The sequence below is a fragment of the Rhododendron vialii genome, chromosome 8a (genome assembly GCF_030253575.1).
Source record: "Rhododendron vialii isolate Sample 1 chromosome 8a, ASM3025357v1".
NCBI classification, from domain to species: domain Eukaryota; kingdom Viridiplantae; phylum Streptophyta; class Magnoliopsida; order Ericales; family Ericaceae; genus Rhododendron; species Rhododendron vialii.
In genome coordinates, this window is record NC_080564.1 from 22833340 (window position 1) to 22962080 (window position 128741).

The 128741-nt window shown below is 39.0% G+C and overlaps 3 protein-coding genes and 1 long non-coding RNA gene across 6 annotated transcripts; 3 read left to right on the top strand and 1 right to left on the bottom strand.

The window, feature by feature from the left end:
* The first annotated feature begins 27224 nt into the window (after window positions 1-27224).
* Window positions 27225-43402, top strand: LOC131299139 (uncharacterized). Its single transcript, XM_058324734.1, has 18 exons — window positions 27225-27521; window positions 27647-27793; window positions 28339-28429; window positions 28555-28673; window positions 29378-29568; window positions 29652-29862; window positions 31998-32235; window positions 32479-32942; window positions 34300-34396; window positions 34706-34902; window positions 35093-35430; window positions 35620-35716; window positions 35846-36064; window positions 36638-36877; window positions 37953-38162; window positions 38872-39141; window positions 39438-39641; window positions 42808-43402. The coding sequence occupies exons 1-18, from the start codon at window positions 27390-27392 to the stop codon at window positions 42970-42972; spliced, it is 3630 nt and encodes a 1209-aa protein (XP_058180717.1). The 5' UTR covers window positions 27225-27389; the 3' UTR covers window positions 42973-43402.
* Window positions 43403-50195: 6793 nt separating this feature from the next.
* LOC131299140 (COBRA-like protein 4) lies at window positions 50196-53397 on the top strand. Its single transcript, XM_058324735.1, has 6 exons — window positions 50196-50484; window positions 50570-50649; window positions 50962-51418; window positions 51961-52108; window positions 52255-52532; window positions 52919-53397. Exons 1-6 carry the CDS (start codon window positions 50340-50342, stop codon window positions 53200-53202), a joined length of 1392 nt encoding a protein of 463 aa, XP_058180718.1. The 5' UTR covers window positions 50196-50339; the 3' UTR covers window positions 53203-53397.
* Window positions 53398-53488: 91 nt separating this feature from the next.
* LOC131299141 (protein COBRA-like) lies at window positions 53489-66274 on the bottom strand. The gene is made up of 6 exons (XM_058324736.1): window positions 65988-66274; window positions 64149-64228; window positions 62391-62847; window positions 54775-54934; window positions 54360-54637; window positions 53489-54248 (listed from the first exon to the last, which is right to left on the bottom strand). The coding sequence occupies exons 1-6, from the start codon at window positions 66088-66090 to the stop codon at window positions 53956-53958; spliced, it is 1371 nt and encodes a 456-aa protein (XP_058180719.1). The 5' UTR covers window positions 66091-66274; the 3' UTR covers window positions 53489-53955.
* A 10906-nt stretch (window positions 66275-77180) lies between these two features.
* LOC131299142 (uncharacterized) lies at window positions 77181-83501 on the top strand. Of its 3 annotated transcripts, XR_009190636.1 has the most exons (10): window positions 77181-77271; window positions 78008-78066; window positions 78185-78259; window positions 78969-79916; window positions 80019-80088; window positions 80187-80356; window positions 82239-82375; window positions 82510-82571; window positions 82681-82733; window positions 83052-83501. It is a non-coding gene; the product is annotated as an uncharacterized LOC131299142 (long non-coding RNA). The 3 variants fall into 3 exon arrangements; XR_009190637.1 differs by lacking the exons at window positions 77181-77271; window positions 82681-82733 and adding an exon at window positions 77421-77977; XR_009190635.1 differs by lacking the exons at window positions 77181-77271; window positions 82681-82733 and adding an exon at window positions 77422-77857.
* The last annotated feature ends 45240 nt before the right edge of the window (window positions 83502-128741 follow it).

Consider the following 128741-nt stretch of genomic DNA (forward strand, 5'->3'; position numbering starts at 1 on the left):
GGAGTACTAACGTTTTTTGTCATTTCAGGCTGCGACAGGATCCTCTACTGCTACGCTCGCTCAGACCGGTTCATCCGTTGCTTGTGTTGCCTCCTCTTCTTCCTCTCCTTGGTTTATTGACTCATGAGCCACAGATCATATGACTGGTACATCTGCTTTCTTTGATCAACAACCGGTTGGTAAAACATCTCATGTCACCTTAGCCGATGGCTCTACCACTATTGTTACTGGTTTCGGTTCAGTTCCTGTCACTTTCTCTTTTACTTTATCATCAGTATTACATGTTCCTCGTTTCTCCTTTAATCTTATGTCTGTGAGCCGTCTTACAAAATCTTTAAATTGTTCCGTCACATTTCTTCCTCATAGCTGTGTTTTTTAGGATCTCAAGACGGGGAGAAAAATTGGTGGGGGCATTGAGCAAGGTGGCCTATATTACTTGACTGTTTCTCAGCCTGTAGCTCTTCAGACATCAGAGTCTCCATATCAACAACACTGTCGTCTTGGTCATCCCTCTCTTCAGAGTTTGAAGCACCTTGTGCCCTCTTGTCGTTCCATTAATAAGTTGGTTTGTGAGGTCTGTGAGTTTAGTAAACACCGTAGAGTCACTTTTTTACCTAGGGTTGAGCGTCGTGCATCGCGTCCTTTTCAGTTAGTTCATTCAGACATTTGGGGGCCTATTCATGTGCCTAGTGTTTCTGGTTTTTAATATTATATTATTTTTGTGGATGACTTTTCTCGTCTTACATATCTTTATCTAATGAAAAAGCGGTCTGAATTGAAATCTGCTTTTAAAACTTTTATATGGAAGTTAAAAATCAGTTTGATACTTGTGTTAAGATATTTCGTTTCGATAATGCCCGTGAATATTTTCACCATCTTCTTTCTCATTTTTTCGATGATCATGGCATTATTCACCAATCGTTGTGCTCTCGGACTCCACAACAAAATGGAGTTGCTGAGTGCAAGATTCGGCACTTGTCCGAGGTTATGCGTGCCTTATTATTTCAAATGCAGGTTCCTAAGTTGTATTGGAATGACGCCGTTCTCATTGCATGTTATCTAATCAACCGTACACCCTCTATGGTCTTAGGTGGTCAGGTTCCCCATACGGTCTTGTTTTCCGGTCGGCCTCTCCACTCTTTACCCCCTCGAGTTTTTGGGTGCACCAGTTATGTTCATGCTCTTGATCCTGATAGGAGTAAACTTGATCCTTGGTCTTTTAGGTGTATCTTTCTGGGATACTCACACACCCAGAAAGGCTATCGATGTTACTCTCCTACTTTACGTCGTCACTTTGTCTGTGTTGATGTCACGTTCAATGAGTCTTTGCCATATTATTCGGACCCTATTACTATCAATGATCTTCTTACACTCGAGTCTGTGTTACCTATGGCTGTTCCTACTGGCACTGTTTCACCCCAACCTTTGCAGGTATATGTTCGTCGTTTCCCAGCATCAGCATCGCCTTTGCCTCTAGCACAAACCCCGCCTCAGGCACCACCTCCGCCTCTAGCACAAACCCCGCCTCTGGCACCACCTCCACCTATAGAACCATTCCAATCTGGCGAACTCTCAGTGCCCACATCTTCGTCTTCTCCCCCGTCGCCGGATCCACCTGCTCCTCAATATCCGACTCGTGAGAATCGTCGTCACCCGGCAAAATATGGTTTTTCTAATCTCTCTAGCACTTCTCATCCTATTTCTCGGTTTCTCTCTTATACTCATCTCTCTCCATTCCTTCGTGCTTTCATTACTACGATTTCCTCTGTTTTTGTTCTTAAAACTGTTCAGGAGGCATTATCTCAGTCTAAGTGGTGAACAGCTATGGCGAATGAAATGTCTGCTCTTCATACTAATGGCACATGGGAGTTGGTTACTCTTCCTGCTGGGAAATCTACTGTTGGTTGTGGTTGGATCTATACTGTCAAGTATCTAACTGATGGCACTGTTGAGCGTCACAAAGCTCGCTTGATTGCTAAAGGCTACACCCAAACTTATGGTGTTGATCATTCCGAAACATTCTCTCCTGTTGCCAAGCTTGGCTCTATGCGGATTCTTATTTCTCTTGCCGCCACTCTTGGCTGGCCATTATATCAGCTTGATGTCAAAAATGCCTTTCTCCATGGCGATCTCCAGGAGGAAGTCTATATGGAGCAACCACCTGAGTTTGTTGCTCAGGGGGAGCATCATAAGGTATGTCGTCTTCGCAAGGCACTTTATGGACTTAAGCAATCTCCTCGAGCGTGGTTTGGCAAGTTTAGTGAGACTATTTTGAGAATTGGCATGCATCGAAGTCAATCAGATGATTCTGTGTTTTCCCTTATGTCGACTTGAGGGAAAGTATTGCTCATTGTCTATGTAGATGACATTATTATTACTGGAGATGATCAGAAAGGGATTGGTGAGTTGAAACAGTTCTTACATAGTCAGTTTCACACTAAAGACTTGGGTAAGCTACGAAATTTCTTGGGTATTGAGGTAGCAAGGTCAAAGGATGGGATTAGTTTGTCTCAAAGAAAATATGTATTGGATATTCTAGAGGAGACAGGTTTGCTGGGAGCCAAACCTGTGGAGACTCCAATGGATCCTAATGTCAAACTTTGCGTTGATCAAGGGGAGGAATTTCCTCATCCAGATCAATATCGTCGCTTGGTTGGTAAGTTGAATTATCTTACCAATACACGTCCTGATATATCATTTGCTGTTAGTATGGTGAGTCAGTTTACGTCTGCTCCTCGTCTTCCACATTGGGAAGCTTGTATTCGTATTGTGAAGTATCTTAAGGCTCATCTTGGATGTGGTTTATTTTACCGTTCCAATGGTCATTTGTGTGTTGAGGCATTTACTGATGCAGATTGGGCAGGGTCACCTTTTGATAGACGTTCAACAACTGGTTACTGTACATTTGTTGGTGGCAACTTAGTTACCTGAAAAAGTAAGAAACAGACTGTTGTTGCAAGGTCTAGTGCAGAAGCAGAGTATCGTGCCATGGCTCATACTACATGTGAAGTTGTTTGGTTGAGATCATTTCTTGAGGAGTTGGGATTTTGGGTGCAGTTCCCATTCCTATGTATTGGGACAATCAGGCGGCAATACATATCGCTTCGAACCCTGTGTTTCATGAGAGAACCAAACATATTGAGGTAGATTGTCATATCGTTCGAGAGAAGGTTGATGCTGGTGTGTTGGCTATGCCTTTTGTGTCCATAGGTGCTCAGATAGCAAATGTTTTTACCAAATCACTGCTTAAACCTCGTTTATAATTTTTATGTAACAAGCTGGGATTTTGTGATATTTATTCTCCAGTTTGAGGGGGAGTGTTAGAAGTGTTTATTAGAGAAAGTGGGTTTGTCCCACATCGTCTATCTTATGTATGTGTAACTCTCCAGAGTAATACAAATAAAGGTATATATGTAAGGGTTCATTAACACCCTATACACTTTTCCTCATCTCTAATAACACCTATGAACATATACTTTCAAGGTCTTTTGTTACTGTGCATCAGAGTTTTAAATTTGGTATTTGTCTGTAAATTTATTTTTGGCATTTGCATTCTATGTATCTTCACTTCAGTGATACTCCCTCCGTCCCATTTTTCTCCTATGCATGAGACACTCAACTTTTTAAGGAGACATTATAAATTTAGATGCAATTCCAATATTAGCTTTGGAAACCTGGCCACTTTTTTCGTTTATTTGTCAAAGAAAGCAAACATTTTGGGACATCCCTAAATGGAAAGGTAAGAAAACAAAGTGGAATTAAGGGAGTATTTCTTTTTACTTATATTAACTTTTTACATTCCGCTTTGTGATATTACAAATTGATTTTGGAGAATGGTAAATGCATACAATGCAATGGTTCAATGAATACCCGAAAATTGATCTAATTGAAAAAGTATAGAAAAAACTTTGTATCTTTATTACCCTTGGAGTCAAGTCTGCATACCAAAATTTTCTTCTAAAATACAACTTACACAAAGTATTCACGATTAATTGAAACTTAGACGTGTATGTTGGTTCAAAATGTATTAACATACCATCATGATTGATTCAGCAAGCAAATTGCATCACTTTTTACTCTTAAAGAATGAATTGTTCACTTTAGAAAATATTACAGAGGAGAAAGCTGAATTGTAACAAGAGAAGATACACATTTTCAATCTTCTTAATTTTATGTATTTCGACATTTGTGTTTTCCGTGGACAATGGTAAGTTTGAGGGGCTTTTCTTTGTGTTGCCTTAGACAACTATTAAGTACAAGTTCTTTCAAGTTTTGATAGTAAATGGGCTTTGTTTCTGTACTAGTTTCTTTTTGGGTGCAAGATCTTATTTGGGTTCGGTGCAGATGTGCTTCAAATGGTGGTGAAGAACTTCTTGATTTGGATTTCTCTTTGTGTTTGAAGTCTAAACTATAACTGGTCCTAGTAACGGGGCTAACCATAATAATTTTTTTGGCATCTGTTTCCATTTCTTTCTGTCTTTTCTATTTCTTTTTGATTGATTATTTTGATTTATCCTATTATCTTTCGCGTTTTAGATATCTATTCCTTCGAAGCATTAGCCGGAATCATTAAGTCAAAGGTATGAAATATCATCACTTTTGAGGCATTTTCTCGGCTTTTGCTTGACTACCGATTGGTTTTAGATATGCATAGAATGGAGGTAAATGGGCTTTCTATATTTTGGTCATCGTAAGCATACCAACCATAGTGAATTGTTTGGCATTTCTTATCTTCTTTTTTTTTTTTTTTTTTGCATTTTCCATATTAACTAATGTTTTGTTTTTGCTCCTTTGAAGCGTTGGCTTACTTGCAATGTTATAGGGAATAATTTGTTATAGTAAGGTATGAATGTTTTCACACTTGTTGCTTAATGTATAGAAGTTCCTCTTCTTTTTTTTGGGTCGTGTGAGGCCAATATTTTGGCTTTTTGCTTTGACTGCCCATTATATTAATGGAGTGTCGGGAGGATAATGGTAGTTTGTGGGCCTTTTCTCTATGTAGCCTTACATAACTATTAAGTAGAAGTTGTTTCAATTTTTGAATTGTTGGGGGGAGCCTTCAATCTATACTTCCTTATAAAGAGTCCGGTGTTTGTCGACATTTCCCTTCCCAAAATACCCTTCCTAATTTCTTCCCAACCAAAAACGCGCAGCCCCCCCCAAACCCTGCATCTTTCCTCACTCCAAACGACGTATCGAGGAAACCTATCCTAATTAATCTATACAAACACCTCCCTCCATCTCTCAAATGCTTCAACGGTTGCCAAATACAAACACCACCCCATCTTCCTCTTACTCTTCCTCCATCATCTCCAACCTTTAATTGGATTCCGAACTGTTACTCTGCTCAGACCCTGTGTTGGCGACAATCGTCAAAGAAGAGCCCGGTTTATGCTGCCCACCATATTTGCATTGTAAGTTAAATCTTTTCCATCTTCCCTTCCCCCATCTCCATATTGTATCCCTTAAAAAAAATTGTTGATGTTATGCACACCAATTGTTTGGTAGGATTACTGAATTGTTGATGTTACGCACACCAATTGTTCGATGAAATTACTCAACATTTCTGAGTGTTAGATTAAGGGTTTTCTTTTCCCTTGGTGCGGAGTTACCACAAATTAGACAGTTTTAGGTACAATATGTTTTTCGAGTTTTGGGTTCGTGTCAAGCAAGCCCGACTCCATTGCCCCAAATTTATAACAAGTACCCATGTATTAATGTTGGTTTTAACTTGTAATTGACTGGTCCTACCTTGTTATTTTCTCCACTATTCTTGTCTTAAGAGTGGTTTTTTATTCTTGAAAAGTGAGTAGCAATGTTGGGTAAAGCATGTCGCTATCTAAATCTTTTTCTCCTTGCACTGTAAGCGTGTACACTATACGCCAACTTTTGATCAATGTCACAACTCACGTCCACCAACATAACCTCTGTTTTGAAATGTTTAACTTGACTCAATCCATAAACACCTTGCTACGGTCCTAATATAGTGTACATTGGGGGGAATATAATATCAAATGTTATCCTCCGGTCATAAAGTCAATATCTCTTAATTACATAAAATCATAATTATTAACATTTTTCTGAAACCTTCCCTTTTGCTTCTCAAGAAGTGCTTAAAGTTGATAATATACGATAAGCACACGAGTATTGAGTACTAAAATGAACACATGCATACTTGTAGTGAATTTGGGGGGAATGGTGGTTACATACCTTCACTTTAACTTACATACCTTCATTATCAATTGTGGTTTTTTTTTGTTTTGTTTTTTTTTAAAGGGATATCAGTCTGAAGTAGATGTTTACACCCACCTGAAAGTAGAGATGTATATTGTGAATTTTGACACGTTCATTTGGAGTATGGAACTAAGGACGGACCAACTTCTTATTTAGGGAAACAAATAAGACATAACACTTTTCCCTGAATTGTAAACAAGTATCCATTTCAAGGTCTTGGTTCTTTTTAGAAAGCCTTCAGATATTGTGGAAAGGAACATTGTCCCAACTGCCTCGTGGGGTGGATATCGACAAGTATACTTGTAGGTGGATACAGTGGATTGATAGTTCTATTATGGTTTACAAATTCTACTTGGCACTTCATGGTTATCTATTTTGGTGTGCATGCACGTTCACATGTACAAGTGTGAGTTTGTTGGAAGTTAGTGTTATGGGATAATTTTGACTTGCAGGCCCAAGCTTGATACCTTGCTAATTCCTGGTTGCTTCATTTCTGCCCATTAGTGTTATGGGATAATTTTGACTTGTAGGCCAAAGCTTGATACCTTGCTAATTCCTGGTTGCTTCATTTCTGCCAGTGGACATTTTGGATGACATGCTGGTTGATGAAGGATGGACTGTGCAGGATTAGTTGAAATATGGAGAGAGTGATTACTATGTACCGCTTTGAAATAGGCACAGCTACACAAGCTTTATCTGCATGACATAACATAAGTAGTTGTACCTTAGTTGTAGGAAACGCCTCATCAAGCAACGTTTCTTGCCGAGAACCGCGGTTCTGCGTTTCCATCCTCGAAAATGGCTGGAAATGTGTTCCAATCATGACGAGAACATGTTTCTGACATCGACAGGGACTTACACCCAAATTCAAAACCAAACCGGATCAATCGGAGCGATTCACATAAGGCGAATGGAATACATATAGGTTGTTCTCCTGTGATGGCTATCTCCTGCGGCATTGATTTATCAATTTTCCCATCTCTCTCTATCTTCACTCGACAGGGATGATGGAGGAATTGTAGGGAAATAGGAGAGATCGATTCGTGAAGGGGGAGAGCTAGGCGGTGCGCTGGTGCCGCGGTGTACCTTCTCTCTCTTTCTCTCTCTGTTTCGTCGTTTCTTTCTCTCTCCGTTTCTCTGTTCGACTGTTTCTCTCTCTGTTGTATGTATGTAGATGGCTCCGTTTGAAAAAAAGAACACAGATGGCTAGTAGTTGGATTTTTGGGAAAGTGTAAAAGCCAATTGCTTCCTATTGTATTTAATCAAATACTACAATAATTTTAATTTATTGGTATGTGTGTGCAGGAGTAGCTGTGAACAATGAAAAATGAGCCCCATTATATTTTTTTCTTTTATGGTGTTTGAGAGTTTTTTTCCACCTTTTTTTGAAAATGAATAAGAGAGAAACAAAGAAAAAATAAACACACAATAAATGAACTTTAGTAGTCGTTGGAAATTTTTAGGTTTTGCAATTTAAGCAGTAGAGAATAATTTTTTCTGATATTTAACTATGTAAAAATATTAAAATATTTTTTATTTTAATAAAAAATTACTAGACGCTCTCAACGGCGCTCCCACACTTCTATGATCATCTGCTCCCACCCTACTTCGTGCAACTAAGAGTTGTACGTTTTGTTGTTCCATGAAGAAGGCACTATGGTTGTAAGTCTTCATAACCCCATATTGCTTCTCTTATTAACACGTGCAAAGGCGTACTGGATTCTTGGTTTTTGAAGATATATGTGGTCTTTGTAAGAAACTTGAGGTAGCTTCTATTAAGTGACACATGTGGTCGAAGTTGTGTTACATTTTTCCTTTTTGTAATGATGTTACATTACAACAATTAACATTGCTGGAAATATGTGACATTTCCCCATTTCATGTGAAAGTTGGGTTGAATAGATGCGTAGAACTAGAATACGAGACAATGAAATTTTGGATGACTCATTGAATGACACCTTTGAAACAAAAACCTCGGTCATGGTCATGCCACTGCTTCTATTAGTACCACACTAAGTGCGGGGAAAAGTAACTTAAAACTAATGGGAAGGGGAGAACTTGAGGATATAGTTTGAGTTTCCAAAAAAATAATTCAATACAAAGTCAAAATTAGAATGTCATCTAAAATTGTTCCCATACCTACATGAGAAACAGAGTGAAAATGAGTTTATTTATTAGTATTTTGTAAGGCTCTGTTGTTCTCATATAACAAGGAACTTAATCATATTTGTTTCCCAGTGCGGCTTTGGGAGAGTCTGTGACTACTATTAGTAAGGGGTATAAATAGAGGGAAAACATCATTTCTTGTCCCCCTCCTTTGAAGCCATGACTAGAGGGAAATGACAAGATAGTGCTATTAGTTTGGCTTTTGGCTTTTGTCAAATGAAGAGGTCAAATTTGTTTTAACCTCCAGTTAATTAAAAGAGGTCCAACCTTATAAAATTGCAGCAATTTTGGCTTGTTTGGATCTCTCGCAATTACATAGAATCCAAGCAAGAGAAGCATGCTTCTAAAGGAAAAAGAACTAACCCTTTGGTTGGTACCCCCATGATACTCTGGGATCAAATGAGGAAGTTAGTCCTCATTTAGAAGAGATACAATCAAATGAATTAGACATCTCTTGCTCGGATTCTCATTCAGAATGATCTTGCGAGATTGATGATGACGTAGTTTGGCTGGAAATCTTTGTCTCATCAGAGTAGTCCGACCAATTCGGATGTCTGTTGAAATGAAGTCAGCTGTTACAGATTTTGGGGAAGCCGAGATTTCATAGGATGGCACTGATGTATTGACATTTGATTTGTGAGACTTTAATTTAGCTTTTTAACAATACTATCTAGAATCTAACATTAGTTTTTCTCAAATGCAGAGCACGCGGAAGAGTCCTGTGGGAAAACAAGTCAAAGTATAATAGGTATCAGATAAAGCATACAAGAATTTAGAAAGCAACAGTTCAAGGGTCGATCATTTTTCCTCTTGTCAAGTTTTAGTTCAATTCAGCTCACAGTGGAGGAGTTTATTACAATCAGAAGGAATAGTGTGTTTTTTTTTTTATCGAAAGTAGTTATGAGTCATTGTAAAATATTATGATATTAAATGACACTTTAGATGGTTTGTTAGAGGTTCTAATTGCTTAGATTCCATCTTCTCCTTAGTCCACTTCAGTTTCCTTCTCGTTTCTTTCCTTGGATTTTTTTTCTCTCTCTCTATATTTTGGTATACTATGACTATATGATTTGACAGTACGAGTTCTTTTAAATTAATTCCTATTTCTTGTTATCCATTGATGTACTAATTTCCTTTTCTTGTTGTGGCATGGATTTACAGTGTGTTTATGGACGCAAACTTGCTTTGGCTTTTAAATCATTATATTTCACCATTCACCTCTAAGAGCAAAGTGGCAGTTATCTGATTTTTATTCTATAATAAACTTTTTAGAGATTTTGGTTTATAGTCATCATGCTACATGCACTGACCTTGGCCTCCTTACATTCATTCACTCAAATAAAACTTCCCTTCCCGTAAAGAGAAGTTTTCTCATAAGTAATGGCCGCAGTTCACTAAGAGGATCAGCAAAATTCTATTGATTGTAGCTTTCTCTAGACCTTCAAAAAAAAGCATGAAAAAAACCCAACTCGAATGGTACAATCCATCAGTCACCCCAGAATGAAAGGGTGATCTTTTAGTTCTTGGTTTGTGAATTCTAGAAGATGAAAGCTTGTTGGTTTTAAAGTTAACCAAGATTCATCTACTAACAGATTCTTGAATAGAGAATTGATATCATTTTGAGGTTTTTTTTTTTTTAAGCAGAGAAAGATCTTGGTCCTTCTTAGGTGGAGTGTGGCAATGCCAAACGTTGTGTTCTGCTATGGTACTTCTTGGGTGGGTGAGGAACTTTGCCTCTCATGTTGCGCACTTTTGCCTCTTATATATGTTCTGCGTTTGAATCACTTTTATGGTGTTGTTGCAAGGTGGATTATTTCAGGAATAGAATGATTGGATAGGAATTGAAGAATCATTGGGTGAGTAGGTGACAATATATCTATTGGATGAAAAGTAGGGCCCCTTTTTTGTATCGCAATTTTTTGTTGATTTGTACTAGATTAATTGTACTCTTGCTACATAGAGACAAGTAGTCATTCAAGGGTTCCACCTTCCTTTGAAAAATTTAGAGTGTTTCATATTTTCTTATGCTCCATGCTACTACTACTACGTCTTTGATGTGTTAGGAGGTTCCTAAAGTGGAACGTATTATGTCACGTCTTTGATTTTCAGCACAAATAACAATACAATTTGATATACAAAACCCTCATTGTAGTACATATGATACCCTCAAAATGCAATACAATTTTCGAGTCCACAAGTCTGTCCAACTGGTACAGTATTCCAAAATAAAGAAAACAATACAATGCAATATGCATTACGAAGATAGACAAGTGCTTTCGAAAATAACTTTAGTCGGTGACGTTTGCATGCACTCCACTCTCTCCATGATAGTGACCTGCAACATACTTGAAAATGATAGGTTAAGCTACACTAGCCCAGTAGAGAAATTTATACATAAGTTATATGAAAATGCAATGGATTATGCATCCAGAGTGAGTGAATACATTAGAATATCACAAGAGATAAGGGTCTTTCACCGCGAAAGAGCATTCTACAACAAAGAAGGGGAATCAAGATTTTATTAGAATATCCTTAATAACTCAAGTGTCATTCTCAAGTATTAGCTATTTTTCCTTTTCAATTTTAATTCTGGGCATTTGGGACCCCATGCATCTACTAAAAACCTTTCATTCTTGTTCGTGTGTTTGGGACCCCGTGCGTCCACTAGAAACCTTTTATTCCTGTCCGGGCGTTTGGGACCCCGTGCGTCCCATGTTCATTTCGACATCGCACCATCCGGTGGATCCATGGCTTTATTCATATTCGTGGTATCGTTCTATTTCTTGTTTTCCATTTCACATTCCTTAATGATCTCATGCTCAACTTATAACCAATCTATATCATTCATACAACATGCCACATGATCTCATTGTATCCACTTACCAATTGATCAATAATGTTTCAAAGCACTCCGAAACAATCAACCATATCATAGCATCAACTAGTAGATAAGTATACACATTTCCCTTATGTATATCACCACATCCTACATAGCATAGTGAACTCGTAAGTAACTTTACGACACATTAACCACTAGCCTCTACACTAGAATCTCATAAAATGAGAGCCCAAGGAGTTTAGGAAGATCAACGAGATGAATCACAAGGATACGAGTTACTATGTTACATTTCGGATAACTAGCCAGACTCACAACTACCCATCATACTCACCACAATGCCTTGTATAACCTGTAGCACACCTACACATCCTTACGGTACATTCTCCATTTATAATGATGCAAAGATTACGCTTAACAAGTATCGAAGGGATTGGAACAATCAACGAATTATTGGAACCCAAGTAATCAAGTTTAGGGATGGTTTAACAATGTTTAAAGTGATCGAAAATCGATACAATCAAAGGGAATTCAATATCCTCAAAACTATTTTCTGAGCACTAGGTACTGATACCACAAAATATAGGTATCGGTACCAAACCAATCCAGAGAGCAATCAGAGATCAAGGTGCCGGTACCTCAAAAAGTAGGTACCGGTACCAATGCATTACAACAGACGATTTTGCAGAAAATCGAAAATGAGCACAAAGTCGAAATTCAACGAACTAAAACACGATTTAGGCACATAATCATCACATAAAATCATAACGAGAGTAAGAAATCCCTACCTCAAGTCGAGGATCAAAACCCATGCAATTTGAGCAAGCCCTAGCTCTCCAACCTTCGAAATCAACCAATACTCCTCCTCTGAGCGAAACCCACGAAATTTAAGCTCAAGACTACGATTGAGGGGTGGAATGGAGGTGGATCTTGGTGGTTTTCTTGGTGGAATTTTGGGTGAGAGCGCAAGAGAGCGAGAGAGAGAGAGGATTGGGGAATTTTTTTTTCCCCTACACACACACCCACACATATATATACTCACACAATCACAAATTGCACATGCACCCCTCTACAAACAACCTTCCCACATTGACCCCAAATCAAATAATTTAATAAATCCCTCATTTATTCCATATTCTAACATTAATAAAACCTTTAAACGATTTCTGAAAATACGAGTCTCTACATCCTACCCTCCTTAAAGGAATTTCATCCCCGAAATTTGCTAACCCAAGTCCAGCCGAGTCACCGATTGTAATCCCAAACCTCATACTACAATTCTACAATCGTAACTGCATACAAATATAAAGGAGCAGCTTAATAGCAATTCTTAATCTATTTGTTCTGCTAAAAGGGGGAAGATTTTCCTTAATCTTCCCTTTTTGTCTTTGGAATCTGAAATACCAATAAAAAGGAGCAGCTTAATAGCATTTTTTGCAAAATAGGAAAATGGTTGTGAGTTCATAAAACTCTGTTACCCATAAGAATACAAGCATGAGTCACTTACCAAAACTAAAAGTTTCAATTCCCACAGCTTCTTTTCTCTCTCTCTCTCTCTCTCTCTCTGCATTTCCCAGCCCTCAACCCTTCTCTTTTGTTTTCTTTCTCTATTACAATGGATATGCTACTCAACCATGCACTCTTTTGTTTTCTTTCCCTATTACAATGGATATACATCACATACTCGCTCATGCACTTTTACTACTTTCCATGTGCACACACAACACATCCATCTTTTTTTTTTACAACTTAAACCCTACAGTTTAAAGAAGTCACATGGAGAGCTTGATGTACGTTGTTTGGGCTGTTCTTAACAACCTAATTAGTTGGAGCAATTGGCGACTTAACATGGTATGACAACCTTGGTTTCTTAGAGGCTCTAGTTTCAACTTTCAAGTCTCTTCGTCAACATTTATTCCATGCCCAAGTTGACTACTTCATTGAATATCTCAGGGTGAGTAGTCGTATTTCCCCAAATAATTGGGGACAACATGGGTTCCGTTATTGTTGTTGTTGTATCGGCATCCAATGCCTAATCTTTGTCACTCATACTTAGGTGATCACATTTGAGTACCACATTTTGGGTATGTCAAGTTTAGAGTTTTGCATTGCTGTATAGTTTTATGAGATATGTTAAGTAAGTGATTTATGTAGGGTCTTTGAGTCCATATGTGTATGTGCCTTATAAAATGTTTTTTTGTGGTAGCTTGTTAGCCAATTATGTTGTTTGCAGCCAATTCCAAGGGAGCTGGTTTGTTGAGGGGCTCCCTCTTCCTCTCCTTTACTTCTAACATCCTAATATGTGTACTTATCCACTATGGAGTAGGCTTTTCCCTGTAGCATTTATTAAAGTTTGAATTGCGTTTTTTGAGGTCTCTGGTATTGTGGAGGCAACTCTTGATATCCTGAATATCTTGTTTTTCTTTTCCTATTTCCATAAGCCTAATTGCGTACACATGTTGTAGATGGGGTTTACATCCCACAACATGTTATGAAGCATGAACTGCAGTGCTCTCTTCTTCTATTTGTTGATGTTGGATTGGCTCCTTATTGTTGCTCAGTATTTGTATGGTTGATGCAGGTGTTCTTTCTAACTTTGTGTGCTGCTAAAATGTGTGAGACCACTTGAGCTTTTTTAGTTTCTCTTTACAACTGCATTTTGATTTCTCTCAATATCTCTCAATTAAGAGCTTCTTTAGTTTTGTATTTGTGATTATTTTTTGCATTGAAGCAAAGTTGAGTTTCCCATGCAAGGTGAAAAGGTGCATCACAAAGAGCACTTATTCTTTTGTTATTATGTTAAACCCTCTACTATTACATATTATCGATCTTTGTTTTATTGATGGGAAAGAGCGTTAGTGTTTTAGTTCTATATCTTGGAATATTACTGGACTTCACTTGTTGTCAAGTTTAGATCTGGGAATGTTTCCCTAGATGTTGATCTATGTCGAAGTTTCACGTTCTAGTCGAGTCTGTCGGTCTAACTATCGTAAAGGATAAACCTATATAGAAGCTATCATTATCCCCAACTTAATTTCATCCATAGGGAATTTGGTTCTATATTGGTTATCCTTGTCATTTATGGTTAAACTTAATTACTTGTTGTAGCTTTCTTTTTTTGAGTGGACTTCCAGCATTTTGGATTTCATGTTCTATGCTACTTTCTGTTGAGTTTGGCACATCAAATATCTAATGATGGTTGTTCAAATGCAAAAAGTATGCATCTTCAAAAATTAGGAAGATGTTTCTAACAAGGATTCCAGTATAATACTGTTATGGCACATCTACTATATCCATTAACATAGCTTTTAGTTGGATTTGGGGTAGGTTTGCATATTCATGTCTATCACCATGTAGCTACATCCCTATGTGGCTATCAATACATAGTGCACTGACAAGTCACGTAGATCATGTAGAGATCGTATTAAATTTTAAAAATTTTGGTGTTTAATAAATGCTTGAGTTGCAAATTTTGTGAATAATAAGTTGGAAAATGTGTATAAGGGTTTTTTGTGTAAGGATTTGAAAGTTTAGGGTGCAAGTGAAATTGATTTGTGTAGTGGTATATATAGAGGTGGGTGTGTGGTGGAGAATTGTTTTTCCTCTCATCCAACTCACGTGTCTCTCTCTCTAGCTCTCGGTTCTCTCTCTCATCTCCCTCTTGCTCTCAAACACTCAAAACCCTTGAAAACCCAGTCACTCTAGACCGAATCCTACCATACCTTTCTCGACTTGTGGTTCACGCTGATTGAGCTTGGAGAGGGTGTATCTTGGTGGGTTTCGAGTTTGAAGCCCTAGGGTTCGATTGAGCTTGAGCTTTTGCTTCCGAACTTTGATCTCACTCTCTTTATATGTTATTGAGTTGATTTCGTGTTAAAAAGTTTCTTTGGATCATCTTTTTGTGTTTGGTTGAAACCCTTGCAAAGCTGAAAATCACAAAAAATTTCACAGTTGCTACTAGTAGCACATTTTTGGTGCTACCAGTAGCCAACTTTTTGAATTGAAAATATAGCGTTTTTGCTACCAGTAGCACATGTTTGGCACTACCAGTAGCCAACTTCCTGAATTGAAAATCCAGTGTTTTTGCTACCAGTAGCACGTTTTATCCCCTACCAGTAGCCAACTTCCCGTTCAAAGATACCTAGTGATTTTGCTACTAATAGCACCCGCAGAATTTTTGTGAAATTTTCTACTCACTTGTTCTAAGTCTGGGGTTCGTTTATATTGCCTTATTTTGATGTCTTGGCTTGTAATTACAAAGGAATCTTTGATTCACCGTGATACAATAAGTTGAGCGAGGTTATTTCTACAACTTAAAATGATACGAAGAACAAATTATGGAATTGAGAAAGTAAATGGTGATAGTTTAAGTGTTCAATACCAAAAATTACAATGGGGACTCTTTACAAGCGATTGAGCTCTTAAATGCATCATTGATGTGTCATGCCCTCGATTTTCAACATAAGTATAAATAATTTCCACAATAGAAATCCTCACAACAACCCATATGATACCCCCGAAAGAGTTAACATTTCCATTACTACATCATCAAATTAAAGTTCCAACTCCAATAGTTCCAACAAACTACATCCATGGCACAACGGCCCAAAATATTACATAAGTATCGGGTATCAAAATAGAGTTAAGGGTTTACAATATTCTATTGTCAAAAGGAAAGTAAATGAAGTTACAAATACATCTTCCAAAAAGTGATTTACAAAGATAGTCAAGTAACTCCTCTATGTTAGCTTTCAAAAGGTATTTTCCACATCCAAGCACTCCAAGCATGCATGCTATTGTCCCGGGTTAGTACCTGAAAATGATAATAGGTTTTAGCTACACTAGCCCAATAAGAAATTCTACACAAGCATTATATGCAAATGAAATGCAAGGACAATCTCAAGATAGGTACAAGAACAAGGACTATAAAATGATCAACGATCTTGCTCAATAATCTCAAAACAACAACTTAACGATCATCGTTTAACTCAAACTAGAACAATTTCCATCTTTCATGTGTCCAACGTCTTTTTGTCGCAAGTGTCATGAGCCAAAGCTTTTGCCGGGCCAATTAAGGGATCCCAATACCCCCCGCCAGGCATCATTCTCATCGATAGGTCCTGAATGTAACCAATACGAGCTTTTGCTCCTGTCAGGCCAATTAAGGGATCTCGATACCCCCTACCAGGCACCCACCCGTCGATGAGTCCTGAATGTTTTCGTCATGTCAATAAGTGTTCAAGCTTCTCATACTCTCTTAATGTGTCATTCCAATTCAACCATGGTTCAAGAGGTATTCAAAATAAAATTTTACCGAACAAGGGCAAGAGATGCAAGGATACTCCACGAACTCAACGGGTACGATTAATCATGTTATGAGGTGATTTGGAGGTGCTTAGAATGAGTTAGAAGTGATCAAGGGTCAAAACGATGAAGTTTAGAACAAATGCAGCAAAACTGTCCCTAAGCAATTAGCATTGATACCAGTCAAAATGGTATCGATACCAGAGTGCCAAGAAACATTCCAGATGCCATGGTATCGATATCATGCAAAATGGTAACGATACCAAATCAATTCAAATAGATTTTTCTGCAGATTTCAAGGGTTCAACAGTAACAACAACTACAACAACTACAACAACCATGGGCTCGATTCAAGGCAAGAAAACACTTCTTTTACGTATATTGAAAAGTAGAATACCCACCTCAAGGTCGAAGAATGATTTCCAAGAGAGAGAGACCGAGCCCTAGCCTCCAAAGTTCACATTAACCAAAATACGCCTCACCGAGCTCAATCCAATGAGGTACGAGCTCCAATATGCGCAGAGACAAAAGATTGAAGGTTGTTTTGTGTGGGTTTTGAGTGATTGGATAGAATTTTGGATGAGAGTGAGAGTGAGAGTGAGAGACCGAGAGATAGAGAGAGAAAGAGGCATGAGGGAGATGAGAGGGGGGTGTGTGAATCTCTCACACCCTCCTATATATACACTCAAACATACAAATCACACTAACACCCACACTTTTCGATTTCTTGCACATCAAACCCTCAAACAGATTTTCCATATAATATCATCAATTATCCTTCATGAAACGATTAAACTTTATTAAACGAAATTACATGTCTCTACATGATGTATGGGGATGGGTTATGTTGATTTAAGGATAAGTTTAGGAATGCATGGTGAACACACATAGTATAATGGATGGTGGTCGATAAAAATAAAATTGGAATGTGAACCCGTTTCTTGTGGTATGCAGGAGATAGAGTTCTTGATTGATTAATTGATAAATTGTTATACAATCGATAGATTGATGATGAAGTTAATAATGAAATAAGAACATGTGTTGTGAAATGGATGGTTCTCTTAGGATTGAACTCCTTTAATTACGTTCATGGGTTTGAGCTTTAAAGGCATATTTGACGTAATGCGTGCATTAAAGTGATGATAGCGTACGTTAAAGTGATGATAGATGGTGTTGGCATCTAGACTGAAGTGGATAAGGAACTTTAAGGGATATCGGGATCCTTTAATTGGCCCGACAGGAGTAATAGCTCGTAGCTTATTCTAGACTCACCAACGGGTGAGGTGCTAGGCAAAGGATATCGGGATCCTTTAATTGGCTCGGCAAGGGATATTAGATTTCTTTAATTGGCCCGGCAGGAGCAACAACTCGTGGCACATGATGATGAAGTGACAATGATACACGAAAATGATGAAATGAGGATAAGGGTGGAACTCCGATAATCTTGGTTGCTCTATGTGTTACTTGGTATTTGGAAAATGGATGCTTAAAAAATGGTTGGATTTACTCGATGTTTTGGAAAAGGATTTTTTTTCTTCTAAAAAACAAGAAAAATCCTCTAGTATTCTTGAGCGAATCAATAAAACTTCGGTATTGGGCACAAATCAACGGATTTTGGTATTCAAGCTCGAATCAACAGAGCTTGACTCGTACTAGATTTGTGTTCCTCTACTTTATTTTGCAATCTAAAAGGAAAGTTTTGTATGAAAAGGGTTTTGATAACCGACAATGTGAAATTGAGTATTCATACAAGAAACAATGAATTTTGAATTTGTGTTAGCATCTTAGATCGTTTGAAATGTAGATACTTGTTTTCTTTCTCATAGACTTCCCAATCATTGAAGCTCGTTGTCCTGATATCGGTTTGAATAAAAGACGTGCGTGTGATTGTGAGTTACTCATGTTAGGTTGGTGTTGACATGAAAAGTATGATTATAAGAATAATGAGGAGGGATAAGATAGATAATGACTAGATATTTAATAAGTGAAGTAGTTGTATATAAGTTCCTTGATTGATCTGTTTATATTGGATTGTTTTGATAACATTATATAAGATTGAGTCCTTAGATGCTTGTTTGATGTTAGTAGCATGATAAATAGAATTTGGTAACTTGTATAGCATGAATGCATATTTGATATTTTATTGTGTGACATGTTGTGAGAGATTTATAAAGGGTATTTGTATGTTAAACTTACAAATGAGAAATTTAATATAAAAGAATTTTGGTAGATGATGACTTGAGAATAGAATGTAAGTCGTGGGTGAGAAAGTGAATTAAATAATGGTACATCAATATTAACAATATGATGTGATAAAGGGGATACGATGGAGGATACAATGAGGTTAACACAAGATATTAAAGATAGATGTAGGTGTGGGTGTGTGCGCGTGGAGATGAGAAGGTTAGCGTGATTAAAGAAGAGGTCTATATTTTCTAAAGTAAGGATAGCATTGTAAGTTCTACCTTTTGTTAAAACGTTTTTGCTCATACTATAATGTTTTTTCTTAGCACTTATCATCCCATTAGCATATAGAGTTAGTAGAGATGTTCCTACTAAGCAAGTGTGTGCTCAATCCTTCATTTTCTAGTACGAATGAAAGGCAATAGTATGGTGTGCTTAGTGCATGTTCAGACATTCTTTGAAAGCTAGGTTGAATGAGTCTTTTTATCACCATTGTAAATTATATTTTTGGAAGATGTACTTGTAACTTTATTATCATTTTTCACTAACATTTGAAGAACTATAATAGACTTAACTTTTTCATTAATCTGTTCCTTGTAGAATTTGGGGCTGGAGTTCCTGTATTATAATATTTTGGTCTGTGTATGATTTAGTGAAAGAAGAATGGAAAACCTTTTGTGGAAGTAATGTACGATATTGCGAGGATTTTATTTAGGAAAATCAATTAATAATTAGGTTTAAAATTGAGGGCGTGACAACTTGGTATCAAAGCATAGGTTTAGAATACCTCGGGACCATGGGGAGACACTTAGTCTCATGGGTCTAGCGGTTGTATTTGGGACACGAACTATGTTTGCATCATATGGATAGCATTCATTCATCTACGTGGCATTGCGTTTGCGTTAAGCATTTCTTGAGAAGCAATAGCATGGTAATAGCATGGTGTGCTTAAAGTATTATAGGAGTGTATTTGAGAAGTGCTTAAGCACTTCTTAAGAATGTGTAGATGCAATTTTTATGTCATAATTATTATACCAATACTAATTAAAAAAAAGTAGCAGTATTACTTAAAGACTATTTTTTTTTCAAATGAAAGGTAGATGACATGTGTCCACATGTGATACCTTAGAGTTTTCCTTTCCACTCCCTACTGTACATACGTTGCCTTCTCTTTCCTAGCCATTGCCCTTATTCTTTGCATAAATTGTATTACGGATACTAATCAAGGTTTGCAAGAAACTCTATTTTTATATGGAGACTTTCCTCGTGAACATGGACAGCATGGTGGTCTTGCCCATCGCAGATTTTGGCTCTAATATTTCCGTCTCGAAGAGGTTGGATCTTTACGTACAAAGTCATCAATTGAGAAAGAACTACAAAAGAAAAACATGGTTAGAAGATGTAGATAGTCAAACATGATTTTGATTAATAAGAGTCTTGCACTTGTATTTATCGGCGAGTGTTTTTCCGATCGCCTTGCAGTGCTTTGCTTAAAAATTCATTCTCGTTCTCGTCAGGCACGTTGCGCAAGTGTTCCTTTTGATATCTCTTTATCGGATTGTTCCTAAAATATGTATAGCAGCAACTTTAAGAAGTTAGAATGTCATTTAGCTAATTGACTCTCAATTTTTCTTTTCAAAATAAAGATAGAAGATACGTCAAAGGGTGATACCCATTCTTCTATTTCTTCATTGCCCACACGTGTTGGCTTCCCTTTGTTGGTCATTGCCTAATGCAAGGAAAAGGACAAACAAAATTTAAAAAATATCACAAACCAAGTTGGAAAGAAAAAATTGGACGGAAGGATATGCCACTTATCAAACAAAAAATTACCTACTACTGTAACAATTGGTCCTTCGTAACATGTCAGATTGCAATTCAAGCAGTTTGCAACGCCTTTTCCCCAAATTACATACTACTACTGTGTATTTTACCAAACAAAAAATTACCTACTACAGCTTTAAATGTTCAGTTTTCGATAACTTAGTGTCACAAACTTCCAGATCATAAGTATTACGTATAACCTTGCCATGAGTAAGCAGCTACACGTCAACATAACAAAGCAGGAGAGTTGAATAACCCTGCCAACATCAGTAGTAGTATACATAGGAACAACAGCAACTAAAAGAAATAAGATCAATGAACACCTTGGATGAGGCATTCTTACAAACACCTTGGTGAAATAAACCAATGAACACCTTGTATGAGGCATTCTTACAAACACCTTTGTGCAATAAACCAAGGAACATCCGGTTTGCTTCTTAACCGGTTGAAAACATTTGCCCGAAGACTACCGCTTGAACTTTTGCCCAAAAACATACTATATAACTTCTACTTGGTAAAAGTCACTGCTCAAAAACATACCGTAACTTCATTTCTCGAATCATAAAAAAGAAACGATAGTTCACTTCAATTTTGGAGATGAAACATACCAATTCGTTTCTGGAAACGATAGTGATTAGGGAGAGAAGAAGACAGTGATTAGGGCTCCACTTTCTACTTGATAAAAGGCAGTGATTAGGGCTTGAAGTAGAAGAGAAAGGGCGGGAGGGCGATGGAAAAGGAGGCAGAGAGGTGAAAACGAGGAGGGAGGGAGAGGGCGCGGCTACTGCTGCTTCCGTTTGTTTTTCGCTATTGCTTCCGTTCGTTGTTCCCCTTGTAATACACGTGAATGAGAGAGGCAGAGAGTGTGATGAGAGAGAGCACTACATCAAATAAGCCAATGATCTAGATTTATGCAGTAGGAGGGGATAAATCTTGAGCGTTGGTTATCTATTAGATTCAAAAGCAGATATGTTTTATTATATAGACCAGCGGATGCAGTCCCAACTCAAATAAGTTGTCAGCTCTACCCATCCAATATAACCTACACACTCTCTGCCTCGCTTTAAAAAGCTCATGCCAAGATAGAGAGAAGAAATAAAAAAGACAATAATTTATGGGTTAATTATCAACCCTCTTGAAATAATATCAACTTAAAATGGAAAAAACAAAAAGATAATAAATTGGAAATGAAAGTTTATATATTACCACAATAGCAGGTCAAAGTACAACTTAAGGGAACATTCTCTTAATCAAACGGCTATGATCTTAGCTTGAAGGCAATCAATGGCTGTAGATGTGCCCATATTTGTATGTGTAAACAAAAATCGCTCTATTTTATAATATAGACTAGTGCATGCCCGTGCCTAAAAGCACGGCATGAAATCAGTATTCAATTCATATCCAATTATGAAGGCCAAGGCCTCATTCACAAAATTCTAACTACGCAAAAAATAGAAAACAATAACTCAAGTATATCTATCAGTTAAACTTACAAACTAACAAATTAATAGTTGTAGCGCCTGTACCTGAAGACATTTATCGCCAGCCATTTAAATTTCGGATCACAACTGGCAAAACTCAACTGTAATCACAAAATTCACTTTACGTGCTTAAAAAATCAAGCTTTAGAGTGTAAGAATACAAAATTAGTAATTAAACTTAATGATAATATAACAGCATCTAGTTTTTATTCATCAAGTTTTCTAAAATCAAGAAGAAAAGACAAAATATAATCAGCCCTTCAATTGAATATAAAAATGTAATTCCGCTTCTACTAAATCATTGATACCAAAGTTGTAGACTTTCCAAGCTTCAAACTCCAACCAACTCAATATCAGTTATTAATTAACAAATATATATGGTGCTTCAGTTCATATTTCATTTCAATCATCTAGCAAGAAATTTTAATGTCATACGACTTGTCAAAAAAAAAAAGTAAACAACTGCAAACCATGACATAATGATTTTTACGTGGTTCTCCCTAAATAGAGACAGCAGTTCGATTCAAAATCATCCACTATAATAAAAATATAATTGATCTCGTCTATTCGTCCCAACACTATTGTAGTACTATCATTTCTTTTGTATATGTACTTGTGAATATACTTAACACATCTCATTCCAGTAAAAACTTTCACATTGATTTGGGGACTGAATAGTCTAGCAAGATATGCATTGTAAGGGACCACATCCTTGTTATCAGCTGTTTGACCCCTCACAAAGTACACCTAAAAAGTATAACGCTATTTAACCTTTATACAAAAAAAAAATCAACGAAAGAATGCAAATAAAAATTGAGTAAGTTGCTCTTACAGTTTTCTCGAAGTCTCCATTGAGCTGCATAAGAAAATAAAGAATTTAATGAAAGACATATGAAACAAATACTAATTTGATAACCTGTGACCAAGGAATAAAAGGAAACGAATCTACTCACATGGTCATAGATGGTTAGATTTTGCTTAATTAAATGTCTGATGGAGTTAATTAAATGAGTCTAAGAGAAATGGTGGAGAAGAAAATGCAAATGATTGATCTCGAAAGAAAACTTACATACGCACCCCAATTTGAACCGAGCGTAAATAATTGATCTGGAAAGAAAAATTCCCACACCGTCGCGAACTGGAAAAAAAACTGCAAAACTGGAAAAGAGAGAGAGAGAGAGAGAGAGAGAGAGAGAGAGAGAGAGAGAGAGAGAGAGAGAGAGAGAGAATAAACCGTTGATGAAGAACCCAAAAAAAAGGGAACAAAAGATCCATACCTGTGGAGAGAGAACTGAAAAAAGAACCGGAAGGAAAACGATTAGGGAGAAAGAGAGAGAAATTCATTCACCCAAAATTCATTACCTAGAACAGAAAATGAGAATCAACGTCAATTGTATTTTCCATTATAGCATGGCAATCAATGGCAATTAATTTCTATTACCCGATCAACGGCAATTAATTGTAATGAATTTCATATTGTAAATGTTGTTAAGCTTACATCAATACAACTTCTCACTTTTGTATAGTAAAAAAAACCTAAGAAACGTAATTTGAACAAAAAATAACCTAAACAAATAAAACCGTACAAAAATCATAACCACATGTTTTCTGTGGAACAATATTTCAATACTTACCATGTTCGTTGGTCCCCCAATAAATTCTCTCATTTCTTTCTCTATCTCTCTCCACTCATTACCCAAAATCTTAATTCATAAAAGAAACATGGTTGTTTTACAATTTGAGAAGTTCACATTTGCATATTTGTCCAAAACATATACCATCATTATGCCCAATAAAAATCTTTATCAATGGTCATAGCATGGTCAAAATGTATTACTCCTATCTTGAGAAAATGAACTGTCTGAAATACGGCCCTTTCATGTTTGATGTTTCGATGATGTTCAAGTGCTTATGGGAGGAACTACAGACATTATTTAACATATGCACCTCCGGTTTTTAACACAGTTAACAAGGGGGAAATTGCGTTCCCATGTACACTCCGGCCATTTTTCGACTAGTTTCAGCTACACCCCGGTTCAAGTTCTGGTAGATGAAGGTTGGGTTTGTTGAGCTATCAAGAATGGATATAGTCATAATAAGGGTGTTCCAAATATACAATCACATATAGAACTTTGCCGTTTTTCATCTCATTTTCCATCTCTATTGAGTTCTATAATGGGGGATGGAAAATCACTATACAACGCCATATAGAAAACCTCATTGGACTTGCTCTAAAGTCTTTTATTTTGGTCTAACCTCCATGTTTTGTCCGGATTCGTGGTGAAAGGGATAACTAAAACGGAAACACTACAAAAAGACTCAAATAAATTTTATATTGATGAATTTTCTTTTTTTCCAGTAAAAAAAAAAAGTAACCAATATAAACTTATATTCAAAAGTATAAATATGAAGTTATTAGCTTTCAAAGTCAAAAAGTCATAGTATAGTGGTAAGTATTCATGCCTATCACGCGGGTGACCGGGGTTCAGTCCCCGGCAATGGCGTTCATTGATTTAATTAATGCCTGCTACTTTTGTTATCATAACATTTGTCCTTTGTTCCTTTCTCATACACTGCCGATGGTGGTAGTCAAAATTTTAAGAAATGTCGAAGCCTTTTTCCTCCCATTAAAGAACAGAAGTACTCTTTTTGTTGTCAATTGATAGAAGAGGTCATTTTACATAAGATATGAAGTATAAACCCGGAATTCTACATCATCAGCAAATTACAAAGTACAAAACCGGAATACTACATCATCAGCAAATTACCTGTGGGTCTAGAAAACCAAGACTTTTTAATTCCCCTTAAGTATGAACTCAATTTCTATTTACCTCTAAGGACAATCTCATATGAAGATTACTCTTTTACCCTTAACTAAATATAATGGGAAATGATATTGATACTCCAAAAATTGACGCAGACACTCCAAAATCAGTGTAATTCTAAAGCCATTTTCTTTTATTTTTGGAGTGCCAATATCATTTTCCAATATAATTTCACACTTTATTATCTTTTTAAAGTTTTCATCACCCCCTCCCACCTCCACCCCACAACCACTTCCGATCGGCGACCACTTCGACCGGTGACTTTTTCCAGCGAAATTTCATTATTTCAAAAAATTAGTGAAATTCACTACTTCTCAAATTTAACTACTTTCAGCGACCATTTTTCGGCCGGTGACTTTTTCCTGCTAAATTTCACTACTTCAAAAAATTGGTGAAATTCACTACTTCTCAAATTTCTCAGATTTTTACTGAATTTCAAATTTCACTGGCTGTAGATTTTAAATTTCACTAAATTTCATAACCTCGATCTTTCGTTGGCTAGCGAGGCTTGTCTCCTCATACCTCACACCGCCGAGCTGGTCCCATGGCCTATCGGTGTTCTCCTCGCCGAGGTGGTCCCCGCACAACCTCATCAACTCCTAGATCGTGGACGACGTCGTGTGGTCCCTCGTCACTGCCGTCGAGTCGGTCGCATTGGTCTTCGTGCTTTGCTTCTTCTACGTCTTCTGCGATCGCACTGTTTAAAGATCAACTATCCTCGCCGGAATATGACGCGGACGGACGGACGACGGCGAAGGAGGTACAAGGAGATTTAAATTTAAATTTTAATTGAGAAAGAGAGAGCAACTGGGGAGTTAAGGCTTGAAATTGGGGGAAAAAAATTGAAGAAATCGATGAAGAAGAAGTTGACGAATATTAGTGTTGACAGTAGTTTTGGACGAGAGGGGTATTTTGGGTAGAAAGTATGATTGAGGCCTTGTTCGTGCTTTTTTGGTTTTGGGTTGGAGTTTGCGGGAAGAAGGCCTTGGAAACTGGCCTGGCCTGTCAATTGCCCTACATCAATTATGAGAGTCTATGAGACAATCAAACCCAACAACTTAACCAGTAGAAGAAATAAGTCCATTATAGGATAGAAACAAAAAAGAAAGAAAAAGAAATAAGTCCATTATAAGGTAGAAACGAAAAAGAAAGAAAAGCCCCCACATGCATGTGAGGAGACTCGAACTCCTGACCTTTTCGTGAGATGCAAGAGTTCTGACCAACTGAGCTAGCCCCAGTTGGTAATTGAATAGAAGTACTTTATAATATCAAATTCTAGACCTATACAACATGATTGAGTTTCAACTCTTTTAATACATTACCAAATTAATTTCAAAATTAAAAGAGAAAAACGAATTCTTAACCAAATTAATTTCAAATGCTCAAAGAGAAAATCGAATTCTTAGGCGGTCTTCTTAATTTTGAAGTTCAAATGCTCAAAAAGACCAACACAACCTTTACACAATTGGTCATTGATTTCCAACAATTTGTATATTTATAAGCTTATATATGTACACAACAATGTTTTTTTTATTTATTTATTATAAATTGTACATGTATCACCTTCTACAAGTACTACTACAAACTTATATATGTTATTATAATTTCACATATGTATTACTTTTATATGTATAACTTATCTTATTTGTAACCCTAAGTTTGTATGAAGCTTAAATACATGGTATTTTTAACTCATGAACAAGCTCAAGTTTGAATCAAATCTATACAACCTTGTCTTGAACTCGCTCGTCAGGTTTTTATTACGCTTGAGCTCTATTTCACAAAAAAAATTAACAAAAGGATCTGAACATTCTAAAACTCGATTTGACTTTGTTGATTTCCAGCTCTAGACACAACTAGGACATGTCTTGTTAAACTTCGGGGTCAATGATATATGTTTTAGACGTTCTTTGGTGGTAATTCTGCAATAGTTCAAATTATAGAGTAAAAATCGTATGACAAATAATATATTTATTTCACAAAAAACTTAACAAATGAACCTAAATATTCTAAAACTCGATTTGACTCGGCTAATTTCCGGTCCTAGACACAACCAGGACATGTCTTTTTACACTTCGTGTTCAATGGCATACGTTGCCTTGTTTCATTAAGGGTTTTTAAAAAATAAGTATTTATTTGTATTTTGCAAACTTAAAATAATGTATTAACAAAATAATTTTTTAATTTTTTTACACCGTTCAAAAAATCTCATCGAGATCTGTCAAATAAGATCCATATTGTACAAAAAATTATTTCAATAAATCTATTATTTTTTTGCTTAAAAATTGCAAATAAATATTTGTTACTTTTTACGAACCCTTACTGGAACATAGACGTTCTTTGGTGGTAATTCTGCAATACTTCAAATTTCTGAATAAAATTCGTATAACAAAAAATATATGTACCGTCTAAGCCCTAATTTCGAATCCATCGCAACCTAACGACCCTTTAACCCCTTCTCCTCGACGAATACCTCTCTCTCTCGCTCTCTCTCTCTCTCTCTCAAGCGGTGCCTTTCTAGGGTTTCTGCAAATCATGGCTACAGACAGTGGTAGCCAAGACCAATCTCACAAGTCTCACCGCTCTCACCAGTCCGGTGCGAAAGCCGAAAAGAAGAAGAGCAAAAACAAGCACGGCGGCGGCGACCAGAAGCAGCACAATCCCAAGGTTCCTCTCTCTGTCTCTCTCTCTCTCTCTCTCTATATATATATATATGTATATATATCTGCATAAATAAAGAAGTATACGTGTTCGTTATACTTATGTGCGCGTGTGTATATATGTGGTTTTAGGCATTTGCTTTTAGTTCGACGGTAAAAGCGAAGCGGTTGCAGTCACGTGCGACGGAGAAAGAGCAGCGCAGGCTACATGTCCCGACCATCGACCGCTCCACGGGGGAGCCAGCGCCATATGTTGTGGTGGTGCAGGGCCCTCCGCAGGTAATTAAAATTACTGTCATGATTTTTTTTTACGTGAGTATTACAGTTGATTAAGTGCCTGTTTGGTGCGACGTCTTGTTACTAGCTTAGTTGCTTTAAAAACGTGATGAATTTTGTTTGGTGCGACGTTTTGTTAGCTTGATGAATTGATTCATTGTGATTTTAAGACGTATCAAACAGGCGGTAAGTATCAAACAGGTGGTAAGTTGTCGGTTTTTAGGTTGCTATAGTGTCAAAATGGCAAGGTTTCTCCACTGGTTAAAAACAGATTGTGTGCAAAAAATTTGGCTTGAGAAATTTTGGGATGGAAATGGTGGGGTCCATTGGAGAGAGAGAGAGAGAGAGAGAGAGAGAGAGTTTGGTTTGAGCCAAATCCAGTGGCAAAGCAATTGGTTGGCTATAGTTTGGTATAGGATGGGGGATGGTTTTTAAATTATGGCTTTCAGAGAGGAATAGCGTAGGGTTAAAGATGCTCTAATTACTATGGATATATTAAAGTGATAATGATATTCAATTTGTTGAGAATTTGGTTTTTTTCCCCCTAGGTTGGAAAGTCTCTTTTGATAAAGTGTCTTGTGAAGCATTACACGAAGCACAATCTACCGGATGTCCGAGGCCCCATTACCATTGTGTCAGGTTTATTTTGCTTTCTCCTATCTGTTGTTTAGTTTTGTAAGTACTAGTTGCACCAGGAATGTTTCTTGTTTTCACTTATTGAGGTGCAAGTGGTCGATCACCATGTTTCAAACTTCTCGTTTTAGGAAAGCAAAGGAGGCTGCAATTCGTTGAGTGCCCGAATGATATTAATGGAATGATTGACGCTGCCAAATTTGCTGATCTAGCATTGCTTCTTGTAGATGGAAGTTATGGTTTTGAAATGGTGAGGTCTTGTCTGTATCTGATTGATCACCTTTTGCACGTCACCACTAATATTTTCAGAATCCGTTTCTAGGTTATTAAAATCCAGAATCAAGTCATGTATGAGTATATTTTAAACTATTGGAACAATTTTGGTTCCTGTTGGTTGGTTTTCGTGCTCATTCAGTATTAAGTGTTAGAGTATCAGAGGGAAGCAAACTTCTTTCATTCAGGAACAGATAGAATATGCTGCATAGTGCATAGTTAGGATTGCGTTGCTGGTGAAAATTATCAAATTTTAGGGGTTTTAACTAGAGAAGGTACAGTGTTTAGAATCCCATAAAAATCATTGGAAGCTTCTGCAGCAACTGTTGCTTGAGTGGTTGTGCTTGTGAAATTCTGTTCAGTTTGCTGTTATTGCATAGTCAGGGTTGTGCTTGCTAGATTTCTTTTGTGTTCTATATTTAACAAGTTATGTTCGAAGATTTATTATTTCTCTTCTTTCCCCAATTTTTTCAAGGTATCACTTGAGTGGTCTGGTGCCACATTGGCATGTGATCTGTGATTTTCTTCATTATTCTTTTTAATTTTTTTGGGAGGCTAGTTTTAAGTGTAACTGTTTTTTTTTTCCTCTTCAAATTTGTCTACTCTTTTAGTTTGTAAGATCATACGAGTTTCTGTATTTTTTTATTTATGAATTTTGTGTGATGGGTTTTTGTCTTCCAGGAAACTTTTGAGTTCCTTAATATTTTGCAAACTCATGGATTCCCTAAAATTATGGGTGTTCTGACACACCTTGATAAGTTCAAGGATGTAAAGAAACTTAAAAAAACAAAGCAGCGCCTCAAGCATCGATTCTGGACTGAAATATATGATGGAGCTAAACTATTCTATTTGTCTGGTCTTATTCATGGGAAGTAAGTAACTGGCTGGCTTATCTTCTTCTGCAAGTTCATTGTGCATCAACATGAAAGTTATGATAAATCTTCTAAATGAACAGGTTTCCTAAACGAGAGGTTCACAATCTTGCAAGGTTCATTTCTGTTATGAAGTTCCATCCTTTGTCTTGGCGAGTTACCCATCCTTACATGTTGGTAGATCGTTTTGAAGATGTCACTCCTCCGGAAAGGGTTCATATGAATATTAAGTGCAATAGAAATGTCACTTTATATGGTTATTTACGTGGCTGTAATTTGAAGAAAGGAACCAAGGTACATCTAGCTAAACCTTTTTAGTTTTTAACTTTTGATGACCTGAAACGTAGTTTGGACCTCTATTTGAGGTTGATTATGTCTATTATTCCGTGATTCAATTTGTTGATTACCTTTTTAGATGGCATATTGCTTGCAATGGTTTTGTTTAGGATATCAAAAAAGTGTACAGGGAGTATCGTCTTATAACTTGATAGTGTACCCCCATAGTGTGTAGTAGGACACTCTTGAATGCAATTCAGTTTGCACATAGAAAAGACCCCATGATTCCATAATCTTGCTTGCATAGGATGATAATTGCTTGCTACCAGGAACAACTCTCCTTTGCAACTGACTAAGGTTTCATTGTGGACCAACATTTTCACTAAGTTAATGTTTCTTACTTACTGAAATTCTAAATGTAAAATGAAATTTTTGGGTCTTTTAGATCTTTGGGGTACATCTCCTTCTGAGGGTTGGATTCAAGGGTTAGACAATCTGTTGGGGATGAGGTAAGAATTGTAGGAGAAGTTGTATTGTGGGCTAAGAAGCATTGACCCGACCTTGGGTACTAAACCAATAAGCCCCTAGACATGATAAGCCGAATAACAAGATTCGCAAGTGAGCAATGCAGCACATTCCTACTACCTCGTCGCCGTTAGGGTTACTGCTATTTGCTCTATGGTGTGCCATTGAGCTCAACGAATCGCTCTGGTACTACTTAGGAATAGCGGAAAGCCAAACCAGAATAGGATATTGTTCTAGTAGCTAGGTACTCCCTATGTCTCATTTTGTTTGCTCTCTAAGGGAAACACGATTAATGCACATCTCCTAAGAAAGTTTAATGAGATTTCCGATATTACCCCTGATTCTCCACCTTTAAAACTGTGTAATCATTTGCGAGGGTTAGTTTGTGAAAATTTACACTCTTTTCTTTGAATTTTCAAACATGACAAACAATTTGGAACATCTCAAAATACAATATTGAGCAAACAAAATGGGACGGACGGAGGGTTCTAGCAAACAAAGCATACCCTTGAATCTGGAAGAGAAAAATATGAGGACTGTTGAGAAGTATTGTTGATGTAGGATGCATTTGTCCTTAGGCTTACATCTCACCATATATATAACTGGGATATTTTTTTGGTAAGCAAGAAAACAAAGAGAGGAAACCAGAAATAGCAAGCAACTTTGAGATAGCCTCGATAAAAGAACACTAGGAATAATAGCATTCTGATGAAAATAGGCCGGACTAAATTAAATGTTCCCAGAAATATATTTTTTTTCAAAGGAAAAGTTTCAAAAAAAAAAAAACCAGTATTGATTTGATTACTGACTCCTGAGGGTCACCTGTTCTGATAAATCTTCAGCCACTTTTTCTGTAGCAATTTGATTAAGAAAGTGCAAAATGGGGAAATATATCTTCAAAAGGAAGCGTTGCCACCATGCGTGATTCCAGAATAAATCAATCCTGATCCATTCTATTGATATTGATTATGGTGTCTCTAATGTTTCTTCACTCTGTTGCCCAGAATGTGGCCATTTTGGTATGTAGAATGGGTATGAAAGCATGGTAAGCTCATGCGATACCTTACGGCCTCATAAGTTTTTGATAAAGTATATTGTTTGAAGTTTGAACTACCAATATTGCTGTAAAAAAAAAAAAAACTAAAAGAAAAAGCAAACTCATTGGAACAAGTCTTTTGTCCCAATTACTTCGGGATGGCTGAAAAGGTATTCAATTGATTCCAACCGATTTTATTCGTGTTTGTGTATGGATTTAGAGATGTGTCCTTTGCTGGGTTCATAGGTTTTGCTAAGGTAACTTAAGGGTGTGTGGTTGATGACTGGACAATTTGAATTTGTGAGAGGATATGGTGTATTGAGTCATTGCACATGCGGTTGGGTGGTGACTGAATTCTGTTGCTTCGAAGCTCTATTTTGCTTATCTAATTTCATTGTCTTTATTAGTGATTTTTCTATTTTGAATGTCGCACTAATAGTAAACCTGGATCTGCTTGAAAATTTCCTGTAATTTTTTAATATGGAAAACTGTCGACCGTTGTTCACTGTTAATCTAATATATCAACCAAGTGTTGCTACGTTCTAGTGCTCTCTGTGTTTCATGTGTGATCTAATCTCCAGTTTGTAATCAGGTGCACATTGCTGGTGTTGGTGATTACAATTTAGCTGGCATTACTAGCTTGGCAGATCCTTGTCCTTTACCTTCGGCTGCCAAAAAGAAGGGACTGCGGGACAAGGAGAAGCTCTTTTATGCACCTATGTCTGGACTTGGGGATCTCCTTTATGACAAGGATGCTGTCTACATAAACATAAATGACCACTTTGTGCAGTTCTCTAAAGCTGATGACGAGAATGTAGTGACGCGCAAAGGTCTATTCTTGTGAACATATATCGTTTTCTCACTTAGATTCCAAGTTGAACTTGGTATTCTATTGTATGCTGTACTTGTGCATAAAAAGTTGCCTTTCTAATGCTTACTTAGCGGGAAGTGGTTATTTTCTTTCTGGTCCCATTGTCACTTTTCTTTTCGTATTTTCATTCCCTGTATGACTACGTCCTTACAGACCAACCTTTATATTGTCCTGATGAAGTACATACGTTCCTCGATTTCAGGAAAGGACCGGGATGTTGGTGAGATTTTGGTAAAATCACTTCAGAACACGAAATGTTCAGTCGACCAGGAGTTAGAAAATAGCTTCATTAATCTTTTTGCCAAGAAAGTTAATATCTTATCAGAAGCTCCAACTGACCAAGAGGATGCTCACAAATCAATGGATCATATCAGAGATGTAGAGCCTGCAGAGAACTATCAGTCTGGAGAACCTGAGACTGATGATTCTGATGAAGAAAGTGATGCAGAGGAGTTGGATGGTTCAGAAATTTCAGATGAAGATGAAACTTATCAAGGGGGTCTGAAGATGAAAACCATGGATAATGATTCTGAGGAAGACAATAGTAATGTTCTGGAGGAGCATTTTCCTCCAGAAAAAGGCTTGAAGGAACATATTGATTTTCATGATGGAAGAATGAGGAGAAAAGCTTTCTTTGGAGATGACTTTGGTCAAGACCATTTGATGGTAATATGCACTTATCTTTGTTTGTTTGGAGATTGTTTGCCAATGGAAGGGAGGAGATCTGATATCTTTTCTGTCTGTGTAGTTTGCTTTAGGTGAATGTGAATGCCTATTTACACCCTTTTGATTTTTGCTGAAATATCAACTATGTGAAATGTAGGATGCTTTACGCAGAATATGAGGTCCTTCTATTGCTTCCACTTATTTTGTATTTTTAATTTCAGTATGGCTGAGTGCCAAGGTTTTTCTTTCTTTCAGATCTGATTTACTGCTCAACTGAATAAGAAAACATCTCAGATCTGGTTTGCAGATAAAAAACGGAAAAGAGCAATTTTTGTTTTATCTGGTCTTTTGTTGAGCTTTGGCACAAGGAATTCTACCCATTTTTATAGGGGAAGTAATATTTATGCCAGAGCTATTCGAACTATGCTCACCCGAGACACTCAACCAATTCTTTCTCCCTTTCCGAGTAAGCAAAAGTGTTGGAGATTCTTCCTGGAAAATGGGCACACAAAAAAAGTCATTAGATAGACTGAAAAGGACGAGCCGCAAATAGAAAAGCATACAGTGAAAATAGTTCTCCTCAGAAGAATTACCTAATCAAACTGGCCAAACTTATCTGTATCCTCAACTCAATGCACATTATAATATTGTTGTGCCGGGCCCCAAGGAGTTGTTCATATTTGAGAGTACATTGTAAATTTGGATGATCAACTATCATTCATTTTGTGTGTGTGTTTTATGCCCGTGATTTATTTAAGTACAGTTTTGACTTGAAACAAGAACTACAACTCATGTTCTACATGCCTCATTGGGCTTACTGCCATGATGTCCTAAATCTTGGCATTTGACTTGTATTTTTAGTGCAATTCAGTTTTATCTGCTCTTGGCATGGGTTAGTTAGCTCCCAGACCAATAGGAATATATGTCAACTTTGGAGTATTTCATCCAAAACTTTTGTTGTAATGTAGGTATCGTATTAGTTAAGAAGGTTGGTCTGTTATGCTGGTTGTCTCGGTTTTTTTCTTGTATATCCCCTTGGCTTGCTGTTAGTAGGGGTTTGGATGTCTTGTTTTGATTTCTACCAATGATGAGGGAAGTTGCTTGTACTCGTAAGGGCCTGTCCCACTTGCTGTTGTTTTGATGATTGTCTTGATTTCTATCCTTGATAAGGGAAGTTGCTTCTACTCATAAGGGCATTTACCTATGTTACTTTTTTCATATGATTCGGAGTAAGGTGTAACTTACCCAAAAAAAGATAAGAAAACTGTTCTATTGGTTTACAAGTTAAAAAAGTATGCTTATTAACATCAAGCATGCTATTATCTTACTCGTAGGTATTAATATTCGCTTGTTGTAGGATTTGGGGGACAGTGATGGTGCTGAAGATGACGATCCAGATGACAGATCTTCTCATTCAGATTCTTCAGAGGATGGAGAGAACGATTATAGAGATGGTACAGTTTCGCACCTTGAATTTATGGTATTTCATTGCCTAGATATTTACTTTGGTGAAATAGTTCTCACTTCGTGAAGAGATATGGTTGTTCTAGGAATGCTATTTTTTATTTTATTTTTTTGTTTGCTAGTCAAAATAAAAGAAGTAAGGTCAAAGCAAGCAGGATTGATTGTCAAAGAATCTAAAATAATTGTAAAGTTTATCCACCTTCGGTGATCCTTAAATTGTCCCTGGGCAGAACTTGTTTTCTAATAAATTGCCTTCCTTCTGATGTATTAACTGTACTTCTTAATAATTTCCCTGACAGAATATGAGATGGGAAATTCTTCAAAATGGAAAGAGTCCTTGGCAGAGAAGACCGTTTTGAGACAGAATGCTAATCTGGAGCAACTTGTATATGGAAAATCTGAAAAAATGGCCAATATTTCTGACCAAGCTCAAGCTAGCAGTGAGGATGAAGGCAAGGATGATGAATTCTTTACGCCGAAAGGAGAGGGAACTAAGGTTGTTTCAGACGCAGTTTAGTTGTTTCCTTTTTGTTTTCTGGAGCAAGAGATGCTTTTTTAGTGAATTAGATAATGTTGGTATAACCCTATAGATAAATGAATTCTTTTCTTTTTGTGAATTAAATCTGAATAAATGACTAGCTATTTGTGCAATTAAAGAATAATTGATGAAATATGAATTATTGCAGAAATCAAGCGGACGAGTGGATGGTGATAATGTCAATATTGATGACTGTTCCAAGTTCGTAAATCATGCAAGTCTTAAGAACTGGAAAAATGAAGCATTAATTGAAAGCATTCGTAACCGTTTTGTCACTGGAGACTGGTCAAAGGCTGCTCAACGTGGTCAAGTGTCAGAAGCTATTTGTGATGATGATGATACCGAATTTGGAGAGTTTGAGGATTTGGAAACGGGTCAGAAGTACGAGAGCCACAATGCTTGCGATGATCTCCAGGAGGAGGATGCCACTAAAATTGAAGAGCGGAGGCTTAAGAAGCTTGCTTTGCGTGCAAAATTTGATGCTCAATATCCTTCTGTTCCTCGTTTCTCTTCTTATTTATAGCTGGTTCATGAACCACCAGTGAAATGATTCGTTGTATGAATGATCTTGCATCATCATGCATGACATGCCAATATTTAAATAGCTTTCATTTTATTTGCCACCCTTGTCATATTTGGAAATCACTTGATTTTGTGACCTTGATTCATTTATACGTACAATGGGTCTGAATCACCAGATGAGGATACTGATACCAAAAATGGTGCAAAATCGCACCGAGGTCAAGCTAATGAAGGTGGATTTTTTGATAAGGTAACGTTATTTTGTGTATTTTCCGGAATTTATTGATGCAGTTTTCAGTAAAAATAGTGTTTCTTTGATTCAATTTATAGACTTTTGATAGTCTTGTAATTTCTTTGCTTTGTTTATTGATTCTTGCAGCTGAAGGAGGAGATCGAGCTTCGGAAACAAACAAATCTAGCTGAACTCAATGACCTTAATGAGGCAACTCGGATAGAAATAGAGGGTTATAGAACTGGAACTTACCTAAGATTGGAGGTTCATGATGTTCCCTTTGAAATGGTTGAATATTTTGATCCCTTCCATCCTGTTCTTGTTGGAGGAATCGGTCTTAGCGAAGAGAACGTTGGATACATGCAGGTTAGAAAAGCCTTTATTTATTGTTTATTTTTGTGTCATTAACCCTGTCTCAGGTTTTGAGGGATGGGAACAGAAAGGAAGGGAAATATGTGCTTCCCTCCTTTAACTTTAACTTTCACTTGTTTGGTCCTGAATCCAATTTTCGTTGTCGCCTCACTTTGAAGCTGCATCAATGTCACAAAGAAAATACCTAAATGCCTAATTAAATTGGACCTGGCACAATTGGGAGATATCATATATGCCTGGACATATTGCGTATCAAGACCAGAAAAATTGCAGCTATGGTCATGAAGGGTTTTTGATCTTTCTAACTTTGTAAACCAGTCGTTTGATTTCAGATAATTTGAGAGCAACTATTGAGAGGAGTTACTTTTACATAATTGGCTTTAGCCAAAGCTCCGTAAACATAAGTGAAATCTCAAGTGACTCACTAATGAAACTGGTTCTAGCGACTTTGTTGTTTGACAATATCTCTCAATTCTACTTTCTTTTAGTGCCAAATTCAACTCTACTTACGTCTTTAATATTTCAATTCTACTTCCTTTCACAAGAGATTTCTCTTTTTTCTTCTAGGTGCGGTTAAAGCGCCATAGATGGCACAAGAAAGTACTGAAGACTAGAGATCCAATAATTGTTTCTATTGGATGGAGGCGATACCAAACTACACCTGTTTATGCCATTGAGGACCGCAATGGACGGAGTCGTATGCTCAAATACACTCCTGAGCACATGCATTGTCTTGCCATGTTTTGGGGTCCACTTGCACCTCCACATACTGGGGTAGTGGCTGTTCAAAATCTATCAAACAATCAGGTTAGATATTGCATCTGGATGTCTTCTTCTTCTTCTTCTTCTTCTTCTTCTTTTTTATGTTTTCCAGCTTGATTAACTGTAGAAGAGTCAACAAGTTCTTCCAATTTTGAATAGAAAGTGTCTGCCTGGTAAACTGCAATATACTCCTAATTGTGTTGATCTGAAGGTTTAATTTTTGTTTGTGGGATTTGATTTTGTTCCTGTCAACTATTTGATGATTACACACCAGATTCATCACAAGAGTTGATTATGTGCAAAAGCATGTCAATAGTTTACACCTAAACCAGGCTATTCCAAGTCTCTTTGAAACTCACCCACCAAGTTGCCTCCAAAGAAGAACCCGTATATATAGAAGTGAAATTCAAACCGGGAAAGTTCAAAGCACTACTTGACTTCAAGAGGAAAGTGAATCCATTCATTCATACACCAGAACAAATGTAACTTTGATCAAGGAAAACTTGAACTGAGAGAAAACTACATGACTTGCGGCAACACTAATAGAAAGCTCTTCACAGTATGTGGAAACTATTCATTGGCATGACTCACCCCTTCAGACAAGCAAGTAATCAAGCTTCAGGAAATCCATCTTCATTGTAACCTTCAAGCTCCATTAACCAGGCTAAGTTTGACAGATTCCTTTGGTGTGTAGCCCAAATTTAACCCTGGGTATTGCTTTGACTTTGAGCTTAAATCAGTCACATGGTAGGGTTTTAGCCTTGTAGACCGTTTCTGCTTCCTTCTCTTTTGGTTACGAGTACCAATATAACTAATTTTTCTGATAAAGTTTTTTTTATTTGATCATGTTGGGGCATCTCTACAAGTGCTTTCTGGCCCTTTATAACCATCTTTTTGATTGTTTCCTTTATGTCGTTCATTTCGTTTTAACCATGGTATATCTGTCCCTTCATAACTATCTTGCTTTAGTTGCTTCTTCCTCTCAGATTTTGAAGACCATAACTTGACTTTGGTGTATCATTCATTGAATAAGATCTTAAAAAGTTAGCAGCTGCTGCGTTTTTCTTCCTCTGTAGTTTTCTAATGGTTAATAGGATCTGGCCGTGGTGCATTTATGCAGGCAGTATTTAGGATCACAGCGACTGCATCGGTATTGGAGAGCAACCATGCAACTCGAATAGTGAAAAAGATCAAGTTAGTTGGGTACCCCTGCAAGATCTTCAAGAAGACAGCTCTTATCAAAGATATGTTCACGTCAGATCTTGAAATAGCCAGATTTGAAGGTGCAGCTGTTCGAACTGTTAGTGGAATTCGGGGGCAGGTGAAGAAGGTATGCCTGCCATATTTTTGTGCTTTGTAAATTAGACTATGTTTGGTACACAGTAAATAAAGTTTAAGTAAAACATTCTTAGAGCGAAATCATTTGCATCCATGCTGCATGACAATATTTACATATGATTCTCTGAAAAGTCCGTAAGTTAATTTTCATAAACACTCAATGGTTCAATGCCTCTTGGCACCTAGTCCTCTGATGGCCATCCTCATGAATTGCTTCTGTCTCTGCTGGCAACAACATTCCCCATTCCAGACCAGTAGTTACATGTGGGCCACCTTGGTGATTAACATCATCCTAGAAACATGGCAATAAAGTACCTAATTTTTCCGCTCAAGTTTCTTTCTCTAGAATAGCCACGTTAGTTGATGGATGAATCCTGAGGTGGGGAACGTCAACGGGGGCCCACTGAAAGCAGTTTATTTGGATTTGATAACTATTCTTCAAGTGACATGTAGACATCGGAAAACGAAAGGCGAAAAAAAATTCTTTCAAATTCCTTTTCCAGCAAAAATAATTTACAAAACAAGAGCCTCAACATTGATATAGCATCAGTCTGCTGAAATGGCTATTTTCCCTTGTTTAATCACGCAGATGAAAGACTAGACATGACAGGCCAAGTGAATGATTCTTTTTCACGGACTTGTGGATGATTTTAGTAATTGTGAAGGATATGATTAATGTCCATTAACATTATTCTGAGCAGGCTGCAAAAGAAGAGATCGGTAACCTACCCAAAAAGAAAGGGGGAGATCCTAAAGAAGGAATTGCAAGGTGCACCTTTGAGGACAGAATTCTGATGAGCGACATTGTTTTCTTGCGTGCATGGACTCAAGTTGATGTTCCTCAGTTTTACAATCCGTTGACTACAGCATTACAACCCCGTGACAAGACATGGCAAGGAATGAAAACGGTGGCCGAATTAAGGAGGGAAAAGAATATCCCAGTACCACTCAGCAAGGATTCACTCTATAAGGTAATCAACGAACCCCTTCGATTTTATTACTCATTCACTGTACTGGTATTTGATTTAGTTATTGCCAAACTACACAGGCTCTCCACATCTAGATTTTAGAAAGAAAAAAAAAATAGTCAACCTTCTAGATGAACATATATGCCACCGCTAGGTCAAAATCCTGGGTCCCTCTCTGAAGGTAATTAATATTTTCTTGGCCCTAAATTGCGGTATCCTAGGTTTTCTTTCTTTGGTGGTTCCTTTGCACTTTTTAACTTCTTAATTGTTCTTTGCTTGTCTTTTCCCCCTTTTGACAGCAAATTGAGAGGAAGATGCGGAAATTCAACCCATTGGTCATTCCTAAGTCGTTGCAGGCAACTCTGCCATTTGCCTCAAAGCCCAAGGATGTTCCCAGTCGGAGGCGTCCACTCCTCGAAAGTCGGAGGGCTGTCATCCCGGAACCTCATGAGAGTCAAATTCATGCGCTTGTTCAACAACTTCAGCTTATTAGACATGAGAAGGTACGTTCTTTATGGTTGAAATGTTATATTTCCTGAGGTATTTGAACTTTTTGGTGGGCTTTGTACGGAAATAGATATGCATCTTGTTGGCTTTCCCACTTCTAGGGGTAGCTTAAAACACATACCAGGTAGTTTAAATGTGCTGACAGATGGACTAACAAGATGGCATGCAAAATTAAAACGGAAAATTGTAATTATTTCTACATTCCTATTCTTCTCGCCTTATTAGTGCCACATCCATTGCATGCCTAAGTATGATAGGCTTTAGAGCATCCGCAATGTAATAATCAAAATTGGATAACCAAAAGTTGCCACATCATCTTTTGATTATCCATTTAAGACATTGCTAAAGTTAGTAATATAGAGGTCCACAATGTAATAATCAAAATTGGATAACCAAAACTTGCCACATCACCTTTTTAAACTACAAATTTCTAAAAACTAAATTTTTTGACAATAATTTGAATACTCTTTTTGAAAAAAAATAACAGTTTTTTTTAAGAAAATAGTTTAGTGAAAAAAAAATTTGAAAATAGTTTTTTTCAAAAAGATAACAGTTTTAAAAAAACAGTTTTTTTTTTTTTTGAAAAACTGTTGGAATCCGTTTTTTCGTAAAAACACTTATAATTTTTTTTAAAAGTTTCTGAAAAAAAATAGTTTTTAAAAATAATTTTCTAGAAACATTGTTGAGAGAGAAGGTTTTTATGTAATGATGAGTGTACTTGATTGAGAAAATGTGGGGACCATTAAATTTGATTATTGGCAAAAAGGTCGCTAGTTTTGATTATCCAAAGGCCAAAATTTGATGAGTTGCTAAGAGGTTGCTAAGTTTGGTTATTACAATGTGAACACTTTTTTGAACAAACATTGCTAACTTTAGCAACCTTTTGGTTTTGATTATTACATTGTGGATGCTCTTAGAAGCCTAGAGTAAACGGTGTGAGTCCCTTGATCGTCAATAGTGAAGGCCCCTAAAAAAATTATTAAGGTTGTCTGATACTTGCGCCACTGGAAGAAATTTCTGGCTCCACCACTGACTGTCAATAAGCCTTTTTGGGCCAAAGCGCTCAACTCTGGTTTGAAGAATTTATTATGTACCATAGTGCAATGCCATTTTCGTGATAGTATACAAAGGTCTCAACTCTCAAGTGAAGAGTACCATTGAGGTTATAAGTAGCTCTAGCTAGAGGTGTCAAATGGGCCGTGCCGGCACGGCACGACACGGGCACGGGCACGGGGCAGCACGGCACGTCACAGGCACGATATTGGCCTAGCACGGCACGATTGTAGTGGGCCTGGGGCACGGCACGGGCACGGAAGTGGGCGGCACAGCACGAGCACGGCACGAAAGTTGGCACGGCACGACACGGTCGTAGACGGGCACGAAAAGTGGACAGGAACGGCACGGCACGGGCACGAAAAGGCACGGGAAAAAAAATTAAATAAGCCAAATGGCTTTTTTTAAAAAATTTTAAAAAAATTAAACAATTTCTATTCGGTAAAAAATATTTGTTTACCTTTTTTTAAAGGGTAAACGACTAAGATATTTAATTTAAAAAAAAAACAATTTATTAAAAAATCATGTTTTTTAAAAATTATTTTCACTTTTAAAAAACTATCAAATTTTATTCGGTAAAAATATTTGTTTTGTTTTTGTTAGTAAAATTTAATAGGCTTTGGACCTTTGGTTTGCAAATTTAACATTACAATACAAGATAACAAGTAAAATTAAAAAAACTTATCAAAATATTTATGGTGCAAGAGTAATTTAAGATGGAAAAGCTAGGAAAAAGAGGGGACGTTCAAAGAAAAAAAAGGAAAAAGAAGGGGCAACCGAAGTTGAATTGCAACTTCGCTCTCTCTCTCTCAAACACACACACTCATCCCTTGTTTTTTATGAGGATGCAGTGAATGCAAGGATCTCTCTATCCTTGCCCAATGTCGCTGAGTTTCCAATATGCCAAAAAACCAAATGTATACAATGGTTGCATGTTTGATGCAAGATTAATTATGCCTTAAGTCAATCCACACATGTTAGGGCAAACTAAAATGACACGACTTAAAATGGCACAGCCCGGCCCGATCCGACACGACACGATTAAGTAAATGGGCCGGCACATCTTGACACGATTGAAAATGGCACGGCACGACATGATTTAAGAACACGAGCCGGCACGACACGACACGATTTAAGAAAATGGACCGGCACGACACAACACGATTGAAAATGGCACGACACGACACGATTTAAGAAACGGGCCGGCACGACACGACACGATTTCAGAAACGGGCCAGCACGGCACGACACAATTGGCAAATGGCACGGTACAGCACGACACGATTTAAGTAAACGGGCCGGCACGGCACGACACGATTGACAAACGGCACGGCACGACACGACACGACACGATTTAAGTAAATAAAGTAAACGGGCCGGCACGGCACTGCACGAAGCACGGTTAGCACGAAGTTAAACGGGCTGTGCCGGCACGGCACGGCCCATTTGACACCTCTAGCTCTAGCCTTCTGTGAGGAGAAATTTATAGCTTCAAATTTTCAAAGGAAAGCTGAGAAATTATACATTCCAAAGAAGAAAATGAAAATATGAGGTGCAGGTATAATTGAGGCATGAATAATTTCTTTATTTTGGGGTGCAAGAGGACTACATCAGAATACAAATTGTGGAAATTTTTTACATTAGCTGTTTAAGGTTAGTTGAAGATTAAAAAGGAAAGACTTCTCTTGTTTCAGCTGATTGTAAGATTGCTGCTGAGCCTGAAACTGTGGATTCTCCTTATTTGTGCATTTTGGTTTTGCTAATGTCCCATCCAAAATAGCCTGTTTGCATAGCATGATTGGCTCAGTTGAAGTTTTCCAGCAGCATAATTAGGCTTGTTTTTAAGCCTAGTTCACTCGAATCTCCATAACTGAAACATGTCTAAGTTTGTCCTCACTAACCTGTATGAACTGTCCCAGTCAAAAAAAAAAAAAACCTGTACAAACTGTTTTTTAGTGGTTTCTCTTTGATTTCATTCTGAGCTCTTAGCGTCAGTAAACATGTTCCTAGTGGATCCTTATTGTTTATTCTATATTTTGTTTCCATCCTAGAGTCGGTCATTCCAAATGAGCTTGCCTTCAAGTCTTTGTTTTCATTTGTGTTTTGCAGCTGAGGAAGCAAAAGCTTAAGGAAGTGGAGAAGAGGAAGGCGCGTGAAGTGGAGAAGGCCAAGGAAGAGCAGCTTTCGAAAAAGCGCCAGAGAGAAGAACGGCGGGGAAGATACCGTGAACAAGACAAATTAAATAAGAGAATCCGGAAAAATACTGAGGGCTAGAAGTTCCAAGAGATTTAAGGCAGAAGGGTCAATGGTGTATCGTGTGTGATCTGATGCACAATAATTTGAGATCTCTGAAGTGCACCACTAACTTTGGTGCTTTCAAGGAGATAACCCAGCAAAACCAGCCATGACAGGACAAGGTAGTGTGTGACAGAATGCGTTTGTATTTATTAGCGGAGTAGTGAAGAGATATTTTTGCATTAGCCTCTGTAATGGAAAGGCACAGAGGGAGCGTTTCGATAAAATTCCATGGCCTGCGGAAAATGTGTCATCTAATTTATGCATGCTCCTGGTTTCGAAGTTTTGGGGTTTAACAGGAAAAACTTTTAAAAATGGGGAAGAGACCCAAAAATCCAATGCGGTGTTTTTTTTTTTTATATTCATGTTTAGAACGTCATTATTTAGTTTACTTGTATTATTCCGATCAGTGTCAAGTTGAAAGGCTGATTCTTTTTTTCTTTTTTTTATTGGAATGAGAGACACATTCATAACCAAATGCAGGTTGCGACGCCGGAACTGATTTTTATGCGGCTTGTCTTTTGTTTCTTGTATTTCAAGGCATGTGAGTCCTTTGTACTACAAAGGACCCTGGTGTTTATCTTGCTTGCATGGGCGCGATACCTTTTTCTTAGAGGCTTCGCGGTTTGAGTTGTACCAATGCACAAGACTAGGGGTGGACGGGGTCTAGATTGATGCGATTTTATAAAAGTTTAGTAACATGACCATCTTAAACAGTTCCCCAGAATTTAGAGTCAAAACCTGAGAATATTACATGTAGAACCTGACATAGAGAAACCACTCGACTGGTCTGCTTCCAGTTTAGTTCTCGGTTTTACCTAGGGGTGACAAATTAAATCCAAACCAATGAATCAACCTAAACCCATCCACTAAAATATAGACCCACCCAACCCATTTATTAGCTGAGTCAGAATGGATCCAATCCATCTAACTCATTTATTAATTGGGCTTAATTGGATATTAATTGGATCAACTTAAATGACCCAATAAGTCATGACTGTAACCCAACCAAAAAACCCCATTTATCGGTCAATATTCTCCTCCCACGTCCTCACAGCCGTGCTCGCCATCACCACCTTCTCCTCCACCAACCGGATCACCGCCAGCTGCCACCGAGCACCACCATTTCCACTACTGTACACCACTGCCGCACCTCCACAGCCGAACACCATCACCATCTGACCGAGCTCCACCGCCGCTCCGAACTGCCGCCAAAATCTCTCCAAAACTCGTTTCGTCGGACGCGAGGTAGTCCGAACTCACCTCCCTACGTATATTTATATGTTACTATGTAATACTATCAATGTTCTGGTGTTGTACGTTTGAAGTTCCGTTGCGATAACAAGAAACCTGAGCCGAACCTTAAACCTTCAAAAAAGCTTGGAATTGGAACCTTAAATCGCTGTGAAAAACTAATTAAATGTTCGGGCCCATTATATTGGTAGTTGCCCCGTAGGTTAAGACTGATTTTAGCACTCCATAGTGTATAAAACGAACACAAATGAAGGGAGAGAGAGTGCAAACCGAGTTCCGATCAAAATCTGTGGGTTTTTTTTTATATTGCTTGAATGGAAAATCTGATCTGTCCATCTTGTTCGTCCTCGAGACGGTTTAGATAATGGTATAATAAGACTCCGTATGACGTCAGGTTAGATCACATGCGTCGATCAAAGTATTGAGTGTGTGAGCTTACCACACTTTATAATTTTCCATTTGGCATGAGGTTGAGGATGAGGCGACATCACGGAGAGAGCGATGATAATATGGTAATTAAGTGTACAGGGGTAATTTGGTCATTTTACTAGTAGAGGGATAGTATGGTAATTTTAGTGTACATTGGTATTTTAGTCATTTTAAATTTTAGTATATAGTATTTAATTGGACTAATGGACGGGTCGGGTTTGGTTTTTAATAAATGGGTTGGGTATGGGTAATTAGCCTCATAATTAATGGGTCTAAATGGGTCAATAACCCATTAAAGACCCAACCCACTTACAACTTATCCAATTTGGCCCAAATCCGTCCATTTGCCACCCCTAGTTTTACCCAATTAGCATTCAATCCCCTTTCACAGGCATAGGATCCTACTTTAATTTGTAGATTAGCACACCAAACAACTCAAAATATTTTATATCTATTTTTATCACTCTCAAATAATATGAATTTTGCCCCCAAAATAGTTCGTAATATGCTACCACTGAAATAATTCATAAGTAATATTATCGAAATGAATCATGGACTCTGTCTTGAAACCAGTTTATCGCAGCAAACTCATCATCTTAAGATGCAGTTTTGGAACAAACTGGACTGTTGGTTTGAACAAGTCAAGTCCATTTCCATTCCAGATAGATACGTTATTACATTTTGACATGCAGATTAAAACGGCTTGTTTGTAGGGGTATTCAAGAAAACCGCCCAAATCGTAAAATTGGTTCAATTCGGACCGAACCGTCGTATTTGGTCTGGTTCTGGTTAGGTTATGGTTCCAAAAAAAATAAAAACCATTAATTTTAGTTTGGTTACTGGTTCTCAATTAAAGAACTGTGGTTAGAACCGGACCGGACCTTTAAGAACTACATATATATATAATGTTATAAAAATAAATATATGTGTAGAGATTGGCCTACTTTTTGAACATAAAAGAAGTTAATACTGCTGATTTAAGTGATGTTTTGAGCATTAGAGCTGTTGTTCTTTACTTCAAGACGTATTGCCATATTTTATAGTTTATGATATAGGTTTAATTTTAGTCCTAAATATAATGGGTCATTAATGTTTTTCTGTCACTGAATTTAATTATTCCATAAGTGGTTTTGGCTACTTTATGTAGTAGATTAGTCACAATTCAAAGGCGCTGCTATTTGCAGCTCCGTATTTTCTCCCATAGCCCACTGTATTTTGGTAAGTAATTGTTGAAAATCATATATAACATTTCGGTAAATAGTTGTTAAAAACAAGATTATATTTCGGTAACTACATGTCGAAAATATGTTCAACCTTCAGTAAACAACTGCCGAACATACATTTTCGGTAAATAATTGTTAAAAAAGTATTATATTTCGGTAATTGGATGTTGAAAATGTATCTTAATTTCGGTAACTAATTGTCGAGTATAATTGAAAATTTTTAACGGGTTATGGGAGAAAATAAAGGGCTGCGAATAGCAGCGCCCCAATTCAAATGTGTTGGGATCCATCATCCGCAAGGGCCGAAATTACGAAGTCACAATAGTTGGGGGAAGCAGTGTAATATTTGTGAGCATAACATAACTCAAAACGCATCTCCAATGGCTCGTTTGTCAGACGAATAAGGTCTTGGGTGGATAAAGAAGAAAGATGGATAAGATGTGGGGGTGGGGGTGGGGGTGGGGGAGTTAGCTTATACTACTTGGTTTGAATAGTAGTTGATATGGATGGATAAGAGTAGATGGGTAACAGTAGATGATGTATGAATTTTACTAAATTGCCCTCATTAAATAATTATATTGGGATTACCAAAAATATTTGAGGGTCAATTTGGTCTTTCTCTCCACCCGGATAAGCTTAAGCTAAGGCCTCTGCAAGAGCATATCTAAGCTCTCCCCCTCTGCCTTATCCCGCTTCTTTCTCCCCTGCCAAACTCCATCTTCCTCCTCCCTCTCTTATCCCTTTCTTTAACACCCCAGGTCCCTGGCAAACAGGCCCATTCCCCTATTGTTTGCTGGTGGCTGGTCCCACTTTCTATGAAATCAGTAAGTTAGGGTGTGCTATAAAACTTTCCGAAAACAAAAACCTAAATTGTTCGCCTCCAGAATAAAACGAAAACGTGTAAAAGTACAGGAGGAATGGACAGAAACCTTTTTTTTTTTTTTTCTCAAAGTGAAGTATGTGAGAGATCAAACATGTGTGGAACAATTAATATACGTATACGTTGATGGCAACAGTTACACCATCTTATGCGTTGCCGTAGCTAATAAAAGTAGCAAATTAATGGGATGGGACTTAACTTGGTGGGACATTTGTCTTCCACTGTCCTAACCCCATCTATTATAGTAGTGGATACGGCAATGTGATTTTTCATTAGTTGGTGACACCAGTTAATCCCAATAGCTACTTCGGTTACGTAGTGTCGATTATAAATAGAAATACACAGGTTCTAGAAGACAGAAAACCCAAAACTTTGTTCCCCCTTGAGTCCTGGCCTCAAATAGAACCTCAGTGCAACTGTTGTACCATTTTGACCACGGCCGGTATGTGTTTAACGGTGCAAAATCGTACAATGACATTGACATTGGAGCAAGGTTGACCGTTTCTGCGGAAAGTGTACTTCAACGGTGATGAAAGCACAACATACAATGACATTGAAATTGAAGCAAGGTTGAGCTTTTCCGCGGAAAGTGTACTTGAACGGCGATGAAAGCATGATACCACCTCCTAACTCTTATCCCTCCCTCCCAAACTCGAAAAATGAAAACCGAATCCAGTTACTGACAAATGGTTGCTTTTTTTCCTTTTGGCATCACTAGTCTTTGAATCTGTAGTTGGTGGGTGTGAACATAGGCTACAGACGCTTGATGATCATTTCCAACCAAGACCATGACACGGAGTACAAAGTTTGAGAGGTAACCAAGAAAACGTAGTCTTCACCTAGAAGAGATGGGGTTTCATCGATAAAAATGCTTGATAACTACACGTGCGCACAAGCACACACCAGAAAAAAACAAGAAGAATTGGTGACATTCATTTGGTCCACCCTGTAGAAGAAGTGTTGTGCCGGTGCCCTCAATAGTGGGTGCACAAATTGTTACCCTGTCTCCTTTTGCTAGAGAAGTGAGTCCCTGTTTGCTAGTGATTGTAGTGGTTGGGATTGGACTAGGAAACTCACAGTGTTTGGTTGGATTTTTTCTGGGTTGGACTAGCAGCTAAGTCAAATAGTTCATGTGTGCATACATGAACGGGAGCGGAAGTATAAACGTGAAAACGTCTTTCAAACTACTAAATTTCGCAAGAATGAAGATTGAGAGCGCGAGGGCGGTGTGAGGATTGATAGCTGTAGCGCAAAACATTTTGAAGGATTATGCAACCAAGACTAGCGGTCCGAATGGATTCAATTGGCCCGAAATGGGATATCAGCAAACCCATGGGGGAAGTGTTAACCTCTGTCCAGTTCGGAGCCCCTAATGTGCTGCATTTGACAAAACTGTCCATATTATTTGTGACTGCGTTTATGGCCATCCTTTCTAGACAAGGGCAAAATTGCATGTTGCAGCCTTTTATATTGAGCAATTTTTCCTCTTTTCAATGGAGCTTGTTGGGGTAGGGTTGCACATGAAAGTTGTTAAGTTTACCCTATCAGTTGAGTCTCCTTTGAGCTGGGCATGGGCATTTTCCCAATTGGAATCAAAGGGGAGTTGATTCGGATGTTTCTTATTTGCAGAAATCAATAAACCAATCGATTTACCAAAAAAAGATGGAGCTTGGTGCTATGTTGTATTCATGTGTTCATCCGGACAGTTGATTACCGTGACAGACGGTCCGGATGTGTATAGCACCATCTCCCAATCTGGCCTTGCTCATGGAGATTTCAATAATCACAAATATTGAATAGTAAACAATTGCCATTAACTTTTAGATTTCGAATGTTGAAATGAGGATTCTTCCTATGTTGAAGTGTTGCTGAAGGGAGAGTTAAATTAGCAAAAGGATATTTATTGGGTTGTACTCTTAATTGTATGGTTTACAACGGAAATTCTAATCGCAAGGAAGATTTGCAGGGATCCACGCAAAGAAAAACGCGTTTGGGCTCATCCTGGGTCCCACAAAAATCTAAAAACATATCCATAAATTTTTGAATATTATTTTTTGGGACCCTGTAAAAAATCAGCTCCAACGGACATCGGTAAGTATTACTTTTGGATTCGTAGGGGCGAAATTGCTCAGTTTGCACCTACGAATCCAAAAGTAATACTTACCGATATCCATTGGAGCTGATTTTTTTATAGAGCCCCATAAAATAATATTCAAAAATTTATGAATATTTTTCTAAATTTTTGTGGAACCCAGAATGAGTTCAAGCTTATTTTTCCTTGCATAGTTCTCTACAAATCTTCTCAGCGAATAGCAAGACTCGGTTTACAATCAAAGAGGAGAGAGGAAAATGGGGAAAATTATGACTTGTCATCAAATGCGACGGCAGTAGGGGAGAGAGAGAAAGAGAAGGTGGGACATTTAGGTTTATAGTAGGGTTTTTTTTAATGACTAGATGTCCATGTCAACTTGCATGCATCCCGATTATTTCCGGGCCTGAAATTAATGACTAGGCTAACCCTCCAATAGCCTTAAGATTTGGAATATTTGACCTTTGTGAAATTCGAACATGTTATCTCATAGATTTATTTTCTTAGATCCACTTGGCCAAACCCCATAGTTTTGGATATGCGTATAGTAGTTCACTCCAACCCGGTGTACTTTAATCACACTGTTAGAGCGCTCAATTCACCCGCTAAATTAACATACTACCTTTTTATCCACACAAATTGCATCCCACTTTTATGCAACAAAATTTTAACTCTACTATTGGAGATGGCCGAGAAGCAAGAATAATTCTGTTCACCCTAACATTATCCTCCCCTCCCTGTGATTGGTGAAAATCGTGTTAGGATGCGCGGAATCAATTTGGACCCACACAATTTCCACTTCCACCAATCACACAGGAAGAATAATATTCACCCTCTTTAAAGGAGGGTGATCAGAATTATTCTACTTGAATAGCATTTCCTGTTGCAAGTTGCAACAACATGGGCTAGCTAGGGCGACAAGAGTTAGGAGTAGGACCGAGGATGCCACATTCATGTTCAAATAATGTAAAAATATGTGTTTAAATTACATATGCTTTCCCAGCACACTTGAAAACAGAGGATTGGCAAACCCAAAAAAGAAGGGGGGGGGGGAAAGAAGAGAATAGGGGGAGAAGCTCACCTTTCCATATGGGTAAGAAGTTACCTGTGCTGTGCACAACATATTACAGTACAAGGTAATGTGAGTGCATCACCAAGAGAATGACCCTTGAGCTGTTGTGTTCAAACGTCTCAATTTCTCCCGCCTTGCTTCAACCCCACTACTGGAATTACTGTATGGAAAACATCATTAGAAATGGAAGTTTATACTACTCCATGTTGTATGAGAGAGAGAGAGAGAGAGAGAGAGAGAGAGAGAGAGAGAGAGAGTACCTAGCTAACAAACATCAGGTGTGCCATCTCCATGCATTCGCTTTCAGTTACACCTCTTTTTACCTTTATCTAATGCACCAATTCATTATTGTCATTGCCTCAACAGGAAACTCTGCAATCCTATAGAGAATTTCGGGCAATGGAATTTAGATCATCGGCCAACCCAGTATGTGAAATTTGCTTCGAAACAAAGTTCCATCGCCGACAGTTACCAACTCACCCATTTGCAGGAGTGAAGTTCGTGTTATGCTTTGTTGTCCTGTTCATGATCTTTTCTAATGGAGGTAACAATTTCATTGCTTGGAATGCTTTAAATGGATCAATCTTTTCAAATTCATCAGTGTTTTACTTATTTCCTTGTGATTCTAGAGGCATACGATCCATTGGATCCATTCGGAAACATCACGATTAAATGGGATGTTATGTCTTGGACTCCAGATGGTTATGTGGTGAGTGTCACCTCAGCGCTACCGTTACTTTTCCAAATCTTGAAACAACATAAACATTTTGAAGAAATTTTTTTTTCCCAAAGTCTAGTGCTTTATCTGTTTATTGTTCCCGCTGTAGTTTCCAGATCAGTTTTTCAGAATTGTTTTCCAAAACTTGTTTGGTTGATGCGATATTTAACCCAGGTAGCTTTCGATATTCAATACAAAAATGAATTGTGTATTTGTGCTTTCAAAATTCATTTGTATTCTGCAAAATTGACTCTGGAAACTCCAAACTAGCATTCTAATTATTCTCAAATGAATTTCATCAAGGCCTCAGTGACGATGAACAATTTTCAAATGTTTCGACACATAATTAGCCCTGGGTGGACCTTAGGATGGTCATGGCCGAAAAAGGAAGTGATTTGGTCCATGGTTGGAGCACAAGCCACAGAACAAGGAGATTGTTCAAAGTTCAAAGGAAATGTACCTCACTGTTGTTTGAGAAGTCCCACCATTGTTGACTTGCTCCCTGGGGTGCCTTACAACCAGCAGTTCTCAAACTGCTGCAAAGGCGGCGTAGTGGCATCGTGGGGACAAGACCCTGCAGCAGCCGTCTCTGCCTTCCAGGTGAGTGTTGGAGTGGCTGGAAATTCGAACAAGACCGTGCAACTGCCCAAGAATTTCACTTTGCTAGGTCCGGGACCCGGGTACACTTGCGGGCCTGCAAAGATCGTGCCATCCACGGTGTTCCTCACTGCTGACCGTAGGCGGAAAACTCAAGCCCTGAGTAAGATTGTTCTCGTGATTGTTCACTATAGTAACTTCTCTCAAATGTTGATATCACATTCAAAATGTTTGTGCTGGTAGCACTGCGTATTCATTGTGGATGGGGTCCACTTATGAGCCGCCAACGCACATAAGTGATCTCCGGAAACGCGAGGGACTTGGCAGGATACGTATGGGACATGCTACCATTTTGAACTAATTTTATTAACTTTTAAGCAGGGGAACGCTTGTCTCAAGTGTAACAAGCATAGGGACATCGTTTCATTTGTTTTGGTTGTTTGTAGAAGATATATATACATATACACACACACACACACACACATACATACGTATGAATAACAAGGAAAAACATACAACAAGATCTATTTACAGTTTTTGCAATCGCCATGTTCTGCGTTCATCATGCTTCTTAGGGGGACCCACACTCAACCAGGATGAATACAATGCAATGCTACACTACCCTGGACACTTTCTGCAAAACAATTTCGCAACAGTGAAATGCAAAAAGTTGGTAGTTAACAATGATTGATCAATGAAATGCAGTGACTTGGAACGTGACATGCACTTATTCACAATTTATGGCTTCCAAGAATCCAACCTGTTGCGTTTCTTTCTCATCTTTCTACAATGATACCATCACACCTTGCCCGTCATGCTCCTGCGGTTGCCACAACAAAAACAACTGTATCATGTAAGTTTCTTTCCCAGTTCAGAAAATGATGTGTGAACACAATTTCACACAGAAAATCGCACTAGAATGACATGAACGGTGACCTTTTCCGAAATTAGAAGATACAATGATGGATAATTTGTGTTCTTTGGTTCATGGATGTGCAGGAGCAACTCGAACCAGCTGAAGAAGGCAGGCATTAACACTCCAAGAAAGGACAACGCGCCACTATTGCAGTGCACTCATCATATGTGTCCAGTAAGAGTGCATTGGCACGTGAAGCTCAACTACAGGGACTACTGGCGAGTCAAGATCGCAATCACTAATTTCAATTACAGAATGAACTACACGCAATGGACTCTCGTGGCACAACATCCCAATCTCAACAATGTCACTCAAGTTTTCAGCTTTGATTACAAGCCTGTCATCCCATATCAATCAATAAGTGAGTTACACAATGAGAGTAAACTATAGTACAATCCATAGACTCCTCTATAGTGAAGTATTTATATCAGACACCCGATGCTTAGAAAGGGTACAACATATGTGACATGCACCTAGGAACATCTTAAGCATTCAATCTATCTTACATTTCGCATGAACTTAGCTATCACACCACCTAAAAACAATTTTAACTTAGAAAATGGAAGAACTTCACTAATATAATGTCAATAACTGCAGTGTCCCCACATGTTTGATATGAAAACTAGATGATTCTGACACTTAAATACCAAATCCACCATCTGTACGTGAATCCATGCAACAAAGGCCATAAGACGTTTAATATACTGACATTTCCACAAAACTCCAAAACATGATGCTAATGTGCAGATGACACTGGAATGTTTTATGGAATGAAATTCTACAATGACCTGCTAATGGAAGCCGGGCCAGCAGGCAACGTCCAATCTGAAGTACTTCTTCAGAAGAACAAAGAAACGTTTACGCTCAAGCAAGGATGGGCCTTCCCTCGGAAGGTTTACTTCAACGGCGATGAGTGCAAGCTTCCGCCTCCTGATGCATATCCTGTACTACCAAACTCTGCCAGAGCAAACCCTGCTGGATTTTTAACCCTGGCGACTTCCGCGTTGTTGCTTATCCTGTCCATTTGCTGATCATATTCCTATCAGCAGAAGCAAGGTCTTCTGAGATTTAGTTAGAGAGACGAGAAGAAAGAGGACAGGAGGGCCTGTGAATCAGTAAACTAAACACAAAGTTGCCTTTCAAATACCGAATCAAAATTCGGCAATGATGTCTATATTACACCATCATGCTATGATGTCCATTTATAAAATGAACTGTTTCTGATACCACGTTGCCTATTTTTCCTGTTGTGTCGGTCAAATTGTTCTTGAAACCAAAATAACCAAGTTGGGGAGAAAAGCAAAAAGTAAGAAAAAAGATTCAATCTTGCGAATAAAATCGAACCTCTGATTTATATTTTAGAACAGGACAACGCCAAGGGCGTATAAGCTTACAACGTTCCAAAGTTCACATGATTAATGGATTCCAGAAGCTAAACCTAAATCCTTTGTAAATCTTGACTGTAGTACATATATCAGCAGCAGAGCAGACCTCAGTAGCAACATGCTACCATTCATCCAAGCCCGGTTTGTTGCTTCAAAAAAATGTGGCACATGGATCTAACCATGTTCATTTGATCACCATAAGATTTGGTATGATTTCAGCCACACGACAACTCTAAAATGCATCCAGACCCCAAAATAATTTCTCCTTACAGGGAAAACTTCAAGAGGGACAAAGCGAAGAAATTATTGTGTGTGAGGTTTTAAAATTTTCATCCGGTTGAAATCATACCAATACTTATAGCGATCTAAGGAACAGGGTTAGTTTTCCAATGTATCTCACTAGACATAAGCCAACAATAATAGGAATGAAGCCAAAATAGTCAACACAGGATGAAGCAGAGAGATAATCGTCTCAGAACTAGCATTTGGCAGAAATGGATATTCATCTGGAGGCGGCATCACGCAGTTATCGCCATTGAAATAGATCCTCCGAGGTAACGCCCATCCCTTGTCAAACGTGAAAGTTGACTGGTCCTTCCAGAATAGAATCTCTGACTGAACGTTCCCGAATGGACCCGCTGTCATGAGCAAATCATTGTAGAACTTGATTCCCCATAGCATCCCCGTGTCATCTGCATTAAATTTCCAACCACAAAAAAAAAAAAAAAATGAATTGAACAGGAGTACCTAGCATAACTGTGATCCTACTGATTTCTTACAATTTTCAGTAAGATATTACGCACTTATATTTGCATAAGGAGTCAATGACTTGTAATTGAAGCTGAAAATCTGGGTGACATTCTCAAAGTTTGGGTGTTGTACAATGAGATTCCACTGTGAGTAGTTCATTCTGTAATTAAAATTTGAGATTGTAATCTTCACCCGCCAGTACTCCTTGTAGTTGAGCTTCACATGCCAGTGGACACGAATTGGGCACATATGGCTGGTACACCGGACTAGAGGAGTGTAAGTATTTCTTCCTGGAGTAGACAGAGCATTAGCCAAATGTGGGGAACCCGGCCTACATGAGAAAGATAAGAAGGGGGAAAAAAGTAGACCAATTACAAAATCACAAAAAAAAAAAAAAAAAACAAAACAGAACAAAAAAAACAAAAGTCAATGAAAAATGTTGGAGAAAAGATATACACAGCAACTTACTGTACACAGGACCCTGGTTGAGTTATGTTGTTTTGACAGCCACATGTGCACGTTGGGCAGTTTACAATGGTGCTGTTATAGAAGGAGGAGAGTGAGACGCAGCAAGAGGGTGTTTTCTGAGCCAAGAATTGGGAGTACGTGCAAGTGACGTTCCATGTCACTGCCATGAGAGAAACACTTAAAAAGTCAAACAATCTCGTAGCAAGAACATTTTTAAAGAATTTCAGATGTAGCAACATTTCCATTTCAAAATACTGCCGTCCTAGTTTGTTACTTGACCAAGGAACTATTCACTGAGAGATTCCGGTCTGGTAATATTTCATTTTCTGCCTCAGGGCAATGCAGAAAACTTCTGTTGGAAACTGCTTCGGATAATAGTGTACAAAATTCTTTTTGAAAACTGCCTTTTGCACCTAAACAAAAACTATTAGTACTTTTTTTGTACTTTTCATTGTTTCTATTTCCAAGCGAAAACAGAAAAACAAAATGAACGAAAAACAAAATTAAACTGATGCAGAAAATGACAGCTCTGATAAGTAACTGACAGAAGTGCAGAAAGAAGTCAGAGCAACTGATGCATGGGACTCTTGTAAACGAACAGGATACCCATGCCAGACACTTGACACTGCGATAATGGTAAGAGATCTATGCACCACATGTTTAATAGGATATTCCCCTAACAAGCATATACTATAATCTGACTTTACAATGATCTCTACATAGAACTCATGCATGAAAAGACACTATTTATTCGAGGCCAAAGAAATATATAAGGATCGTGAATATTTCAACTTCTTTAACATCTATTGTTAAATTGAATTTTCACCACTAGCTTCAATGATGATTGAGAAAGAGAAAAGTGTTAAGGGTGTTAATTTACCCTAACACAAGAGAGAGCTTTTATTTATATTACTTACTTACTTAGTGACTTATTACATAACTCCAACTATCCGATGTGGGACAAAGACTAACTATTCTAACACTTTCCCTCAAGCTGGAGAATAAATATCATAGAATCCCAGCTTGTTACATAATAACTCTAAACGTGGTTTAAATAACGGTTTGGTGAAGATATCTGCCAATTGAGCTCCTATAGACACAAAAGGGATAGCCAACACGCCACTGTCTATCTTCTCCCGAACAATATGACAATCTACTTCGATATGTTTGGTTCTCTCATGAAATACTGGATTCGAAGCGATATGTATTGCTGCCTAATTATCACAATACATCACAATACATAGGAATAGGTAACTATACGCTAAACCCCAACTCCTCGAGCAAAGCTCTCAACCATACAACCTCGCATGTAGTATGAGCCATGGCACGATATTCTGCTTCAGCACTGGACCGAGCAACAACAGTTTGTTTCTTGCTCTTCCAGGTAACTAGATTTCCACCAACAAAAGTACAGTATCCAGTTGTTGACCGTCTATCAGACGGTGATCCTGCCCAATCAGCATCGGTAAAAGCCTCAACACGCAAATGACCATTTGAACGATAGAATAGACCACGTCCAGGATTAGCCTTAAGATACTTCACAACACGAAGACAAGCTTCCCAATGGGGAAGACGAGGGGCTGACATGAACTGACTTATCATACTGACAGCAAATGAGATATCATGCCGTGTATAATTCAATTTGCCTACCAAGCGACGATAACGGTCTGGATGAGGAAATATCTCCCCCTGATCGACACATAGTTTGACGTTTGGATCCATTGGAGTCTCCACAGGTTTTGCTCCCAATAAACCAGTCTCCTCTAGAATATCCAGCGTATACTTTCTTTGGGATAAACTAATCCCCTCCTTGGATCTTGCTACCTCAATACCCAAGAAATATCGCAGCTTACCCAAATCTTTGGTGTAAAACTGACGTTGTAGAAAGTGTTTTAGCTCATCAATACCTTTCTGATCATCCCCAGTAATAATGATATCATCCACATACACAATCAACACTACTTTTCCCCGATCAGACTGAATGGAAAAGACAGAATGATCAGAATGAGAGCGACGCATACCAAACTGCAACACAGTATCACTAAACCTGCCAAACCAAGCTCGAGGTGACTGCTTAAGACCATAAAGAGCTTTGCGAATGCGACACACCTAAGAACGCTTTCCTTGAGCAACGAATCCACGAGGTTGCTCCATATATACCTCCTCGAGCAGATCACCATGGAGAAACGCATTCTTGACATCCAACTGAAATAAGGGCCAACCAAGATTAACGGCCATAGAAATAAGAACCCGAACAGAGGAAATTTTGGCCACCGGAGAAAAAGTCTCTGCATAATCAATGCCATACGTCTGGGTGTAGCCTTTGGCCACAAGACGGGCCTTGTACCGTTCGACTGTGCCATCCATATTATACTTGACGGTAAAGACCCATCGACATCCAACGGGAGACTTTCCTGGCGGAAGAGGAACCAGATCCCAAGTGCCATTGTCATGAAGAGCAAACATCTCAGCCTCCATTGCTGTCCGCCACTCAGAAACAGATAAGGCCTCCGGAACAATGTGAGGAACAGAAATGAACGAAACAAAAGTAGTAAAAGCACGAAGAGATGGAGACAGATGATCATAGGAAACAAACTGAGCAATAGGATGAGAAGTGCAAGACCGAATACCTTTGCGAAAAGCTATAGGAGGTGATGGTGGTGGTGGTGGTGGTGAAGGAACCGGATCTTGGGACGAAGGAGGCGCAGTGGTAGGCACCGGTGGGGCTGTTAACACATGCCGCCGACGAACATATACCTGCATAGGCGGCACAGGAATAGGAGGAATATCGACAGAAATAACATACTCAGACTCAGAAAGTACATACTCAGACTCAGGCGTACCCGAGAAGAAGGGCAATGACTCATTAAAGGTGACATCAGCACACACAAATTGACAACGAAGAGAAGGTGAGTAACACTTATACCCTTTTTGATTGCGCGAATAACCAAGAAAGACACACCGGATCGACCGGGGGTCAAGTTTGTCCCGATCAGAATCAAGCGCATGAACATAACATGTGCACCCGAATACTCGAGGGGTAATGAGTGGAGAGGACGACCAGGAAATAAAACTTTGTGGGGTATCTGACCACCAAGAATAGTGGAGGGCATATGGTTAATCAAATAACAGGCTGTAAGAACAGCATCACTCTAATAAGATTTAGGGACTTGCATCTGTATTAACATGGCACGCATAATCTCAGATGTGTCTGATCTTACGTTCAGCGACCCCATTTTGTTGTGGAGCCCGAGCGCAAGAAGACTGGTGAAGTATCCCATGATCATCAAAAAAAACGAGAAAGAGCATTATGAAAATATTCTTGTGCATTATCTGAACGAAGTATACGGATGCAAGTATCAAACTGAGTCTTTATTTCGGTATAAAATAACTTAAAAACAGAAGACAATTCTGATCTCGTTTTCATAAGATAAAGAAATGTAACACGAGAAAAATCGTCTACAAAAATAACATAATACTGAAAACCAGTGATAGTGGGAATATAAATAGGACCCCAAATATCCGAATGTACTAACTGAAAAGGACGCGACACTCAATCCTAGGATAAAAAGACACTCGACGGTGTTTACTAAACTCACAGACCGCACATTGCAAATCTTTAATGTTGCTACATGATGAAACTAGACGCTTCAAATTGGAAAGAGAAGGATGACCCAGACGACAGTGTTGTTGATATGATGATACTGATGACCGAAGGGCAGCAGACGCAGGATAGATGTCATTGGCAAAGTAATATAGGCCTCCCCGTTCAGTACTCCCACCAATCTTCCTCCCCGTCTTCAGATCCTGAAACACGTAACCAGTGTTCTAAATGGCGGCCTAGGCGCCGCCTAGGTGCTTGGAGGCACCCCGCCGCCACGCCAATACCCCTTGGCGTTTGATTTGGCGCCCAAGGAGATTTGGCGGTGTTTGGCGGCCGCCTAGGCGGCCTTGGCGGGCTCGGCGGCGTCTTTGGAGGCCTAAATTGTATACTATTAATGTAAAAGGGCTAGGATCAAAAGTATAAAAACTAAAAGGGCTTATTATGTAATTTTACAAAATCATATCTATATATATTACAATTACATTTACATCCTCATTCAATACTCCACGCTCCCAGAGATTCAGACGAACGAAGCAGACGAACTCCTGTTGACACCATCGTCCCTCTCTGGCTCTCTCTCGCCGGTATGTCTCTCTCTCTCCCGTCGGTATCTCTCTCTCTCTCTCTCCCGCCGGTATGTCTCTCTCCCGCCGGTATGTCTCTCTCTCGCTCTCTCTCTCTCGGCTCTCTCGGCAGTTCAGTCTCAGCTCTCTCTCTCGGCTCTGTCTCTCTCTCTCTCTCGCTCTCTCTCTCACAGTGATCATATACCTGATGAGTTTTTTTGAAATTTCTGAATTTTTGTATTTTTTATTTGAGTTTTTATTTTTTATTTTGGTATTTAAAAAAAAAACAGATTGTATAACGACAAATAGATAGTTAAAAAAAACAGATTATGACAGATTGTAAAAAAAAAATGTTAAAAAAAATAAAAAAATGCCGAATTGCTTGGAGCCGCCTAGGCGGCTTGGCGCTTGGAGGTGGGTCTCCGCCCTACTAGCGCCAAGCGCCATTTAGAACATTGCACGTAACCATGAGGAAGAAATGTGACAGAGCAGTTTAAGGACTTTGTAAGTTTACTAACAGACATAAGATTAAAAGGAAAACTAGGAACATGTAACACAGAGTCCAAAGTAAGAGATGAAGTGACAGAAACAGAACCCAAACCAGTAAGTTCTGTGGTAGAACCATCTGCTAAGGTAACATGAGATGGTTTACCAACAGACTGACGGTGAGAAAACAGAGTAGAAGTACCAGTCATATGATCAGAAGCACCAGAATCGAGAATCGATAACCCAAGGAGTAGGAGTGGAGGAAGATGCAACACAAGCAGCGGATGGACCTTTCTGAGCAAGCGTAGCATTGGAAGAAGAACCCGCAGCTGGAGACTGAAATGACATAAGGCGCTGGTACTCCTCCGTAGAGATAGTCACCACATTGTCGGCAGAAGAATGAGTAAGTTGGCCAGCATCATGAGAGATAGCAACCTGATGAACGTGGGGGAAACCGTGAAGCTCATAACAGAACTCCACCGTATGATTGGTTCCCCGACAATGAGTACAAAACCTAGAATCACGGTCGCGACCACGGCTACCTCCCCCGGATATGCGACCCCCACAAGTACCAAAACCAGAGTCACGACCACCAAAACCACAACCAACACCACGGCCACTATCCCCACTGAACCCAGAATCACGACCACGACCACTAAACCCAGAATCACGGCCACGACCACGGCCACGGCTGAAGGAAGAGCCAAAACTACCAAATACAGCGGAAGCTAATGCCGAACGATCAGGAGATGGCACAGGCACAGATACAGAAGACTAACGAAGTCGACTAAAAACCTCGCTAAGAGAAGGTAAATCTCGAGACCCCAAAAGCTGATTACAGACAGGACCATAAGTAGTCGATGACACGCCAGATATAAACCGAGTCACAGGCATACGCTCACGTTGGCGCTTCATAACCTGAACATCAGCAGAAATAGGCTCACAGATATTGAGCTCCTCACAGATACCGCGAAACTTGGAATAATAAGACTCCAAGGATAAATCACCCTGTGCGATAGAAAAGAAGGACTGATGAAGATCATACGTGCGACGGAGATTGTTAACACCAGAATACATCTCCTGAGCCTGTGTCCATACTTGCTTGGCTGCAGGTAAGAAGACCAATGTGCTAGAAGTCTTCCATACTATTCCATAGCTCAGACCAAATCCGGGCATATCCTCAGACACCCATGCCCCATATGTGGCAGCAGTCACTGCGAGGGGGTCATCAATCAAAAAATGATATAGTGTCTCACCCAAATAATAGATCTCAACTGCTTTGGCCCAAACAGCATAATTTTTGCCATTCAAAAGTGTAGAGGTAATAGACAGCCTCTCCCGAAACCGAGAAGAACAAGCAGAACTACTAACAATAGTGGAGCTAGAAGTAGACATAGGCTTATCAGTTTCAGTCATTACACTGAATTAACAACCACCAAGAAACAACGAAATCAACAATAGTGGAGTATTAATAACAACACCTACCAATCACCAACACCATAGAGAACGATAGACCCAACAATAACTCCATCAACAGCCGCAAGGACCACATGTGATTAACAAAGCAGACATCACAACAACCAATAGGATGAGAAACAATTACCAGGAAACAAGAACTATCACAGGAGAGTGCGAAGAAGCCAATAACACGACTTGAACAGATCTGAACAGGGAACTAGTAACAAATTTGAACATCTACGAGCCAGAGAGCCATAAACACGATTGGAAATCACAAAAAAAATATCAGCAGACGGGGGATTTCAAGCGCTGGAACAGACGAGGGATTTCAAGCGCTGGAACAGACGAGGGATTTCGAAGGTTTAGTAATTTTGAGGGATTTCAAAGGTTTTCTGAGTCGTAGAACTACAAGTTTGGTACAGACAAGGGTCGCCGGAGAGTTGCCGGTGACTGGCGATAGCCGGCAATAATCGCCGTTGACTGGGCGACGTTCGGCGAGGGTCGCCGGTGAATGGGTTTGGGTTTTGAGGCGTAAAGATGAGGGATTTGGATCTAGGGTTTGCAGAAAACACTGCTGACTGGGCGACGTCCGGCGAGGGTCGCCGGTGAATCGGTTTGGGTTTTGAGGCGTAAAGATGAGGGATTTGGATCTAGGGTTTGCAGAAAACACTGTTCACAGCTGCGTGGTTACTGTTCACGACTGCTAGAGTGGTGGGTGATGATGTTAGGGTTAGGGTTAGGCTCTATGGTGGGTTACGCTCTGATACCATGATGATTGAGAAAGAGAAAAGTGTTTAGGGTGTTAATTTACCTAGAGCTGGGCAACGGACATGAGACACGATAACACGACACGAACCGGACACGAAATTAGCGGGTTAGGGTTGAACATTTCTGATACAAAACACGAAAATGACACGACTCGAGAACACAAATTCTAAATGGGTTGGGTTCAGGTTGAACACGCGAGACACGAAATTGACACGACTAACACGGTTACTAATCTGTGTCACCCATTAGCACGAACGTATATACATAAGATATGGTATATCAGTAATTCTATATAGAGTTGGGCAACAGACACGATAACACGACATGAACCGGACACGAAGTTAACGGGTTAGGGTTAAGCATTTCTAACACGAAACACGAAAATGACACGATTCGAGAAACACGAATTCTAAATGGGTTGGGTTCAGGTTGGGTGATTTGTGACACGAACCCGACTAACATGACACGAACACGACCCGACACGATCTGTTACCCAGGCCTAAATTTACCCTAACACAAGAGAGAGCTTTTATTTATATTACTTAGTGACTTATTACATAACTCCAACTATCCGATGTGGGACAAAGACTAACTATTCTAACAAATACATATAATGGTCTTAGAATCAGGCCCATTAGGGAGTAGACTTGGTTGTAAGGACTAAAGTTATGTGAGGCAGGCTGCAAAAAAGTTCTCTTTATCTAGTTATCCCTATAAGCAGTTAGTATCTAACTTACTCAAAGCTTGAGTGACTCTCCTTTTATCTGCCGTCATAAATTTACTCGGCCTCACCATCTTTGCGGGTCCACAGGTATATCCAGGACCTGGTACTTTTAAAGTGTAGTTCTTTGGCATTCTGACAGTTCCGTTACTTGTTCCAGCTGCCCCAACAGTAAGCTGGAATGAGCTCGCTGCATTGGCTGGGTCCTGGACCCACGAACTTATGACTCCCCCTCTGCAGCAGTTTGAGAACTGTTGATTGTACGGCGTGCCCGGCAATAAATCCACAACTGCTGGATCCTTCTTGCAGCAATGTGGGACGTTTGCTTTGAATCTTGAACAGTCGCCTTGTTCCGTGGTTTGAGCACCTTGCATGCTCCAGATAACTTCCTTTTTAGCCCAGGTCCAACCAAGGGTCCATCCTGGCGCCTGAATGTGGCGATATTGCTGGAAGTTATAGATTGTGACAACAGCCTGCCAATTGGAATAAGGTACCAGAAACGTATTAGTTAAAAAAGTAAAAACAAATGATATCGATAACTTTCTTTGAGACTTGAGATTACTGCCCAAACAACAATAGAGTACAATTCTTTTTTGTTAATCATCATAATTAAACAGCTTACTATGCAGGGCATTACAAATGGAGTGATCCGAGTTCACTATAGGATTGACGCAGATCAACACATCATGTAGCTAAATTTGGTTAATCAATGGATTCAGTAGATTTCATGCGCAAAACATGATTTAGCATCTTGTTCACCATACAAAAGCTCCATTCGGTTTACTGGGCCTAGCTGGATTTTTCATTCAAGGGGATTTTTTAGTAAAAAAATTCCATTTACAGAATATAAAGTAAAGGGGGTAACATAGCTGTAGTGGGCCAGATCCGACTACCCATGGGCCTGCTAGAATGGGCAGCCCAGACTATCCAAGGCACGTTGGGCCGAACGCTATGGGCTGACAGCCCACCCATTCCGCAAAAGCCGAACACATAGGCCCAGGAATTGGACCTATTGGAGTCGGGCTGGGCCAAAGGATGCCTGACCTGTGGGATGACCTGGAAATCAGTTGGGGTATTATCGCAGCGCTGCATCGCACACGCGGGTTTGGCCACGCGTCTGCCTAGCGTCATCAGTGACGCCGCTAAACAAAACAGTTACGTGTAACATTAGGTACTCATGCCGGGCACAAGATACTTTGAGAGCAAGTACCAAGTACCAACCATCTATAAAAACCCCAAGGATAAACCCCAAAGGGGGGTAAGCCATTTTTTAGATCTCAGATGTGTCATACTCTTTCCTCTTCTCCTCCAAATACTAACTTAGGCATTGGAGTGCCCTCCCGCTGGCTTCAGCTGGGTGGCACTAGCGGTTGTTGCTCTTGTAGGCTTGCTTGGTAGGAGGCGAAGGACGTTCAGATCTACCCATTCAGCTATCCAAAACCACCACCCCACGGTAGCCATTAATGTTATATATGATAACATAGCAAGAAAAAATGGATGGATGGATGGAGAATGGAATGTGGGTTTACTAAGGTATCACCAGCTTTAATCAAATGAAATTACTCCGTAGTAAACATGTAAAGCAGTCTGCAGTTGGATATAAGAGTAGCAATTTATCACACTCATCATCAGCATAGCAAAGACAACCTAAATAGTGATTAAGGGATGCGTCTTAAACGATCCTTTCAATTGAACAGACTGCAATGCTTTTGGGAGTGGTTTACCAAGATATTACTCTGTTTAAACAAATGAACACGGTATTTGGCATACTTACAACGTAGCCATCTGGGTTCCACATCATTACATCCCATTTGATGGTAATGTTGCCATTTGGATCAAGTGGATCGTAAGCTTCTGCAAGAACATCAAAAAAGGAAATTTCTCGTATGACTGAAGAAGCATAAAGTTCATAGAATAGAATTCTAGACAATCCTAGAATCTGATCTCTCCCTCATCCCTTTCTCGAAAACAAGATTAGAATAAATCAACAAGATAGTCAATCTTCCACAATTTTGCATTCATGAAGATTGGGGAATGGCTACTATAAGTCTATAAACACCCCAAGAAAGATAAATACCACATGCCCTTTCATAAGTTGTAAGTAACACCACAATATATCATAACAAAGAGTCCCGCAAAGCCTTGTAACTTTCCTTGTCACAAACACCGTAACAAAAGATCCCAATATGCACAAGGAAACTTCATAACTAAGAATTGTCATATGTTACGCCCTTACCCAAATATATCACAACAGTTAGCACCTAACTAGCCAAATAACTTTTCTTATGGTACAAGTTTGTCCTAAGCATTATTGTGCTAACAATACATCACAATTCACATCTAACTTCCTTTACATGCTTTTATCCATATAACCAGGGTCTCTGGGAGGGTTCAGGATTAATCACCAGCTACATAGGGTCATCCGTCCACAAATAACTCCTAATTATGAGGCATAAGCTTAGACACAAGGAGGTCAAGCACTTCATCTAAAATCATCACAACCACGGACGGACCCAAGAATGAAACTTGGGAGTGACAAAAGCAATTACTTATTTTTTTTCTTCAACAAACAATAGACGGCGGCAACTATTGAATCCACCCATTTGGAGATAATCAATAGGCAATGATAATAATAATAATAATAATAATAACAATAATAATAATAATAATAATAATAATAATAATAATAATAATAATAAATCTACGGCTTTTACTCTTGGGCAAAAAACCCTTCTATTCTCTATGCAAATTAGTATTATGTTTTGATAAAAAAAATCCCTAAAGCATAAGTGACAGAACACCTGATGTACACAGCAATTAACAAATCGTCTCTTCTATTGTCAGAAACATATAATTCCCAATAGTACTCAACACAATTTTTGTTAAATCTCCTCTATACTGCAGACAGGGGCGGACAGAATGGGGTGCAGGCGGTGCCCAAGGCCCGGCATAACTCCAAATATTTTCTATAACTGTATTAGTTTTTGGGTTAATTTTTAAAAAAAATGATGGCCACGTATATACACACAAACTTAGACCAACCAAGTAGCAATACACACACATATGGGGTACAATTTTTCTTACAACATTTGAAATACACGTGGCTCGGGCCCCACCACGCACAAATCCTACGTCAGCCACTGACTGCAGAACATTGTAAGCCATGCATAAAATAGATCACCTTTCCATTGAAACAGAGTAATCAACAACTAACTTAGAAAATATCTAACTTCCTAATTTCTGTATACAATTTGTTCACACATTGAGAGAGAGAGAGAGAGAGAGAGAGAGAGAGAGAGAGATTGAATGCATTTTTTTGTTTGCCACTCCGCATTGACAACCATAATCAGTGAGCCACTGTCAAACATCTAACAAAACTGCAATGTGATGATTTTAAACGATATATAGAGAAGAAAGAAAGAAAGAAAGAAAAAAAAAACACTTCATTTCCCCAAGTTTGGGTTGACAAACCTCTAGAATGTGAAAAGGTTCCAAAAAAAGTGAGAGACTCTTAACATTATTCCACCAAAACCCACAACAGGTAACAGAGGTGAACAGTCTGTTTTCTGGGAACAAATATATACAAAATAGAAAAGAAACATTAGGCACTGACCCGTACAGGTGAAAGTGGAGCAAGAAAGCAGAACCAAAATCAAAACGGCCAAGTAGCTGAGTTTTGTGTAAAATCCCGTGGTGGGTACGGACGTAGAGTCCATTTTCTCGTTTCTGTCTCGCGTCCGGGAAAACTTGTTTATCCTTCTGAGATAGAGCTGCGGGAAGAATGGAGAGAGAGAGAGAGAGAGAGAGAATGGGGGACTACGAGTTCCTATTCAAATGGTGACTTTTGGAGGAAAAGTGGACTGACTTCCCAGTTCCCACTGCCGCCGTAATGGATGCTTTTCAAAGACATCCCAGTTGCTTTGAGAACCGAACTTGCTACAAAACTTCTACAGTGCTCCAAGTGGTATGGGAATATTATACTCTTGAGGAATATGGATTATTGGATTGAAAATAAATAAATTACAGTTTTTGGATCAAAATTAAAAATCAAAAGTAGGGTGATTTTATTAAAAACGAGATAGTTTGTAAACTTTTAATCAAAAAAATGAAAGATTACTTACTACATAAATAAGTAACACTTACCATTGACTAAGGCAACATTTATCATCGTATAAGGCAAAACTTAACACACAAACAGACAACACTTACTACAACCGGTTGGTCAGGTAACAAGTTACCATTAATTAAAAAAAAAAGTACCCTATTTTTTGGCGGAAAAATTTGGAGATTTGGGGGATTTATATATTCATACCACTTTAAACTATATATACCATATTTTTTGCCTTATTGCTAAGAATTTGGTAGTGAAAAACTTAAAAAATGGTGTTCGATTATAAATTTAGTTTAAAATTTTAATCTGTTATGAAGATATAATTAGAAAAACTATCTAAAAACAAAAAATTTGACGAATATTTTCCATAATTTTCAAATAACATTATAAATAAATGTATTTAATTATTTTATTTTTAAATAACCATTTATTATAGGTATATTTAAGAAACTTACTTTTAAATATTATGGAAAAAACAAGATATTCATTTAATATTTTGATAGCTAACAAATTTAGTTAATATATATATATATATATATATATATATATATATATATATATATATATATATTATAAAATAACGCTATAAGTTGATTGTTACAATAAAATTGAACAATAAATATATATTTTCTTAATAGCTATTGAATAATTTTGTAGATTCTTAATTGAATTTATGGTAGGATTTAATGAAATTACGCTATTCAATTTCATTAATATAATTTATAGTGTTCAGCCAATTGATCAGATGATTTGAATCGATTAAGACCATATTTGGCAGATGTGGTAGTTAACAATAATGTTAATTGATAGTGATTAGTGAAGATAAATATAATTAGCTAAAGTAGGCTGACTAATTTGTTTAATTGTTTAACCATGGATTTATCTATTTCAATCCTTCAAATTACACAATTAGCAAATTTCAAAAATGGCTATTTGCTGGTTAACATTGATCACTTGGCAAATGAATGAGTAACAGACTATGTGGTTAACATTGATCACTTGGCCAATGTAAGAGTAACCACTAATAAACCAGTAAATTAAAATATCTCATTTATTTGATCCTTTTTTAAAGGGAAATTTATAGAAAGGGTCCTTCTAGTTTCATCCGAGTTTCATTTTCGTCCTCCAAAGTATAGAATAAATTTTACGATAGAATAAGACTTACTTACCAAAGTATAAGACTAGAGATGCCACAAAAGCAAAAAATTTACGATGGACTAATATTTGCCGATAACACTTACCACGTGGTTGACAATACTTACTATAAAATAAGGGCAAAACAACTATATGTTTAAACCAATCTTACCACGCAAACTGATCATGTTTTGCCAATTGCCTTGTTTACCTACCACCAATTATGGCATTAATGGTACTAGGTTTCTCCATACCTACCTTAAATCCTGCAAACTTATCCACTATAACTCCTCTAGCTCCCATTCATTTCTCCTCTTGTCCAAAAAAAACGAAGATTTAAGAAAAAACTCTATAACAAGTTGAATAAGCTCACCAAGTAAGTTTTTTTCAAGAGCAAACTGAATTTAGTTATGAATTTACTTATGATCTTTCGTACCAACTTACCAAAAGATCATAAGTTGAAGAATCGTGAATAAGTGTTTCACAATAATCTAATGAAGCTTCCCAGGTTTTTATGTTTTTTATGGTTATATTTACCATTGCTTATGACTATACGTACCACTTTTTATGGTATTTTATTACGGATGAAAATCGTATTTAGGAAATATCTAGACAATAAGTTTTCTGTATTTGTGGTAAGCATATCCATAATTTAGTGAGAAAACCTTGTATTTTTGGTAAGTATGGTTATGAAAATAGCAGATACTCCCCGTCGTTTTGCTTGCCATACTGCTTGAATTTTTAGCATTATCTATGTCATTTTTACCACTAATTGTGAACGTATTTGTGTAGATCAGATTTATGGTGACGAAAATAACCAATTGCTTGAACCATGTGAATTGACCAATATGACATACAGTAATTAGCTAAAGTGGTGCTAATGATCCTCTAAATTGAATAGTCTAATTTCAATTACTCCATCCGTCCTGAATTATTTGTCTACATTCACTATATCAAACTTCTCATATAATTTTCGAATCTCTCAAAGTAGACAAGAATATGACATTAATGGTAATAGGTAATTTTACAGCCGAAATTATCATATTTTTTGCTTTTGTATCTAAAATCAAATTTTGACAAAATTTGTTAAAACAAAAATGCATGCTTTAATTTATTTGGAAGAAATGTTCTCTAATTTGATTTTTGTAATATCTCTTGTAAAGGAAAAAAAAAATCGAGTATTGGTCAAAAAATTTACAAAATGTTAAGTTTATGGCTCATCAAGATCAATATTTTAAGTAAAATGGAAAATTAATAGACTGACCAATTTTTTTCTAGAATAATTGGAGAGCTTAGTACAAAATTAATGAACGGCTCAGATTATTTGTGTGAAATCTAGACTGATCCTGACACACCATCAGTTGGGTTTTTTTTTTCGGAGAAACTGTTTGGGATTTTGTGATAGGAGGTGATTTGGAGGAGGAAGACGATAGGAGCACTGAATAATTTGTTCACGGTGAGCCAAGATCGGCTATAACCTGTTACTACCCTTTAGAATTTAGTTGTGCAGATTTTCGAACTTAAATCCAACGGTGAAACTCACATCAGTACAATTTGGGGGTATGGTGCTCCCAAACTACTTGGGAGCACCACAGCCAGAGCCTACTTGCTACCTAATTACCTGCATACCCTTTACGAATTTCCTTTTTTTTAAATGATAATTACACTTTAATAATCCCTCCGTCCCAAATTCTTGTCTCTTTCCTTTTTTTGGAAGTCTAAAAAAATTGACTATGTCTCTTAATTTGTAATATTTTTTTATATTAAATATGGATCGATAGATCTTAATGAGCTATTTTATACAAAAAATTTTAAAATCACCTAAAATATTATAAATTGAATTTTTAGGGCGGCCCCAAAAAGTAGGTTTGGACTTAATTTAGTCCTGGCAAAAATATTCCTTCTTTATTTCAGTCATTTTTCTTGACTTTTTATACATTTTTACTATTTTGCCCATTCTTCTTAACTTTTTGTGTACATTATCCATTTTTAGTAAAATTTATATTTTTCGAAACAGCTCCTGACCCATATTATTTCAAACAAAAATACCATTGGCTATGTGAACTGGTAATGAGAACTGTCAATTCTCATAGCCAGTTAACATAATATTTCAGACAAAAATATCCCCGTCAGTTCGCATAGCCCGAGTTAACATATTATTTTGGACAAAAATACCCCTGAACTATGGCTATGAGAACAAAGGCTATGAGAGTTATATTTTTAGAATCAATTCCTGAATCATATTATTTCGGACAAATATACCCTTGGCTATATGAACTGGCTATGAGAACTGCCAAGTCTAGTAGTCAGTTTTATGAGAATTGCTCAGTTCTCATAGATAATTGGCTATGAGAACTGACTATATGAGCTGTCAATTCTCATAATCAGTTTTTATAATAATTGGCTATGTGAACTGAGCTATGAGAACTGATTATATGAACTGTCAATTCTCATAGTCAGTTCTATGAGAACTGCCAGTTTTCATAGTTAGTTCTATGAGAATTGGCTATGAGAAGTGACTGTTCTCATAGAGAACTAGCTTTCTGAATTGGTTATGAGAACTGGATTATGTAAACTGAAAAATATACAATTCACATAGTCTTACTACACACTAAAATACACAGTTCCCATAAAAAAATATACAATTCTCATAGAAAATACACAGTTCTAATAGACAGTTCTCATGGACAATAAACAGTTCTCATAGACAGTTCTCGCAGAAAATACACACAGTTCTTACAGAAAATACACACAGGAACAAAAAATGAATAAAAACAAAAAGATAATCAAAATCAAATATAGTTATAAATGTTCTCACCGCCATGTCTTAAAAAAGTAATTAAAGTAAAAAAGTACTCTAGTTCACATAGAAAATAAATTGATTTAAAATTGAATTTTTAACTGCTAAGTCTCATAATCAGTTCTATGAGAACTGCTCAATTCTCATAGAGAACTGGCTACGTGAACTGAGCTATGTGAATTGGTTATGAGAACTGGACTATGTGAACTGAAAAATACACAGTTCATATAGTCTTACTACATACTAAAATACAAAGTTCTCATAAAAAATATATAGTTCTCATAGAAAATACACGGTTCTAATAGACAGTTCTCATGGACAATATACAGTTCTCATAAAAAAATACACAGTTCTCATAAAAAATACACAGTTCTCATAGAAAATACATAATTTTCATCGACAGTTCTCATAAACAATACATAAATCTCATAGAAAAATACACAATTCTCATAGAAAATATACACACGAACAAAAATTAAACAAAAAAGGTAGAGGTCATGTTCATGTGTGTATTTTTCTATGAGAAGTGTGTATTTTCATATGAGAATTAGCTATGTGACCTGCGTTATGTGAATTGGACTATGTGAACTCAAACAAGTTCACATAGCCAAACTGAAATTAATTATTACAACAAATGCAAGTTCGACGCGGATCAAAAAAAAAAATGCAAGTTCGACAAAATGCAAATTTCAGGGGCGACAAAAAAAAATGTTCAGAAATTAAATGTTTCCTACTACTGCTCAACAAATGCATCAACACAGCGGTGACTGCTTGTTCACGAATCGAGGAATGAGCGTTCAGATCTAGCAAATGAATCAAGTAAGAGACGTTGCCTTCCTTGGAAACCACGGCCGCGGCTTTCTCCTCGTTTTCTAGAAGCTGGAGGAGAGATTCCATATTTCCATGGCTTTCTTTTCAAACTCAACACCGCCGATCTGTAACATGGTTCGGCAACAGAGGGTGGGGCTCGGAGCGGACTGAGAGTGTAATCGAGGTGTAGATGGATTTGAAAAGAATCTGAATCTGGAACCGAATCGAGGTGTGGAGGTTTGGTCTTGCTTCTCTTTGTTTGGATCCTTTGAATCTCAGTCGTCCTATTCAGAGCTTGGACTTCCATTGAGGATCACTGTATTCAATCGCTCCGGCGGCGGCGGAGGAGGATGGCGGCGTGTGAATCCTGTTGCGAGTTCAGCCTTGAGATTGGGAGAATCGAGATAATTGTACAAACCGGAGAAGTGTGGGATTCTCGCCGGAACGATGGAGGTGATCGCCAGCGAGACCAATTCCATCAAACCAGTGCTGGTGTTTTGTTTGGCGGCGTGGTCGCAATTTTGGTAACGCCGGGGATGAGAGAGAGAGAGAGAGAGAGAGAGAGAGAGAGAGAGAGAGAGAGAGAGAGAGAGAGAGAGAGAGAGATTTTTCTTCTTCTTCTGAGAGAGAGAGGAGGAATGGCGAGATGGAGTTCACAATGCGGAATAAAAAGGGCAAAAAAGTCATGAGATAACATATCCAAACCTGTGCAGATTTGAGAATAATATTCAGGGTTGGGATCAAACCGAGCCTAAAAACCAGGACCGGCCTCTAATTTTCTATATAATCAATTGAAAAATGACACACACTCCCAAAGAGGACCAACAAATTGGGACGGAAGGAGTATTTGTCTTAGTGTTCATACTTACTTATGTGTATTTTGAACACAAAAATACAAATATTACAGTGTGATTACCAAAAAATGAGGTGTCAAAATTAATTGCTCTCTTCGTCCCAAAATATTTGTCCAGTCCGCAGAATGATAGTATTTTTTTAAGAAAAAAGTTTAAATTTTTCCTTGAAAAGCCATAATATTTTTTAGACCTCATTTTACGAACCAAACAAATATTTTAAGATGGAGAGAGTATCTTTTTTAATCATATTTATGAATTTATAAATAGGGTTTGTGCCTGTTGTGTCCCAAGAGCCCGTCATGATGGTCTGCTGTCTGAATGGGCATTATTGTTGGCCTATTATTGTGATCGAAATCTTTCATTTTATTTGATTTGTTGAGTTTGTCATTCATGCAAAAAAAGTTGTTCATATATATGAACATCTGAAAAAACAAAAAATGCTTTTACTAGAAGAAAATTAATATTTATGAAATTTAGAATAAACTCTGAAGACAAACATGTTTGAATCATGTGGCTAGCAATATTCGATTCCAGTAACTTTTGGCACACACGATAACACTAATCTTGTAAAAAATTACGTTGATTAAATACAATTAAGGCCCCTACAAGGGTACAATTAATATAATTTCAAAACACATTATCTTGAAAAATAGTGAACCGGCACTTGTTTAAAAGTCGTTTATCTTAGGATAACTGCATTGCAATCATGTACTGATGTTCCTCTTTGAAAATTTAAAAAAAAAAAATCGTTTATTGATGTCCAATCAATATAGTTTTTTAACAAGATTAATCTTCTCAATGAAGTTTGATAATAATCATTTAAATCATCCGTGTGGGTTAAGAAAGAGCCCAAAAAAAAAGCTCAAAAACGTGGTTCAATCCTACAATGGACTGCAGAGGAATTAGGCTTAATATATAAACACTCACATGGGTAGAGGTTCCACACACGATACTGGTAAAATGAGTGTGGAATCCTCTCCCTCTTCATGCGAGTGTAAGTGTTTTGTAAGAGTTTAAAGTTACATGATTCTATATAGATTTTCATACCCTTTATATTTTCCATTTTCCCTTTGTTGATGACTGATGTACTAGTAACAGTATTTTTGTCAAAGCATGCTTAAAACGTTCACCTATACAAATTGGTAAACGTGTATAGAATTAGGCCAACAAAGAATTTCATAATGTAAAAGGAGATCATGATTTATTCAGATAAATCATGAAATTGGACCACTTGATTGTCATTATCAAAAGAGTTTGAGCTGTCAAAATAAATAATACAGCACTAAAAATAGAGAGATTTTGGATTGCGTACAGCAGGTTATGAATCCAAAAAAAAAAAATGTCTATTAAAGATATTTTGGAACTCCAATAGTAAAAAAAAATATTCACCTTCATTTATCCATGGGGTTTGGCCATGTGGGTATGAGAAAGCAATAAAGCTCCTTCGTTTAGTTGTTGTGAATCTTATATGAGAAATTAGTTTCCAAGGAAAGTAAAGTGAGGTGAAATAAAGAAAAATGATATTTATTTCTCTTTGTTTGTTCTCTTGACAAAAATTTTTGCAGGAAAATAAGAATTCTTTCCTTTTGCAGGAAAGTTTTTCCCAATGAAAAAGTTGAAATTTTGGACCCTACAACTTTCATGATAACACACATAAAGTTACAAGAAAGTTAATTTTATTTTTCATCTTTTCTGTGCAAATGGACAGGGCCTTAGTACTCTATGAGGTCGCATGTTGGACTCTTCGAATCCCACATAGGCCAAAACATTTCAAACATTGGGGCCACTAAAGGGTTTACGCAGTCGTAAACTTAAGGGTCCCAAAATTAGTCGGGTGCGCGCAAGCTAACTTGGACATCATAAAAGAAGTACTCTAATTTTGCAAGCAATAAATCTGCAAAAGGGACTTGCTATTGCAATTGGTTAAAAAGCTTATGCTTATTCTGCAAATTGGAAATCATATTCTGGTTTCAGCAAATAGTTAGGAAATCATATTCTGAGAATCTCTGATATGTTTGGAAAGATTTTTTGAATGGGAGACAACTCAACATATGCAAACGGAAAGTGCTACAATACACACCTTTTATTTGGATGTGTATCATATGCACCTTCATTGAAACATACTAAAATGTTATGATTCCTAAAATGTTATGAATCTATTGCTAAAAAGTTACGAATCATATTGATGAAAAGTTACGAATTTTTAGTATAAAAGTTACGATACAAAATAAAATGTTATGAATGACCGATCCTACAAGTAATTTTTTATGAGGTGGCACAATATAAACCACCCAATAAATGCATATTGTACACACCTTAAAGAGGTGTGTATTGAAGACTTTCTCTATGCAAACAGACATTTACTTGGTGATCTTGTTATCTCCAACTTAACACAAATTTGCGCAAGCTTTACCATTTATGAGCTGCATGCTTTTAAAGAAATCATATTCTGATATGTTTGGAAAGATTTTTTTTGAATGGAAGACAACTCAACATATGCAAACATGTATTTACTTGGTGACCATGTTATCTCTAACTCGACACAATTTAATCTGCGCAAGCTTTACCATTTGTGAGCTGCTTTTAAATCATGCACGTACGATTACTACTAGTATTTATACTGTAGTAGTATACGTAGTATTTTTCTACCATTACAAATTAAAAATGAATAATTTAATCTATGCAACGATTACAGAAACTTTAACTGGAAGAGTTTGACCACATAGCATATATAAAGTTTTAAAACTAAGAGAACAAAAGCAATTGGAACGCTTGCCATAATTTGGCCCGGATTTTTCAATTGTGCCCCTCAATTGGAGAGCCGCTGGTTTAGGCACCGAGGATGTTTTCGTCTATTCACCTCATGTCAAGAACGTGGGCTACATGATGAAGCCACGTCTCCGCTTTTGCCTTTACCTTTCCTTCGTCTGGTTTGGAGCAGATAGCAGAGAGAGAGAGAGAGAGAGAGAGAGAGGACTGTGTTGGAGACCGACTAAAGAACGGAAGAAATCAGCGGTGGCGAAATCAGCGTTCATCCGGTGATGAAATCAGCGGTTGTTACTCGTTCCTTCAGGTTCGGTTCTTGTTTCTCTTGTCTTGGATTTCTCTTTTCGGGAAGTGTTACAATACACACTCTTTATTTGGGTGTGTATCATATGCACCCTTATTAAAACACACTAAAATATTATGATTCTCAAAATGTTATGAATCTATTGCTAGAAAGTTACGAATCATATTGCTAAAAAGTTACGAATCATATTGATAAAAAGTTACGAATTTTTAGTATAAAAGTTACGATACGAAATAAAATGTTATGAATGACCGGTCCTACAAGAAATTTTTTATGAGGTGGCACAATATGAACCACACAATAGGTGCATATGGTACACACCTTAAAGGGGTGTGTATTAAAGACTTTCCCTCTCTTTTCTATATCGATTTATGGACATGTGTTTCTGCAGTTGCATGTTTTTTCATGAGGTTGATTTCGGTGTGCAGTAGCGTGTTTAGGGTTTATGGAATGTCTGAAGAAAGGCGATTACTTTTGTTACTTTCGGGTTCAATTACTGTCATCTGATTCTTGTAACCCGATGGTTAAATTTTCTGCTTTCTGCTTGTAAATTTTTGCGACGAGTTGGGAAGGTTATACATGTGTAACACAAGTTCTTAGATTTGTGGAGTGGGTTATCTGAGTAAACGTTTGTAACTCATTTAATGGCTTCATCACGGGTTACTAAGGGGTATGTGTGTGTGCGAGACTAAGGAGTATTATTTCGCACAAGACTAATAAAACATATTCAGAACATATCCCCTGCGTTAATCTTATTTTTTACACATTTTTTGGCTTCATGAGTTTCCAACCTCTGTATTTGTGCTTTTACGCTCAATGCTTACGTGTCAATCTACTTCATCTATAGCATATTGACTATAGAAATGCCTTACCTATGAGTAGAATTGCAAACAAACCAACCCAACTCAACCTTCCATAAGCTCAACCTCACTTCATAAAAAAATGTACCAGAATCACCTATCAAACCTGGGCTCAAGCTTGACACACAATCCCAACGCCTAAACTCAATAATGTATTTCCATATCGAGCATTAATCTTTTTATTTTGTCTCAATAAATTGCATTATACTTCATCTATGCATAATTTACTCTGAACTCTAAAGTACAATTGCCTAGACTTACTTTGAAACTTTCAATACATTTAAGTCAAAGGTTTCACTATCTAATTCTGCTTTTCTGAGCCTTGTACATACATCAGCTTAGCTAATCTGATCATACGAGCAAGTTTCGCCATTGCCGTCTAAGTTTAGTCTTAGGGCTTTGTAGACTGACTTCATGCACAAAATATAATCCCCCCTTGTCCATATGAATACATAAAAATTACATTATTCAGTAGTATTTACTTCCTGCTATGCCTTATGCTCAATTCCAGAATCTGACTATTGCAATATAACCACAAAAAACAGGTGGAAGCCTAGCAACACGTGGTCCATCTGCATTTGATTTAGTTAATGTACTGAACCTAATAACTTCCATATATTCTCTGATTGTGTATTTTGAGCCTGTCTTTTTGTGGTTTTGCAATTCAATTATACGAATCTGTGCTTCGTTCATCCACTGGTTTTGTTGGGATCATCAAGTTTCTAGAAATAATAATCGCCGTGATTACTATGTCATTGCTCATAGTGCTGATGAAGCAATTGCTGCCCACGTAGAGCATCAAGGAACTGATCATATGATTTAACAGGTTTCCCATGAATTCAGATGTCACTACGCAACACCTCCTACCAATAATAGGCATGAGACACCTCCTACTAAAAGAGTTGAAGCGGCTTGCCATTTTTGTCTAATTTTTCCAATTGTGCCCTCAATTGGATAATTTGGATCACCTCTGGTTTTGAGTAGAAGGCTAATTTTGTCTTTTCTCCCTTGTGAAAGATGTGAATGGCATCACGCCACATCTCCTGGCCTCTCCCTTTGTTTTCTTCGTCTGAGATTAGAGGGGAGAGAGAGAGACAGAGCGCTATCACCTTCTCCGTGATTTCTCCCACCTCCTCCGTGTTCTCTCTCTCTCTCTCTCTCTCTCTCTCTCTCTCTCTCTCCAGAGTGCATATACAGCGATTCAGGCATTGGAACCTCTTTCATCTCTCCAGCGATTCAGCAGTCTTCGCACAGATAGGTAACCTATGACTCTTTCTTTCTCCTTGTCTGGTAGGTTGGAACATTTTTTCCCAACAGACAATAGAAGTTATTAATATTGTCTTTGGGTACGAGCGAAGGGTGTAAAGCACAAGATTGATGTTCCTCTAAACTTGGAAAAACAAGTTTTTTGTTGAGAATCCAACCGTCCAAGAAACTTCGTTTAATGTGAGAGTCCTCCATAAATTTCCTCCACAGATGTTCGCAAGCAAATTAACGGATCTGAAATTGTGGCATAACTTGTATCCATCTCTTCCATACGTGTCTTAAATAGATGCGTACCTACCGAGAAGTTTTTGGGTGCCGAGCAGGTACCACGGTACCTATCAGCGATTCCAATTGTCCAAATGTGTTTTGAACAACCCAGATTTATTCCCCCCCCCACCATCTCTTAAAGATTGGGCCAGAGGATTAGTCGAGGTGCCCGAATGCCTGAGTTATGAATAAAAATTTCTATCGATGAAAATTTGGATTACATAATTTTGAGACATCGATTTTCGGCTCAATTTTGGTGCTGTAGCTAAATGCCATTGTGCACAATTCCTTTGTCCACCCTAGCACTATTGGTAATTATCTAATCTGATTGGTTATTAACATTTGCACATTTAATCGTATTGTTTCGATTTGTTAGTATACAAAAAAAAAAAAAAAAAGAAAAGAAAGAAGAGAGGCTTGCGCTCTAATGTGTGTTTACTAAAGGAATTTGTTTGGTGTAGGTGTTGGTCGTTGCTGGTATTTGGTAGAAATCTCAGACTTTGATCTACCTGGCTCATCGGTGTGCCTCTTCAATTTTTGATCTTATGTTTCACATTTTCAACTTAACAAACTTTACTTTTGTTCAGAAATTTTTGCAATGCTTTATTTCTTGTGCAACTCTTGCTGCATGGATGCAGAGGCTTTTTCCAGATTATTGGCAAGACCATTTGCGTGCTGTTAAGACATGGATTGAGAGCTTGGCCAGTTTGTGGGTAATGTATTTCAGGCTCCTATTTGTGTACCTTTATTTTGAGCGGAGCTTCGTATGGTTCGAATTGTTCTTTACATGATTTAATTCCAATTCTTCCTGTGTTTATATCTTTGGTCCATTGTGAGGGCTTCCCGCAAATACAAAAATGTATATTTCGTGTTCAATTTGTTCTGTGCGTGTGACCGGAATGAGTATGGAGGTGTGTATGAATCTATTTTCGTCAAATCCACATTGAGCCGATCTTCTGATACGAACAGCAATAATTCGTTTAGTGTCACTGAATAATGTTCCTTTGTCTACTCTATTTTCGTGGAATTCGGCCATGAATGCTTATGCTTAAGTAGTTTATATTGCTGAATAATGTCTTCTTTTCTTTCTTTTTTTTTTTTTTGCTTATCGAGGGTGTCCGAAACATTTTGCTCGACTAATCACTCGGGTACAAGCAGTCCCCCATCACATGTACAAGATAATTTCCGGACCTAAGCCCTGGGGTAACCTCAAAGGAGAGTGAGTTATGGAATTTCACCATAGGTGCAGCCCTTGAGATTCGAACCTTAGACATTCCTTTTGGAAATTCTATTGCTGAATAATGTTCCTCTTTTGTGTGCGATTGTTTGGTCGGTTTGGTCGGTTTTTGATGTGGTAAGTGAGAATTTCGATGTGATTTGGAATGTTATTGGATTTTGAAGTTTTACATATATCTGGTGCAGTTGTCGATGTGTTGCTGTGGCGGAGATGGTGTGGAGCGGTTATTTTGTTGGGCTCTTCTACGGCCTGTGGTTCCTATTTGAGTGGGCAGGTTACAACCTCTTGTCTTTCACTGCAAATGTTCTGTTGCTTCTCGTTGCCATCCTTTTCTTTTGGGCTAAATCTGCTTCATTACTCAATAGGTGGGTATATGTGCTTTTATACTTTGTTGCACTGCGTTCGCTTTATGTTATTTAACTATTGTCCATAATTAATTAGAAACTTTCTATAGATTTTGTGCTCTTATAGATCTTATTTATGCTATAAACATGATGGTATATGTGTATATACAGTGTACTCGTATATTCGTTACCCTTGGAATGCTCATTCAGATGTATGGTCCACTAAGCAATAACAGAATGACATGATAAAATTAACTGATTTTGGTGAATAGTCATTACATTGGGAGATTAAGGAATGCTCATTCCACTCAAACAAAACTCTAACGAGTTGTTTATTTTGTTTGTCTTAACAGTTTAAAACATTATAGGTGGGTTGAACCATTATTTTATAATGGTGGGATTGAGAAATTTTAGCAATAAAATTTTGAGCCATCATGCGTGCTCTTGGCAGCTTTGTCCTGCTTGAAATGTTACCACATGAATACTGAAGCTCTAGGAGGTTTTGATTAATTGCAGATCCTACCATATTCTTCGCTAATGTTGCAAGGGTTTAAACTATGGTTCTCAGGGTGTAACCTTCTTGGTGATGTGCATGGTGTTTTTCTTTACGTCTTTCGATGAACAATTGCTTAGCAAAAGAAAATTGCGGTCCTTTGCCTCCCCTTCCTGATCTGGAAATTTCTGAGGAATCTGTTTTGACAGCTGCTGATGTAGCCCGAGTGTGGATGAATCATGATTGTCAGTTGCTCATGACATTGCAGTTGGTCGAAATGTGAAACTTTTCTTCAGGTGTGATTCCTTGATATACCTTCCTTCTCTGTATGCAATCAATTTATTGGCATGCTAATGGTGGACTTCAATGTGCCTATGTATTGTGGTTTTGGTCTTCAGGCTGCCTCTGGCTTGTGGGTAATTTTGTACATTGGTAGTTTCTTCAACTTCCTTACTCTGGTCTACATTGGTGAGTTTTTTTTGTGCCCTTACCCTGTAGAAGTTCACAAGCATTTTAAGAGACTAACTTGATTCAAGCTTGGTTATTTGCTTTGATTTTTTCTGTAGGGGTTCTTCTTAGTTTGTCGGTCCCCGTGTTGTATGAGAAGTACCAGGCTCAAGTTGATGAGAAGCTGATTGTAGCTCATAAGATCATTCAGACACAATACAAGAAATTAAATGATAATATCCTGAGAAAGATGCCTCTTAACCAGAAGAAGAAAACTCAATAAGCCAATGTATCTCTCTCTCTCTCTCTCTCTCTCTCTCTCTCTCTCTCTCTCTCTCTCTCTCTCTCTCTCTCTCTCTCTCGCACCCCCCCTCTCTCTCTCTCTCTCACACCCCCTCTATCTCTCTCTCTCTCTCTCTCTCTCTCTCTCTCAACATTGCATGCTTGATAAAACCGCACTTTAGAAACCCCTATGCTAACTACTGTCTTCAAAGTTATAATCTCTGAGGGGTCTAAAATAACTGAAGTTTGAAAGGACAAGTTGTTACGAACTTGTGAGTTGAGAATAGATCACGAATACAATGTAAGAGTTGTCTTATTTTGTTACTTTATTTGCAGCATTGCTGCAATTCACACTTGAAGTTGGTTTGTTATTCTAGGATGATTTGAGTTGTTTATTCCTCTCGTAATTGAACTCTTTTTTTTAAAAATAAGTTCCTGGCATGTTTTTTTTTTGATGACCATGTGTATTCCTGACATATTAAACAGTCAAGTTTCATCTGCTTCTTGGTGCTGACCCTCACCAAAGGATGCCACCTTCAATTTTAGTCAACAGCAATCTAGAACATCCTTTATTGATGATTCTATTCTAAGGCACAGTTATGTAGCATTGACACAGCCAAGCAACATGACATGGACACGACATCGACAAACATGGACACGACATCGACAATCCGACATGTAAGTTCCAAAGAAATAGAGGACACGACTCGTTGGGGACACATTTTACAAAAATAGTAGTTATTATTCAATTGTAGGAATAAAAAAGGCTCTAATTTTCTAATATTTAATACTGTATATACCTTAAATCTTACTTTTTATCACATCATTCACAAAAGTGTCCCGAGAGTGTCCAAAGAATTTTTTTAAAGGGTGTGTCCAAGCAAAAAACATTGACAAAAAAATAGGAAACTTTGGATTTGAGTGTCGGACGCATGTCTGGAGAGTGTCGGTGTTCGACAATTGTCCGACACCCATAAGTGGCCTCTGACGAAGTGTCCGTGCTACATAGAGTGACCATTTACATCCACATGCTTTAAGGAAGAGTTGCAGTGATGTGCTTAATTTTTGGAACGATTTCTGCTGCTAAATCCAACTTGCTGTTAAATGTAATTATAGTAGTGGACTAGAAGCATTCGTGCTTTACAACAAATAAAACATAAATACATTTAGAAAAGTGAAAGGACACACAAAAAACATAAATACATTTTAGGTAAGTTACAAATGGCACCAATCAAAGAGATAAATAAGAGCAACTAGAGTTGGGCAATCCAACTTCTGGGTAGAGGTGTGGGGAAAAATCAAAGAGCAAGGCTCTGAAAGATGAGGGTTGAGGGGTAATGAAAGGGGACATAATCAGCCTACTCATTAGCAAAAAAAGGGGTAGTGGGCGTAATTGGCATAGAATCAATTCAGGTTATGGCTGGATGGAGCCTATACAGGGAAATGGATCCATCTAGACAACTCCTGATTGGGAATAACGATAGCTAAGTCAACTTGAGCTGACTTTATTGCTTGCGAGATGAAGACAAATGTTCCCGAGGGGTCTCAGTCCTCAATATAGATACTGCTTTCTTATCCCTTTGAAAGAAAAGAAGATATACTAAAAGCTTTAAAGGGTCATAGAGATGTTCAACTTCTCAGAAAAGCTTGCTGGAAAAAGTATTGTTGAGATTCAAGAACAATTTTTCTCCTCTCCTCCATAAAGAGAAGTTTTATTAACATTTCCCACATTCTTCCTTGATTTCTTACTTGATTGTGTGTGATCATGTTCTCTTTATCTTCTCATGTTTTCCTCCTTTTTGTTGCCTACTTCGGCATAATGCTCTGGGAAGGAAAGAAGCAAATATGGTGTGATATTGAAACTCACATTTACCCTCTTGCTTGTGCAGTTTTTAATCAGAAAACATTGTACAATGCTTACAAGAAAAGGACAAAGAATGTCGAGATTGGCATCGAAGAGTACAATAGAATGAAAGAAGTTGATCCAGAATTCTACATAGAAGCTTCAACCCTTCAATATGGAAAAGTAACCACTTAACCACGTGTGTTTGGTTTCAATTCATAGTGCCACGTGTTAGATTTGCCCAAAAAAGTGCCACTTTGTGCTGTACTGCGCTGTACTCTTTCAACTCAAAACTTGCTCTTGATATTTTATTTTAGGACAAGACCATCATGGATTTAGTACTAGAGAACAAGAATGTTAGAACCCAAGTGGTTGATGAGTAAGTGAAATGGCCTCACTTATTGCCTATCCAACCTTTATTTTGACGTTCTAATGGTAGAATTGATCTAATGCTATGACTGTGTTACTGTATTGATATTGCGGTGAAGTTATCGATGATGATGGTCCTATGCATTGTTGGACTGCCCTTTGCCAAGTTAAGGTAATCTGGGACTAATTGGACTTATCAAAAAAAAGTAATGTGGGACTAATTGGAGTTGATATCGTTGACCTCTTTAAAAAGCCTAAAACTTTGCAAGTAGAACAAATTGAATGGGTGTGTGGTACAGTTTCATTATTGTTTTCCCAACATTGTGGTTCTTTGAATTGTTACTATGCTAAGACTTTTCTTCCTTTTGGGATTTTGTTTTTATTGATATGAAGCAATGTTGGAATGTAAAGCAAATGTTACCCTTGACGTTGGAATGTAAAGCAAATGTTACCCTTGACATTGGAATGATATGCATTATTACTCATCCAGCTGACGAAACAATTGCTGCCCAAGCAGAGCACCAAGGAACGGATCATGCGATTTACCAAGCCTGACTTCTACGGTGACTATAACATCTTGGGAATTTGGAAAGTCAGGTGGTAGAGTGGTTAGATGCTTTGTTTCATAACTCGTTTGAGCATTATAGCAGTATAGGTGATGCGTTTGGTTTCACACTTTACATCATCCGGCGACGGCAACGGCAACAGCTGTCGTTAACGTCTGGCGACTTCGATTGCCTCACGATCCAGCGAATGAAGTTCAAATTTCCCGATTAGGTAGGATTCCCAATTTTTCGGGTTTTCAAAACATTTCGGCAATCTATGTGTGTAAACAATATTATGTGCTCGTATGATTTGCAGCAAAAGCTCTATTCTGTACTCTAAACTACAACTACCTAGATTGACTTTCAAACTTTCAGCTTATGTAATCTTTTGCTCTTTATAATTTCCATCCTTTATGTAATCAGCTTTCGGGCTTTTTAGTCCTATCTCATACAAATTACTCCACTCAAAATAAAATCCTACTATAACATGACAGGCACAAACATCACAGGCACAAAACTTCGCGTGCTGGCACGCGCGAATCACCTAGTAACATAAAACGGTAAGTAAAGGGCTTGCTCTCAAAGAGATCAAACATTTCAAATCTTGAAGCTATTAGAAGTACGTTTGTCCGAAAGTTAACTTCAAGCCCCAAAATTAATTGAGGTGCGCATGCTAGCCCGAACACACGGTTAAAAGAAATGATTACCGGAACCTTCTTTTTTTAGAAATTAACCAAAACTTAATTGACCCAAAAATCGAAAAACACTACTAGTAGTATCATATATACATTCTTCGATGCAAGATAGTAAATTCACTTATTAGAGATGTTTTGGGGGTTTTAACATATTGTCAGCTCGTAATTTTGCCATAGCACGCCCATTTTTTAATCCAATCGTGCTCTTGTTCTTAGCTCGTAATTAAAAAATGGGAATTTTTAATCCAATTGTGCTCTTGTTCTCAGCTTGTAATTTGAAGGGTAAATTTCACTAACCTTCCCTGAGGATTCTGACACAAATAGAAAGCTCCCCTGAGGTTTCTCAAATCTCAGTGACGTCCCTTACTTTTGCTGACATTACCAAAAGTCCCCCTTCTGTTACTAGCCTTTACATATGCTAATAGAAGTTGCTGATGATGTCATATTATGTGCTTTGAACTGTCCAAAATGCCCTTTGACCTCTCTTGTTCTTCTAAACTCATGTGTTCTTCGACCCGTATTACAATCCAAATTCTAATTTTGCCGCAATGATGCTCACTTATTTTGGATATTAGATAGAAAGCATATGAATCTATCAATTATTCTTTTCTAATGCAAATATTTAATTGAAAATATTTATAATAATGACTACTACTATATTAATAGGGTGGTGATAAACCCACGACAACTTTTGTTGGTGACACGATCGCATATGCTATTATTACAACTTTACCCCTATCCATACAAGTACGACTCCCAGTATTTCCTTCCCTCTGTTCATCATCTCTCCTTGTTCCTATCTCTCATCCATTTTCGGCATCAGCTTCCATCATGGAACAATCTTGACCTGTTCGCTTGGATTTGGATTTCCATTTCTAGGACACTAATTAATACAATGGGGACTTGTTTTTGGGTTCCAATCTAACTTCCAGAAAAAAGAAAAAAAATCAGGATTTTCAGACATCACCAACCCACATACAATTGATCTATGAAGAAAATTTCTAGCCTTTGTTCAGAAAATGGAACCAATTACATAGGCGAAACAAAGAGAAAAAGCAAGAGACGTGAGAGATTTGACATATTTTCTCTGAAATTGTCGATTCCAAAATAAATAAATTAGGAAAACAGTATAGGATTTAGGAAAAAGCATGGATCCTGTAAGGTTTGAGTCGTTGATGGTGATGATCTAACTATGGCAGTGTGTGGCTGATGGTTGTAATTGGGGTGTCAACCTCAAGCCAAGCCGTCAATGCTTCTACTGCTTGGTTTAATACGGGATTTTGGGGGAGAGAGAGAGAGAGAGAGAGAGAGAGAGAGAGAGAGAGAGAGAGAGAACCAGAGTTCGAGGGTAAAAATGTCAGATCAATGCAATATTCGTGGCATGAACAGAAGTTATCGTGGCATTATCCATGCCCATATTAATAAGCTCAAAAATAAAAAATAACAAATTCTTTATTTACTTTGTAAAATAAACTAAGGGGTGGTTTGGCATAATAATTCTTTTAGATTTTTTTGGGGCTTTGTTCAAATATTTTTTGCCTTAGTAGTTTCGCGTCAATTTTTAATGGATTTTTTATTCGTTTCAACAAGAGAAACATAAAATGTACAAAATTATGATCAAATCCTTTTAAAAGTTGCCTAAGGACATAACAATGCAAAATAGTTTTTATTATGTTTTGTTATTCTAATTCTTTCAATTTTAGTTCCTATTTTTAATTTTTTATTTCCTTGCTTGATATAAATTAATAATCTAAAAAAATTGAACGCTAAAATGGTCTAAACCCCAAGGGGTTAGCCTGGTGGTCAAGACTTGAGACTTAGGAGTTTGCTCCTTCCTAGAGTATCAAGTTTGAAATCTCTCAAATGCTATCAACTACTTTCAGACTGCCCATTTTTGCCTTTAGTTGGGCTCCCCATAAATAGGTGGTGGGATTTGGCCCCCAGAATTATTTGAGGTGCGCTTAAGCTAGCCCGAACACCTGAGTTATTTAAAATACCTAAAATGTCTTAAATAAGAAATTCTAGAATATGAACTTGCTGTATTGAGTAAATCTATCCATTTTTCTTATTCAATACAGACAACAAGCTCTTAAAACCCCTAACCCAGCCTAAATTGGAAACCTCCAGAAACCTCTTCCATCACCTTATCACCACCCAATGGCCCATCATCAAAATTGCCCAAAACGACCGCAGCCAATTTTGCCACAGCGCACCAATTTTTTACCCTTGTTTTACCAATTTCGCATGCTACTCACTCCATTTGCCGATAAAGAATAATTCGCCCGATTATACAACAATGTGCGTATGTTTATTTTATTCGAGTAGTAATTGCATATGCATAATAAGAGCACAATTGGATTAAAAAGTCGGGAGTAACTTTTTTTTTCTCTATTCAAATATTTTTTATATTTATTAGTTTTGCGTCAAACTTTTGTAACTTATTGATTCGTCTCGACGAAAGGAATCAAAAAAGTATAAACTTTTTATCGCAACTCATAATTTTCTTTAAAAAGATAAAAAAAAAAAAATCAAAAAATTGTCTTTTTGAGTGTGGATTGAAAAGTAGGGTGACTTATTTTTTTGTCTCTATTTGATTTTTTTTAATTTGTTTGTTTTGTGTCAAACTTTTGTGATTTATTGATTTGTCTCGACAAAAAAAAAATCAAAAAAGTAAAATTTTTTGATCGAAACTCATAATTTTTGAATAAAAACAAGAATAAGTCAATAAGACAACTTTTTTTACTTGTTCTTATTTGTTTTTTTTAAAAATTATGAGTTTCGAACAAATTTTTTTACTTTTCCGATTTCTCTCGCCAAGACGAATCAATAAGTTACAAAGTTTAACGCAAAATTAACAAATGCGAAAAAAATTTGAATAGAGACAAAAAAGAAGAAGTTACTATTTGACTTTTGAAGCCAAATGAGCCCACCTTGTTCCTTTTTTAGAAAAATTAAGACTTCTGTTCATTTTTTACTTTTTTCGATTACTCTCGCCGAAACAAAGCAATAAGTCAAAAATTTGAGGCAAATTGGCAATTTCCATTGGATTTCTCCGCAAAAGGGGGAGAATTTATCAGTAGAGGGCAAATGGAGATACAAGTAGGGGGATATATGTCATTTTATCACAATAGTTAACGCCATTTAAGGTTAAATTAACGGAAGGGGGAATCTTGACAATGTCAGCAAAAGTAAGAGAGGTCAGTGACATTTTAGAAACCTCGAGGGAGGTTTCTGATTGTGCCAGAAAGATGTCAATAAAATTTACCTTAATTTGAATCATAGAATTCGAACTACTACTTTATTGGCACGACTCTCGGTATTAATTGTTAGAAGATGTGCAAATTAATTTTGAAAAGTGATAATGTCAAAACTGTTTTTATTTGTTTCAAAATTGTAGTGCATAAAACCCTTGTACCTTGCACATGGGATAAGGCTTTTATGCACTACAATTTTAACAAAGACATAATTTCTTTCCAGAATTTTTAATTATTTATCATCTTATTTTATATATTTATTCGTGTGAATTTATATCAATATTGTTTGATGTATGAAATATTGAACAGTGAAATTCCTTTACATAATCAAAACAACCAGTATTAATAATATATTATAAAGCAGGGGTGAAAATCTCTAATCTTTATGGAGTACTAGTTATTTTGGCATGGAGCATCAATGAGTAGGCGTACGTACTAATCCAACAATATTATTTTTTGAGGAGAATTTTAAAGGGAGAGGACACTTCAGTCTCAGTTGTCAGTCCCATCTTTTGTTCAAGGCACAAATGTGTTCATTTTTGTCCAACAATACTCTTTTGAGGAGAATTTTAAAGTTTAAAGGGAGAGGACTCTTCGATCCCATTTTTGGTTGAAGCCAACTATGATCTTAGAGCATCTCCAATCCACCCATCAAACACTATATTTGAAGTTTTTTGAGGAGCAATATTGAAAAAAACTTTTCCAACTCACACATCAAAAGTGAGCATCGAAATTGGTGACATTTTTTCTCTCTTCAAATACACCTCCTCAAATGATCAATTCAAGTGTACAATAGCAAAAATAAATAAATAAATAAAAATGAATGAATTAATGAAGTTTGAAAAGTGGATTGGCGTCACAATTTTAAAAACTATAGAAGTGAGCATGCTTGTGCCTGAAGGCATAGCTTGAAAAATTCAGCATTCAATACAGCTTCAAGTGCTAAGGTGTGAGAAATTGATCGTGCCTGAAGGCACATATCTTCATCACCGTGAAAAACTAATTTCTCATTATTACTGTCTACTACATCAATGATCTTATAAAAGTATATAGGGTTGTTTTCAAAGACACCCCTTCCACTATCACTGTCACGCCCCAAAATGAGAAGTGACCAGCCATGAACCACAAGACTAAAGCTCGTAGAACATGCAGCCTAAAAAGAAATTTTATAAAAACTCTCAAGCCTCCAAACAGACAATCATTTTTTTTTTATTCAGAACATTCCCAACCAATAACTTAAACCAACTGGATCCAGTCAAAAGCATGGGGAATAAACATCCCATGAACCAATCAATATCCATGAAACAACAATAATAAAGAGGATCCAAATATTAGACAAAAATGTTTTCAAATGCGGAAGCAAAAAAAAAAAAAAAATACTAAGCTAGGATGAGACACCCTAAGGAGGTCAACAAACGGAATCCCTGAGATGCCGCCAGAGTCCTTGCCTATCTTCCCAACTTGCCTGAAAAAGAAGTTGGAATAAATCCGTCAGCTGACGAGCTCAGTGAGTAGTAAAGCATGTATAATAATACAGTTCTAAAACATGGCTAAAAATAGATTATCACATTAACATATTTTGGCATACGAAGGAGTGCATCAAACCAACAAATTTGGCCATAAATCATTTACCAATAAATCTCAATGGTGATCACAAACCAATCTCCAACAACAATGGGGAACCAAAATCAATATCGATAGAACCAAATGCCAGTGAATAAATATCTCATAATTGGATCCAATATCGTATCTTTGAGTCACCACGAGTAGGCAGGCCGTGGAACTTTTCCCAAAGAACGACCCGGCAAAAGAAAGCCGTTGAGCATTAGAGTCACCGGCCTAACCCGGTCTCTTCTCTAATGGCCAGAGTCACCCGCACACAGAGGATTAATTTCCCTGGACTTTCCAAAATAAGTTCCCAACAATATCCACAAAGTTCTCACCAAAAGATTTATTCAGACAATAAAAGATTTCACCAAATGTTTTCCCGCATGCCGATTCAAGTAACCAAATAAACAGTTATGGGTTTCCAATTCCAATCATAAAATCTTCTAAACAATAATTTAAGGGACACGGGAAAGTTCAAAAATACGTAACATGCTTAACCACTCACCTGGGTCCGAAAGTAATGCAAGTGGAACCGCGCAAGCCTAACCTGAACAAAAAATCATATAGCAATGTTATCACTAACTGAACCAATACAATCTTTAGCAATATGGGGCTACCTAAGAAAACACCCTTCTAACCTAAAACTAAACCAACTTAAGTTCAATTAAAGAAACCCAACACCGAAAATTCAAGTCCAAAATCACATGCGTGCACAAATTCATGACAGTCCACCACGTGCCAAAACTCTTCTGATCTTTGGTCTAAAATTATTCCAAAACACCCTACCACAACCCTTGCTTGCATAGTATAAATCTTAGATTAAATTTACACTACAGCAAAACAACCACCTGCCATCACAACCCCACGCACATACAGATTGCCAATCACCATTACACCCAATAACTTAACTTGGAAGTACTACTTTCCGATCCAAGTTTTTCATTACTGTGCCGACCAATGGAAAAGAAAGAAACAGATTAAGAATTTAGTCTTACCTCTTAAGATCACCTTAGATTCGGCTGTGCAGCTCTCTCTTTTCTTTTCTTTTTCCTTAGAACATTAACTCCAATGTAGAACCCTACTCCTGAATGTCTCTAACTTTATAAAACTACCCACTAACTCTTAAAACCCCTAAATTATAGCTAACTAGTTAATTAGAATTTAGAAAGAACGCTATGCAAATTTATAAAATTACCATTAGGTACCCCTATTTAATCCAAAATCAATCTCATGCTCCAAAAATTATAACCACGACAACAATACCCATAGAACGCACAAAATAACTAATTGGGCTCCACACCATAACACTTCCAATTAATAATGATCCAAAATAACTAATAAGATAAAATAAAATTCCAGGCCGTAACATCCTTCCCTCCTTAAAATAAATTTCGTCCTCGAAATTGCATACTAACCTCATTCATACAAATGCGGATACTTCTTGCGCATTTCCTCATCACGCTCCCAAGTGGCTTCTTCAACCGCGTGATTGCGCCACAATACTTTAACCAATAAAATTGTTTTGTTGCGAAGCACTTTCTCCTTTGTATCAAGAATCTCAACGGGTTGCTCATCATAGGTTAAATCATCCCGAACATGAAGTGGCTCATAATCAATAACATGGGACGGACTATGCACATACCTTCTCAACATCGACACATGAAAAACGTTATGAACCTTAGCCAAATTAGGCGGCAACGCCAAACGATAAGCCACCTCACCAATCCTTTCCAAAACCTCAAATGGCCCAATATAACGAGGACTCAACTTTCCCTTTTTACCAAACCGAATAACTCCTTTCCATGGGGACACCTTAAGAAACACCATATCTCCAATTGCAAACTCCAAGTCCCTTCTACGATTATCCGCATAACTTTTCTGTCTACTCTGAGATGTTACAAGTCTTTCCCGAATAGTGGCAATCTTTTGGGTCGCATCCTCCACCAAGTCTGGTCCTAAAATTCGTCTTTCTCCGACCTCGTACCAACAAATAGAGGATCTACATTTTTGTCCATACAAAGCCTCATAAGGAGCTACTCCCAAACTCGAATGGTAACTGTTATTGTACGCAAATTCCATCAACGGTAATTGATCATCCCAATTTCCTTTCCACTCTAAGCTACATGCTCTCAATAAATCTTCCAAAGTCTGAATAGTTCTCTCACTCTGACCATCAGTTTGTGGGTGGTAGGCAGAGCTAAAAAATAACCGAGTACCCATCGCCGCCTGCAATGCATCCCAAAACTTAGACACAAAACGGGGATCACGGTCTGACACAATCGATACAGGTGCACCATGGAGTCTAACAATCTCCTTCACATATAACTGCGCCAAACGATCCAACTTATACGTCATGTTAATAGCAATAAAATGAGCGGACTTAGTAAGTCGATCAACTATAACCAAACTGCATCGTGTCCACTGCTCGTACGAGGCAACCCAGACACAAAATCCATAGAGATATGATCCCACTTCCACTCAGGTAACGGTAAAGGTTGAAGTTTTCCTGCTGGTTTCTGATGCTCTACCTTAACCTGTTGACAAATAAGACACTGTGCCACATACCTCGCAATGACCTTCTTCATTCCATTCCACCAAAAATGCTCTCGTAGATCCTTATACATCTTAGTGCTACCTGGATGAATACTATATCCAGAACTATGAGCTTCAGCCATAATCTCCGTCCTCAAACCACAATCACCTGGTACACAAACACGATCCCCAAGCCTAAGTACTCCATCCTCACCCAAGGTAAACCCTCCAAAATTTTCTTACACCAACGGTTATCTTGTTGAGCTACTCGAATTCTATCCAACAAATTTGGTTTCACTATCAACTGACTGCATATAGCACCATCTCCATGTCGTACAACCTCTACTTGCGATCTTTTAATGTCCTCTATCAAATGTGGCTGAACTGTCAAAAATGCCAAACTACCCCCTGATGATTTCCTACTCAATGCATCTGCCACTACATTCGCTTTTCCTGGATGGTACAATATACTAACATCGTAGTCCTTCAACAACTCAAGCCATCTCCTTTGCCTCAAATTAAGTTCTTTTTGAGTGAAAATATACTTTAAACTCTTATGATCAGTGTAAATCTCACAAGTCACCCCATATAAATAATGTCTCCATATCTTAAGTGCAAACACAATTGCTGCCAACTCCAAATCATGCGTCGGATAATTTCTCTCATGTACCTTCAGTTGACGAGAGGCATAAGCTATCACTCTATCATTTTGCATAAGTACACAACCCAAGCCTTGGAGAGACGCATCACTATAAATGACAGGTGCTGTAGTCAATCTCTTTTTAAGTTCTTGAAAACTTCGTTTACAACTATCCGTCCACTCATACTTCACCCCTTTCCGAGTAAGATTGGTAAGTGGCAGGGCAATGCGAGAAAACCCTTCCACAAACTGCCTGTAATACCCAGCAAGACCCAAGAAACTACGTATTTCAGTTACCGATGTCGGACGTGGCCAATCAACAATAGCTTCCACCTTTTTACTATCGACAGACACACCCTCCTTTCCAATCACATGCCCAAGAAATGACACACTGTCCAACCAAAACTCACATTTCTTAAACTTTGCATACAACTTCTTCTCTCTAAGAATCTGAAAGACTATCCTCAAATGCTCCTCATGTTCCTCCTTACTCCTGGAATAGATCAAAATATCATCTATAAACACCACCACAAAATGATCAAGCTGAGGTTTGAAGACTCTGTTCATCATATCCATAAATGCCGCTGGCGCATTAGTTAGACCGAATGGCATCACTAAGAACTCATAATGCCCATAACGAGTTCTAAAAGCTATTTTCATAATGTCCACCTCTCTCACCTTTAACTGATGGTATCCAGACCTTAAATCAATCTTAGAAAACACTTGAGCCCCTTGCAACTAATCAAATAAGTCATCTATTCTTAACTCCCTATAGTCAATGCACAACCGCATAGTACCATCCTTCTTGTTCACAAATAAGATAGGAGCTCCCCACGATGACACACTAGGCCGAATAAATCCCTTATCAAGCAGTTCCTGCAACTGCACTTGCAACTCTCTCAACTCTGCTGGTGCCATTCTATAAGGAGCTTTAGAAATAGGTGTTGTGCCAGGAACAAGATCTATCGTGAACTCAACCTCTCGATCTGGAGGAAGACCAGGCAGATCCTCTGGAAAGATGTCAGGAAAATCCTTCACTATAGGCAACTCCTCCAATTTTTGTGCAGATTGCTCCCCACTCGCCACATAAGCTTAGTAACCAAAACACCCCTTTTTCAATAATCGACTTGCCTGAAGAGATGAAATAAATCTGAACGATGACACATCCCAATCCCCCTTCAAGCTAAACTCTGACTGACCTGGCATAGTAAAAACAACCCTCTTCTGATTGCAGTCTATAGTAGCATGGTATTTTGACAACCAATCCATCCCCAGAATAACATCAAAGTCTTGCATCTCTAATGAAATTAGGTCTATGGGTAAGATCCTACCATCTATCTCCACATCACAAGACTTAGACACCTTATCCAATGTCACTGTTTTCCCTACCGGAGTAGTCACCACAACACATACTTCTAATGCCTCAATAACAATAGGTAATTGATGCAAATATCTAGGAGTAGCAAAGGAATGGGTAGAACCAGAATCAAACAAAACTCGAGCTGGTACATTTGAAATAGAAAGAGTACCTTGCACCACAGATGGCGCATCCTTAGCCTGCTGCTGAGTCAATGCGTACACACGTCCCTCTGTCACATTTCTCTATCCTTGACCCCCATTTCGAGCTTGCTGCCTATGATTCCCTGATTATTAAACTGTCGCTGCTGATTATGCCCACCTCCACGCACTGGCTGCCTCTGACCCTGAGGTATCTGATTCCTTCCATCACCCCGAGCTCTACAATGGGTGGAGGTATGACCAAGCTGCCCGCAACTGAAACATACCCGCACTGATCCATCACAACGATAAAGTGCCGAGTGTGGCTTACCGCACTTGAAACATGGCCTCAATGCCTGCCCCAACCCTTCATTAGTCTGAGTTGCTGGACGTACATTTCTTGCAGTGAAATCACCTCCGCTACCTTGTCCTGGCTTGAATCTCTTGGCATGATTCTCTGTACTCCTCTTTTAATCTGCTAAGTCAGTCTCTGCTGTAAGTGCTCTAGTCACAAGTTTTGGTAAGGTCTTAGTGTTGAGCAAAGAAACCCTTCCACGAATCTCGGGCTGAAGTCCCCTCTGAAAATGCCACACTTTATCTGCTTCTTTCTCCACTAAACCCCCTGCAAACCTAGATAATTCATCAAATTTCTGCTGATACTCCCCTACTGACATATTTCCCTGCCTTAAATTCAAAAACTCCATCCGCATTTGATCTTTGATTGCTGGAGGAATATACTTCTCCTCAAAGTCCTTCTTGAAATTGGACCACACTAATTCATCCTGTTTGTCTTTGTAATGTTGCTTTGCTGATCGCCACCAATGTTCAGCTCCCCCCTGTAGCTTATATGCTACAAAAGACACCTTTTGGGCCTCAGAACAACCCAACACATCAAAGATCTTTTCCATTTGCAATAGCCAGGCCTCAGCATCTGATGGCTTATCAGTCCCCATAAAAAGCGGTGGATTAGTCTTTAGAAATCTATCAAAAGTATTGCCTTTGTCCAATGTCAAAGACCTTGTAGCATTTGCTGGTGCCACTTGAGCCTGATGCCCTACAAATATTCCCATAAAAGTCTGGAAGGCTTGAATAGCAGCTATTAGGTCAACTAGACCTGCAGGTGTACCAGCATTGGCAATAATTTCTGTGATAGGGTCAACTGGATCCTCAATGGGGTCAACTAGTTCTTCATCATTTTCTGTTTCAACTGCATTAGCATTAATTTCGGGCTCAACAACACCACCTTGGCCACGACCTGTCGAATTGGTGCTACCACGACCACGAGGTAAAGGAGCGGCTCGACCGCGACCATGAGCTGCAGGAGTGGCCTATCCGCGACCACGAGCTGCAGGAGTGCCCTGTCCGCGGCCACGAGTTGCAGGAGCCGCGTATGTCGACCTAGTGCTACGACGTGGACGATCCATCTCCTGAATTTTACCAGAGAACAATCTAGACATAAATATGGGACAATTTATATAAGCAATAAGCAATAAATAAGTATGCAACATTCTAAAGGACTCTGGGGACTCGGACCTCCACTAAATGAACATGACACAGAATGAATAGAAAAGTAAAACGTTTTTTTTTTATTTTTAAACCTGGCTTTGATACCACCTGTGGTATCAAAGCCATCCATGTACATGACCATGTGGGCCTTTGGAGTTTGGTTGGATTTGGTTGTTGGTTAATTTGGTTTGATTAGTGTCGGTGATTATAGTGCTCAACCCCTCGCGAGGGCGCGAGACTATAAAGTTGGGGAGATTGTAACACCCCGTCCCACATCAGAAGTCTACATGGATGATCTTGGACATATAACAAACCTTGTGGGTTACTACTAGTACCTTGTGCTTAAGCTTTTGGGCCATGTGGTGTGGCTTGTGGATCAAAATCGGGGTACTGGGCCAGTGGTCTGCTTGGGGCGTTACAATCACGTTTTGTCAACATGATTCCTTCATGTTTAAAACTCATCAACCTCACCCCCTTATCTATCAAAACTCATCAACTCCACTCCCTCCCTTTACTTCCGTTAAAAATTTGTATGGAAACACACGAAAAGACTAAGTTACCCTTTTCTTTTGTCGGTGAAACAAAAGGGGTTTGGGACTTCCAAAAAATCACACGCCTCCTCTCCTCTCCTATGTCTCTTTCTTTGCCCCCGACATGGATGAAACCCAAAAAAATCGAAACCCTAGAACCCAACTAAGGACGTCAAACCCATCACGTTCGAAACCCTAAATCAATCGCTCTGAACTGTACAACTTGAACTCGTTTGAAACCCCATTGTGTAGTCTCTCTCTCTCTCTCTCTATATATATATATATATTGTCGTATATCTTTCTGTTTGCAGTTGGGTAATTTAGATGCTTAAGCATGATCTGTTTAGGGTCTAGTAAATAAACACTCCAAGTAGGGGTATTGGGTTGTCCGATCCACACACCAAGATTGAACCAATTTAAGCAATTCTTTGCCGATCAAGAAAAAAAAAATCAATTTAAGCACTGGCTTTCTAGGCTTCTGTCCATGGCCGACCCCGTAAATGCGTGTATTTGAGATTTAATTTCACAATTCGTGAGTATGTGATTGAGATTTACAGAAAATTTGGGATTTTCCAACTTACGGGTTATTTTTCTTTCGTTGATAGGTAGATCTTGATTGCTTGGGTATTTGCTCTTGGTATTGTGGCTGAATCGAGGAAATAGGGACCAATTGGGGGATAATGACTTCAATTCCATTTTGGTTGGCTCTGCGATTTCCTTTTAATTGGTTCTGCAATCTTATTTTAATCGATTTTGCATGGCGCCCAAACCACCGTTTCCTTTATACAAGGGTTTTGAAATTTATGTGTTTGGGTTTGGGAATGAATCACAGTTGCGTTAGAAATTCTGGGTTTGGGTTTGGGTTTGGGTTTGGGTTTGGGCATCAATGGGGGAGATGGAGTAGTAGAGAGAGAGTAATAGAGATGAGAGGGGAAGGAGATGAGTTTTGAAATCCCTTTTTCCATACAAGGGCATTTTAGGGTTGAAATTCCTTTTTCCTCCAAGTTACCCTATTATATTAACACTAGTGTTTGCTCGTACCTACGGCACTACCCATCATTGAATGACATTTTTGTAATATATTTGTAAGAGTGTAGGTGTTTTCTTAAGAGAGTTGGAGAGCACACATCAGCCATTGGATCAAATAAATCTCAGCCTTTCTTTCAACTTGTATTTGTGTGTTCCCCACACCCTTGTGTTTTATTAGTTAGATTTCTTAACAGATTTGGATGGAAGGGGTGAAGTTGATGAATTTTTATAGATAAGGGGGTTGATAAATTTTAAACATGGGGGGGTCATGTTGACAAAACGTAATAGTTAAAGGGGTGTCCTTGCAAATAACTCGATATATATGCACATCTTTATGACAATGGCAAGCTTCATGACATCTCACAATATATCTTGCAACAATTTTCATTTTCGGCCCATTTGGATGCAGGGAAAGAATTGGGGGTATTAGTTAATAAGGGGAGATAAGATAGTATGAGATATTAGTTAATAATGGATGACACACATTAATGTGATATTTATAGAGGATGGATTAGATAGTAGGTTGTTTGGATGAGGTATTAGATAATGGGGATTCAATAGTACTTTGTTTGGATAGGGGATTAATTGAGGGTATAAGGAAAGGTAGATGATGTAAAAAGCTGTCAAATGACCGTTTAGCCCTTGTGAGTCCCAGACTTAATTATGTATTACGTTATATATATAATTACAAATATAATTAATCTTTCACACTTTAAGCCGTAATATTTAACTTTACTAACAAATGTACTAATTTAATAATATTATAAAATAAAAAAGTCAATTTTAATTTGATAAAATTCATTTTTTTTTTAAATTTCTGTTTTTTTTTGGAAAAATACATTATTTGGTAGTTGAAAATTTGTCCACTAGTTATCTTGATAAAGTTGAAACTTAGCCAAAATAAAACAAGTGCATTCCATTGAATTGATCCACTGAATATCTTAAAAAGGAAAGAAATTAATACAATTGACATTTAATTATAATAACTCTATAAACAAAAGCCACTATTTGCATCTTGTTCAAATAATCAAAACCAAATGTTATAACAATACAATTGTAACCTACTAATTTCATTACAATGAACACAATGAGTGCACCAACAACGATGCCAACACGGGATGTAACAAAGCTACATTTGCATTTGTTAGTATCACTTGAGGTTCCTTCATGGCTTTCCAACAGTGGAGGGAAGCCGTCATCTTCAATTCGGTTAGGTTGTTCTAACTGGTTCAAATTTGGTGGGCCGAGAGGTTGTTCCTATAGTATGGTGTGCCGCACCCAAGCAGCATGAGTCTAATCTCAAGATCCAAACCTTTTAAAAACGACTGAAGGGAAGCGCAATGTTTGTTGACTACATGCTTTCCAAGTATCATAAATACCAGGGTTACTTCCCACAAACACGACATAGTAATATTATTTCCTGTCATTTTCTAAATCACACAAACATGTAATTATAAAAAGTTTAAAAACAAAATGAGCACGAATACTTATAAAAAAAATGAATGTTCTCAATTACTAAAGATTTGGCTCAGATTGACACCTTTCAAAATACTTAAAGGCTGCAACATTAGTTGTCAATTAGCCTTCTAATGTTACCCCGCCTAAGTGCTAAATGTTTCTTATACAAAAAATTCATCATAGACAATAAATAATGGAATATGGTCCAAACCACAAACTACAACATGCTAAACTCAGTCCCTTCTGATGTCTTTCTGCAGTTTTCCAGCAGTTTGTGGACTGTTTTTCTGTGGAAATCAACTCCATCTGGACTATCCAAACTGATGTGGTCTAAAACCACCCAATGAAATGCAGAAAACACAAGTAGTTGCGCGAGCAAAACACACACACACACAACAACAGCAGTTACACTTCCATAGCCATCCAAAATTGCTGAAAACAACATGAGAAACCCATAAACAACACATAACTTATCATGAAACCATAGCCTTCATTTATGACATTTGGCTTAGAAAAATTTCATCATTGCCTAACAACCTGAAAAAACAGCCCAGAAACCACATGGAAACATCCCACAAAGCAGTCAAAACATTGCACTACAATATCCCTAAAAACAGTCCAGAAACCACCATTACCAATTCTTGCACCAAAACATAACACACAAACACCTTTTCTGCAGAAATGGACTGCACCAATGCACACTGCACTACACTTTGCAAACCCAAAAAATGGACTGCACTATGCACTTTGGACACAGCTTGGACACACACACCCCTGCACTTCACTCATACTTGCACTTGCACTTCATAACAGCAGCAGCAAACAACACACACACACTCAGAGTTTAGGACACAATTTGGACACAACTCTTTGGCTCAAAAAAATTTCATCATCGCCACTAGTTAACCATTAGTTAACAACTTGAAAAAATAGCCTAGAAACCACATGGAAACATCCCACAAAGCAGCCAAACACTGCACTACAGTGTGCCAAAAAACAGCCTAGATTCCATCATAAGGGTACAACATGTAATTTCTCCTGCATTTCCACTGCTAAATTGCATCAACTCATTGGCAGTCCACACACACACACCCTTGCACAGACCTGAAAAGTGGACTGCATTTCCACTATTTTCTACATATGGTCCACGTATGCAACATAACCACAGGTGAAATTGGATTGGGCTCAGTTAATATTTATAGAATCAGAAGGGTACTCTTGGCTGCAACTAATATTACCCCGCCAAGGTATCTACCTTAATTAATAAATTAATTGATTCCCCTTTGCCCTAGTATGACACACATTAGTTGGCAAAACCTGTCATGCAAGAAATTTTCATATTACATTCCACATTTACCAAAAAGTGCATCAAATGTAGCAATATAAGGCATACAAGGCCTAAACGTATGATCATCCACCATTGTTCCTGTCACGCCCTCGATTTTCAACATAAATAATAATTATTTTCAATAAATAAAATGATAACTAAAGTATCGATAATACCCAAATGACATATCTTTTCCCGTTCTCAAAATTAAATTTAAAAATTACAGTCCTGGCTCGAGGCCCTAAGTCACCAAAATACTGAAATAGAATTACAATTTACAATAATCATTCTTTGAAGAATTTTTTTCAAGTCATATGCAAAATGTCGCCGCTTTTATACCTTCAAAACATATAATCAACAAGCACTAGATGCACGCCATGCCACTTTCCTTGCTTTGTACCTGAAAATGATAGGTTGAGCTACACTAGCCCAGTAGAAAAATCTATACTCAAGTTATATGAAAATACGATGAAGCATGCAACTAGAATGAATGAATTTTAACAAAACGAACGAGAGATACAGGAGTTACCACTACGAACAAACGGACTAAGACTGGAAAATCATGGACGTCATACAGATGTCCTTAACCATTCATGCATCAACTAGAAGCAACTTTTAAACTCGTATCAATCTAGCAAACTACAACAATAATTTAACCATCTGATAACTTTTCGAACGAATGCCATAACTACTTCCTCAACTCATACCACTCACCATAAAGTCTCATTTCATAAAACTTTCCTTTTGATTTCCAAAACAATTTTGAGAAAACTCAAGACCATTAAGGGGTCAAACTCCGTTGATTCGAGCTTGAATACCGGAGTCCATTGATTTGTGCCCAAATACCGGATCCGTTGGTTCGCTCAAAATCCAAATTTCTTCTTTTTTTAAAAATAAAATCTTGATAAAACCAACCTTTCATTCTCTTTTTCGACAACCACAATCTCAAGCTACAAACTATCCAAACATCAACATAAACTTCTGAAGTCAATCAAAATTCTCTTCATCATGCGAGACATTCAACTGTGTTACCACCCCTTGCGTTACATTGAATTCTCTCCGCCTGGATTTCCGCATTACCACACCTTGCGTTGCGAGCCCTCTAGAGTCTCTACATTACCACACCTTGCGTTGCAGGACCCTCAATTCGTAATTCACAACTTACGTAAATATAAAAGCATTATCAATCAATATATAAGCTAACATCAATTTTCAAATTCACATTTGTTCATACATTATCAACACTGTATTACAAACTCATAAGCATACCCCATTGCACATTGATAAATACTTTAAATCCACGTTATTCCTAATCAACCTTACAATACATTCCCCACCTAACGACACTAATATTATACTCTAACGAGTGCCAAGAGACAAGATCGAACAACGAGCCATTGGGATACAGGCAATCATACTCGAAAGTGACTTAAACATGTTCTAACCATATAGGAAGCCATAACACGGAACGAAAACAACGTTAGGAGTAGTTACAAGCATTGGCAGATTGATACACCTCTACTCAAATGGTCATAACTTTCTGTGTACTAAGAATTTTAAGGCGATTCTAGTGGTAATAGAAAGCTGACTTCAAGACCTTTGATTTGATATAAAGTTTACATGAAACAAATATCGTACGAGAAAGTTATGGCTATTCGAAGTTGAACGCAAACCCAGAAAATGAGACAGATTTGTAACCAGATTTCTAAAATCCACCATTAATTCAATTCTCAACGATTTTGGGTGATTCCAACGGCATTAGAACGGGCTCTAAGTCTACTCTATTTCATATGAAGGAAACAAAATTTATTTCCGAGTTTAAGATGACAAAAAAACTCCATAAACAGTGACCGATTTTGCAGAATTTCAAAAATGAAAAGAACAGCCTCAAACAACGAAGCAAGGCACGATCTAGCTACATAATCACCGCATAAACGCATAACAAGAGTAAGAAATCCCTACCTAGATGGGTTTAAACAAAACTCTAGGTCTACCAAGAGCAATAAGCTTGAATCCTTCAAATACAAGCTTCACCCAAGCTTGGATACAAGATCTAAAACAAATAAAGCCCAAAAATATGAATAAGAAGCAAAGATCAACAAATAATCAAGAGGAGAGAGAGAAAAACGTGATAAAGCTTCAAGGAGTGAGAACAAGAACACAAAACTCACCATTGGTTCACCAAATGTAAGAATCTTGTGATTTTGAGAAAGAAAACCCTTGGATCTTGAAGATTTAATGTTGAAATTAAGAGTTTTGGGTGAGATTGGAGTTGGGTAGGTGAGAGGGGGTGTTTCCAGGTCTGGTTTGAGGGTTTTGGGTGTGAAAAATGGTAAAATGGGGTATTTATAGTGAGCTGTCATGCGTGTTGAAAAATCAGAAATTTTGCATGATGTACCGGTACCGTGGAATGACAGTACCGGTACAGGTACCCAAAAATTTCAGCATTTCACAGTTTCTGGCCGTGATGTACCTGTACTGGAAAAAACTGTACCAGTACATTAAAGACAGATTCGAAATTTTTTGCCAACGTTCATCAAATCAAACCCCGATTGCTACCAACACTTCCACACATCATTTCAACACCGAAACTCAAAATCCAACTATTCTCCAAATGTCCGATACACAACGCTGACGTATCCGAATAACCTCATTAATAAACATATAATATAAAGTAAATACGATCTTTTACATATTAAACGATTAAAGAAAATAGAAAAATTTTACGGGTCTCTATAGTTCCTACTTTAACTCCTACGAATTCATGACTTAAGTCATTCATTACACATTTACAAATGGCTTATACTATACGACGAGACAGTTCAGCCACTTCAAAAAAAGTGGGTTAAGCTCCAAACCAGCTTATAATGGTACTTAAACAACTTTAGAAAGGCCCACATGCACACTAGTAAATAGAACCATAGACAATGCTACTAAGGATAGCCTCAACATATGCTTGTCTCTCTTCAGGCTTGATGCCGTAGAAGTTGTCTACCCTTTGCTCCTCTTGGCAAATTACCGCACTTAGCTTGAACTTGTCCATCAAAGTAATATCGAGTTTTGACAGCTCATCTGGCACTTGAGTGCGTCGGACGGATAGCTCTTTGTCATAGCCAAAGGAATTGACCATCTTTTCCATATGACCCGAGCTCAAGTTCATCTAATTCTGCATGCTTGCAAGCATGGACAACTCCTTATCACCCATTCTTATCATCTTCCTCCCCTTTGTGCCTCCGGTATTGGGTTATGGCACTAAGGTTTGGGGAGTGGACGTGGGGAGTGAGCTATGAGGTGTGAATGTTGGAGGTATGGGTGTGGTGGGAGTTGCGGGAGACAACGACGTTTCATTTGGGAATGCACCATAGTCTTCATTAAATTGAGAAATATAGCAATCATTGAAAATGGGGAAAGTTTGGTTCACAACACTTGCGCACCCCATTTGCCCCCAGTCTCCACTCCCTCCCCCACAGCTCTATCTTTTTCGAAAATGAATTGCCAATCACCAACTCATTCACAATGCACTTCATTAGTGCATCCTCCTCCTTAGTCCTTCAATTCCTACGTTTTTGCTTTGTAAGCGTATCCACTACTTCGACTTCATTGTCCATTGTTGCAAATGCATCATTTAAGTTGAATATACGAATGTAAAAGTACGACCTCACACATTAAGAAGTACATTGGGAATTAAATTGGTACGTTAAACGTTGTTCAAACACAAATGTTACAAAGGAAATGTTACGTTACAAGTTCTTGAAACACAAATGTTACAAAGGAAATGCTACGTTACAAGTTCTTTAAACACAAATATTACAAAGACGTTCCAAACATTACAATTACAATGCCATCACAAATTCGACAAACTAAGTCTCCATAGGTCAAATATTTGGGTCTTGTCCCCCACCATTGGCTAACCAATGGTTATACATAGCCACAGCCAGCACATCCCTCCCCGCAATCCACTCATTGGAAGAATCTATAGTGCCAATGTGATCATCATTAGGGACATCGTTCACGTGATCTCGTTCCCACGCATCATATTCTTGTTCAATGGGATCGTTGGGCATCTCTCTCTTAATTAGGTTATGGAGAAGATAACATGCTGTCACAATACAGGTTTGAGTCCTTATGGGGTAATAGGAGGCTAATCTCAAAATTGCAAAACACATCTTAAAAACCCCAAAGCTCCTCTTAATGACATTCCTAGTAGCGGAGTGCTTCATGTTGAAGTACTCCTCTTTGCTCACTGGCATATGACCTTGCCTCCAGATGTTAATGTGATACCGTTGGCCACGGTATGGTGTTAGAAAATCGTTCCCATTTGTATAACCAGCATCGACAAGGTAATAATGTCCTGTTAGCAATGAAAGTTAAGAGAATAACTTAGGAAATGGATAGCTAATGGTAATGGAGCGAAAGGAAACATTAACTTAGGATATGGAACATACCATGGGGGACTATGAGACCCTCGGGTTTTTTAACGGTGTGGGCTCCCCGCCCGGCACGCGTTCGTGAGAGTCGCCACCCAAATTTTTGAGATGGATGATCCGAGAAACCGAGAACTCTTTTTGAAAAAGGCCTTTGGTCTAGCGAAAACACCGAGACTTTGAGTTCGGGAGCCACATTATGAATGAGGAAGGTTTTGTTGAAAAGCACCTCATTCGCCCGGTAAAAAATCAGTCTTTACTAAACATTCTAAAAGGGGAAAAACTTCAATATCTTTTGGAAAATAAAACTCTTTTAATAAACAAGTAAGAGATGAAGGGACATGAAAAATATGTCACGTTGACATGCACGTGGTGCTATCTATACAGAAATGATGAGCAGATGGTATGATACAAAATGAAATAACTGACCAACAAGCTGTCTGGATCTGAATCACACGACACGGCTTATCATAAGACCCCGTGCGGCATTATGATATGCCGTGCGGCTTACTTGTTCTGTTATCAGACTAACATCAGTACCCATAACAACGCCCGGTGTTCTAGATATCCCGTGCGTAACTCCTTAGAGATATCAGAAAGCACCTAGCTGCTTACCCATCTTAGAACAATACCCCTTTCTTTAAGCCATGAACAGAAAGTAAGTTTTGGCTCATTTGATCGCTTGAGATAAGCAAGAAAATCTTATTTAAGAAATAAAATATGGCTTATAGATATGGTATTGTTCTGAAGATACTGATGATAATATCTTAGTAACACAAACATGCCTGATGAAGAATAACCATGATCTAGACAGTTTAGTCGAATAAATGGAAACTCATGAAAGGTCGCGCGCTCGAACAAGCTACGCTGTGCGATGCATCAGAACACCGCATGGCGTGGTGTATCCAGCACAGTGACTGTCTTTTTTTTTTTTGAAAATGATTTTTAAGCTAGTATTTAACCAAAAAGGGTCAAACCTGACTACAGAAAAGTTCCCTCAGAGCCAGGACGGAGCCTAGCCCAAGGAAACTAGGTATTTATCTTTGATCTTGAGCTTGAGCGAGGACGGATGATGATGGATGAAGGTGGACAAAATCGGGTGACAACAAATGAGTGCGGATGTGAGTGGTTGTTGGGTGTTTTGGTAGATGAGATCTCGAAGTGAGTAAAAGACCAACTTTGATGGTGAGGAGAAAAATGGAGCATTTAGTGGGAGAAAGTACCTAGAGAATGTCTTTAGAGCAGCATTCTCAAGGCTTGGGAATGAAAAGAATGAGTGGGTGGGAAATGAGAGAGAAAGAGATTAGGGATTTTAGGATTTTTTTTTGGGACCCTTTTCTCTTGAGTGGAGGGGTGTATTTATAGGTAAGAACCAAGGATTTTGAATTCAAATGGGGGAGGTGCTTCTCTAGGCGGGCTAGAAGTGTTTTTTCAGTTAAGCCATTTTGTAGCTATGGCTGAAATGAACGTGGCCGACAGCTTTCTGAGCTTAGCCGAAACTTTACCTGAAATGTCATGCCGTTAACCTCATGACCTCGTACGGCGTAATAATTTTTATTACGCCGCGTAGTTTAAAAGTGTTCTGCACGGTGTTCTAAGTCTAGTCCAGGGCTTTTGGGTCTTTGGTTCGGGCTTTCGATTTATCTGGGCCTTTAGGGCTGAGGGAGTCCTTTGCCCAAGCTCTCAAAGGTATTGTTTCCTCTATTTCATTATCGGGACATCCAAAGAACCTCTGAGGCCCAGATTGGGGTATCTACAGTAGTCTCTCTCTTTAATAGAACTCAGATAGCATTGATTAGTACGAGTAACGCTTAAAGAATAGGCATCCCAATCCTTTGCTCCAAGGTCTTTGAATGGAGACAAAACGCATGAGAACCAAAATGAGAGTAAACAAAGATGGTGGTCGTGCTCATGGAGCTGCCTACGTACCCTGTATGTCGGGATCAAACCAACGTAGTTCAATCGGGACAATGCAAGTAGAACGAGTCCCGGAGGACAAATCATGCAATAAAGATTGGGTGCCTGTAATACCAAGTGTTGAAAAATTTATGAGACAAGCAAGACGAGTCCTCAGGGGACTTAAAGTTCAAGACGAGTCCTCGAAAGGTGAAATTTTGACGAGTCCCGAAGGACGAAGTTTTGACAAGCCTCGAAGGACGAAATTTTGACAAGTCCTGGAGGACGAAAATTCGACAAGTCCTGGAAGACGAAAATTCGATGAGTCCCGAAGGACGAAATTTTGACAAGTCCCGGAGAACGAAATTAATCCTTTGATCGAGGCACAACGTTCTAATAGATTTTACTGCAAGACGGCTGGGATATTTGATTTCCGAGGGGGATATTAATGGCTAGATTGATCAATTTCCCAGAAAAAACAATTTAATCCTGTGGTACCATAATGCCGTGCGGTTTAGTGTCGTACCGCATGGTATTTCAACTTCCCATGCAACTCTTCGATTTTCGAGAACAGTCGGTTGGTTTAAGGGTGCCCATTAATACAGGCGTGCCCTTTCGACGGCTAGCATTTCTTTTTAAAGGGAGGGTGGTGCCTCATTATATGCACCACCGTCAAAATCTCTCAAATCTCTTCGCATTTGTAACAACTCCGTTTTTCATTAAATAAAAATCTCGTTGTTATTTTAAATTCCTTATTTTCTCTTGAATGACTTATTGATTTCTTGTTAACTTCCGTTAAACCGTTATAAGTTAGATTATGGTCCGTGGTTAGTTTTTGACTAGAAAACCCTACTTGGCCAATTTAGTTAGATTCTAACCAACTAGTTGGAGGAACCAAGCAACCAAGCTCACCTAGTTACTAGATGAACATTTTGAACCTTTTGCCTTTACCCGTTAGTCAATAGATGTTAGGGTAATATTTGTCCATTGGACAATAGGCCTCTTATTAAAATATGTTGATAGATATAGTATTATATGGGTTTATAAACACATGTGCAAGTACATATATGCATTGTTTATTGGATATTCTTCCACCCCTCCATTATCCATTGGTTAATAACCACAAGGGGAATTTTTGTCCATTGGATAAAAGCCCTAATCTTCCTACTAGGTACAAGATTTTGTTTAAATAATCAAGATTGGGATTCCCATGTACTTTTATGCATTAAAATATTGGGGTATATCTAAACCCTAGATTTATGAGTACTTTATTTAATAAACTAGTACTAGTACTTTGTGATTATTTTAATAGGGAGAATCCTAGCCTATTATTTAATTAGGGTGCTTGGTACCACTTATATATTTGAATATTGGGCATTTGTACACATGTATCAAAATCCTAGATTTGTAAAAGTACTCTATCTATTAGTTTAATCAAACATGTGCCAATTAGAAATTAGTTTAATAGGAAAATCTACTTAGTACCTTGGTACTTTTTATTCTTAGTCTTTATTATATGTATATATATATATAGTGTACTTGAGAGAGAGAAAGAGAGAGAGAGAGAGAGAGAGAGAGAGAGAGAGAGATTGCCGAGAGAGAGGGAGAGAGAATTGCTGAGAGAGAGAGAGAGAGGGAGAGAGAGAGAAGAAGAAAAGATTGAGGTGTACCTTGTTTTGATCTTCTTTGATTTTCTTGCATTGTCCTTGGCTAAAATATAATCCTTGGATATTCACTAATTCAAGCACATGGTCCTTCTTTGTACATTTACTCTTTTAAAAATCATGTACAACTCTCCTTTCACCCACCAAATCTTCCAAATCCAATCCATGGTACACAATCTAGCCATGCAAGCCTAATACCCTAACCCATCAAGCTTGACAAGTGTCAAAATTTGAGAGATGGGGAGAGAGAGGGGAGGGGGGGGGGGCTTGATGAGAGGGAGAGAGGGCCAAAGTTTTGGCTATAAATAGAGCCATTCCCATGCCATTTCAACACACACCTTCACCTAGCAACTTCTCTCTCTAGAAAAATTTGTGTTCTTTCTTGTTCTTGTTAGTTCTTTCTTGGTTCTTGAGTTTCTTTAAAGTTCTTCAAGAAACTCATCCAAAGCCGCCACTAGACCGCCACCCGACCACCCTTCGATCCATAAAGTAGAGTAGTGTTAGTCAAGAAGAAATTTTGAGAGAAACCATTCTCTTTCGAAGCTCCCGAAGGCATACCGTAGGAAGTTACTCCGTCCGACCACCGACTAATCTTCCGTAGCCGACTACCGCCAAGAAGTAAGGTAGGACATTCTTACCTACTTACCCAAGTGTAATGTAGGAATTCCTTATCTCTATTCCTAAGTATAATGTAGGTACCCATACTTACTCGATGAATACGTAGGTTATTTACCATGTGAATCCAAGTATTCGTATTTTGATGTTTAAAGGAGTTATGAACGTGCTTACTTAAATTGCTAGCATTACTTGTGGTGTAAAATAGAGTTGGTTTACGATGAATGATTCATACTTACTTTTGTCCTACCACGGAGTCTATGCATGAAGACGAGACACGAGAACCACGAAAGTAGAAACATGACACCTAGGGTGTGGTTAATGAAAGGGAATGTATTCCGAGGAAGGAAATATTTTGAAACTACATAATGACCGGTTTTGGGTGGCATTATGTGAGTTGTGTGTGTGTGTGCCAATGGGAACCTAGTGCGGCGGAACGAACCATTGTGAGGATACTTTGGAACCCGGAACGGCGGAATCGAGGTTGGGTGTGTGGCTTGGTCATCCGCGGAGAGGAGCATATCCAATTGTGTGCCAATGGGAATCTGGTGCAGCGGAACCATTGTGAGGATACTCAGGAACTCGGAACGGCGGAACCGAGGTTGGGTGTGTTGAACAGAAGATTTTTGAAAGGTTGAACGGTATATGAAAAGGATGACACGGTCTACGATGAGTCGCGTAGGAGAAACACGTAAAGACATGAACACCAACGCTAATCAATGAATGTGGATGTGTTATTGTTATTTGTTGACGTACATCTTATGTATTATGTTGAATCGTCTGTAAGTTTAAGGTTGGTGGGTAAGGTTTATCCTATTGAGCGTTGTAGCTCACGGTGTTACCTTTTTGGTAACCCTGACATATTATATTGGTGGTGACGCCGGTATAATGTGTCAGACCTCATAGACGAACAGGGTGAGCTGTACACTCTGGAGGCTTTCGGAGCAGAGGAGCTTGCTAGGATGAAAGAGCAGGCGAAAGAGTAGTATTAAGAACCCAAGCTTCCTCTTTTGTTGAATAAATGTACTCTTTTGATTTTGATGTAACACACTCTCTTATTTTTGTAATAAAATTTCCTTTTTAACGTTCCCAAAAATTAGGGTGTTACAGCATTTCTCCTATACTTCTTAAAAACAGGTCGTTTTCAAGACTTCCTCAAGGACAAAAATGGCGGACAACAACCTCATTGCACGCATCATTGCTTTGGAGGCTGAGATGTCCTCGTACCGGGAGGAGATTGAACAACTCACCATACAGATCGCAAGATTGATTTCGATGATTTGCTCCCTTCGCCGTGCGGTCTCTAATCTCCAAGACTTCACCTTCGACCAGTTGGATGACAAGAACGACCCCGACTTCACACCGGGGCGCGAGTCCAATGATACTGCGAGGACTCCGAGGGGAATCCGAATGGTTCTGACGACCATTCGGATGAAGGGAATGACGCGTCCGGTGAGGGGAGCGACTGAAGACGAGGATGAAGAAGAAGGGAAAAGCAGGGGGAGGGGCAACAAGATTTTTCTTTTTTCATCTCTTCTTTCTTTTTTTTTGAATGTAATGAAAATTTCGGGGGTTACCCCGGTTTTATGAAATGAAAAGTCCCCTTTTCTCGTACATGCCTGCTTGTTTTTCTTCTCCATCCCTGCACAAAGCCTCAAATATACGAAGCATCACAGTCCCAATCACCATGAAATTGTTTTCACAATTCGAACTATCGAAATAAACCAGAGCGTCATACGTAGCTACATAATGATGCGCAGTGCAACAACTCCAATTCGAGGTTTAAAAAACAAGCCATCAAATAGGCATGGGGCCCAAAAGTGAATTCAAGAATTCTAAATGAACTATAAATAGGGTTCAGGGCTCAAGGATTTTATATGCTGATTCGATATACCGTGCGTGTTAGGCAAAACACTGTGCGACTTTATGGGTTACGAACCTGGTCCAAATTTAATTTTAGACGAACCGGTTCGGGGGTATATACGGGTGAGGCGTATACGATACGCCCCACTGTTCGAACTCTCTTTCTCTTGCACCTTCTCTTTCTCACACTCTCTCTCCCGACTCTCTGCTCTCTGCTTTCTCTCTTGTCTCCCTATTCTCTCTCTTCCGACTCTCTTCTCCCTCTCTCTCGTCTCCCTCTCTCGTCTGACTCTCTCTCACCTTGTGATCATGGATGATGTTGACATGTTCGGCGGTGATCAACCACCAAGGGTCGAAGTTACACCGCCCATGATCCCTTCGGAGAGTGACGCAGTGGTCGGGGATGTTTTGGAGACCACGAGGGTCTCGGCACCTGCAACCATGGTCGAGGAGGCCACGGCCTCGACCGCTACGGTGGGCGGTGACAGTGGTAGCAGTGGAGGGGTGGCCGGAGATAACCAAGGCGCGAAGGGCTCGGGTGTAATGAAGCCGAGGGGCAAAGACGTGGCCGCAGGCCAGTCGGAAGTTGTCGTGGCTCGGAGAATAGAGCCACAGAGGCCGAAGGTGGTGGCAATTTGGACAGGGTAGAAGAGGAGACAGAGGCCTCTTCTGTGACAGTGCCACAGGCCAATTTAGGGAAAAATCCCGTTGTCAAGGAAGAGCCGATGGAGGAGCAGGAGATTCTGGCCATGTTTGTACGCAATGGTGTAGGTGCAGGGTCATTGCGGCACATTGGAATGGGGGATTATTTGGAGACAGCGTCTTTGGAGGACTTGGTAAAGACTTTATAGGGGGTGCCTGGGCTAGTTGGGGCGGCGCTCTTTGAGGCTCGAGAGAGGGAGCTCCAGGCTGAGCTTGAGGTTGGGGCCATTAGGGAGCCACCGGTTGAGGAGGGGACTGAGGGCAGTGTGGTCCCTCGAAGAAGTGTGGTAGACGAGGCGACGGCGGCTCTCAGAAGCCGAAAGGCTCATGCCAAGGCGATGATGGCTCTTGGAAGCCTAAGTGCTTACGACGAGGCGACCTACGTGCCTTTCAGTCACATAGTTGTAACTTCACTTTTGGACGCCTACCAGCCAGAGAGGACTGCTTACGACGAGCCGAGGTATATCTTTATACCTGTATTTCAAAATAATGTATAGTGTTTTTCCATTCCTCTGCTTTGAACACTAGGCTTGTTTATTGAATCTTGACATTTATTGCAATAGGCGGTGAGGATCTCATGCTACGGCAGTGCGACCGATGTACCGAGGTTTTGGGAAAGGCTCCCGGAGGCATCGAGGGAGATGGTGAGGGAGGCAAGTTTTGGGGAGTTTGTCAGGGTACTGACGAGGGTGAGTAATGATCGTCAGGTGGTGAAGGCCCTTGCCGAGAGGTGGTGGGACACAAAAAATTTGTTCCACTTTTCTTTCAGTGAGATGACGGTGACGCCGTTGGACTTTGCGGCGATCACAGGGCTGAAGGTCGGAGGTGACCCCATTCCCTACGATGCTGTGACAGGGAGAGACACAGAGTTTCAGAGGCTTTTCTTGGGGTACGTGCTGAGGACAGAGAACGAGGATGCTTAGTACGCCTAGCTTTTGGAATTTTGGATAGAGCCTCCGGTAGGGAGAGTCCAGGAGGAGCAGATGGCCCGATGCTTTCTATTGTACATGCTCGGTGCGTCCTTGTTTCCCAACAGGTGCAACCGAGTTCACTTGTCTTTTCTGCCGGCTCTGCGACATATCGGGGAGATAGCCTACTTCAACTGGGCCAACGCTTCCTTGGGGACGTGTTACGCGTTCATGGGGTCTCTTTCTTGAGGAGCAGGGAAGAGCCTTAGCGATTACTGGCGAGTCTGGGAGGTATACCTTGAAACTCTACCTTTTAAAATTAGTTAGTCACCCATTCATTTATTGCACGTCTCATGCTAACTCTTGATGCCTTGCAGCTTTGGACGTATGAGGTACTAAACATGTACCCACCCACGACGTCGTGTCTTGATGACGTGATACTCCTTCGGGCCCTCCGTTGGTCGAAGGAGTATCGATGAGTAAAGAAAGGGAAAGGCGATTTGAACGCCTATCAATTGTACTTGGATGAGTTGCGTCCTGATCAGGTATCCATGCTTCTTTGATTTCTTGATTCGTGTTCCCGACTCATTTCCATTGAATGATTTCTTGACGTATGGTTCTAATTGCAGGTACACTGGCACATCTGGGACTGCTTTGAGGTTCCATATGTGGCTCAGAGTAGGTAGGTGGCGAGAGGGAGAGTGTTGCTTGAGTCCCCTTACGGCTTTGAGTGGTACCTGGGTGACCGGGTATCACGTCAGTCGCTAAGGCTGGATGTTTTTCGAGTCCCTGGGCCACTTCCTCCTTTTGTGTAGAGGACGAGCCAATACACGCTGGAGGAGGTCGAGCGGCTACCGCGGCCGAATCCTAAGTTGGAGCCGCTCTTCAAAAAGGATGCTGACTATGCAAAATACCAGGCTTGGTACTTGATGCAGAGCTTTGGGATATGCGCTGCTTGGGAGGCGCAGCAGATGCGGGGTGGTAGAGGTGGTAAAGGAGAAAGAAAAGGAGGAAGAGATGGGGGAAGAGGAAGTGGAGGCCGTGGTGACGGCACGAGCCAAAGCGGGGCTAGGTTGCCTGCGCTTTCCTGGATAGTGGACGTGGTGACTGCCCAGGGAGTCTCTGGTCTAGCGGAAGTTCCACATCCCACAGTCGAACCTCCGGAGTTCCTTGCTCAGGTATAACTTGCTTTTATTCCCTTCGCACGTTCACTTTTGTCACTTCAAGTTCTAATTAATCCATTCATTGCGCAGGTGACTCCGAAGTATGCCAGTGAGATGGCAGCGGCCATGATGGGCCTTGAACAGCTCATGCGCCAATATGCCATGGGCCATCCCCCGCCAGTACTGACTCGTGTTGGAGGGACGATGGTAAACCCTCGAGCTCTTGTTGCTTACCATTACTTTTATTCAAGATTATGATGCAAATGCCATATGAATGTCATGCTATCGCAGGCTAGATAAGGGACTTCACGAGGACTTCGCCGGAAGTCAGTTCGTATGCCAGCGCAGCAGGCTTCTTCTGCCGGCTCTCGACCATCGAAAAGGCCGCGACACTCTAGTGGCACCGAGGAAGAGCCTATTGCCGTCTCATACGAGATTGAGGAGCCTACAGACATTGACCTGGAGGATACCTCAGGGAGTACCGTACCCAGGGTCACTCATACTCAGGAGGCCGCTAGCTCCGAGGCAGAGGACGAGGCTTCTGAGGAGGACAAGGAGGAGGGTGAGGATGAGGATGAGGATTGAGTTTCCTCTTCTTCTTTTTGCCTTTTGATGGAGCCTACGTGCTTCCTTTTGTAGGGTACATGTTTACCCTTGGTAGATAGGATCTTAAGCATCAGGCTTGCAAGCCTCATTTTGCTATGTACTTCGACTCATGGATGCCCAGGAATTTATGCATAGAAATAGTTCTTTCAATGTCTTTGTTATTCCATTTCTTTTATTACTGCTGTATAAAGAAAGTTGAGTAACTAAAACACTTATCGAAATGTACAACTAACCAATGATCACAAAAATGAGCCCGATACAGGGTTTGAAACGAGAAACATATTGACAAAGGAAGAGAAATCAAAGAAATAATTGAACAATCTTTGAAAATTTGACTCTTTATCCGAAATTTTACACTAACGCCCTTGCTACGGTCTTGAATACGATCATGACAACCTTTCAAACTTGATGCGTGACTCAGAAGTTTAACCTTATGCTTGGAATACACTTGAAAACTAAGAAAAAAATGACTTTAAAGGAACAACTTCAAATTTTGATTTGGGACTCGAACCTGAACTTGGACTAAGTCACTACTGACCATTGTGACCTGTGAAACTCAAAGGAATGACTTGAAACGACCCGAGACGTGATTTGACATCTTGACACGGCTTAAGAATAGGATCTTGTCGACTTTTTGTACCACGACCTTGAATTTTGGGAGTTGACTCGAAACGAAACATCCCTGAAGTCCCAAATACTTTTCGGAGTGTGTTCTGGAAGTTGGTAATGCCCTGAGATGCTTCAAATCCATTTCATACCCTTGCTATCAAAAAATGCAGAAATGCAGACGTAGTATGCCGTGCATTTCTTCAAAACGCCGTGCGTTGTGCCTCAAGGCTTTACGGGGTACCAACATTATACCGTGCTGATATCTTGGTTTTGATATGCCGTGCGTTGTTATTTCCTGACAGTCTGCATTTTGTTGTTTCCCAAGGCAGATTGCACGATGGTTAAAGCTTGACTTGTTCAATGGCATTTTTGAGCTAATGCATGTCTGCATTGTGCTTCCATGCTATGACTAAGCCTTTTCCTATGCAAGACTCATGGAAAATTTGCACTTTTTGAAACCCTAGGCTTTTTGAAAGTTGAAGTTGTCTCTTTCACCCTTCCTATAAATTCGGGCCCTCAACTTCAAATTCTTGCTATCCCACTCTACTCTTATTCTTCTAAAGCTCTGCCTTCCTCCCCAATGGCCCTTTCGCTCACCGGTTCGCTCCGTCCATGGTTGGTTTCAATGGAGGGTGTCGATTGGCTCAACTTCCGGGCTTATGGTCTCTATTCCATGACGTACCTTCGCAACATCCATCTTCGTCCCAAGCTTTTAAGGGCAGTCACAAGTTTTTAGGATCCCAAGGTCCATGTGTTCCGTTTCGGCAAGCAAGAGCTTTGTCCTACCGTAGAGGAGTTCTGTGCGTACCTCGGTGGTTTTGGCTCAGGAGAACTCATTATCCCTCCTATGCGTGAGAGTATCCATAAGGTCTTGGCCGCGATCCTTGGATTGAGTAGCGATGTTGCCCACTACTTAGTTAGCAATGGTCATCTCAACACAATGCGACTTATCGAGATGTTTTCTCCTCCTAGCGATCTTGCGGACAAAACCTACCAAACTCGGCTCATGACCGCCCTTTGCACGTGCCTGCTTGCAGCCTACCTTTTGGTACCCTCCGCCGGTTATGCTAGCTCGGCACTGGTCAGCATTGCCGTTCAAATTGAGGCTCGAAAGGACGTGATTCCCATGGTTTTGGTTAAAACATTGATGGGTTTGGACAAAATTCGCTCTGGAGAGGCTGAGACTTTCGGGGGTAGTCCTCTCCTCCTACAGGTTGGCTTCTCATGCAGCTCTCCTTTTTTGAGTTTTTCTCACGTTCTCATTTTACCTCAACGCTCGGTTCGGCTTCCTATGGTTTCTTACTTGTTTTCATCTCTTTTACACATTTGGCTTTGTGATAAGGTGAATGTGTTGACCATCCCTTCCAGTAACTGGGTGTACGAGGCTAGGTTGTTGTCCCTGCGATGCTTTGAGTTTGCGAACAAACGAGTGTCTAAGTGGGTCAACTCCTTCAGGCGCCTGCGAGCTAAGACCATTTCTTGGAGGTGTTCATGGCTAGACCTTCCACCTATGACGGTACACTTCATGGGCCTGCAGTGGGTTGTTCTTGCTAGTTTGGAAGCTTTCACCTTCTATATTCCCCATCGGATTCAGCGTCAGCTTGGCCTTAGACAATAGGCCCCTGCAGAGGTTGTGGTTGATGTTGTTCTGCCTCTCTTTCGCTACCTCGTTCTCTGCAACTATCAGCGATTCTGGAGAACTTGTGAGGTGACTGATGCGCATCCTTTCCTGTCTATGGCAGTGCACGGGAGCTATCGAAAATGACTTAGGAGGGATATTGCCACGAGGGCTTGGGCTCAAGGAAACTGATTCAATCCTACTATCCTGGTTGTAGAATAAATTGTGGACCTTGCTTTCATCATGTTGCACTTTTTGTTTTTGAAAGTCATGCTCAGCCTTATGTATTAGAAGTAATTATTGTAATAAAATGAATTGTGGAAGGTTTCCCCTTCCTTGATTCAATGCTTTGAATTCTCAAAACCTGGATTTTTGTCTTGATTATTTGTGACCGGGCCTCAGAGTAAGGCTGCCTACGTATCCTTGTGGGAAAGGAATTAGGTCATAACGTAGTTCAAGGTAGGGTTCGCTCTAGTTTTGACACTCTCCTTTTCTGCTCTAAATTTTGCTTAGTACTGCTCTTTCGGATTTTCGGCCTAGCGAGCTCATTCATTGCATGCCTTAATTTTTTTTGCCTAGGATGCCCTTGCTGGTTTTCAACCTAACAAACTTTTCTCTAACTTTTGCCTGGGACTGCCCGCCCTTGTGGTTTTTCGCTCAGCGAGCTTCTCTCAGGGGTAATAGCGCTTAAACTGATCCAGCGCTTAAACTGATTCAGGTTAACTAGAGTTGAAAATTCATTTCTGTTCAAGTTAATGAGCTGTATAGCTCCTCCGGATAAGATGGTCTTGATGATATACGGCCCGGACCATTTCGGTCCGAACTTTCCACGTGGATGCGCGCGCAATTCTCATCTGATACCCTTGAATATGATAGAGAGCCCTCAATCGGCGTTCATCGAACAACATGAGCTCTTCGAATCGGTTACTTAACCATTTTGCCTTTTAAACCTCACACTCGTTCATAGTCTGAAGAGATGGAACTTCCAACTCAATAGGAAGTACAGCTTCCATACTGTAGACCAAAGAGTAAAGGGTTGCCCTTGTTGGTGTACGTACGGACGTGCGATACCCCCATAAAGCTAGCGGTAACTGTTCATGCCAATCTCTTGCGGATTGAACGGTCTTTTCCAGAATGGCTTTGATTGTTTTGTTAGTCGCTTCTATGGCTCCGTTGGTTTGTGGCCGGTAGGTTGTTGACTTGTGCACTTGGATCTGGAATTCATCCAAGACTTCCCTAACTCACCCTTTGAAATGAACCCCATTGTCAGATATAAACGCCTGAGGGACCCCATACGGTAGATGACATTTTGTTTGATAAAGTGTGCAACTTGAACTGCGGTTAAAGTGGCGTAAGAAGCAGCTTCCACCCATTTTGTGAAGCAATCAATGGCCACCAAAATGAATTTGTGATCGGTAGATGCCGCCGGCAAAATCCTTCCGATGATGTCGATTCCCCATACTGAGAAAGGCCATGGCGAGGTCATTTGATGCAGTTCAGACGGTGGGACATGCGTGAGGTTAGCATGGATCTAGCATTTGTGGCATCGCCGCACGTATTCCACACATTTTGTCTCCGTGATGGACCAGAAATATCCCTGCATGAGGATCTTTTTGGCAAGCATCATACCGTTCATGTGAAGCCATACACACCTTCATGGATCTCTTCCATTACCCTTCTTACTTCTGCACCATAGATGCATAACTTATGCATGCTGCTGTGCAACCTTCGATATAGATTTCCTCTGCAAATGATGTATTGAGCTGCCATCCTCTGGAGAGTGATTTTGTCTTTCTTGCTTGCTTGAATAGGGTATTCTTCTCTTTCTATGAATCTCCAAATGCCGTAATACCAAGGGTGACCGTCATCGGGCTCGTCAATGACCATGACACGCCGGTACATCGGCGTATCCCTTTGCTCAATCACAATTGGCCTTAGCTTCACACCGATGGGAATTTCAACCATGGACGCCAACGTTGCCAAGGCATCTGCAAATTGATTCTTGAGCCTCGGTACATGAGTGAAAGTTACTTTATTGAAATGGGGAATGAGGTCCTCAAGATTCTAATGGTATGCCTTCAGCTTTTCTTCTCTGACTTTCTAGTCACCGTTAGCCTGTGACACTACCAGATTGGAATCTCCTACTACTTCCAATTTCTCTATATCGATCTCGATTGCTGCTTTCATACCTATAATGCAAGTCTCATATTCCGCTTGATTGTTGGTGACCTCAAAATTCAGCTTGAAAGCATGCGGAATGTGAGATCCGTCGGATGCTATTAGTAACACGCCGATTCCAAACCCTTTCTGATTAGCAGTGCCATCGAAGTACAACTTCCAAACATCTTCAGCTAGAGTCATTATATCTTCGTCAGGGAACTTAAATTCAGCATCTTCACCTCCTTCGACTGGGCAATCAGCTAAGAATTCGGCAACAGCTCTACCTTTTTACAGACTTCCTGGTGACATACTTTAATTCAAATTCTGCTAACATCAGTAGCTATCGTGCCATCCTACCGGTGAGAGCCAATTTCTCAAATAAGTACTTGAGATGTAACAACTCCGATTTTTCATTCAATAAAAATCTCGTTGTTATTCGAAATTTCTTAATTTCTCTTAATTGCTCGATGACTTTCTTATTTGATTCCTAGTAGTTTGTATTCAAGCAATTGAACGCCTTATCATCAAATTTCTCGACTAGTAACCCTAATTACACTTTAATCCCTCAAGGTTCGTTTCTTGACTTTTCAGCCCTACCTAGCAAGTCTAGTTAGCTTCTAATCGGCTTGTTGGAGAAACCAAACTAGGAAGTCACCTAGTTACTTTTCCCTAACCATAGATGGATCATTTTGCCCATCTTGAACCTTTTGAACCTTTTCAAACCCTAGACTAGAAATTGTTTAATTATTTTCTTTTATTGTTTTGGTTTTATTCTTTATCATTTGGACGATAAAAGTTAGGGGAACTATTATCCATTGGATAATAGAAACCCAATTCTTTATATTAAAAAGATTCAATGAAAGATTTGAGCAAAGACTTTTTAAATGCTTTAAAGTACTTTTTGATTCCCTAGTAACCATTAACCTTTGGACAATAACCGTTAGGGTAATCTTTACCCATTGGACAATAGCATTTCCAAATATTATATCTTGATAAGTACATATATATAAATACATATGTGTATTTGCCTCATGCAAAAGGACATGTAGTCTTTTTAAAAGGCTTATTTTATTATTTAAGGTACTCGTCCTTTATTACCCATTGGTTATTAACCATTAGGGGATTTATTATCCATTGGTCCATAGGGTAATCTTGTCAACTAAGTACTAGTCCTATTAAACTAATCTTTTATTAAGATTCCCGAGAGTACAAAGTACACTATTATATTAATTAAGTACTAGTACCTTTTGTATTAGTTTAAAGGGAGAATCTTGACTTTTTTAACCCTAGAATCTTGTACTTGGTACTTACTTATATATATTAGTCTTCCTTAGTACTAATATATCTATGCACATATATATGTGTGAGAGAGAGGAGAGGAAAGAGAGGCCGAGAGAGAGAGGGAGGAAGAGGGAGAGAGAGAGAGGGAAGGAGGAAGGAAGAAGAAGAAGATGGGACTTGTACCTTGATATTCTTTCATCCTTTCAAACCTTGGGTTGAATATCTTCCAAATCCATCACCTTTTGTGCTTCAATTATTCTTTAAACACCAAATCTTGTACCATTGTCTCCTTTCCTTCCAACAAATCTTCCAAAATCCCATCCAAGGTACTAAACTAGCCATGCAAGCCTAAAACTAGGTGGTTAGTGTGCAAGCAAGCCTTAACTTCACCCATCAACCTTTCAATCCACTTTGACAAGTGAAAGAAGAGAGAGAGAGAGAGAGAGAGAGAGAGAGAGAGAGAGAGAGATTCGGCTAGAGAGAGAGATGGGAGTTTTGGCCTATAAATAGAAGCCATTCCAAGCTTCAAACTCACACCTTCAAGCTTTGCTCTTCCTTCTCTCTAGAAATTTTAAGTGTTCTTGCTTCCAAAGTTCTAGTTTTCTTGAGTTTTCTTGAGTTCTTGAGCAATACCACCAAACCACCTCTTAAAACCACCCATAGATCTTTAAAGTAGTCCACTTTAGTTAGTAAAGTTGTTTCTAGGAAAAGAAAGTACATCTCTTTTCCTTTCGAAGCAAACCGACGCCGTTACGCCGCCGAATTCCAAAACCGACGACCAAATCTCCGTAGCCGACCACCGCCAAGAAGAACGGTAGTTATCCTTATCTACTATCCCAAGTATTAAGTAGTTGTGTACCCTAACTCTAAATATAAGTTCATTAGGGAGTAATTTCGATCATTTATTTAAAGTAGATAAGGTTATCTTTTGTTGAGAACGTATGAAATGCATGATGTTCGTTATTGATGATTCAAGCGTGTTAAGTAGTTTAAAGTTGGATGATCTTGTGGGATTCATTTTGAGTATTCTATAAATGCTTGTTTATGTGGAAATTCCTACACCACGGAGTCTATGCATGATAACGTGACACGAGAACCAAGAAAGTAGAGACATGACACCTAGGGTATGTTAACAAAGATGAAAATGTGTTTATCCGAGGGAGGAAATATTTTGAAACTACATAATGACCAGTTTTGGGTAGCATTATGTGAGTCGTGTGTGTGTATGCCAATGGGAACCCGGCGCGGCGGAACCATTGTGAGGATACTCGGGAGACCGGCGCGGCGGAACCGAGGTTGGGTGTGTGGCTTGGTTATCCGTGGAGAGGAGCCAATGCAATTGTGTGCCAATGGGAACCCGACGAGGCGGAACCATTGTGAGGACACTCAGGAACCCTGCGCGGCGGAACCAGGTTGGGTGAGTTAGAAAGGTGTTTGGAAAAAGAAAGGTGAAAATAACGTCACGGTCAACGATGAGTCAACGTTAACGTTAGTTTGAATAAGGAATGTGGATTTGATTAACTGTCGTCGATACGCATGATTTATTACTTGTTATGTTTCTCTTGTTCATAAGTTAAGGGTTAGAGGGTTTGGATAGTTCTATTGAGCTTTATGGCTCACGGTGTTGCCTTTTGGTGACCCTGGCATATTATATCGGTGGCGACGCTGGTATAATATGTCAGATTTCATAGATGAGCAGGGCGAGCTTTATACTTTGGAGGCCTTCGAAGCCGAGGAGCTAGCTGTGATGGAAGAACAAGCGGAGCAGTAGTTAGGAACCTTAGTTCCCTCCCGTTTGTAATAAAAGTACTTCTTTTAAGTTTTGTTGTAATAAAGAGCCCGACTCAGTTTATTTTTCAATAAAATTTCTTATTTAACGTACCCAAAATTCGGGGCGTTACATGAGAGGGTCCATTCGAGAAATCAGCTTCACTGGGTAGGCTAGCATATAATGTCTTAACTTCTTGGAAGCCCATGCAAGTGCCCGACACGTTTTCTCCAACGGAGTATAACGCTCCTCACATCCGACCATCTTTTTGCTTAAATAGTAAACAACCCTTTCAACCCCATCGTCTCCTTCCTGTGCCAGCATACATCCCATAGAGGACAGATTGACTGACAGGTATAGGATTAAAGGTTTTCCCAACACGGGGGGTGCTAACACCGGTGGATTTTGTAGATAAGTTCAGATTGCTTCAAAAGCTTTCTGGCACTTATTGTCCCATTTGAACGGCACACATTTCTTGAGCAGGCAAAAAATTGGTTCGCAAGTTGAAGTTAGTTTGGCAATAAACCGACTGACAAATTGTACTTTACCGAGGAAGTTTCTTACGTCCTTTTCGGACCGGGGCGGTTCCATTTTCAGAATAGCCTTGATTTTTGACGGGTCAACCTCGATACCCCGGGTAATAATCATGAATCTGAGCATTTTTCTAGCCGTGACCCCGAATGTGCATTTGGCCGGGTTAAGGCGCATCTTGTACTTTCTGATCCTCTCAAAGAACTTCTTGAGTGCAGATAAGTGCCCTTCTCACTCCTTGGCCTTGACAATCATGTCATCAACGTAAACCTCTACTTTCTTGTGGATCATGTCGTGCAACAAGGTAGTAGCAGCTCGCTGATAAGTAGATCCTGCATTCTTTAGCCCGAAAGGCATCACCTGATAACAATAGGTTCCCCATTCAGTGACAAACGTGGTTTTCTCCCGATCCTCTGGGGCCATTAGGATTTGGTTATAACCTGAAAAGCCATCCATGAAGGAAAGCAAAGCATGCTCAACGGTATTGTCAACCAGGACATCAATGTGCGGTAGCGGAAAGTCATCTTTTGGACTTGCTTTGTTGAGGTCCCTAAAATCAACGCAGACCCTAATCCTACCATCCTTTTTAGGGATGGGAAGGATGTTTGCAATCCATTAGGGGTATTCAGTTACCATTAGAAATCCTGCGTTGATCTGCTTAGTGACTTATTCTTTGATCTTAAGCACCCAATCAGGTCTCATGCGTCTCAATTTCTACTTTACAGGTTTTGCATCAGGATAAAAGGGAATCCGGTGTTCCACAATTTCAGGATCCATTCTGGGCATGTCTGCATGCGACCATGCGAAAACATCCTCGAATTCTTTTAGCAAACTTATGAGAGCTTGATGCTCATCTGCGGATAGCGCGGAACTGGAACCGATCTGAATCATCCTGGGGTTCCTTTCACCTCTCAAATTTATTGAAACAACTTATTCTTTTACAGGCTGAGCATGCCTCTCATCTTCCCTTTCGACTAGGGATCGGATTTCTTTAGGGATGTCCCCATCGAAATCAATCTCTTCATCGTCAGGGTCGACACAATTTATTTTGAAATCAAGGAGGTAAGTGGAATCAGATTCATTTATTTCATCATTTGCAAAAGCCTCGGGGGCACCATACACACGGGTAGACTCAAATTCAAAGTACATACCATGAGGAGTGGGGCCAAGAGGCACCAACTAAGACTCGACAGACTCGGAGGACTTAGAAGACTCGGACTCAGAATCAGACCCTTGGCATGTTGCACTCAATATGAAGATCCAATTTTTGTAATCTCTTGTGGCATCCATGATGAGCTAAATTAGGTCTTCGGGGACCTCCTGTCCCAGCATCAATACTTCAGCTTCTACTGTACCCATTGGTTCGTCCTCCTTGAACAGAACTGCTAGAATTTCCATGTTAAAGATCTCAATCCAATCAGTTGGTTTCTCCTATTCCTTTGTGATCTTGAACTCTTCTTCACTTTTCGCCCAAACATCGTTGGCAAATATCTCGAACCCAGGCAGCAGAGTATTAGTTTCCTTATCCCAAAACAATTCTGGCTGATCTTGGTAGACCTGCTTTGCTTTCTCTTTAACAAAATAGTCTTCCAGCCTGTCTCCCTTACCTTACTGCCACTTGATGACAAATAACCAAAACCGGTAGTGCGCATGAGAGTCCCGCGGCCCTCAAACTTTACAGGTCCTTGTAGATTCTTTTCCAATCCTAAACCTTGCATGTAGGACATTTTCTTCATCATCTTTATGGCAACATTGCTAATGACAAAATCATCATCAATTCTAACAGAAAAGACAGCATTGGAGGTATTCAACGAGAAGCCTCCTAGAGGAATGTCTTCTTCCCCGTGTTGGATCTTCAAAAGTGGGGCATTGTCTTCAGTAGGAACACGGATCCCAGAGTCTCCGTGAATGGTGAGCATTCCAGTCTCAAGTCCTAAACAGATTTTCTGGTGAAGAGTGGAGGGTACCGCCATAATGTCAGGTCGATGTAGCCAGGGCCTTCCTAGCAACAAGTTGAAGGAGGCAGAAATGCTTACCACATGAAATTCCACCTCAGTTTGATAGGTCCCGAAAGTCATAGGGAGCATGAGGGTTCCAACCTCATCGCGACGGGTGTTGTCGTACGCTCAGACATTGACTTCCGACGGAGAGAAGTCCTTATTTTTGTATCCCAAGCAATAAGCAACACAGAGGGGGCAAATATTGATGGCCGACCCATTGTCAATTAGAATTATTGGAACCCATTTACCATGGCATTTCAAAGTGACATGGAGTGGCCTGTTGTGGTCTGTTCCTTCGGCAGGCAGATCTCGATCGGTAAAGGTTATGGCATGCTTGACAGGTATGGTCTTGATGAGTGTCACGAGTTCATCTGGGGTTATACCGAAGGGCACTTTTAGATGGGAGAGGGCTTGGATGAGCCCTTCTCGATGGCGAGTGGAATGAACAAGTACATCCCAAACAGACATTTTAGTTTGAGTCTGTTCGAGCTGTTACTTGAACATCCCCTCAGAGTTTTTCTCGGGACGGGAAGGCTCTTTGGTTGGTGGAGCAAAAGGTTGGAAAGTGTTTTTGGTTGGGGTAATGAAAGGGTTAGAAAGTTCTTTGGCTATTGGAGCTGTGGGGTTAGAAGATTCTCCGGTTGGAGGTTAGGTGGTTGATAAATGCGGCCATTCCTAGTCAGTTGATCAATTTGACAATACTTTGATTCCTCACTCCATAAGTCAACGGGAGCTTTGCGCTTGGCTCCAATGGAGGTATCGTGGAGGTTGGATGCTAAATCAGCGATAACCAGATCTTCCCAGAGATCTTCTGGCTTCCATCGTTCAGCTTCCATTATTGCCTTGTTTACAATCTATTCCTCATTTCTCACTTTTATATTGATGACTTTGGAATTTGTCCACGGACTCGCTTTGGCTCCCCGGTTCGTCTTCCCACAAGTTCATCATGGCGACATTAGCATCCTCGGGGAAAGTGACTGATGGTTTTGACTCAATCTGTAACGCCCCGAATTTTGGGTACGTTAAATAAGTAATTTTATTGAAAAATAAACTAAGTCGGGCTCTTTATTACAACAAAGCTTAAAAGAAGTACTTTTATTGCAAAAGGAAGGGAACTAGGTTCCTAACTACTGCTCCGCTTGATCCTCCATCCGGGCTAGCTCTTCGGCTCCAAGGGCCTCCAAGGTGTAAAGTTCACCCTGTTCATCTATGAGGTCTGACATATTATACCGGCATCACCACCAATATAATAAGTCAGGGTCACCAAAAAGGCAACACCATGAGCTACAACGCTCAATAGAATAATCCAAACCCTCTAACCCTTAACTTACAACAATACATCATATAGTCAATAATTTCCACATAGTGCATGCTTATCTAGCCAAATTAACTAACAACGACACATCCGTATTCAAATATCAATCAACGTTGTTGTCCAAGATTTGTGAGTTTCTCCTACGTGACTCCTCGTAGACCGTGTCAACATGTTCCACATTTCATAAACGTATCACCTTTTCAAAAATCGTTTTTAACACACCCAACCTCGGTTCTGCCGTTCCGGGTTCCCGAGTATCCTTACAATGGTTCCGCCGTCCCGGGTTCCCATTGGCACACATTGCATTGGCTCCGTACCGCGGATAACCAAGCCACAATTCAAAATCCTTGGTTCCGCCGCTCCGGGTTCCCAAGTATCCCACAATGGTTCCGTCGCTCCGAGTTCCCATTTGGGGTTTTCAAAAAACTAAACCCTCGGTTCCGCCGCTCCGGGTTCTCGAGTATCCCCACAATGATTCCGCCGCTCTGGGTTCTCATTGGGTTTTTCACAAATCTTACTTTTACACACGCACACAACTCACATAATGCCACCCAAAACCGGTCATTATGTAGTTTCAAAATATTTCTTTCCTCGGAAAACATTTCCTTTCATTAATCACACCCTAGGTGCCATATTTCTACTTTCTCGGTTCTCGTGTCTCGTTTACATGCAAAGACTCAGCGGTAGGACAAAAGTAAGCATGAGACATTCTAACAAAATCATCCAACTCAATACTACTTATCATGCTCAATTACCACTTATAGCATAACGCCACATGTACGGACGCCCTTGGAGTGTATCACTTATGCTTACTCGAAGCACAACGCCACATGTACGGATGCCCTTGGAGTGAAATCACTTATGCTATATCACACCACAAGTAATACAAGCAATTCATATATACATGCTCATAATCATCTTAAAGATCAAAATACAAATACTTCTAAACAAACAATAAGTTCTATCTTTCGAAATCCGTTAAGGATAATCTACTTATACTTAGAATAAGTGAGTAGAGGTATTCTACTTTCTAACATACGGTTCTATATGTAGAGTTAGGGGCAAGGGGTTCTACCTTACTTCTTGGCGGTAGGGCGGCTACGGAAAGTACGTCGGTGATCGAGCGGAGTAACTTCCTACGGAATGCTTATGGTAGCTTCGAAAGAGAAAAGTTTCTCTCGAAACTTGACCTTGACTATTACTACTACTACTTTTGGATCGAAGGGTGGTCGGGTGGCGGTTTAGTGGCGGTCTTGGATGAGTTTCTTGAAGAACTCAAGAACAACTCAAGAACAAGGAAGAACTAAGCAAGAACAAAGAAAGAACAAGATTTTTCTAGAGAGAGAAGTTGCTAGGTGAAGGTGTGAGTTGAATGAGAAACATGGGGTGCTATTTATAGCCAAAATCTTGGGCTCTCCCTCCCCTCTCATGGCCGGCCTTCTCTCTCTCCAAATCCTCCATGGATTTGCTCCATTAAGTTGTTAAATCAAACCTTTCAATCAAGTCATAGCCTTCTCTCCAATCTTAGGCCAAATCTTAGGTGTAAGGCTATGAAATCAAATAAGATCTTTAGCCTTTCTAGGTGAATCTAGGTAATTACAACCTAGGTCAAGCTTGTAGTCAAATCTTAGGTTAATAAAGGCTAGGATTATGTCATAATGGCCCATCAAAAGGTTGTCATTAGGAAAAATAGACTTAGGCCTATTTAGGTAGCTTGTACAACTACACAACACATCACACACACACACACATTCTCTCTCTCTCCCTTTCGGCCCTCTCTCCTCTCTCTCTCTCCCCTTTCGGCCCTCTCTCCTCTCTCTCTCTCAGCCCTCTCCTCTCTCTCTCTCTTGCAAATGTACACACATATATATATTTTACAAGAAAGAATAAGAAAGTACCAAGGTACAAGATTTTCCAAATCCAAAATCCCTTTAAAGAAATCCATTTAGGCACATGTTTGATTAAACTAATAAACTAGTGTACTAATGTACTCTAGGAAGATCAACTCCCCATAAATTAATCTAATTGGGTACAAAACCCCAATATAAAATAATAAAATAGTACTTAGGAAAACTTAGGTCTTTAAAGGCTACTAAGTACTTTAATAATAAAATATATGTACTTCATCACATGGGGTTTAAGAAAAAGACTAATTTATTCAATCCTTTGTACTAAATGGAAGACTAACCTTTTTACCCATTGGGTAATAAATCCCCTAACTTTTATTGTCCAGTGGACAATAGTTAAAAGGAAACTTTTATATTAAAATAATCAAAGTTGTCCTTTAAAGCATGTGACAAAAAGCCCTATATTTAAATATAGGTGTGGTACCAAGTACCCCAATAAAGTAAAAGGCTAGGATTCTCCCCATTAAAATAAAATAAAGTACAAGTACTATATTGATCAATAAACTACTTTAGAAAATCTAGGGTTTAGATACTGTAGGGAGATGAAAACAATTGATGCTTCGGATCAACTGGATTGCAATGGCTTGTTCGTGCCTCTTCACCGGAACCCTAATTCGTCGTCGGAACCCTAATCTGTAAAATAGACAGGGGGTGAGCACACCTCTGCCTCTCGTGGCAAAGGCCCTCCGATGCCTTTGTTAGTATCACGTACTAGCAATCAAACCCTAATTATCAGTAGGAAAGCAAGAATGCAAAGTATTGCGTACCTTTTACCTCTAGGTTTACCTCTTATTTATAGATTTGCGTATGCTTGCTGGCCAAGCATCCGTGTTGCCCTAGGATTCCTAACTCGTATAGGAATCCCAGGATATCAAGGATTCTCGTTTCCTTTATCAGTTCATTACCTTAATCCTTGTAGGACTCTTTTCCATAACAAGCCGAACATCCCATACTCGTTGGGTATCTTTATCAGATCCTATATTCTCGGGATCTTATTCCTTAACGGAATACTATTGTTTCCGGACTCTTCCAGAATGTTCCTTATGCTCCAATACTTGACTGAAGTTCTTTCTTTTGTTCGGCCATCTCGTTGCCGAACAGACGGCTTGGACCATTGACTTCTCATGTCACTGGTCCATCTTGCCGAACATTTGTTTAGTATGATGACTGTCCTGCCCATATTCAAACTATGGTCCCACATACCATTTGCATTGCTTTTTAACCCGTGATCCCTCGTATCACGTGCTTGGTTCTTTGCTTCATCTGTTCGGCTGTTTATAACCGAACAGTCTGTTTTGGACCATCTACTTCACATGTAACTTGGCCCTTAGTTTGCCGAACAAACAGCATGGATCAATGACTTCTCATATCATTGGTCCATATTGCTGTTCACTATATTGCCCGGCGGTAAGTCCTGTCATAGTTACTACGTGCTCCCAATTATCACGTGTTCGGCAACTAAATGTATGTGTTCGGGAATACCTCCCTACAGATACACCACAATATTTTAATGCATAAGGTACATGGGAAATCAACCCTTGAATATAAAATAGGATCCTTGTACTTAGTTAGGAAGATTTGGGCTATTACCCAATGAATAATAATTCCCCTAGCGGGGAAAGACCAATGGATAAAAGAAGTACAAGTACTTTTATACTTAAAATAAGATTTGAAAAGACTACATGTACTTTTAGTCAAATATTATAATGAAAAGCTTATTGTCCAATGGACAAAAATTACCTTAACCACTATGGACCAATGGGTAAAGGCAAAAGGTTCAAGAGGTTCAAAAGGTCCAAAAGATTCATCTAGTAACTAGGAGAGTTTGGTTGTTCGGTTCCTCCAAGTAGTCGGTTGGAATCTAATTCGATTGGTCCCGAAGGACTAGAATCTAATTGCGATGAACATTAACAAGAAATCATATAACCACTCAAGAGAAAATAAGTAATTCAAATAAAATTCAAATATTTAACGAAATTTTTATTGACCAAAATTCAGGGGCATTACACAATCTCATCCACGATGTAGTCCATCGGGTTAAACTTGTTGCTGGTTATCTTTTCTTCAGGTTCTGGGGGCTCTGGACCTTGATGCCATGAGTCGAGGCCCACATTGCCATAAGGATTGCCAATGACGAAGTTATTAAAGTGAGAAAAATCGGGGCGAGGTGGGGCAAGTTCCGGCCATTCATGCACGATTCCTTCCGATTGATTCCGTTCGGTAGGCATGAGTGGTGGGAGAAATGCATTAATAGGATCATCTCTTGCTAGAAGCTGGTATGTATAGGTCCCACTCCCATTCAGGAACTTCTTAAGGGATTTGATAGTTCTCGTTCTAGCATTCGAACATCATGCATAGGGAAAGTCCGTCAAGAGGGTCGGCATGAATGTTCTGCCAATCAACCTCCCATCCTGGTTGAAATGGTGCTTCTGCATCCCTCTGGAAGATAACCGCTTCAAATTCTTCCCAATCAGAAATGAGGTCCCCCCATGTATTTTCCCATTCCCATAGAAAGCAAAGAGCAGTCAC

What these genes read in the sequence shown, in the direction of transcription:
- LOC131299139 (XM_058324734.1), top strand. Translation starts at nt 27,390, where the DNA reads ATGGCTACAGACAGTGGTAGCCAAGACCAATCTCACAAGTCTCACCGC. An exon ending in AGAAGCAGCACAATCCCAAG is followed by an intron (nt 27,522 to 27,646) that starts GTTCCTCTCTCT and finishes ATGTGGTTTTAG; the next exon opens with GCATTTGCTTTTAGTTCGAC. An exon ending in AGAACGTTGGATACATGCAG is followed by an intron (nt 36,065 to 36,637) that starts GTTAGAAAAGCC and finishes TTTTTCTTCTAG; the next exon opens with GTGCGGTTAAAGCGCCATAG.
- LOC131299140 (XM_058324735.1), top strand. Translation starts at nt 50,340, where the DNA reads ATGGAATTTAGATCATCGGCCAACCCAGTATGTGAAATTTGCTTCGAA. An exon ending in GGACTCCAGATGGTTATGTG is followed by an intron (nt 50,650 to 50,961) that starts GTGAGTGTCACC and finishes AATTTCATCAAG; the next exon opens with GCCTCAGTGACGATGAACAA. An exon ending in CATCCCATATCAATCAATAA is followed by an intron (nt 52,533 to 52,918) that starts GTGAGTTACACA and finishes GCTAATGTGCAG; the next exon opens with ATGACACTGGAATGTTTTAT.
- LOC131299141 (XM_058324736.1), bottom strand. Translation starts at nt 66,090, where the DNA reads ATGGACTCTACGTCCGTACCCACCACGGGATTTTACACAAAACTCAGC. An exon ending in GGAACCCAGATGGCTACGTT is followed by an intron (nt 62,848 to 64,148) that starts GTAAGTATGCCA and finishes TCCAATTGGCAG; the next exon opens with GCTGTTGTCACAATCTATAA. An exon ending in GACTCCTTATGCAAATATAA is followed by an intron (nt 54,249 to 54,359) that starts GTGCGTAATATC and finishes AATTTAATGCAG; the next exon opens with ATGACACGGGGATGCTATGG.